The following is a 116,796-nucleotide window of genomic DNA, read 5'->3' as shown; positions in this document are numbered from 1 at the left end:
GAGAAACCATGGCGGGGGTGGGGGGGTGGCACGCCCAGCAGCACTCTCTCCCAGACTCAAACCCTGGTGTGGGGCAGTTCACTCTGCCCACTCAGTGCTGCCTTCCAGGTGACCCTGAGGGCATGCCCACCCGCTGACCCTGCAGGACCTAGCTCACAGGCCACAAACATGGCCTGGACAGAGTCTAAATGTTTCTTGGTTTGATGGTGCCAGGTCTCTTGGGGGCTAACACTGGCCATAGCTGGCTTACCCACCGGCCTGCCTGCTGCCCTGCTTCCTTGTCAGTGTCCTCAGGTGAGGGGGTATGCCTGCTCTTTGCAGAGGCAAGGCCGTCATTATTCACCTGTGCACAGATGGGCCCACACAGGGACAGGAAGCTACAACAGGATCCGGTTTATTCGGCCTTGGGAGGGTGGTCCTGAGAGTGGCGGGTGCCACCCTGTCCCGGGCAGAGGGAGGGCCCAAGGGCCAATTAAGGCCAGTGGCGGGAGAAGCAGGGGGCACATAGCCCCTGGAATGCGGCGAGGCCAGGCCGAGGCCCGGAGGCAGCTGTGGTAGGCCGGGACAGGTGCCCCTGCTGCCCAGGGTGGAAGGCACCGGGCTGGGACCGGGCCATGGCTACAGGGCCGTGGACCCAAGCCACATGGGCACCCCGGGGAAGCGGGGCACAGGGTCACATGACACAGAACATGAAACACAGGCACACGGCTCATGAGTAAGCACATGGACAAGTGGGCACAGATTCACAGGCCAGAGGGTCACCCAGCCTTGGCCAGACACATGGACTCAATGGTGGTATCATACACACCACAGGGGACACACGGCACTAAGGGACATGTGGACTCAATGGCTACAGGGTACAGACCCAGGCCACGGAGTGCAAGGAATAGGGAAAAGGGGCCTTTTGGCACGACTGCACTGGAATCTTGAGACGAGGGCAGTGGGGACTGGTCTGGAGGTGCCTGGGGGCAACCCCCATGCAGACCCCCTAAGGGACTCAGTCTGTCTTCCACACTTTGTTGAGAAGCTTCACCACTTCATCATAGATGACAAACACGATGGCCACATCCAGGCAGACCCGGCCCAGGCGGGGGATGGTGCCCTTGTAGAATCTGGGGTTGGGGGGAGGTAGGAGGTGAGGAGGCAGAGGAAGTACAGCGTGCCTCTGGGCAGTGAGGGTGGGTCCTGACATTGGAGGGACAAGGGCAGGTGCCTAAAGGTAAGGAGCCCTAGGGGATAGCCTGGGGCTGGCAGTAGGAATGGGGTGAGGCCCGCTTAGAAGGCCAGGGAGGGTCTGGGGTGGGGACCACAGCCCTGCCCCTCCCCCACTCACGCCTTGAGCCCCTCATTCCTCAGGATCTGCAGGCCACAGTCCCATGTGTTCCGGTATTTGTGTGCCTCCAGGCCCTGCAGGACAGCAGCACAGCACAGGGCTCAGTGGCTAGCCCAGCCCCTCGTAGCAAACCCTCCACCCCCTTCGTGGTCCCACCCCCACCTGCATCCGGGTCTTGATCACATCCAGAGGAGTGTTCCCGAAGACACTGGCTGCGCCAGCAACAGCTCCAAACACTCCGGTGATCAGTGGGTTCATGGGCTTGTTGGGGTTGTCCCCTGGATGTGGGTGGGGGTTGCAATCAGAAAATGATGGGAGGGCAAAAGGGAGGGTTCTTTAGGGCTGGGAGGAGCATGGACCAGAGCCAATGAACATGGGCGCCCCAGGAGGCAGGGTCCTGGCAGAGAGGACTGAAGAGGAAGAGCCTAATTCAGAGTGGTTGGAGGTGGAGTCTTGGGGCAGCGGACCCAACAGATACATACCTCTGTACCAGTTGCGCAGGGAGGTCATGACGAAGAAGCGGATGGCCTGGTTAGACCCCTGCTTCAGCACGGTGGCTGTGAGGCCCTGGTAGGTCCCCTTCAGCCCTAGGGGCAGGTAGGCATGGGAGTCACACTGGGGCCTTCGTGGGGGAGTGGCACACCAGAGCACCAAAGCAGGAAGGGGAAGTGCAGGCCGGCCTGGCCAAGGTACCTGACCCTACCTGAGGAGGAAGACATTACAGCTCACCTTGTTCCCGAATAATCTCCCTGACCCCATGGAAGAATCCTCTGTACTTAGGGTTTGGGGAGGTCTGGTCGTGGATGAACTTCACCTGTGAGAGGGAAGCAAAGGCACTGGCTTCCAGGACGCCACTGAAGGGCATACCTGGCCCATTGGCTTGCGGGCCCAGGGCCCACAGAGATCAGACCAGGGCTGGCGATGCAGCTCTTCACCTGGAAAGAGCCACCCAAAGCCACCGAGGGACACAAGGCCCCAGGAAACAAGAGGGTTGGCCTTACTAAAGAGTCTCTGCAGTTACGTTTGCTGGTATTTGCCACAGCTTAGGCAGTAAACATGTGTTATCTTATGCTTTCTGTTTATAAAAGCTTTTTAAAAACCCTAACGTCAGTTGTCCCATTGCCTTCAGGACAGAGTCCAGTCTCCACAGGAGGCCCTTCCTGCACACTCTGCCCAGCTTCTGCAGGGCACTCTCTACCTCCATGGTCTTCATGGAGCACTAGGGCAGGATGGTCCCCGCCACCCCATCACCCCTCTGCACACCTTATCACCTGCTGAGACCCTCCCCACCTTGATGGTCTCCATAGGGCACACGACCACCACGGCTTCAGCCACACCGGCACCCAGGCCGCACAGCAGCCCCCGTGTGCTGTCCAGGCGTCCCTGGGGATCTCGCATGTGGTTGCTGAGGAACTCAAACATCCCGAACCTGGGAATGGGAGGCAGTGGGATGAGAAGGGCCGCAGTCGCCGGGATGCCCTCCCTCGGCCACCGGAGACCACCTCACCTGACGGCCGCTTTGGGGATGGAGCCGTAGAGCAGGGAGCTGAGGCCTCGGTACAGGCCCAGGACGCCATGGCTGCGGACCGTCTGCCGCACGCAGTCCCCTGGAGGAGGGGGCGTTCAGCGACCCTCTACCGCCCTAGAGACCACCTTTCACACCTCCCCACAGCCCGCCTCGTTTGCCCCCCCCGAGCGCAGGGCCTGGCCGTGCCCTCCGGGTGCCAGCCCTCTCGGTGCCGTCCCCTGCCAGCAGCCCTCTACTCACCGATGCCCCGGTACCGCGGCGGGTGCGAGCGCTCGTCCAGCTGCAGCTGTGTCTTTACATATTCGGTGGGGAAGGTGATGCAAATCTCGATGCCGCCCGCCAGGCCGCCTGCGGGGACCAGAGACCCGGACCCTGAGACCACCGTCTGGCGGTCGGACTGCCCCGCCCACCGCCGCTGGCGCCTCGGCCCCTCCCCCGCCCCGGACTTTGTCCGGCTCCTCTGGTGTAGGGGAGGCCCGGCAGCCTCCCCCACCCCACCCACGTTGTCCTGGCTAGGCTCGGCGGGACGACCCGCAGGCTGAGTCCCCACGCTCTGGCTGAGGACCGGGGCCGCGCCCCCCGCCCGACCCGGAAGTGAGGCGGGGCCTCGGCGTCCCGGGCCCACCCGGAAGCGCGGCGGGGCCGATGGAGTGGGCAAGCCGGGGGTCCGCGTCCCGGAGGGGCCCACCTGCCAAGATCGCCTTCCCTGGGTGCGTCAGCTTGGCTTTCCCAGACGCGGGCGCGGCGGCCGCCAGAGCGCGGGGCGCGGCCATGGCAGGCGGGGAGGCGGGGCGCCCGGCGTCGGCTTCGGGTCCGAGCCTCCGGCTCTCGGCGTTCGGTCGGCGGCGGCGGCGGCGGCGACGACAAACGGTTATGGCCCGGGGGGCGGGGCGGTCGCGTCAGCTCCCGGGCTCCGCCTCGCGTGGTCCGAGCCGGGCCCCGCCTCCAGCCCGCCCCGTTTTGCCGGCCGGGAAACTGAGGCCGGGGCGGGGCAACCGAGGCAGGCGCCTGGGCGGGGTCGACAGCCCAGCCAATAGCGGAGCCCAGGGTCCTTGGGAGGCGGTGCTGTGCCGGGCCTGGAGCTGTGGGTCAAGGTGCAGTTTCTAAAACCTGCCCCGGCATCAGGCAGAATCCGGCACGAGGAGCAGGTCTCATTGCATCTGCCTGAACGACCGGATCCCCGGTTGGGGGTGGAGAGAAGGGCCGACCCACCCCCGGGGACACAAGGAGCTAGCCCCATCCCTGAAGTTTGGCATTCCCACACCCGACGGTCTGTGAGGCTACCACTCCCGCTACGGGATTTGGAGCTCCGTGCAGAGCTCGCAGGAAAAGACCCCCAATATACCCTGGCTATCTCCCCCTGGGCAGACGCAGGTTCTCATCCCCAAAGAGGCCCAGCCAATCTTTTGTCCCCTGCTACCCACACCAGCACCAAGCAGGGAAGCTTTGCCTTGATAAACCGACTTTAATATTCATGATCAGTAGGAGGCTCAGAGCTAGTTAGAAGGTTCGTTCAGTTGGGTCTGCAGAGTGGCCTGGAGGGGGCAATTCTGCCAGTGCTGAGTGAAGACCAGGTGTCCCTCCCACCAAGGGCAAGAAATCCTCGGGGAGAACGCCCCAGGAATGCCTGGCTCCAGCCAGAGGACCTGGAGGCAGAAGTCCACCCAAGTTGGTCTTCTTGGGCAGTGTCTCCCCTGGCCTCCTCAGGGTATTCCGGATGGCTCAGAGGCGGCCATCCCTGGGCCTCAGCAAAAATAAATAACTTCCAGGTGTCCCTGCCTCCCATCAGGGTCCTCTGTGCTTCTGCAGTGACATGCTCCTTGAGGTTAATAACCCCATAGAGGCATGTTGCCGCTGAGCGCCCACTACACGCTGAAGCCGTACACAGGAGGCTGGGCGAAGGCAGGTGCAGCAGCATATCCATAGGGGAAGCCAGCAGGGGCAGGGCCTGCAGCAGGGCCTGCTGTCAGCATCAGCTGCTGGCCTGCAGAGGGAGAAGCAGAGGGTGAGCAGAGCTCCTGCTGCCCAGGAGAGGACAGGGGCCCAAGGAGCAGCGTGGCAGACCAGCCCTGACCACCCAAGGTTCAGGCACTGGAGAACAGGTGCCTGGGGGCAAGGACAGTGGGAGTTGCTGTTGTGGGGCCAGCCACAGAGGCTGGCCAGGCTAGAGGGTAAGCTAGTCCCAAAATGGGACACTTACTTAGCTCAACTGGCTGGGTCTCAATCATGCCCATCAAAATCTAAAAAAACCAGATTGACATTAATGGTGGTGGTGATAGGGGCACAATGACCCTGAAGAAGACACAGTTGGCAGGAGACTTGAGACCAGGCTCACATGCTGCGTGCTCACCACACCCTCAGGCCTTTGTTAGTCCTGCAATGCACTCCAGAACCCAAAGCGCCTTGGTGCAGTGGACACCAACCAATTTGTCTGCTCAACAGCCAGGCCATCCAGGCAGGCTCTCAAGTCAAAGCCACCAGCAGCCTTGCTGCCTGGGACCAGGCAGAGCAGCACACAGCAGCGGCTCAGAGTTGGGCAGTTGCTAGGCACAAGGAACAGGCAAGGGCACCCTCACAGAAGGCAGGTGCCCTCAGAAAATGGAGGACAATGGCCATGCTTCTTCAACATTCCTGGATACACTGACCTTCCCCACACCCAGCAGCCATGTGGTCCTTCTGTCCCCCACCCTGTCCATCCCCTCTCTGATCTGAAGCCCAGTCAGGGAATCACTTTCCCTACTCTTCCCTCCCTAGGAACAGGGGACTAGGGGCAATGGGGTGCTACCTACCAAACAAGAGAGGGGCGGGCTCCACCACATGTTCCTCTTGCTTGCGTAGGCTCTCCGAGGCATCCAGTCTGTCTACCTGCAAAGAGGCAAGAGCACTCGAGTGCCTGCCTGACAGGCTGCCTGCAGTCTGGGCCAGGAGGTGAATGTGGGGCCGGGAGGCAAATACACAGCCACCAGGAAAGTCAGAGCTGAGGGTGGTTACAGGGCAGATGCTATATCTGCAGTGACCCCTGATCCACAAGGTGAAGCCTCTGTAACTGGGTAGACATGGAGTGCCCACTGGGGCCCTGGTGACCCCTAACTGCTATTCCAGCCCAGTGCTTTCCAAGTGGGCACCTGGCTGCTTGGTGCACCAGAGCAATGGCCAGTGACTGCAGGCTGCACATGCAGCACAGCTCACAGGGCTAGGTTCTCCTCTGGATACAGGGGCACTGCCAAGACAATGTAGCACTTCTTACATCCAGCTAGTCCAGGCTGCCCACCCCTTCAGAGGAGACCAGTCACCTGATATCTGGGACATCCCACCTGGCAGGGAGGATGTGTCACCTTAGAGGTGGGGGCAGGGACAGCCATCAGAGGTCAGGCTGCTTCCCTGCTCTTCCTCAAGGCTTTACAAGGGGCTGTCCTACGTGGTACCCACAGGCTGCAGCAGACACATGGATGGAGAGGGAACAGAGCAAAGTGGTGCCAGGGACCTGAGGAGCAAACAGCACTATGCAAGTGGGGGCAACAGCAACTGTGTGTCTGGGACCCCCCTAAACAAGCACTCAAGTCAGAAAGAAGAAAAAATTATGTGCCCTGTGTACACTCAGGCCTGGGAGAGATCAGGCTAGGCACCAGAACCCTAACAGAACAGCCCTGTCACTGGCCCTGTGCGCTCCCTTTCCCTCCCTTTCCCTCCTTGGGACCAGAGCTGAGGTGAGGAAGGAACAAGACAGTGCAATGGACTTGCAATCTATACTCTCTGCCTTCAGTTGGCTGACACTCAGGCTGAGGTCTAAGCTAGGCCTGTACCCTCCACTGGGAGAGCCAGGGGGTTTGGGCATGTGAGTTTTTCTCAGACGGATGGCCCTCAAGCTTCCCAAATGAATCAAGAGGCCCTGGGTGAAGTTCTCCAGTCAGGAAGGGGTGTGGTCTTCTTGTCTGGGCCCTTCCACCTCTGAGCAGTCTAGTCTGTTGGGCCCCAGCCCAGATCCCAGAGCTGCCTAAGAAACCCATATTGAGCCCATCCTATCCCCAACATGATAGGCACCAAGCCTGGTGCTGGTTGAGAGGCATGTGGGGCAGCAGTGAGACCAAGCGCCACAGTAGCTCTTGCCTTCTTCAAGGACTAGGGGATATGTCTGGGGACCCTGGGCCAGGGAGCAGGTCCTTCCAGCAGGAAGGCAGCTTTAGACCAAATACACTGTCCCATTCTGAATTAGCTATGCAGTCACAGTGTTGACCAAGGTGACACGGTTGCCAGGATGACCTCCATCACTACAGAGAGGGAGTGTGTTCCCCCCAAGTCCTTGGGGCTCCCTGGAGGTCCCAAGCCCTGCAGCAATGAAGGTCTGAGTGGCACGAGTTCCTCTTATGTTAACTCATGGGCCTTGACTCTAGGAAGAGACTCAAGCCATATGCATCCTTCTTTATTCTGGAGCACAGCAGACAAACTGCTTCCAGGTTAAGACAACTTCTGGATGGGAAAAGCAGAAACCATGCAGCACTTGCTGAAGACAAGCTCCAACACAGCACAGACACTTCCTTTAAGGAGCTGCCATCCACTGTAGTTGAGGAATGAGGGACTCTTGTAAATCCAACCAGTCTATGTCCCCTAGTAGCCTGAAGATGGTCAGCACATGGTCAGCACTATCTCTCCCCATCCCCTGAAGAGTCCTGGGAGACCTCCCACTCAGATGTGCTGTGTAAATGGGACTAGGACACACTCTGGCATTCCCTCCTCCAGCAGCAGGGAGATGGCCTTGCACCCCTTGACAGGGGCTGGGCAGCTCCCAGGAGGCTCTGCAGGTGGCAGAGTAAGCCCTTATAGGCCAAAGCTGGCAGGCAGACCCCACCACCACCCCACACCTGTGCTTCTTGTTTCTTCCATAAACCCCACACTAACTCCTAGAGGCCACTCCCCTCCCTCACACTACTGAAAGAGGCCCTAGCCTAGTGGCTTCTTGGCATCGTGGGGTGTCCTTGTGGCTAGAAGAAGGATAGGTGTATGGCTGGATGAGCCAGTAGGTGCTGCTGAGTGTCAGCTTTTCTGCAGCCTTAGAAACAAACCAGATTAGGTGACAAGGGTCTCTGGACAGTGCCTCAGCTAGGTCCCAGACAAGGACCTAGGGCTTCAACACACAGGGAGAGTTAAAATCAGATACTCTCATCTTGTTAAACAGCTCATCAACCTGCAAAGAAAGCCAGAGTGGGCCACCAAGGCCACCAACTGACATCTAGAGTGGCAGAAGCAACAAAGTAAGACATGAATATGGCCTCAGGACCAGGGAGACGTGGGTATGAGCCCATGTCTTCATCTATCAGCTTTGGATCCGAACCCACATCTGCAGTCATAGAGGGGATGACTACCTACCTGTCAAGGTGTTAACATTCCTACTAAGTGCTTGGCAAAAGGGGGGTTACCACGACAGGTCTGCCAATGAATGCACCCCAAACTCCACTGGAGGCGTGCTGAGAGGTAAACAGACCACACAGAGCCCATGGACCGTGTGCTGGAGCTCTGCCAGCTGGTGCCTCACTGTTCTCACCCCACAGAGCCCTGGTCTGTGGGTGAACACACCCACTGTGTGCCCTGGCAGTGTGCGGGAGACCTGATGCAAGTCCCCTGTGGGGAGGGGCTCAGTTCTACCCAGAGCCCCCAAGGTGATTTTCTAGAAGAGGTTAATATTAGGCACAAAACACTCAACTGTGAAGGCACGAGGCATCTCTCAAAGGTGGACAGGGCTGGTTAGACAACCTGGACTGGTCCCCCAGAGGCCACGGGCCATCAGAGGACCTCTATAGACCTGAGCTAGAGTCATAGCTGTGCCACATGGTGGCAAGGGAGCCACAGCAGAGCCCACACTTACTTTGCTAAGGTACTCTCTCATCACCTGGATGAAGTAGGGCATGGCCAGGTCAACGAGGTTGTGTCTCCAGGCCAGCTCCAGCACCACATCCGGAGGAAGCAGGTCGTAGCAGGTGAAGAGAGAGGCCGCGAAGCACTCCCGCTTGCCCTCTTCTAGGAACCACTGCAGCAACTTCTCGGCCAGCTCGGCATCTCTAGACTCTGCAGCATGCTGCATGGCATCCTGCAACCAAGGCAGACGCACAGCTCAGGTCCACTCTGCCTTGTGCTACCTGAGGCACTTTCTGAGTTGGTAGGACACGGAATGGTGCCAGGCCCCACAAAGGACATCCTCGCCTGCAGAAGGGTCCCTGTGCCTCAGCTGCCCTCTGGTAGGCTGGAGTACCAGCTCCAGGAGAGCCATGGAGGGCACCAAGTGTACTCCTGGCAGCAGACTCTCACAGACCTGCCGAAATACCAAGAGGGAGGTGGCACACACGGGCGCAGGTGCCCTGGGAGACAGGCTCTGGCCTTGCAGCCCTACTGGCATGCAGAGGGGGTGCATGGGGTTGCCCATTGAAAGGGGATGGTAACAGAGCTAGCAAGGCTTCCAGTAAAGGCCGGGGTTATTATGCTTGGGTCAACAACCAGCGCTACCCTTCTGGACTCAACATGCAGCAGCTACAAGGGATAAAGCCAGTGCTCAAGAAATAGCGATTTTCCCTTTCTTCCTGACATAAAAAAAGTACCTTCAAAAGTCCTTAATCGCTTTCACATTTGCAGATTTGTCTAAAACATAAAGAATCATACCGCCTAGTGATAGCCATCAGTAAATTAGTAATTTCTATTTTCGAGCCACAATGGTGAGAAATCAATGACCTAAACTCTGCCAGTGCACGCGTTAGCTCTCTACCTCATCCCCATCCCTCAACCTCCTTCCCCAACCACTGGCAGCACTTGCCAGGGCTCTGCTCCAGGTCCTTGCCCTGCCCTTCACTGTCCCTAGCCTGTGACTATACCTCTGCAGAGTGTTCTTCACTCATGGGCATGAGGGCCCCCTAACCCTCACTTTCCCATGTCCTGACATGTTCCCTCATGCCCCTCTAGTCTTGTGGCTCCTCAACAGTCCCAGCCTCCCACATGCAGTTACTCTGCCAGCTCCTCAGGTAGAGTGCACACTCTCCAAGGTGGCTGCCCTGATGGCTGAGTGACCACTGGGCTTTTACACCCAACCTCTGCAATCTGGAAAGCATGCTTATTGTCTTACAGCTGTCCTAGAAGCCAGCACCGGCCACTCACTAACCCCCCAGGTGGCACACTGTGAACCACCCATCCTCCCAGGACTTCCATGCAGGGTGGGCTCTGCTGCCAAGGCATGGCTGACACTTGTGTGTAGGGTCGGGGCCTGTGCATCATAGGCTCTGTAGCACCACCTTGGCCTCCACCTACTAGATGTAGTACCACACCCTCACATGTGACAACCAATCCCCTGGGGGTCAGAGTCACCCTTGCTGAGAACAAGGGTATTGGAATGTATGCCAACATTTTTCTGCCTGTGGCTTTGTCCTTGTGGATTCTCTTCGTGGCACACGTTGCTCGGAGTGGGACTGGTTTGGAAGAGGACAAATGCCCTTTTGGCAGTTCTCACACACTGCTCACTTGCTCATTGTCCGATTGATAGGGGTCATGCACTCAAGATGCTGGCGTGCACACTGGCAGGTTGGGGCAGCTGGGACCCCCTACCTGGGGGCAGCTTCCCTCTGGTGTGTTGGAGCCCTGCTGCCACCTCCCAGAGTCAGCGTCTGAGTACCCTGATGAGCTGTCTGTGAGCTCCCTCTGCAGGGTCCTGTAAGCACCCCACGAAGGACCACGAGCACTGTCACGAAAAGTGAAGAGATGTTACCTAACAGTCCCAAACTGGAGGTAACAACTTGGGATGAAGCCTGACATGCCCCTGATGTCCAGAGTTCTCTGGCCTCAGCCCATGTGCTATGAGAGAGAGATGCATGCCCACATCCTAGGAAGGTACTCAGGGATGCCAAGGACAGTTCTGGGATTAACACCTTTAGGTGAAGCTCGTGGCCTTGAGAAAAGGCTTCCCAGGGGAAACAGCACATGGAACCCTTGGAAATCAGCTTAGCCGCACAGCACATTACAACAATGGCCCTCTTGTGCAACTGCACTTTACCCCACTGGGGAGATGTTGAGGTCAGGTGGAACGAAGGTAATGCCTTCAAGGGCCTGGGATCTCTCCAAGCAGCCCACCCTGGCTTTCAGATGCCCAGATCCAGATCCAGACCTGAGGATGGTACTTAGTATTTTGAATTTGATTTTCACTTTGGTGTTTTTGTTCCCCACATATGGATTGATCAAAAACAAAATAGGTGCCAAGTGAATGCTGCCACACTGTTTGGGACAGAGAAACTCACGAACAACTGCCAGGAAAGATTCAACTCCATGGGAGCTATTCTTTTGATCCAAATACCATTTTAAAAAAATGTTATTTATTTTTAGAGACAGTGAGCAAGAGAGAGCACATGTGCATCCGTATACACAAGCAGTGGAGGGGTACAGAGAGAGGGATGAGAGAATTCCAAGCAGGCTCTGCGCTGACACAGGGCTCGAACTCAAGAACCATGAAATCATGACCTGAGCCAAAACCAAGAGATGGAAGCTTAACCAGTGGAGCCACCTGGGCGCTCCTTAATCCAAATAACTTTAAAGAAGCTCTATATTAATGACAGATAAGGATCCTTAGTCTGTGTTCTAAAAACACTTCCTCCTTAACATAATCCTCCCTGTCGCCCCACAAATGTCTCCTGGTAGGGGGCTGTGACCATATCACACCCCCCAAAACATCAGGAAGCACACAGGGTGGGGAGGTCATTGGGACACCAACCTTGTAGAGATGGTCCTTCTTGCAGAGCTCCACGCTCTGGGCCCACCGGTTGTTGCCCTTGTATAGATAAGCTGCAATGCGCCTGAACTCAATCAGCTGGTGCTTCTCCAACCTCTGTGCCAGGGCAATGTTGTCAAAGTTGTCGTAGGCATCGATAGATGCCCTCAAACCCTAGAAAGATGTGGCCTTTCCGTGGGTGAGGGACATAGTGGAACAGGCAACCAGGAATTACTCACTGGCCTCAGCAAGGCCCCTCCCCATCCATCCGTGGGGCCTATGGGGCCCACAACCCTTCCTCTGCAAGGTCAGCCCTCTGAGAAGAGGGCTGGTACAGACAAGGGCTCTCTAGTCCCCGAGTGCCCAACACTAGCTGCATGGGTCCCTGAGGCACAGGAGGAGCTGCAACTTCCCTCTGATAGAACACACACCCCACACCCACCTGGTAATCCTCCTCTTCTGTCAGTAGGTGGTTGAGGGCCTCATTCACACTCTTGTTGTTGTGGCTCTGGACTGACCGCAGGTAAGGCTTCACTAGGGGCAACTGGCCTGCCTGACGAGTCAGGAGAATGGTTAGGGCACTTGGGTAAGTCATCAGGGCACTAAGCTTGGGGCCCCAAGGCACACTGATGGACCAGCGTGTACAGCTCAGTTCCAGGTCTCCTGGACACCTACAACTGGCATGCTCTACACACACTAACACATGAAGAGCTGCCTGGGTTACTGAGTAAATGTCAATTTCATTTATGAACATTTTGGCTGAAATACAAAGCTACATCTGAAACCTAAAAGCAGTTTGATACATTTAATATTTACATTTGCTGGGGACTGATTTAAAAAATTGATTATTAAGGTACTATCATTCACATGACCTTGGCCCAACACACCCTTCTCTGGCCCTGGGATGCTGGCTGACTCACCTTTGAAAAGAAGCCAACAGTCCGGGTATGGTCCAGCCGGGGTGCAAGCACAAGCAACAGGTCATTTATGAGCAGAGGTTTGTAATCCAAATAGAACTGCAGGGCTTTATAGTAGAGCTCCACATTAGCAACCTGCAGGTCAGGGAAGAGCTGAGGGTCAGCCCATGTCAATCCCCAGGTTGCCCCACTCACCTAAGATGCCATACAATCCACCAGAACTTCTGGTTTTTGCCCAGGTGCACTTTATTAGTGAGGCTGGACTGCCCCTTTTAAGACCAAATGTGCCCCTTTTCCCATCTCTGTGACATTTTTCTCCTCAGCACTTGCATCCCAATGACCTAAGAGGCTGGCCTTTGTTTCCTGATTCATTGCAGTATCTGACGTGGGGTTGATGCTCAGCTAGTATCTGATGAGTGAATGCATGAGGGGTAACAAGCCAGGATAAACCCAAACACCAAAACATGGTTTTATCCAAGCAAGATTCCCCCAGTCCTCCCTGGGAAGCTCAGGCTGAGCAGCAGCAAATCCTGTTATGTTTCCACTGCTCTCAGACAAGACACCACGATGTTCAGACCAGGTACCCTGGTAGGCAGAGGAGGGCTGAGTCTCTCCAGGCTGACCCTGTGCCCCCAGGAAGGCCACCCTTCCAGGCTTGCTGACTGTAGGGCCTTGTGTTCAGAGGAGAGCAAGGGGACTCCTGCCTCCAGAAGGACTGTGCCAGGTTAGTGGTGATGAGCATGTCCAAAGGAACATACAAAGGTGCAGGGGTACACACAGGGCATGGCAACACTAGAGCCATACTGGGTGGAGGGGGTGGGCGCATGGGAGCTCTCTAGCAATACCAGGTCCAGGTGAGCTAGCAGCAATGTGGGCCCGTGACATCTGCAGACCAAATGGTGGAGGAAGATGACTGTCCATAGCTCTGCCCATTACTGGTACTCTTGCTGGTTACTGACTTTACCCTCCTCTCCCCTCCCTAACTTAGATGTGCCCCTCAGAGCAGAGCAGTCACTGTCACCACAGATTCTGACCTAGAATGGCCTCAGGGTCCCTGGTGCTGCCCTTGTGGGTGCAAAGGAGAGCAGTGCCCCCCACCCCCTCCCCTGGGCATACTGCATCAGAGTTCTCGAACTGCTAATCTTCCGGCCAGGCCCTTTCACTCAGTGGTATCTGGACCCGATCAATGGTCGCCAGCCAGACTAAATGTCTAATAAGCAGAAAGGACCGTGGGGACATAAGGTGGGGTGGATGGGCAAGGGCACACTGGATAACTTTCCTTGACTTTTGATCAAGACCTTGCAGCCTTCATTAAAGCATGACCAGAGTGTCCCATATCGTTCTGGTTGGATGGCTTAAGACAGAGCACAATTGGCCATGCTCTTCCCCCACTGCAGTGACTGTGAAGCTGGACAAGAGCCGGCCCCACCCCTCTGGGTGTGGATCAATGGACATGTGTTGTGTTGGACCGAGCTGCTGATCTGGAGGCATCTGGCACCCTCTAAAGAATCCACTGCTCCCATCTAGGGCACTGGCATCTGCACGGCACCCTCCTGTGGAGCCATGTACCAGGATGAGAGCACCAACACAGCCATACCCACTTGTGCAGTTGGTAAGGATGGCTACTACTACCTAAGGCCTAGGGACAGGGCATTATTCCTATTTTGAAGAAAAGAAAACTGAGGCTCAAGGGTGACCAGCTAGGGTGTGCTGGTTCCTGACACTGTGCTACCTGTGAGAGGCACCTGCTGTTGGCTGGGCACTTGCCACTGAACACTTGGCAGGCAGGAAACATGTCCATTTTATGGATGGAGTCACCGAGGTTGATAGTGATGACACCAGCTCAAAATGACAGAGATAGCAAATGGCTGAGCTGGGATGTAACCCTGGTCTATGTCACCCCTGCTTGGCCCTCCACCACTCAGTCCTGTGGCCAGGCTATTCTAAAGCTCTCCTGTTGTGTACCCACAGTACCAACAATGTCCTCTCTGGCAGGCCACCATGCCTGCTGGTGTCCTCCACCTCCTTTCTCTCCTCCACATGTTGAGCTCATAGGAGTCTCCCACATGGCAGACAGGCAGAGGCACTGGCGTTGTACTAAGAACAGAACTCAGCTGTCACCTGCATGAACACTGTTTTCCCACAAGACACAGTCTCGTCCATGAGCATGTGACCTGGGACCCAAGACGCCATGCTGACCTCCATCTCTCTTTAGGAATCTGCTGATCCTGACCACCATCAGGGTAGATTGCACTTGGGTCATGGGCCACATCAGCTGCCTGGACAACTCCAACGCTCCAGACACCACTAAGAAACAAAAAGCACTGCCACCTCAACCATGGCACATCATCAACTTTAAAATGCACCCTGATAGCATTCAAGTTAATGTGAGAAAAGCACACCTAGAACTGATCAGGTATGTGTTTTCCAGCATGTTATTCATGTGTGCTAGGGCCTTCTCTTCTATTAGCCTGCCCTTCCATTAGCAACCTGCAGACCCTGTACAGGGTAGGATGTGTGTCAAATGGCCAGTGATCTCACTGATTATGCTGAATAGCACTGATGTGTGTGACCTCGGATGCTAAGACCTGGGTAGGTACCCCACCTGTCACCCACACCTCCACTCAGCAGTCATATGTGGAACAGAAGACAGATGGCCCTCTGATCCAGATGTAAGGAGCCGTGCCCCCACCTTGGGAGCAACACGACAGAGACATGGTCAGAATGCTATCTTTCACTGACAGCAAACGGGAGACCTGTGGGCAAGTTATTCATGAAAAGCCACTGGAACAAAATAAGAACACTCAAAGCAAAAGACCCAGAGACTGATGACAGAAAGCTTCACCTCCTAGGCTTCTAATATACACACAGAGCTCACAGAGAAGGAGAGGCTTGGAGGCAAGGCCCACTCTGGTCCCAGAAACAAAACAGCAGAGGCCCGCTTGGTGCATGTCCCCAGACCTGACCTCTTCCAACAGTATCTGGCAGCTAGTGAAATAGCTTGGCAAGCACCCTGGTTTAGCATGACTAGACTATGGGAGGATAGAGGCTCCTCGGAAGAGTGGGGACCCAGAGGCCAGTAGATCTGGGCTCATGACTCCACCTCTGTCAGGAGCCTGTGTTCTCTGGAGCTGGAAGTTTTGGAGGGGGAGATATAAAGAAAAAATATGTCATAAGGTAGAAAATATGAAACAATATGATAGGAAATGATATAGACCGGGTCTGGAGGTGGGAGTCCCTCCAGAGGGCAGAAGGAAGAGCAAACGCCAGGGTCTGGCTGTCCAGGACCCTGTGTGAGAGCAGGGTGGGGAGAATGGTCCTGGACCTCACCCCCTGCCTGTTGCCTAGCTGTGGGGCCCTAGGCCAGTCACTACCCACCCTAAGCATCTGTTCCCTGTTCCCTTTGTGCAGATGGAATCACCACCACCTGCACAGAGGGCAGTGAGACTCTGACAAGATGATGGCAACATGCCCTGAGGCACACACACTGGCATTTGGCCCACCCGCCCCCAGGACAGGCTGGGCAACAGCAGGCAGGAGCTGATGCTTGGGCACTCTCTTACCTTGGCAATGACATCCTTGAATTGCCCTTCCCTCCAGGCATCAGTAGGGTGATTGATCATGGTAAGGACGGCATTATCATACTCTTCGTACTTGTCATAGAGGAACACCAGCTCTGCCCAGAGGTGCGCCTGCTCTGCAGCTCTCAGCACCTGCAGGGACAGCCATGGGTTGGGCTTGTGCCACACGTGCACATGGCAGCTAGAACCCCAAGGATGGCTAGATTACCTTTGGGATGTTGACTCGGGACCAGAAGAGCTCCAGGTGCTCTGGCATCTTCTGAGGCTTGAATTTGGAGTAGAGGATGGCCAGTTCTGTGAACATGCCCATGTGGGCCCGCTCCAGGCCCAGGGCTGCCTCCAGCAGGGAGATCAGTTCCTCAAAGTAGCCCCGATCCTGACAGACCAACAGATGTGCTTGGGGTAGGGGTAAATGCACCTGGGGTGGCCAGCCTTGCTCCCTCTCAGTTATACACTCTGGTTCCAGCCTGCCAACATGCCTGAGCTCAGTCTGACTGGTTCCCATCACATTAATGCCGGAAAACCTCAAGGGTCATCCCCAGAGGGCTATTTCACACCCTCCTCACTCCCTGTCTTCACTCTGTGGATAACCTTCTTCCTGCTTCACTGAGAAATGGAAGCCATCAGAAGCAAAAGCCTATGTTGACCCTATTAGCATCTGCACCTGTTTGTGTTCCTGCTTAGGATCCAGCCAGCCTGGAACCCAGGCCCCAGCTCCTGCCACCTACTGGGGCTGCTGGGCCAGCAATGGTCTTCTTTTCTCTTGGCATCAGCTTCTCCCTCCACAGCTTGCCTTTAGCAAACATCCTGCTAATTCTCCCATCCAGAAATAATCTTTTTTAACCCCATGGTCCCTACCAGTGCCATCCCATTTTTCTACTCCCTTTTGTAGCAAGTTCCTCAGCAGGACCCTGTCTGGCTAACTGTCCCTCCCTCCTGTGCACAGCTACTCAGATGCCTTGTTCTCTGGAGCTTCTTCTTACTTTATCCCAACCCATGCTGGAGGGCCCTGGACTCGCTTTCTGCTCTTCTTTATCTGCTATCACCCCTCATGACCTCACTTAGTTGTGTGTCTTTATGTCCCATCTGTGTGTCCTATTTCATTTCTCTAGCTGGGTTTCTTCTCTAAATACCAGGCCCTGTTTCCATCTCCCACCTCTGGCACCTCTATATGAACATCCAATTGGCAGTTCAAACTTGGTATGTCCAAAACTTAATCCGTCCTTCCCTTCCACCAGCCTCTGCCTTTAGTCTTCCCCATGTCCACTGGTGAGAACTCTATCTCTAGTTGTTCAGGCCTGAAATAAATGGAGTCATCCTGGACTTTTCTCTCTCACCCACACACAATCCACTAACATATCAATTTGGCTGCACACTTAAAACACCCCCCAAACCTGATCGCCTGAGCACTTCTAACCCCACATCACCTGCCCCAGTGTTCTCCCGGCTGCCACCTGCCCCCTCCCCCTTTCTCCCTGCCCCAGGAAAAGTCTATTCTCAACATGCAAGCCAGAATGGCCCCTTACCTTCAGGTCCTATGTCCTGCTGTGAGTCCTCCATGATGATCTGTGTCCTCCAGGGCCCTTCCTCAAATACCTGGCACATTCCTGCCTCTGGACTCTGCCCTGGCTGCTGACCCTTCCACTCAAATATCCCCATGACCAGACCCCTCAATTTCTCCAGGTCTCTGTTCAGTTTTGGCCTCTCAGTTAGTATGACCTTGACGGCCCCTTCATGAAGCTCTACCCAGGCACTCCACTGTCGCTGTTACTCATCACTTCCAAACATGACGTTTGTTGCCTGTCAACCTCACTGAATGTAAATTCAACTGAATGTGGGTTTTTCTGTTATGTACACTGATACCATTATCTAGAATAATGCCCAGCACATGGCAGGTACTCCACCATTTGCTGAACAAATGAAGTATTCTGTAAGCCACCAAACTGCTTTATTACTTTCTCTGTTTATAGTTTTACTTCTCTAACTTCTGTGGAATAGGAAAGCATATGTCACTAAGAAGTCATCAAGCTTAGCTTGGCATTTTATTTTATTTTATTTCTTATTTTTTTTAAGTTTATTTATTTTTGAGACAGAGAGAGACAGAGCATGAATGGGGGAGGGGCAGAGAGAGTGGGAGACACAGAATCGGAAGCAGGCTCCAGGCTCCGAGCCATCAGCCCAGAGCCCGACGCGGGGCTCGAACTCACGGACTGTGAGATCATGACCTGAGCTGAAGTTGGACGCTTAACCGACTGAGCCACCCAGGCGCCCCTAGCTTGGCATTTTAGACTCCAGTGGTACCCACGCTCACAAGCTCACAGGCCCCTTGAACCCTGTGACTCACTAAGTTCCCTCCAGTCCTTATTGTCCACTCAGTGAGAGAGGCTGGGGCTTGAGTTCCATGGGAACAGTACTGCTGAGCAAAATCAAACCTTTAGTCTGCTATGCTGACCCCACCAGGTATGACCACACAGTTCCAGGACTCCCATAAGCAGAGGCCCAGGCCCCAAACACACTGATGTGTGTCAACCACTTGACAGTGAAACTTAACTATGACACTGACACGGACAGCTTCCACCCTTCAAAGTTCTCCTGGGGTTCCCTCCCCTGGACTGTCACATGTCCTCTGTCTCTATGGCACCTGATAATCATACCCTCTGTGGGCCACACACTCTGGGCGACTGGGGTATAGGCTGTGGCTCTGCCATGACTGGGTCACAGTGTTCCCAGCAAGTTACCCAATGGTTATCCACATGTGCAAGCCACTGTCTGGGCTTCTGAAGGTCCAAGGACACAAGAGAAGGGGGTGTACTCCTTTTGTGTTAAAACTCCATTTGTGTTAAAAACACAAATACCAGCCAGCAGTGAGGTCCAAGAGATCTAACATACCAATGTGATTTATGGACAGCATATGGATTTACGTCTAGCACATGAAAAGGCTTTCCCATAGAGACAGTGCTTCGTATGCCTACCCATGGATGTGATAAGGGAATGAGTGTCTCTTTATTTGGAGCATTTAAGTCTCACTAATCATCTCCACTGCCAGTAGAGATCACTTCTGGCCAGAGACTAATTACCTGGTAATAGCGTATCAGTTCCTCCAGCTCATCTGCGTGAATGACAATGTGAAGACCACACAGTTGTGCAAGGCGGAACTCCTGCCCATCCACGCATGCAAAGCATACCTATGGGAAGGAAGGCCAGACAGCATGAGTGTTCCCAAGACAGGGCACAGTGCCACAACAGCTGGCTTCCAGGGATGCAACTACAAATGAAGAAATAGCAGCAAACAGGGTTTTTAAAGTTAGATTCTGAGTAAGTAAATAACTGAAAGGTGAGCTGTGTGAGACTGGGAGGAACAATAATGACATTTCTAATCTGCAGGCCAAGGGGGTGTTTGAGACCAGAGAGAAGAGGGATCATGAATTACTTCTATACCCTGAGATGTGGAGGTCTCTCTGGGTGACAGGGAAGCAAAGCTGGAATTTCAGGTTTGGGACTTGAAAACAGTTTTACAAAGCTCAAGAATAACTGTCAATGGAGCACAGTAGATCTGAGTACTGTTTATACAGGAGGAGCTTTCATAAATATTTTTTACACTGAACTTTTGTTTTAGGCATTCTGCAGTATGGGCACTTAATGACAACAAGGTCTGAGAAGTGGAAGAACCTCTTGGGCTTCTGCTCAAAAGGACTCAGAAAGGGCCGTTAAGCTGCTCTTCTTTCAAGGCCTAAAGAGAGACCTCATACCTATAGGCAGAGCTGGCAGAAACCCAGAAAAAAAAAACAAAAACACATAACCCAGCGAAAACTGGTCATTACCCTGAGACACAATTGTTACTATTTTTCTTGTTATATAGCAACCACCAGATCTCTCTCTCACATACTCACAGAATGGAATTACACTTGACATTCTACTTACTACACATTTCTCACAGAATACTTGAAACCTCCTCTTCTGTAACCTCCTGTTCATTTTGGTAGCATTGCAATATGTACACTATTTAGCCATGCCCTTGATATTGGACATTTAGGTGGGTTTTAATCTTTTATTAAATAATACTTCAGAGATTCATTGAAGCTAAATCTTTTGCACTTCTCTTTACAAACATTTTTCTACTCTCAGAGGATTCTGATATCATCAGAGAGCTCGCTATAAGACAACATGCCCTACCAATTTACTACAAGAGACCAAAATGCCAACTTACATTGATTATACCACTAATAAGGTCATACGATTTTAAAAAATATTTTAAATTATGATATGACTTCTCATACTGATAATTCCATGCCATTAAGACAACTTCTGGGAGATGATTGGTCGAACACAGGGTTCTCTAGGGCCTTTGCCTCAACCACAAATGCTGAAGACTCAGAATCCTGCCTGGACAAGGCAGGCATCCAGACACATCCCAGCTGGCACAAGGGTGTGGAGGAAGGAAGGATAAGGCAGGAAGGCCTGGAGACTAGTGGTCTCCTGGAGACTTCCTATGCTTACCTCCTTCCACGTCCGGGTGCTGTTGGCTTTGCGGCTGCTGTCCACGGCTGCCTGATACTCTCCAAGGTGGACCAGGGTGGAAGCCAGGCGGGCAAAGTTAGAAACACTGTTGTAGAGCAGCTTGGCAGCCTCATACATTCCCTCCTCGTAACAGCGGTCTCCAACCTATGAACAACCGAGTAGCTTTCTGAGTCCTTCTTAAATGGTAAGATTCTCTAGAGTTGGTTTAAAGTTTCTAAGTGACAGGGGTGTTCTCAAAGAACACGGGTGTTCTGTTTTCAAAGAAGATGAGTATCTTTCTGATAACACAGCAGCCTGGGCCACCACAGAACTTCTGAAGAAGGAAGTGTGCCACTGAGCCTGTGGTCTCCACCTACCTGCTCCTGTGTATACTGGCTGTCATCTCCCACATCTGTACCCCAGAAGGCCTGGCCTCAGAGCTGTGCTCCTTGCTGCTTCAAGGCCAGTCCCCTCCTCCCCACTAACAGCTGCCCACCAGAGAATAGCCTGCCAGGGATCACACACCAGCCCTCGTTCTTGCTGTCATCCACAGATCTCCCTCATTTCGAGACAGCTTTAGCTTTCTTTGACTACCTCTGCTCTGAGGACCTGTGTTCCTCATGGCAACAGGGGGTTACTATCAGGTGCCACCCCTGGGAAGCCTAGCACAAGAACCCATTCTCTGCCTGCCCCTCCCTTCCTTTCCAGCTTACCGCCTCCAGCACCCCACCACTCCCATCTATACCCTGCCAACTCTCCTCCCAGCTTGCCAGCTGTTGGCAAGCCATGTGACTCTCCCCTCACTCCCTTGGTTATACTTGGCTTTGCTCACTCAGTCAAACCCCAGTCCTATTCAGAGTGGTTCTCTGTCAACTCCACACCTGGGACTGCAGAGCTAAATTCAAACAAGTGAACCCCAAAGTGCTGCCCAGGCTCTCTTCAATTTATGACAGTGATCCCAGAGGAGCTCCCAACACTAGCAATTCTCAACCCAGGTACTTACTCCTTGTACACCATTTCCTATCTCCCCTCCCCAAATCCAGCAGCTCAAGCTGAGTGCCTGGCTTCCCAGCCCATGAGGAGACAGACACAACCAGAAGAACCCTTCCATAAGCACTAGGACTGAGCCTTTCCCCTAGCTGCATCTGTGGCCCTCACCTGGCCACCAAATCCAACTCCATTGTGCACATGACCCCAGCCCCTCTCCTCTGTAAGCCCTGGCAGAGATTTCTCCCTCTGTACTAAATCACTCCTACAAGCTTAAGGAATCACTGTTGTTTTCCCCAGCTCCAAACCAAACCAACCAATCTTCACTGAGATCTGAGTCCAGCTATCAGCTACCATTCTGCTTCTACTCTTTCCTTCTGAGCCACATTTCTTAGAAGAGATGTTTCTTTCTTTTTTTTTTTTTTTTAAATTTTTTTTTCAACGTTTATTTATTTTTGGGACAGAGAGAGACAGAGCATGAACGGGGGAGGGGCAGAGAGAGAGGGAGACACAGAATCGGAAACAGGCTCCAGGCTCTGAGCCATCAGCCCAGAGCCCGACGCGGGGCTCGAACTCACGGACCGCGAGATTGTGACCCGGCTGAAGTCGGACGCTTAACCGACTGCGCCACCCAGGCGCCCCAGAAGAGATGTTTCTTAAGAGTTGTTCCCAGTTTCATTCTGTCCTCTTGGGCTTCTGGAATTAGGCTCTTGCCGACTCCCTAACAGGGTCACCGCTGCTGCATCTCCAGCTCAGGATGCACAGCATCTGGCTTACCCATCACTCTCCCTGACAGACCCCTACTTGCTTCCCTGTACAACCCCTTGCTTTTGTGTCCCCACTCCCAGCCATTTTCCAGCTCAATTTTTCCCTGTTGGGGTGCCCGGTCTCAGGCCTCAGCCTCTCCCCACTGCACAGTGTCAACTGCACACTGAAGGCTGCTACATTTATAGCTCTTGTCCCAAATTCTCCTTGGAAATTGTACTCCTGTACCCAGTTGGACAGATGCCCATGGAAGCCGAGATTGAACTTGTCTGCATGAGTCCTGACTGCCCCCAAGGCAGGCTCCTACATGGCCCCCACCTCAGTAGGCACAAGTCCATCTGTCCAGGACTGTCTTATGCCCCACATGGCATAGTTGCCTCACTCCCCCTTCTCACTCACACTCCACCAGCAACCCAAGCTTACCACCAGCTCTCTGTCACTCACCTTAACTCATTTCTCTGAGTGGCCATTGATTCTGGCCTGGGCTACTGAACAGCCTCTTATCTCTCTCACTGCTTCTGCCTCTGTGCTTCAGTCTGTTTTCAGGACAGCAACCAGAGGAGTTCTATTAACCCTTAAGACCAGATCATGGTCTCCTCTGCTCAGAGTCCTCTGGTCTCACCCAGAGTGGAATCCAGAATCCTGCTGGTGGCCCACAAGTCCCGACGCGCCGTGCCAAAAAAACCACCTCTCCCCTCTTTGGCTTGAACTGTGAGCCCGTGTTTGACTGTACTGCCTCAGTCACCTGGACTACCTCTGCTCCTGCAACATACGCAAACACGCCTCAAGGCACCCCTGCACAGGCCGTTCTCTCTGCACTCAGGCCTCCTCCCCCAGAGGGATGCAGACTCAAGAATTCACCTGCAGGACACCTTCCTAGCCACCTGTCTAGAAGGGCACCGCCCACCTTACCACATCACCTGTTCTACACTGCCCCACCTCCCTGCTGCACTTTTCTTCTAAACACATACCATTTAACACATCACAAATTTCTCAAATGGATCTTAAGATCCACAAAGGGAGAAATCTGACTACTATTGTCACACCTGCATCCACAGTCCCTACCCTGGCATATGGCAGATGCTCAAGAAAAGTTTGTTGAATGGATGGATTAATGAAGTATTGTGTCAAAGTTTATGATCCTTTAAGACTGTTGTTACTACCAATTTATAGACAATCCAGGGAAAATGAGTTAATTGACATCATGGGAATGTAGTCAGCAGAAGCCAGACTGTGGGAAACATAAAAACAGGTGGTGGGCTGGATCTGGCTGAAGTGTACTGACCCCACCTTGGAGGACTGTGGAAGGCAGGGAACAGGGCCTTAGGGCCGCCATGTACAGAGGCGAAGAACAAAAAAAGCCATCTGGGCTTCCCAGTCTGGCCAGCTTCCAGTGGGAAATACCTTCTGTGTGACCCAGGGCAGCATCTCTGGCTATGATATATAATAGGCTCACTAGCCAGGAGAATTCTATTTTGAATTCAGAGGGAGATTCTGGACAAGGTTTCATTTTTCCTTTTTTTTATGAATATAATTTATTGTCAAATTGGCTTCCATACAACACCCAGTGCTCATCCCAACAAGTGCCCTCCTCAATGCCCATCAGCCATTTTCCCTCTCCCCAAATTCCTCATCCACCCATCCACACCACTCTCTGTATTTAATAGTCTCCTGTGGTTTGCCTCCCTCCCTTTCTGTTTGTATTTATTTTTTTCCCCTTCCCTTCCCCCATGGTTTTCTGTTCAGTTTCTCAAGATCCACATATCAGTGAAAACATATGATATCTATCCTTCTCTGACTGACTTATTTCACTCAGCATAATACCTTCCAGTTCCATCCATGTTGCTGGGGACAAGGTATCATTTTCTAATACCTTTATTAATTTTCTGATCATAAAGGTAATTATAAAAGTTATGGTCACCGATTAAAACAAGACTTGGCAAACACAGGCAAGTGAAAGGAAATGGAATAGTACTGCCCAGTCCGTAACCCTGAGTTCTTCACTATCACCACCTGGGACATTTTTCTAGGCAGGTAGATACGTTCATCATATTGTACATGCAGGATTTCACTCAGCTGGAACTTACTTTGAAAGGTTTTTCTATCACAAACAAGGCTCTAAATACTTGTAATGGCTGTATTATATTCCATTGGTGGATGTTGTTTACTTATTTTCTTTTTTCGGACACTGGCTTTTAATTGTTAATAGTATAAATCATGCTGCAATAATTAAGTATTTATATGTAAGGCTCTGTGGGCCTTTTCTTCTTTCTTCGGATTTATTTTTACATCTAGACCTATGAGGCCCATGATTAGGAATATACATATATTTAAAACTTTTATGCATTAGATGAACTGATACTTTCCTTTGTGCTTTCTTCCATTGCTTATATTCTTTTTTTTTTTTAATTTTTTTTTTTAACATTTATTTATTTTTGAGACAGCATGAACGGGGGAGGGGCAGAGAGAGAGGGAGACACAGAATCGGAAGCAGGCTCCAGGCTCTGGGCCATCAGCCCAGAGCCTGACGCGGGGCTCGAACTCACGGACCGCAAGATTGTGACCTGAGCTGAAGTCGGACGCTTAACCGACTGCGCCACCCAGGCGCCCCCCCACTGCTTATATTCTTAAAAATTCCTGGGGCGCCTGGGTGGCGCAGTCGGTTAAGCGTCCGACTTCAGCCAGGTCACGATCTCGCGGTCTGTGAGTTCGAGCCCCGCGTCAGGCTCTGGGCAGAGCCTGGAGCCTGCTTCCGATTCTGTGTCTCCCTCTCTCTCTGCCCCTCCCCCGTTCATGCTCTGTCTCTCTCTGTCCCAAAAATAAATAAACGTTGAAAAAAAAATTTAAAAATTCCTTCCTCACACAAAGATTCAAATAAATATTTAAAACTTTTTTTAAGGAAAAACTTAACTTTTTTTTTAACATTTTTATTTATTTTTGAGACAGAGAGACAGAGCGTGAGTCAGGGAGGGACAAAGAGAGAGAGAGGGAGAGGGAGACATAGAATCCAAAGCAGGCTCCAGGCTCTGAGCTGTCAGCACAGACCTTGATGTGGAGCTCGAACCCACAAACCGTGAGATCATGACCTGAGCTGAAGTTGGATGCTTAACCGACTGAGCCACCCAGGTGCCCCAAAACTTCTCAACTTTTACCTTTCATCTGGAATTTTAATTATAAAATTACATGATGAACTTTTAAGCCCTTTTAAAACCCCAACCTAGGGGCGCCTGGGTGGCTCAGTCGGTTAAGCGTCCGACTTCGGCTCAGGTCATGATCTCACGGTCCGTGAGTTCGAGCCCCGCGTCGGGCTCTGTGCTAATAGCTCAAAGCCTGGAGCCTGTTTCAGATTCTGTGTCTCCCTCTCTCTGACCCTCCCCCGTTCATGCTCTGTCTGTCTCAAAAATAAATAAACGTTAAAAAAGAATTTTTTTTTAAATAAAACCCCAACCTAATTTCCAGTTAATTGGTTCTTACTCTGAATTAAAGAATCAAAAGTCCACTTTTGTGTTATTTCAGTAAAGTGTGTGTTTTCTTTTAAGAGGGGTTAGAATACATTCCATTATCCCTTCATCTCTATCACTTTTTCTAGGGGTAACACTACCTGAGGAAATAGCAGACTCTACAGTTCTTTAGATCTTTTTTTTATTTAACATTTTTCCTTAAGTTTAGTTTAAACATTTTTGTGTTATTCATTTTTTTTAAGTTTATTTATTTTGAAAGAGAGACAGAAAGGGAGAGAGAAAGGACGAGTAGGGAAGGGGCAGAGACAGAAGGAGAGAGAATCCCAAGTAGGTTCTCTGCTACTCTCACAAACCATGAAATCGTGACCTGAGCTGAAATCAAGAGTCAGATGCTTAACCGACTGAGCCACCCAGGCTCCCTGATGTTACTCCTACTTTAAAAAATATTTTTGGGGTGCTTGGGGGGTTGCTTAGTCAGTTAAGCATCTGACTTCAGCTCAGGTCATGATTTCAAGGTTTGTGGGTTTGAGCCCCGTCGGGCTCTGTGCTGACACCTCAGCAGTCCTCACACTGCTTTGGATCCTGCATCTCCCTCTCTCTCTGCCCCTCCCTTGCTCATGCTCTATCTCAAAAAAATAAACATTAAAAAAAAATTTTTTTTAATTTTTTTTAAGTTTATTTAGTTTTGAGACAGAGAGAGACACAGCATGAACGGGGGAGGGTCAGAGAGAGAGGGAGACACAGAATCGGAAGCAGGCTCCAGGCTCTGAGCCATCAGCCCAGAGCCCGACGTGGGGCTTGAACCCACAGACCGCAAGATCGTGACCTGAGCCGACGTCGGACGCTTAACCGACTGAGCCACCCAGGCGCCCCTAAAAATTTTTTTAAAAATATCTTTGGGGTGCCTGCGTGGCTCAGCTGGTTAAATGGCCAACTTTCGTTCAGGTCATGATCTCACGGTTTGTGAATTCGACCCCCACATCAGGCTCTGCACTGTCAGTGCCTGATTGGGATTCTCCCTCTCTGCCCCTCCCTGACTTGTGCTCTCTCTCTTAAAATAAATAGACTTTAAAAAATATTTTTCCCATTATGTTATTTGATAATTGCTGACATATGGAAAAGCTATTAATTTCCAACATATCTGTTTTACCTGGCCAATTGCTCAGTTCAATTTGCTCTCCAGCAATAATAGCTAGAACACTGGCACATAGTCCTGACACTTTCTTCTCTAGGAGAATCATTCTGATGTGCACAGCCAGTGGCCTTAACTCCCATACCAGTGACAGTAATAAAGGACTTAATTCACTGTGTGGCATATTTGAGCCACTCTAGGGAGAAATCCCTGAACCTATGTGCAGCAGTTCATGGTCCCCAGGGCATGACCTACCTGTTGGATGTGGGCATTGTTGGGTCCATTAATACAATCTTCTAACTCAGACAGGCGACCAGTTTTAGCCAGGGCAAAAATAAGTTCAGTCTCTATATAGGATTCACGGCCCTTTTTCCTGGCCATCTGTAGGAATTTCACCAGATCTTCCCAATTGTCTAAAGACAGAAAACAAAAATAGGTTAATTCAGAGCTGCTAAATTTAAACAGGAGGCTCAATTCATCCCATTCTGTCCTCAGCTAAGACGTGTAAACATCTTTGTTTGCCTGATAAGTAGAACTCCATCCCAGGTGGGAGAAACAGAAAGGGCAGAACCACATGGGGGCTGACCCTGAGGATGGGAACTTCCATTTCACCAAGTAAAGACCTCACCAGGAAACAGGATGCTTATTCCAGCCCCTGGAGAAGTGAGCACCACAGTCAACTGGAAAGGCCAGAAGAAGCTCTGGGTCTAAGTTTCTGACCTTAAGATTACCACGATAATGCTATCCATTGTGCTTAAACTGTCTAGTCAACCAAAGAGCTAGTATCTAGTTAACATTCAACTGAAGAGCTAGTGTCATTAACAGAGTTTAACAGTTATTTCAGGTTCTTTCGAAAAATTTTCATTCAGCAGTGTCTCCAGTATCTCTAGATGTATAATATGTGCAGATTCCTGGGAGGGTGACATCCTTGTCTTGCCAGGCTTCACACCAGTGAGAAGCAGAGCCCTGGGGAGAGGTTAACTTACTGCTCCTACTGGCTGCCTGAACGACTTCCAAGTAAGAGGAAGGGTCGTCAGCTCTGATGTAGGAGTCGATGGCTTCCTTCACCAAGTCTTTCTGGAGCTGGGCGCAGGCCAGCTGACTCCACACAGCAGGTTCATTGCATCTCTCTGCAAACTCGTATGCTCGGTCTAGGTTTCCAATGTGCTCAATCAGGACCTAGGGGTTACACAAGAGGGTTCTCGTTCTCCACAACACACAGTCAGCTCCATGGAGCAGATGGATTTTTGTTCAGTTCTACATTTTGCCTAAAGCTGCATGACCATTTCAATTCAGTCCAAAGCAACTGGGCATTAAGTATTTCTTAGATGATGAGTGGAGGGAAAGGACAAGATCTATTATATAGGAGGAATATGCCATGCAGAGAAGAGACACTCCAACGAAAAGGCATAAAGAAATGGACAGCCAAGCTAAGCTTTTTGGGCCAGGAAGAGGACATGGAAGTTGCCTCCTGATCCTGGTAAGATAGTACAATGGGGCATATAGGGTGGAAAAAGGCTCAAAGAGCTACTATAGGGAGTGAGATAGCTCATCAGGCAGAAAACAGGCTTCAAAAATGAACTATTGGGACCTCATTAAGATAAAAATCTTCTGCAGAGCAAAGGAAACAATCAACAAAACTAAAAGGCAACTGGCCCAATGGGAGAAGATATTTGCAAATGACATATCAGATAAAGGGGTAGTATCCGAAATCTATAAATAACTTATCAAACTCAACACCCAAAAAACAATTCAGTGAAGAAACGGGTAAAAGATATGAATAGATACCTTTCCAAAGAAGATATCCAGATGGCTAACAGACATGTGAAAAGATGCTCAACATCACTCATCAACAGAGAAATACAAATCAAAACCACGATGAGAGACCACTTCACACCGTCAGAATGGCTAAAATTAACAACTCAGGCAATGACAGATGTTGGCAAGGATGCAGAGAAAGAGATAACCTTTTGTACTGCTGGTGGGAATGCAAACTGGTGCAGTCACCCTGGAGAAAAGTACGGAAGTTCCTCAAAATATTAAAAATAGAACTACCCTACAACCCACCAATTGCACCACTAGGTATTTATCCAAGGGATACAGGTATGCTGTTTCAAAGGGGCACATGCACCCCAATGTTTATAGCAGCACTACTGACAATAGCCAAAGTAGGGAAAGAGACCAAATGTCCATTGACTGATGAATGGATAAAGAAGTTGTGGTATACACATACATACAATGGAATATTACTTGGTGATCAAAAAAAATGAAATCTTGCCATTTGCAATAGCGTGTGTAAAGCTAGAGTATATTATGCTAAGTGAAATAAGTCAGAGAAAGACAAATATCATATGATTTTACTCATATGGAATTTAAGATATAAAACAGATGAACAAAAGGGAAGGGAAGCAAAAATAATATAAAAACAGAGAGGGAGACAGACTGTAAGATTCTTAAATACAGAAAACAAACTGAGGGTTGCTGGTAGGGTGTTGGGTGGGCACAAGGCTAAAGGGGTGAGGGGCATTAAGAAGGACACTTGTTGGGATGAACACGGGTTGTTACATGTAAGTGATGAACCACTAAATTCTATTCCTGAAATTATTATTACACTGTATGTTAACTAACTTGCACTTAAATGAAAAAACAAACAAACAAACAAACAAGAGAACACAGGCTTGAAGGACAGTCTGGAGGGCTGGGGTACAACAGTTGCCCCTCCCCACCCCATATAGTTTTGATCTCACAGCAAGGCCACAGACCATGTATGAACCAAAAGGGGGGGCTTATAGATCTGAGATTTCATAAGGAGATACAGAAAAATGGTAAGGGAAGAGGCAAGGACATAGAGAATTTTGGTAAGACAGCAACTAAAGTGATCTGTCCTGTGGTTTACAATCCATTTGGAAATAAAACCAGAAAAGGCCAATAGACTGGGAGGAAAGGGAGAAGGGTTAAGGGAAGGGCTCTTGGTGGGGTTGAAAACAGGCAGGAGGGCTGGCAGGACTGCTCTAGGGAGTTGAGGCAGCAGAGGGTGAAGGACTACAGCAGTCACGTGTGAGGGCCCCTGACAATCAGAACACCTCAGTCACCAGGGCTGACCACACAACCTTGCATCAGGTACCCAAGTCTAGGGGAATGACCAGGAAGCGGGGATAACTGCCAGACAGCAGGAGCACCCAACAGAGAAGAAGCCAACAGGCTGGGAAGATGGGTTACTGTTGAGGAGCAGAAAAGAGCACAAGAATCTGAGAGACATATTGGACAACCAGAAGGCACTATGGTTTAACATGAAAGCACTCAGCAGCTCACCTGGATTGCTGATGCATTCACATCAAACTTGCGAAAGATGGTGAAGGCCTCCTCATACAGTGCGCTACTAACGGCGATGTTCGCAATGTCTGGGGCATCGTAGTTGTCCAGGCGGCTGATGTATTCCATGACCCGCGTGCGGTCTGCCTTGATGGCAGTCAGGATCAGCAAATTCTGGAGATTCCTGAGAAGAAGGGGTGGTCAACACAGTATCACAGGAATGAAAGCTGTACACAACACTCTTTCGAAGGTTGACCAGCCCAAGACCTCCAATTTAAAAATATTTAAGGGGTGTCTGTGTGGCTCAGTTGGTTAAATGTCCGACTTCAGCTCAGGTCATGATCTTGCAATTTGTAAGTTTGAGCCTCGTGTCAGGCTCTGGACAGCTCAGAGCCTGGAGCCTCCTTCGAATTCTGTGTCTCCCTCTCTCTCTGCTCCTCCCCCATTCACACTCTGTCTCTGTTTCTCAAAAATGAATAAATGTTAAAAATAAATTTAAAAAAATATTTAAAATACACACACATTATTGGTGAATAGATACAATAGAATATTTATGAAGTATATGTGGTCCAAAGTCTTGAGAAAGCACCAGCTAGGAGAAATCAGAGCACCCCAATCACTGGAGGGTGGCTGTGGGTTCTCTAGGAGCTGCCTCTGCTCCCACTTCACAGATGCCTATTTTCCTGAACTGTGCCTCTATTAGTTCTTTGTGGTTCTTTATAGTTCTACCATATAAATTGTGTATATAAACAATATAGGTGGTTTTTCATGTTTTTGAACTTTAATCATACTAAATACATTCTTATAAAACTTGTTTTCTTTTGTCTTATTAAAAAATGTGGGAAAAAATGAATGTAATGCATATTAAGAATCATAAAAAGAAAAATAGCATGATCATCATTAATTGATTCAGAAAAAGCATGTGACAAAATCCAACACCCAGTAATGATAAAGACTCTCAGCAAACTAGAAATATAAGGAAACTTCTTCAATCTGATGAAGGCCATCTACAAAATATCCACAGCTCTCAATAGTGAGAGACCAAATGCTTCCCCCTAGGATCAGGAAGAAGACAAGGATATCCACTCTCCCCTCTTTTATTCAACATTCTACTGGAGGCTCTAGTCAAGGCAGTTTGGCAAGCAAAATAAATAAAAAGCAGCTAGATTAGAAAGGAAGAAATACAACTGTCCCTATTTGCAGGCAACATGATTGATAGAAAATTCCAAGGAATCTACAAAGAAAAAAAATTCTAGGACAAATAAGTAAGCTTAGCAACATATCAGGATACAAGGTTAACCATTAAATTAATTGGGGTTCTATATACCAGCAATGTACAACTGTAAACAAAAAAAACCCCTGTACCTATTTACAATAGCTCCCAAAGCATGAAATATTTAGGTATAAATCTAATAAAACATGTACATGATCTAGATACTAAAAAATATAAAATGCTGATGAGAAAAGTTAAAGATCTAATGGAGAGACATACTGTATTCACACTAAACATAGTAAAAATAGCAACTGTCCATCCCCAAACTGGTCTACAGATCTCATGCAATTCCAATAAAAATTCCAGGAGGTTTCCCTGTCAATAACAGACAAGGCTAATTCTGAATTTTGAACAAGAATAAAGTTGGGTCTTTGACAAAGCAGGAAAGAATATCCAATGGAAAAAAGACAGTCTTTTCAACAAATGGTGTTGGGAAAACTGGATGGCAACATGCAGAAGAATGAAACCGGACCACTTTCTTATGCTGTACATAAAAACAAATTCAAAATGGATGAAAGACCTAAATGTGAGACAGGAAACCATCAAAATCTTAGAGGAGAATACAGGCAGCAACCTCTTTGACCTCGGCTAGAGCAACTTATTACTAGACACATCACTGAAGGCAAGGGAAACAAAAGCAAACATGAACTATTGGGACTTTATCAAGTTAAAAAGCCTCTGCACAGTGAAGGAAACAATCAACAAAACTAAAAGGCAGCCTACAAAATGGAAGGAGATATCAGGAAGTGACATATCTGATAAAAGGTTAGTATTCAAAACCTATAAAGAATTCATCAAACTCAACACCCAAAAAACAAATAACCCAGTTAAAAAAATGGGCAGAAGACATGAATAGACACCTTTCTAAAGAAGACATCCAGATGGCTAACAGACACATGAAAAGATGCTCAACATCAGTCATCAACAGGGAAACACAAATTAAAACCACAATGAGACACTACTTTACACTTGTCAGAATGGCTAAAATTAACAACACAAGAAACAACGGGTGTTGGCAAGGATGTAGAAAAAGGGGAACCCTCTTGCACTGTTGGTGAGAATGCAAACTGGTGCAGGCACTCTGGAGAATAGCATGGAGGTTCTTCAAGAAACTAAAAATATAATTACATTATGATCTAGCAATTATACCAGTTGGTATGTACCCAAAGGATACAAAAATACACATTCAAAAGGGGTACATGCACCCCAATATTTATAGCAGCATTATCAACAATAGCCAAACTAGCAGATGTGGAGTGATGGGCATTGAGGAGGGGCACCTGTTGGGAGGAGCCCTGGGTGTTGTATGGAAACCAATTTGACAATAAAATTCATAAAAAAAACAAAAAACAAAACAAGAGCCAAACTAGGAAGAGAGCCCAAATGTCCACTGACTGATGAATGGATAAAGAAGATGTACTATGTGTGTGTGTGTGTGTGTGTGTGTGTGTGTATGCGTATATCTTTTATATACACATGAGCGCGCGCGCGCACACACACACACACACACACACACACAAGAATATTACTCAGGCATCAAAAAGAATGAATCTTGCTACTTGCAATGATATGGATGGAGCTAGTATGTATTATGCTAAGTGAAATAAGTGAATCAGAGAAAGACAAATACCATATGATTTCACTCATATGTGGAATCAAAGAAACAAAACAGATGAACGTATGGCAAGTGGGGGGAAAAGAGAAGAGAGGGAAACAAACCACAAGAGACTCTTAATGATAGAGAACAAACTATGGGTTGATGGAGGGAGGTTGGTGGGAGATAGGCTAGAAGGGTGATGGGTACTAAGGAGGGCACCTGTTGTGAGGAGCACTGGGTTTTATATGTAAGTGATGAATCACTGAATTATACTCCTGAAACCAATACTGCACTGTATGTTAACTAAAATTTAAATTAAAAAAAAGAATAAAGTTGGAGGAATCACACTACACGGCCAAGTGATTTTTGGCAAAGATGCAAAAGGAATTCAATGCAGAAAGGACCCAACAAATAATGCTGGAATGACTGGATATCCACATGTAAAAAAATGAACCTCAAGCTTAACTTCATACATTGTTGGATGCCGGACCATAGATTTATAAAGGTAAAATGTAAAACTATAAAACTTTTAGAAGGAATCCAGAAAGAATCTTTGACCTAGGATTAGGCACAGAGTTCTTCTAAACACCAAAACACAATCCATAAGAGAAAAGTTTATGACGTGGACTTGATCAAAATGAAAACTTTTAATCTGCAAATGGTGCTATTAGGAGAATAAAAAGACAAGCTCCACACTGGGAAAATATACTTGCAAATCCCATATAAAACAAAGGGCTTGAATTCAGACTGTTTAAAGAACAAAACTTGGGCGACTGGGTGGCTCAGTCGGTTGAGCAGCCGACTTCAGCTCAGGTCACGATCTCGTGGTCCGTGAGTTCGAGCCCCGCATCAGGCTCTGTGCTGACAGCTCAGAGCCTGAGCCTGCTTTGGATTCTGTTTCCCTCTCTCTCCCTGCCCCTTCCCTGCTTACACTCTGTCTCTCTCGAAAATAAATAAACATTAAAAAAAATAAAGAACAAAACTTAACACTGAAAAACCAAATAACCCAAATAAAAAAGGGGTGAAAGATTTAGAGACTCTTCACCAAAGAGGATATATGGATGGCAGGTAAGCACAAGAAAAGTTGTTTAACATCATTACCCATCAGGGAAATGCAAATTAAAACCACAATGACATCCTGCTATACACTTATTAGAATGGCTAAAATTAAAAATACCATTAATACCAAGTGCTAGTGAAGATGTAGAGCAACTAGGATTCTCTCACACTGCTGGTAGGAATGCAAAATGGTACAGCCACTCTGGAAAACAAAGTTTATCAGCTTCTTAAACAGTTAAACATACATATAACAAATGGTTCAGCAACTGCTAGGTATGTTCAAACAAAAATCTGGTCACAAACGTTTATAGCAGCTATATTCATAGGCACCCCAAACTGAAAGCAATCCAAATGTCCTTCGATCTGCATATCCAAGCAGATATGCAAACTGTTGTACACTCATACAACAGAGCACTATTCAGCAATAAAAGAGAACAAACTATTGATGCACACAACAACTTGGATAAATCTCAAAGGTGTGAAAGAAGCCAGGTCTCAAAAGATTACACAGTATGTGATACCTTTCACATGACATTCTTGGAAAGGCAAAACTAGAATGATAGTGATAAATGACAGATGGTGACTGTCAAGGGTACAGGAGCTACAAATGTAAAGGGCAGCTTGCACAAGTCAGTTTCACAGTGTCAGGGAACTGTTCTGTACCCCAACTATGGTGGTTACTTACATGAATCTAGGCATGTGTGAAATTCCTAGTACTGTACATCCTCACAAAAGGCCAATTTTACTGTATAGTAATTAAAAAGAAGGGGGGAAGAAGGGAAAAAAAGTATTAAAAATTAGGTCCAAGATTCACCCATGCTGTTGGATAAGCATTAATTTCCACTGTGACAAGGTATTCCACTGTACGACAGTACCACAGCCCTTTTACTGATGGGTGTCTGGACTGCTCTGAGATCTTTGCTACTGGAAACTGTGCTGTTTTGTGCATTCTTGCATATGTCTCCTGATACATGTGAGCTGAGTTTCTTCAGGGCTCAGAACCAGGAGTGGAAACACCTTCTAACACGTACTGCTTTCCAAGAGGAACAAAACATTCCCAACAGGGCATATAAGAGACCCAGCTGCTCGACATTCTCATCAAGGCTGATTAGGAGAGCTAGATCCCCACTGCTCTGCAGGAGGAAAGGGGCAGTACACAGCAGCCAGACTGTGCTTCCTTGATGATTGATGAGGCTGCAGTCCTGCCTTAGACTCACGGGGCTATCTCTCCTCTTGCTGAAGGACCATTCAAGTGCTTTGCTGAGTTTTCTATCAGGTTGTTATCAGGAGTTTTTCTTTTATTGTATGTTCTCCATGCTAGTTTCTGTTGGTTCTGTATGTTGCAAATGTCATCTCTGCTTGTAGCTTCCCTTTTTCTCATCTTAGTATGATAAAGTTCTTAAGTTTAACATAGTCCTATTTTGCAAGTTTTTCACAAATGGTCTATATATTTTTGCAACTGACTTAAGCATTCACAAATATATTCTTCTTTTAAACGTAAACTCTAAAAACATTATAGTTTTAACTTTTATATTTAAATCTTTACAGAGTATAGGATAGGGGTCCAATTTTAACTTTCACCCACATGGGTAATCAATTGTCCCAACATTATTTACTGAAAAGTCTATTACTTCCATCTGCACAGCCAGATGTTACAAGTTAAGTTTTTTACATATGTGTGGGCATATTTTAGGGTTCTTTGCTCTACTGTTATGGTCCGTTTTTCTATTCCTTGCACAAACCACCATGTCTTAATTTAATTTTATAATTATTCTAGATCAGAGTAAGTACCTTGTCATCCCAAAACCTACTCTCACATCTTGGGTGATCTATTATTTGTGTTAGCAGCATCTTCACTATTCTTGGCCTTTTATCTTTTTGATTTAAAATTTATTCTTTTTGAAAAATTTTAAATGTTATTTATTTAATTTTGAGAGGGAGAGTGAGAGACAGAGAGAGAGAGAGAGAGGAAGGGGCAGAGAGAGAAGGAGATAGAGAATTCCAAGCAGGCTCCGCACTGTCAACACAGAGCCTGATACAGGGCTCAAACTCAGGAAACGCGAGGTCATGAACTGAGCTGAAACCAAGAGTTGGATGCTTAACTGACTGAGCCATCCAGGCACCCCTGATTTAAAATTTAAAATCTTCCTGTCAAGTTTCATAAGTAAACAAATAGAGTGTTTTAGGGTATTGCAATGAATTTGAGTGATGTGGGTAAAACTAATGTCTTTCAAGATGATGTGATCATTCATGAATTTACATCAAGTTGTTTATAATGGTTGAGTGGACAGATTGTAGAAGTTTGCTCTTTCATTTATTTGTCTTCTGATTTTCTTTAGTAACCATGTCTACTTGTTGAATATATATAAATTCATTCCAGTAAGCTTATAATTCATATTTTTATTTTATTTTTAATTTTTAATTTTTTGATTTTTTAAAAAATATTTTTTTAATGTTTATTTATTTTTGAGAGACAGAGACAGAGACAGAGCACAAGCAGGGGAGGGGCAGAGAGAGAGGGAGACACAGAGCTCAGGCTCTAGGCTCTGAGCTGTCAGCGCAGAGCCTGACACGGGGCTCGAACCCATGAACCGTGAGATCATGACCTAAGCCAAAGTCAGACGCTTAACCCACTGAGCCACCCAGGCGCTCCAATAATTCACATTTAGAAAAAAAGTTTATTTATTTGAGAGAGAGAACGAGCAGGGGAGGGACAGAGAGAGAGGGGGACAGAGGATACAAAGCAGCTTCTATGCTAACAGCAGAAAGCCCAATGCATGGCTCAAACTCGAGCCATGTGAGATTATGACCTGGGCAAAAATTAGATGCTTTAACCAACTGAGTCACCCAGGTGCCCCAAGCTTATAATTCACATTAACTGTCACTAGTTATATTGTTTTTATTTACTTTAAGAAATATATTTAGTATTGTCTTTATACTTTTTAAAAAACAATTTTTTTAACGTTTATTTATTATTGAGAGAGAAAGAGCACGAGCGGGGGAGGGGCAGAGAAAGAGGGAGACACAGAATCTGAAGCAGGCTCCAGGCTCTGAGCTGTCGGCACAGAGCCTGACGCGGGGCTCGGACTCACAAACTGTGAGATCATGACCTGAGCTGAAGTTGGACGCTTAACCGACTGAGCCACCCGGGTGCCCCTATACTTTTTAATACACTCATTTTTTATATATACTTAAAAAAACCTTTTTTCAAGTTCATTTATTTTGAAAGAGAGACCAAGCAGGGTAGAGACAGAGAGAAAGATGGGAGAGAGAATCCCAAGCAGGCCCACACTGCCAGAGCAGAGCCCTGACCTGAGCCGAAATCAAGAGTTGGATGATTAACCAACTGAGCCACCCAGGAACCCCTTATGTATACTTCTTAATATACTCATTTTTTAAAAAAGCTTGGCCCCTCAACACAGGGCCCAAACTCACAATCCTGAGACCAAGACCTGAGCTGAAATCAAGAGTCAGATGCTTAATGACTGAGCTATCCAGGCACCCCTCGTATATTCATTTTTTAAGCTAATTGTTCTATTAATTACCTGGAGAGGTATGTTAAGATCTCCCCATATGGTGAATTTGCCTGGGTCTTCTTGCAGATTTGTCACTTTTTGCCTGACATATTTTGAAGCTCTATTATTAGGTATATACAAGTTCAGAATTATCTTTCTGGTGAACTGAGTATTTCATCATTCTATACAGTAGTCCCCCACATCTGTGGGTAATACATTCTAAGATCTCCCCGTAGGGGTTTGAAACCACAAACAGTACCAAATCCTATTTTTTGTTATTTTTTCCTGCACATACATACCTATGATAAACTTTATTTTTTTTTTCATTAAAAAAATTTTTTTTAATGTTTATTTATTATTGAGAAACACAGAGATGAGCAGGGGAGGGGGCAGAGAAAGGGGGAGACACAGAATCCGAAGCAGGCTCCAGGCTCTGAGCTGTCAGCACAGAGCGCAACGCAGGGCTCGAACCCACAAACTGTGAGATCATGACCTGAACCGAAGTCGGTCACCTAATCAACTGAGCTACCCAGGTGCCCCTGATAAACTTTATTTTATAAACCCCAGGCACACTAAGAGATTAATAACAATAACTAATAATAACATAGAACAATTATATCATAAATGAAAGTTAGTGAATTCGGTTTCTCGCTCTCAAAATATCTTATTGTACTGGACTCAGCCTTCATCTTGTGATGAAGTAAGATGATAAAATGCCTAGGTGATGAGATGAAGTGAGGTGAATGATGTAGGCATTGTGACACAGTGTTAGGCTACTACTCTACTTCTGACACACTGTCTGCTTTCAGACGGACCATGGTTAACCATGATCACTGAAACCATAGGACATGACATCACAGGTAAGTGGGGGACTACTGTACCGGCTCTTTTTACTTCAACAATGGTTTTTACCTTAAAGTCTATTTTGTATGATACAAATAAAGACCTTATAGTATATACATATAAACAAAATGTCATAGTATATTAACATACGTCAGTATAATACCAGAATTTTTAGGTTTGCATTTGCCTACCTTTATTTTTTTATTTCCAACTTCTCATTAACCTTATGTTATACACTCTGAGTCACATCATCCCATATCCTTTGGCTTCTACTGAAGCTGCTCAGAAGTCTGCTAATTCATATTTCTTTATAGGTAATCTATCTTCTCTCTGGGTGCTTAAAAAAGTTTTTGTTTTTGTTTTTGTTTTTTGATGTCCCACAGTTTTGCTATAACGTGTGTAACGGTGGTTTTAAAAAATTAATCCTCCTAGGGTGCCTGGGTGGCTCAGTTGGTCGAGCTTCTGACTCTTGGTTTCAGCTCAGGTCAAGATCTTGCAGTTCATGGATTTGAGCCACACACTAGGCTCTGTGCTGACAGCATGGAGCCTGCTTGGGATTCTCTCTCTCCCTACCTCTCTGCCCCTACCCTGCTCACACACTCTCTCTCAAAACAATAACTTTAAAAAAAAAAACCTTAAAAAAATTAATCCTCCTTGGGATTTGCTGGTCTCCTGAATTTGAGAACTAAACTATCAGTTCTGTTAAAATCTCCATCATTTTCCCTCCAAACAGTGTCTCATTCCCTGTTCTCTCTGAGGCTCTGATTAGGTCTTCCTTGAACCTGTGCACCTCTTAAACTCTTTCACATTTTCCATCTGTGTGTCTTGGCTACATTCTTACAATTTCTTCACATCTATCTTTCCATTCATTTATTCTCTAATGCCACTAAACCCATTTAGAGTTTACTTCAAATCCAACTATGTAAATTTATTTTTATTTATCAAAGTTATCTGGCATTTTAAAAAATCTTCTTGATATTGTTTTTGGTACTTTTTTTTTTAATTTTTTTTTTTCAACGTTTATTTATTTTTGGGACAGAGAGAGACAGAGCATGAACGGGGGAGGGGCAGAGAGAGAGGGAGACACAGAATCGGAAACAGGCTCCAGGCTCTGAGCCATCAGCCCAGAGCCCGACGCGGGGCTCGAACTCACGGACCGCGAGATCGTGACCTGGCTGAAGTCGGACGCCCAACCGACTGCGCCACCCAGGCGCCCCTGTTTTTGGTACTTAAACACATTACATTCAATTTTATATTCTGTGCCTGATAATTCCAATACCCATAGTCCCTTTAGGCAGATCTGAGTCTACCCTGTTTTATTGCTAGTTCTTACTAATAGAACCTTGTTTCCTTATGCATTTTGTCAATATTTTTACTATTAGCTCATTATTTCTTGGAATGTTATCTCAGAATTCTCTGAAGCCTTGCTACAAGGCAGGCTCTTCTTCCTCCTTTTTTTTTTTCTTAATGTTTACTTATTTTTGAGAGAGAGAGAGAGCATGAGCAGAGGAGGGACAGAGAAAGAGGGAGACACAGAATCCAAAGCAGGCTCCAGGCTCTGAGCTGTCAGCACAGAGCCCTACGCAGCGCTTGAACTCACGAACTGTGAGATCATGACCTGAGCCGAACTTGGACGCTCAACCAACTGAGCTGTCCAGACACCCCTGATAATGAATTTTAAAGTGGAGATAAATGCTGAATGTGACCATACTGAAGCACATTTTATTACTTCCAAGGTGTCTGTCCTTGCTGTTGTTTCTGCCTAGAATGTTCTTCCTACCCAAGCTCCTACTCATCATACTTCTACATTACATCTCCAGCAAATCTTCCCTAATACATGCCCAGATTTAATTTTCTTGACATTTGCTTTCAAACTTTTGTTCATGATTTCAAGAGTTTAACATACTTGGGACATAGTAGCCCCTAATGAATATTAGTTCCCTTTCTTAGCAGTGAGGTTAAAGAACAATGCAGGCCAGAGCAGCAAGAGGAAGGACAGTGTCCTGGAAAAAGCAGGATTTAGGTTGGGTTAGAAGATACAGGTAGGTCTGAAGATACAGAACACAGTGAGAAGACTGGCTACATGTCTGAGGAGCAGCCAATAAGGCTGGGCAGATAAGGTGAGACAAAACTGTAATGAAAAGTGAACATCAGGCAGGTGCTTGAATCTGACTGAGTTTAGCAGCTACCCTCAGCATACCCTCACCTGTGCTCACTAAAGACTGAGTTATCCAGAACAATCTTCTCCAGCAGCTCAATCAGTTCATTAGGCAGATCAGCTGTCATGAAGGCCTTGACAGTGACTGAGACCTCTTCAGGATCCTGTGTTTCTGACAATGCTGTCTGTACCACCTGGTTTTAAAAATCATTTGAAAGAACTTGGTTAGTTAAGTCAATTCAAGACTATCCTTGAAGTTAAACAGAAGAGAAGGATACCTCCATGGTAGTCTGAAACAGACATAGGAGAACATAGGAGATTTCTCAAGGCAAAAAGAGAAGGTTGTCTAAAGGCATTAGTTTCAGGGATTCTGTTTGCTTTATTTTGACAATTAGTTTTTCTCTAATTGGGGTTAGACTCATCTCTGCCCCAATGACCATACTGTAAATTTACTCCAAAGCCAGTAAGAGTGCACTAAATAGGTAGCTGAAATGCATGTTTGCTTTCATCTTTGTTTGTTTGTTTGTTTTTTTTTTGGTCACTGTTCATAGCAAAATGGCTTCCATTTCTGTAATGAAGACACCACTCTTTTTTTTTAAATGTACTTTTTTTTTCTTTTTTAAATGTTTGTTTATTTTTGAGAGGGAGAGAGTGCAAACGAGGGAGGGGCAGAGAGAGGGGGACAGAGAGCCAGAAGCAGACTCTGCACTGACAGCAGTGAGCCCTACGAAGGGCTTGAATTCCCAAACCACAGGATCATAACCTCCTAAGTCTGATGCTCAACTGACTGAGCCATGAGCCACCCAGGCACCCATGAAGACACCATTCTAATGAAGGTCTTGCTAGCCTAGAGCACCACACTGCTGAGGTCCAGCCCACTTCCAGGCATGAAGTAGAATGTACCCTGCACTACAGAGCCCTCAGAAACACGCCCTTAGAGAAAGACTGACAAAAGCCTGGCCATACACCCCTCATCCAATTATGGGTGTCTCACCTACAAGAAAACTCACAACTGGGGGAAAAGACGTTTCTTTCTTTCTTTTTTTTCCTTTTAATGTTTATTTATTTATTTTGAGGGAGAGAGAGCATGAGCAGGGGAAGGGCAGAGAGAGGGGGTGAAAGAATCCTAAGCAGGCTCCGCGCTCTTAGCACAGAGCCCGATGTGGGGCTCCAACTCATGAACGATGAGATCATGACCTGAGCTGAAATCTAGTCAGATGCTTAAATGACTGAGCCACCAAGGTGCCCTGAAAAGACATTTTTCTAAAAAGTACACTTCCCAAATAACAGCAGGCTAGATGGCCAGCTTGTTCTCCTTGTGTTTTGTGCCAGGGGCCTTTGGTGACTTCGGGATCAGTTTTGCCAAGTTTCTGGTGTTCATCAGGGGTAGGGAATAGCAATGCATTAATGAGAGAGAACAGACAGCTCAGAGAAGGTATGACATAGCTAATATGACATCTCTGGCCACAAACTTTCACCCTGCAAACAGGAGGGCTGCAATGGAACCAGAATCAAAGTCAGCCCAGTTCACCTTGCAAGTGGCCACTGTATACTAAATGGCACCATAAAATACAAAAGTTCTTCTGAGGAGTTTATAACAATCCTAACAGTTATGCAGAGGAGTTTGAGAAAAGGGGCTATCAGAGAGATAATTAAAAGGGTATACTTGAGGGAAAGGAGAAGTGTGACAGCACACAGAATTCACCCAGAGTAGGAAGTACCATTTCCTGCCATCATGGTATCTGCCCATTCTTAAAAACCTTAAGAGTACTTTAAATACACACTGGTTGTTTTAAGGGCAAAAATATATTTCTACCACCTATTTGAGTCAACAGGATGCCTAACCTAAGTTACCTCAGGAAGTTGCTTTTTCTAAGTAAACTTTCCATAATAAGCTTCTACTACAGACCAAAAAGCAGTCTGCCACTGCCATCATGTGGTCCCTCTAATTAGAGAGGCACAGGAGGTGAATGCCTCCAGGAGGCGGCTATGAATATTCAGTCACAGCAGATATAATGAGAGCACCAGCAGCTTCACAGACACAGGGAGACCAAAAGGTACCTGCTGGCTTCAGTTCAGTGCAGTGTTAAAGCTGCTCATCCCTGTGCCAATGCAACATGACCTACAAGACATGCCAGGTCAACACCTGGAGAAACACCTGTTGTCTGTGAATTTGTAGATCTCTAGCAGAATCTAAACCTACTCTGTCCCAGGCCCTTTGCTGCTCAATGTCTTTGTCAAGTCTCAATGAATCTGAGAGATGGGTAAGTCCAAAGTTGATATAATAAGATCCAAAATAACACAGGCTTCTATCCATCTAAAAGTGTTCCAAAATAAAGTTAATTAAGAAAAGGATAATGGCACAGACATGAGGAACAGTGGACAGAAAACAAGAAGGTGAATTCAGTGGAGATACAGGTGAAGCCCAACAAGTGCACCTAGTGGTTGGTAATGCATACAAAGGAGTTGGGGCACTTTAGCTGATCCACTCAGGACTGGAGCCCACTTGTTGGGGCCAGGATATTGTTCCTACTTTGATCTTAGCCCACTTCCAAATAGTGTGCCCAGCAGACGGTGAGGATGGTGAAGTACCACCTGCTACCCGAAGCTTCAGGAAGCCCAGTGAAGCCTGCCAGGCTGCACCCAGGAAGAGCCCTGGCCTTGGCATTGTGCCCCAGCTCCGAGAAGGTGCTGGATGGTCACAAGGGTGCAGGGGTTCCTCAACAAAGGCAGATCTAGCTGAGACAACCTTGAGAGCCACTTACCTTGTGTCAATGGGGACTGAGCTAAAAAAATACTAAGGATCCAGCATGCAGTCATGCCATTAGATATTCCTTTTACTGGGGTAGCACATTCCCACTTTGGAGATCAGGGCCAACTCTACTCTAATCAATGAACAACTCCAGAGAAGATTCACAAGATTGTCTGGTCATGCATCTAAAGATGTTTCAGACATAACGTCACAACTAGTCACTTTGGCCACATGATAATGAGAAGGCAAAACACATGCATGCATATATACACTCCCATTTCCATTCCTCACCTGGTCAATCAGCTGTCGCCTGGAAGGGTTGGTCTCCTCAAGGACATGAGCCCAGAGCTCTGGATCTTTCCTGCGCACCAGGTAACGGGCCTCACTTTTGAACAGAGAATTCTCATTGCAAACCTGAAATGAGCATACTAGTGTGTGTAACGCAAACAGCCAACCAATGGACATTATGTGGGGGACCCACTCCAGTCAGTTCCCTCTGTCCCTGACACTTGTTTGGTGTCAGTTGGAACCCAAGCGAGTAATAGGACTTCGACACAGGATGAGCAGCATCCCAAAGGGGTGACAATGAACTCCTCAGAGCAATATGTTACCTCAAAACATGAGTTTCTCAGTTTACAACAACTTAAGAGTGGGTATGGGTGTGTGGCAGCTCCTCTCAACATCAACCTGTTGCCCTAAAGTGGTGCTGCTCAGAACTTTCTGAGACAATAAAAATGTTCTAGGTCTATGCTACGGAATGCAGTGTAGGAAAGAGAAACTAAGTTTTTAATTTTTAGCTAATTTAAATTTAAATAGTCACCATCTCTAAAGTGTTATCAGAATATCCCAGAACTGGTATAAAACAGCATATATGCTACAGTATTTCAAGGCCTATAAACTTTCTTTTTTTATTTTTAGAGGGAGAGGGAGAGGGGGAGAGAGAGAGTGCACACATGCACAAGTTGGGGAGAGGGGTAGAGGGAGAGAGAGAATCCTAAGCAGACTCCACACTTAGCACAGAGCCTGACATGGGGCTTCATCTCACAACCCTGGAATCATGACCTGAGCCAAAATCATGAGTTGGATACTTAACCGACTGAGCCACTCAGGCATCCCAAGGCCTATAAACTTTAAAATATGCTTTTATTGATCGAACTTGAGACCCTTTTTTTAGTGCTCTAATACATCTCCAAGAAACCAAACACCCACTTGGACATTTCAATGTGTGAGACACTTGCTAAGGCCTGGTGGGAATCAGACTGGCTGGGTACCAGATGCCAGGCACAAGGCTAAGTACTGCGTGTGTGTCCATGGGCTGTTCACACATGCATGGCATGAGGCCAAGAGCAGGCCTACTCTGGCCTGCACTAAAATCTTACTTCTCCTTCTGACACATCAGACCTTAATGAACATTTTTTTTCTTGTCTGAATTCTGCCTTACTAAAAGGCGATGTCTACTGTGTATCACCAGATAGGACAGATGGGTGCAAAGATCCCTGAGAGGTCACTGAACTGAGCTTTAATAAAAAGGTGGTAAATTCAGCCAAAATGTGGCTTATGGTATCAAACTAAAGTCCCAACTTCACACAAACCTGCTCCCTCGAGGCAGGTGCTATGTCAACCCAGCTTGCCACTTGCATGGCCAGTGTCAAAAGCCAGAGCAGGATGAGAAACTGTTGCACTGCTCTTGAGTTTTGGGTCTGTATGCTTGACTCTCCTTCCCTGGTTGCTGAGTTTCTACCATGTTGTCAGATATTCTGAGATGCTCAGGGCAAACAGACCAACTGCCTATGGATCTTACAGTCAAACAAACATTGGGTACACCTACATGAGATTTCTGGAGTTTTAGGTCACTATTTGATACTTAACTAACTGAATACATGTAGATGCAAGCCAGGACTGAGGAAAGTAGACCTGGGGGGTTGTTCCAAAGAGGGGCCAGAAAGAGCTCTGAGGTTGGGAAGAGTTGGTGAGGGCACGTGTAAGAAGCTGCCCTAAAAAGAAGAGCAGGTAGTGCAAGGGCAAATGGGACAGAGGCATCCAGGATAGAAAGGCAAGAGGGGAGGCAGTCAGACTGGCGAGGACAGGGTTGCAGTTCACAGAGGACCTCCTGAGTCAGGCTAACAGGTTGAATTCTGCCCTCAGGACATTAGGTAACAAGGAGGACTGCAGCAGAAGGCTGACAGGTCAGACTCAGGGCCAGCCACACCTATAAGTACAATATACAAACAGGGCATAAGCAGGTAGCAAACAAGGCATCTGAATTAAAAAGAAACCAAGTTGTTCATGGAAATGTAACAAATGACCTGCAATTGTGGGGCTCAGAGGAAGCCCTCATGAGCCCCCACAGAGCCTGCATTTGAAGCCAGAGCAAAACCTGGCAGTTAAGTCTATCTGCTGCCTACCTTGATGAGCTCAAGGTCACACTGCCCCCGCTCATAGGCAACGCAGGCCAGATGTGGGTCCCGCTTCTCACAGTAGCGGCCCACCACGCGGCTGTCATAGTAAGCATTTTCTCTCAGGAAGCGCTCAGGGCTGTTGTTGCTGTCGATGTAGATCTTGGCAAGAGCATTGTGAGTGGCAGGCTCTTCACAGCCTTCGTGACTCCGGGACTCCAGCCAGGGAAGAAGCAGCTTTAGCCTTTGAAAGAAGGAAGAACACCTTAAGCGTCTCAAAACTAACATTCAAAACCTCCAGGGCAGACCCTGAACTGTGAAGGTTGCTTCTAGAAACAAACAAAAATCTCATTCCATTAACCTCAGGTTGTTCTAGGGACCAAGACAGACTTGAGTTCCAAACTGATTTCAATTGTTAAGTTTTTCCCAAAGATCTGCAATACCAATAGCAAGTAACTCACTACTGGATCTAAGATTTGTTACAAGAAAGACCAGCTACAGAGACAGTCAGTCTTGGGGCCTGGAGGCTAACTGAAAAGGGCTCTCAGGAAATTAGTCATAGGCTTAACCACAAACACTAGAACCCAGGGGCAAGAGAAGATACCGAGCTAGGATCCCTTACCTGTTTCTTTTTTCTACTTCAGCCACCAGCTCATCAGTGGAGAACTGTCCTCTCACCACCATGATTAAGTTTTTAATTACTTCCTCAGAACAATCCACATCAAGCAGCCCTCCAACCACAGCAGGGATCCGGCTAGGGTTGACCTAGAATGGTCAAGGTGGTGACTTCAGTGCTGCAGGCACAGGTCACTGATACAAGTCCCCAAAGATTTGGACAATGTGGCTGTCTGAAAGGGCTCCTGTGGTAGATGGAATGCAAACTGTGAAGCTCTAGTCCCTAATGTGACTGTATTGGAAGAATGGCCTGGAAGGAGATAATTATGGTTCAGTAAGGTCAAAACGGTAGGGCCCTAATCAGAGAAAAGGCCATATAAAAAACACAGTGAGAAGCTGGCCATTTGCAAGCCAAGGAGAGTGGTCTCAGGAAGAACCAACCCAAGGTGGTAGGGTCAGCACCTTGATCTTGGATGTCTATATTCTAGAATTGTTAGCAATAAATATCTATTGCTTAAGCCACCCAGTCTGTGGTATTCTGCTATGGCAGCCCAAGCTTAGATACCACCAGTCTCAGATACATTCAGGGGTCAGAGGCAGCCTCTCAGGTATAGACTATTACCAGCAACCAAGGCACAAAGGCAGCCGGGTGTCACCTGGGAGCCGGCAGTGATGGTCTCAGCAGTACCTTCTGAACGTAGATTTCGATGTACTTCTGCAGGTTGTTGCGGTATAAGTACAGGACGAGGTCATGTACAAAGTCAAACCGATCACACACGATGATGAGAGGAAGCTGGTCTGTGAGCTTGGCCTCCTGTGTAATGGAAAGCACAGAACAAGGCAGGCAGTGAAGACCCCACAGAGCTAGATTGCAGGCACCATGAATCAGCACAGAGATGGCACTGCTTCTGTTAGCAGAGTGGCCCCAAGGAGACTCAAGGGTGAGACTTTGTTCTAGACATGCTGTTGTTTTAAGGTACATGTATTTGCTTTTGGGGATAAGGTGTTTGTCTTGGGAAACAAGTAACAGAAAGATAGTACTATTTGGTTAAAGAAGAAAAGAGCTCTGCTAAATTTGGCAATAACATTCCAAATTAGTCCAAAAGCCATTATCTTTTGGGTTAAGACAAGCAGCTCACTCATTATGTATAAATCTGACCCAGACCAGGCACCAGAAAGAGGACCACTTTTGAGAACACTTGCTGGTAAGGGCTGCGTTTCTGGACAAGCTGCCATACTCTATGGAACATCGGCTGCCTGTGCAGGGCATTGCTGCCTACCCTGCAGTCCACCACAATAATGCCTCCCCTCATTTGGCCATACCTACATGACACTTCTCAGGTTCTCTTGCACCCTTGCAGTTCTGGGCGTGGCCATGTGTTTCCTCCAGTGGAATGAGAATTGAAATGGCACATGCCACCTGCAGCCTCACCCATAAAAACCACCTATGCCAGGGGCGCCTGGGTGGCTCACTCAGTTGAGCATCGGACTTCGGCTCAGGTCATGATCTCACAGTCTATGAGTTCAAGCCCCGCGTCTGGCTGTGCTGACAGCTCCGAGCCTGGAGCCTGCTTTGGATTCTGTGTTTCCCTCTCTCTCTGACCCTCCCCCATTCGTGCTCTGTCTCTCTCTGTCTCAAAAATAAACATTAAAAAATTTTTTTTAAAAACCACCTATACCAGCTTCTCTGAATTTTCCTTCCTTCCAGTTGACTAGGAAGGCAACACTCAAGGTGGTAGGCTGAAGATGGCAAAATAGCCATCAGCCTAGTCCTTGAAAGATGGTGGGAAAGCCACCCACTTACCTCTACATCCACCCTAATCTGTGCATCAGGAAGAAATACACTTCTTGCTTTTTATGCCACTAGCACTGAGTAGCTTATTTGTTTCTGTAGACTTTCCCAACCTAATTAACAGGGGCACAGTTGGGATGTTGCTGAAACATAATGCATCGATAAACTAACTCCCTCTATTCACACAACAGATAATTAAGAGTACAGCCTCAAGGGCTGTAAAATGAGCAGTGGACTCCTATAAGAATTTTAGGCCAAAGTAGAGCTCTGCATTAAGGATCCAGGGAACACTGGTAGAGACAAAGCCAGCTTTCCAACTCTTGGGCAGCTGGCTGATGGTTTGCTCAAGGAAGGAGGCGATGCCAGGACACACTCACCTTCAGAAAATTCTTCACCCGCTCTGCATTGTAGCAATTACTCTCCCGGCATATCCTCTCCACCTCCTTGATCTGTCCCGTCTTACAGGCAGCCTGAATGTATTTCAAGTGCACATCTGGATCTTGGCTGAAGTTCACAATTGAGCCCAGGAAGTAGAAGAGGCCTGCAAAGAGAGACTGTTCCATCTTATGCCCTCATAATATCCACCTGCTTTCTCCACAGTCACAGGCCACTTGCCCTTGGCAGCCCAGCCCACAACAACAGTGCTTCAGTCTCCCAGCACCCATTACCCACTCACAACTTACAAAATCTATGTGAAGTTCTTTTGCTTTGGCATCTCCTCCAAATAGCTGGTCAGATTTCCATCAAATTTGGGAGGGATGTTCTTGTGTGAAATACTGTGTGCATATGGAATCCATCTGGGGGGGGGCGCCAGGCATACCCTAGGTGGTTATCTTCAAGAATAATTCAAATAGGCAACTTAAGAGGGCTGTGTGACTGCTGCTCTAAAAATAAATGCCAGGGACAGGAAAGCAGAGGCTTCCAATGGGAGCCTCCAAACAGAGTCTGCTCCCTGACATTGAGCTGATGGCACACATGGAGCCACTGCAGACTGGGGTGCATGGTGAGTCACAGAGCAACACTGTTCATCAGAAGCTAACCATCTCCTAACTGTCACAGGAGCTGGCCAGGAGGTACTGGTGACAACAGCAAGACAAGATACACCAGAGAAGACCACTTTCCCTGAGGAGGAGGTCATCGGTTATAACCTGAGGAAGGAACCAGAACCCTGAAGGCAGACAGTTCCCACTAACCTTACTCTATTGCCATCTCCCCGCCCAGTGCAACCTAATTCCTGCTGCAGCCTTTCCTGCAATGGCGTCTTGTGACAAGGGCAGCTCCCTGAAGGCAGCTCTTGCCTTCACTTCTCTAACATCCCAAACTCACTGGGCACAGGGCAGTGGCTTAACACCTCACTGGACAAATGCTCTGCTTCTATCGCTGCCCCAGCCTGTCCCCAACAGACCCTCATCTGGGAAAGCCATCCTCCTACCAGCAAATTCTTGGTGTGATGCCCACAAGAGGGCAGGAAGCCAACCACAATCAGGCCAGCCAGCCTAGCAGCCACACATTGCTCAGCCACCATGGGACTGTTACTCAGGGGAAGCCAAAGGGGCCACCCCTCAGAACCATGCATTCTAGTGCCACTGGCTCAGGCTTATTGGTGAACTCTACAGCAGACTGTGTGACAGATGCTCAGTTCTACAGAGGCTCCAGGGACACATGGGGGATTCTAAGTGTCCCCACCCCAATGCCAACCAACTAAATGCTTCCTTTGCAAATGCCAAAAAAGCTACCTAAGCTGGGTAACACACTAGACAGCAGAAATCTTCTGCCATTGACCAACACATTGGCTTGGCTTGAAGGAAGTCTGTGAGGTTGGGCAGGCAGACATCAACACCTGAGCAGAAGGTGCAGTCGGCTGGAGGGTGTGAAGTTTACCTTCGTAACTCTTGAAGGATTCAAAGAGCTCCACCAGGGACTGTGTGCCCAGCTGCTCATGGTACTTGGAGGCTACCTGCACACAGAGCTGAAGGTTCTGTCTGATGCTGGCAGACAGCAAAGCATGAAGACACGCCAAAGAATCCTCCACTGACAAGGAGCCAAAGAAGCTGACGAGCCACTAGGAAGCAAGGAAGAGTTAATCCACAACTAAGTACCATCCTAGATGTTTCCAACACTGGCAAAATAACTGGATCAATTTTTCCCACTGAATGTCAAAAATATAAAGAATTTTCACTTAAAAGGACTGTGGTAAAAAAGTAAGAGCTGGGAGTAAACTCAGGATAACTAACCTTAATAGTCATCAAGCTGTCACACACCCTGCAAAACCCCACAGGTGATACTAAAACTTATTCTGTAAATGTAAATGTAATACCTATTAGCTTCTGCTAATACTTTCAGACAATCCTGCTAGAGCTGTCAATGTTAATAGGTTTTCTCTGTTAGGCTAAGTCAAAGGTAGAAAATGGAAAGAAAGAGGTAACGTGGGTCCAGATGCATGGGTGAGCAAGTGAAGCTTGTGTGTGGGTTGAATGAAAACTGTGTATAGTAGTGATGAGGCTCATGCACAGGGAATACACATGCCACAGTCCCACAACCATGGACACAGGAAATTTCAGGAGCATGTGACCCTAATGACAGATGTGTGCCAATCACAACAGGAGTGCCCCAAGGGTGCACCATACCTCGGGACTGAGGAGGTGAGTGTGGACCACAGCCCTCTTGATGTCATACAGGTCAGTGTAGTGCTCCAGTGCACGCTGCAGGAGGCCTGCCTTTTCACAGAGCTGGGCGATGTGGGCCCGATCATAATGGGTAAACATCTGATTTCCAAGAATGGCATCTGCAACCTATGAAATGGTGACATCAGGAAGAAAAACTGAACAGTGGCAATAACTTTTTAAGAACAGCTGCTCAACACCCCCATGACACAGCTCCAGAACAGTGTTCATGAAACAGAAGGGCTTCAAAAGGTCTAGATCCTTGCCCACCTCTGAGCAGAGCCCTAGCCATCCTTCCAAGTCACCTGGGCCTCTTCGAACAAGGCTCTGTCCTCCTAGGTGCAGAGTCAGATGTGTATAATAAGGCTGAGGCCTTGCCCTAAAGCATGTTACTGGGATCAGTCCAGGCTATTGTTCCGACTTTTCAGCCATCACATTTGTACAGTTTTCTGTGGCAAGGTCATGGTCAATGTGAGGGCGTGAGTCTACGAAGGCCTCCTTCGTTAATGAGCTCAATCCTTGGACTAGCAACAGTCATGATTAGACCTGGAAGTAATAAATCCTACTGGTGTTCACAAAATTTCTCCACTTGGTTAAAGGCAGAATTAGGTGTGAGTGGGGATGTCTGAAAAACAACTAACCCTCCTGGAAAGAATTTTGATGAGGCTTAATATCATCTTTAAATAAGCAACCTCTGGACTAAGAATGAGTGGGTCAACAACCAAACTTGACTCTCAGTATCTAATAAGTAGCTAGTCTTTTTTTTTTTTTTTTTTAATTTTTTTTTTTCAACGTTTATTTATTTTTGGGACAGAGAGAGACAGAGCATGAACGGGGGAGGGGCAGAGAGAGAGGGAGACACAGAATCGGAAACAGGCTCCAGGCTCTGAGCCATCAGCCCAGAGCCTGATGCGGGGCTCGAACTCACGGACCGGACCGCGAGATCGTGACCTGGCTGAAGTCGGACGCTTAACCGACTGCGCCACCCAGGCGCCCCAATAAGTAGCTAGTCTTGATGAGACACACACTCTTTCCCATTTCTTCCAGGATATGGAGCACAAACCAAGTACATGGTGACCACAGACCTAGCCTAATACCATGTTGTTCCAGGATAATGTACATTCTGGGCTCTCTGTAGAGGAAATCCACACCAAGTGCTGAGAGCAGGGTTTTGTAATATCTGATGCTTATCTGATGCCCCCACCCTTTGTTTCCTTAAGACTTGTCCTTACTATCCTCTTTTTTAAAAAAGGTTCCCCCTTATTATAGTAATAGTGCAGTTTAGAGAACTCAAAAAACACGGAAGGGCCAAGAAAGAAAATATCATCCAGCCTCTGAGATCCAGAGAGAACTGCCCCAATGTTTTGGGCATTGTGCCCATTTAGCCTACCCTGCTTTAGGGTTTGGGCTCTTCTTAGGGTCTATCTGTTCAGTTCCTGAATGGTGCTTAGTTTCTGTTTCAAAGCTTGCTAATTAATTAATTAAAGTTTATTTATCTTGAGAGAAGGGAGAGAGGGAATCCCAAGCAAGCTTTGTGCTCCAGCAGAGAGCCCAATGGGGGGGCTCGAACTCACCATGAGATCATAACCTGAGCTGAAATCAAGAGTCAGACAGTTGGGGTGCCTGGGTGGCTCAGTCGGTTAAGCATCCGACTTTGGCTCAAGTCATGATCTCACAGTTTGTGAGTTTGAGCCCCGCGTCAGGCTCTGTGCTGACAGCTTAGAGCCTAGAGTCTGCTTGAAATTCTATGTCTCCCTCTTTCTCTCCTCCTCCCCTGCTCATGCTCTGTCTCTCTCTCCTTCAAAAATAAATAAAAACATTAAAAAAAAAAAGAGTCAGACACTTAACCAACTGAGCCACCCAGGCACCCCTTTCCAAGCTCATTTATTAAAAACTATCATCACACATAATCATCTGGTCATAAGAGTTCAACAGAACAGCAAACAGCAAATTAATAACACTTTTGTTTCCTAGAGGTGGGATATGACCCACACAACAGCAGCTAACTTGTGGATTTGAATAACCTGAAATCACAGAACAATATAATTAACAATTATTGTTTCCTAATCAAAAAACAATATATGATTATAAACAAAAAGAAATCGGAAGACAAGTGAGTAAAGAACAAAGTGAATGACAATCCTGTCTACTCAGACAACTGTGGTTAACAGCTTGATGTGAATTTTTCAAACTCCTTTCCTGCATACATATCCAAAATTAACCAAAAAAAGAAAAGGAATATACATGTGATTTAAATCACAGCCCTCCCGCCAATTTTCAGGTCAAGAAATGCACTGCCACAATGAGATACCACTTCACACTCATTTAGGATAGCTATTTTTTTCCAACTTATTTATTTTTGAGAGAGAGAAAGAGCTAGACTAGAGGAGGGGCAGAGGGAGGGGGACAGATGATCTGAAGCTGGCTCTGCGCTGACAACAGAGAGCCTGATGTGGGGCTTGAACTCTCAAGCCACGAGATCATGACCTGAGCCAAAGTTACATGCTTAACTGACTGAGCCACCCAGGTGCCCCATATAGCTATTATTATTATTTTTTTAATGTTTATTTATTTTTGAGAGAGAGAGACAGAGCATGAGCAGGGAAGGGGCAGAAAGGGAGACACAGAATCTAAAGCAGGCTTCAGGCTCTGAGCTGTCAGCAGAGAGCCCAACATGGGGCTCAAACGCATGAACCATGAGATAATGACCTGAGCTGAAGTCAGATGCTAAACCTACTGAGCCACCTAGGTGCCCCTAGATATTATTCTTTTTTAAATATACACAGAAAATAACAAGTGTTGGCAAGGATATGAAGAAATTGGAATACTCATATATTGTGGTGGGAATATAAAATGGTGTAATGCTTGAAATATAGTATGGTGGTACTGCAACAAGTTACATACAGAATTACCATATAATTTGGCAATTCCACTTCTGGATGTATGCCCCAAAGAGCTGAACACAGGAACTCAAACTGATACCTGTACACCAATACTCCTAGCAGCTCTATCTGCAACAGTTACAGGGTGAAAGCAACCCAGTGTCATCAACAAATAAACAGGTACAGAAAATGTGGCATACACATATGATGGAATATTATTCAGACATAAAAAGGAATGAAATTCTGATGTATGTCACAACATGGATGAATCCTGAAGACAATATACTAAGTGAACAAGCCAGAAAAAAGGACAAATATCATATGATTCTACTTATATGAAGTATCTAAAATAGGCAAATTCATAGAAACAGTAAGTGAAACAGGAGTTACCAAGGGCTGAGGGAGGGAATGAGGAGTTACTGCTTAATGGATACAGATTTTCTGTTCATGATTATAAAAAGTTCTGGAAATATACAGTGGTAATGGTTGCACAATATTGTGAATGTACTTAAGGCCACTAAATCATGCACTTAAAAATGGTTAAAATGGTAGGGGTCCCTGGGTGGCTCAGTTGGGTAAGCATCTGACTCTTGATTTTGGCTCAGGTCATGATCTCACAGTTAGTGGGATCAAGTCCCACGTTGGGCTCTGAGCTGATAGCGTGGAATCTGCTTGGGATTCTCTCTCCTGCTCACGTTCTCACTCTCTCACTCTCTCAAAATAAATCAACATTTTTAAAAAACTTCAAAAAAATGGCTAAAATGGTAAATTTTGTTATGTGCACTTTACCACAATGAAGAAAAGAAAAATGAAAAGAAAAGATGTCCCAGGTGCAAAAGTCTCTATGAAAGTTTTGCACCATGGATTCTAGAACTTTCTTGCAGGAAAGTCTTAGAGAGTGCCCCCTGAGGCATGAGCACATCCCAGCCCAAAGCCACTGTGTTCAGGTGTGCAAGTCCCACAGAGAAATAAAACAGGCGCTCTGTCCTATGGTTAGAGCCTAGAAATGTCACTTGCCTGGGGTGCGTGAATCAGGTTCATCTCCAACAGGCGCGTCTGGAGGTGCCCCTCAGCTGGGCGATTATTTTTCAAGGCATCCAACAAGAAGGAGGTACACTGCTGAATTAAACTGTTTTCCATGAAAACGTCTACAATCTGAAACAGATTGAAAGCCACATATTTACCCAAAGGAAACTATTTTATTTTCCTATTCAGATAGCTCCTGAAATTGAATCTCATTTAGAAATTCAACCATTAGTTCCTTCCTTTGCATTTTCTCTCTCTTTTTTTTTTTTTAGTTTTTATTTTAGTTTTTTAGTAATCTCTACACCCAATGTGGGGCTCAAACTCACAACCCCGAGATCAGGAGTCGCATGCTCTGCTGACTGAGCCAGCCAGTTGTCCTGCATTTTCTCATATTATCAAAATTCAAGTAATTCATAGCCATTACTTTTTAGGTAATTTTGTGAAATTATTATCACCCATATCATCCTCACCAACAGGGCATTTTTACTCAAGTAAATCAAAGGAAGTACTTTGAAGGGATTCAAGCAATCTTAACAATCTGTTACTTAATCAAATCCTAGAGGCAGTCAATACCTGGTGTCTAGCCCTTATACTCTCATTATTCAGGCACAGTTAGGAAATTGCAAACACTGACTTAGACATCGATCATTAAAGTTAAATAGAAGTTGAAGAATAAGACTTAGTAAGAAGTGATATATAGGTAATGAAGTTACTGATTGTGTAACTGTTTCCATATTTAAAGTACAGGAGAAAGTTTTTATTAAAAATACTTTAGAAATATGAAATATAAACCAGATGTAATCTGGAGTCTTCTTTCCCCTTGGTATCTATGTAAATTTGGCTCAAACCCTTTCAACATGATCTCCAAACTACCTGCAAATTCCACTATGTATCAACCCAGTATGAATGCACTTATATCTATACAAGCTGTCGGTTTTGCCTTGCTTCAAACTTTGTTACATATCTCTCTGTATTACCCAGAGCCCATTGTACCCAGTTTACTGAAGGTAACCTGACATGTGTTTATGTCTACACACTAAGTGTGTTATGCTAAAATAATGGTCTCATGTTCACCTAACTCCAGGTGAGCCAAACACCCACAGGATGAAAGTCTACAGACCTGAGAGCACTTACCGTAACCAGTACACAGAGAGAGTTCAGGTGGCCTTAGTCAGCAGAGGATAGTGAAGTGGGCTACCGTTTTAAAATGACATCCTCGCTCCCCGCCACCAACCACCACACAAAAGAAATAACATTCTCACAACCTGACAGATGAATCCTCTAAAATACTTCAAAACAAAGGTAAGTGACAGTATTCAAATAATAAAAGAATAGAAGACAAAATACATCAGATTTTTTAGACTGGAAGACACTGGTAAGAGAAAAACAAATAAAAAGGCATCTTCTTGACAATTATACAAAGCCATAAAAAGCTATCCCAAACAACTCATGCTCACCTGGTCAATATTGGCCAATGGCTCCTCATCTCGCACTAGCATTTGAGAAAACTGCAGGCCCTGGTCTGGACTGATTCTCATCACACTCCTCAGTAAAAAGATCCAGTCTGGGGTATAGCCAACCTAGAGGCAAGGGAACACCCATCAAAAAAATAAACAAAACACCTTGAGTATTTAAGAAAAAAAGCTCCCATCCTTTGTTTTAAACCTGTGTTTACAAAGAAATGAGCAGTATTAGCATGCGTATGTGCAGGATCTCTGCCAAATACAACATCCACTTCAAGGCGCTGCCATGTATGCAGAGACACAATCAACTACACAAACAGCCTGGACCATAAAGAAGTCATCCAAACCAGTGTGCAAGCTCTGACTAAACCCAACACATCGTCCAGTGAGCTTTGGGCACAAGCTGCAGTGGAAGCCCGCCAAAACATGGATTTAACACACAGACGGTGCTGAGGGGCACGAGGGAGAAGGGAGAAAAAGAAAAAAATTACAGGAAAATCCCCAAGTGGAAGGGAACTGGAAGGACTGTAAAAATAAGACAGGAAAATAAAAAACTGAAGAGAATAGAATCATTATCACCGAATGACAGATGCTAGCAGCAACACTGACAACTCACACCAAAGCACTTCCAGAGAAGGAAGGGTATTTTATAAACTTCAGAATCAGCAACCACCTACCACAAATTAATTATCTGTGAAATGCTAATGGTTAGGCACGTATTACCTTTTTGGCATAGAGGACAATTTTCTGGAATTGGCCTGTTTCTGCAAAACACTGGATAACCTTGCTCGGCACATTTGCCCGAAGATACACACTCAGAGCAAGTGTAGGGTCAGCAGTTTTGACCAAATCTCCAAGTTCTTCTGAACACTCCAGCTGTGGTGTGCCAAAGAGAGAGGGCAAGATTAGGACCAGAGGAACCTGTGATCTAGTTTAATAACTGTGCTGAGGGCTGTGATTTCATAAGTGTTTGTACCTTATCTTCTTTCAGCCACTTTTCTAAGAGTTGCTTGCGACCCTGCTGAAGCACTGGACGGCAAAGTTCTAAGGATTCAAGTTTATTGAGCTGACCCTGGTCAAGGAGGATTCCAAAGTACTGGAGCAAAGGAGAGGCCTGCCCAGGCTGGGCGGGAATACTTTGGAACTTCCGAACTGTGTCACTGGTACGCAGGACTCCCTATGACAAATGGAAATGTAGGTTGTTATGCTGTACTCAAAGGCTGTCCCTTTACTTAACTCCCTTGTATTAAAAAAAAAAATTGCTGGGGTGCCTGGGTGGCTCAGTTGGTTCAGCAGCCAACTTCACAGTTTGTGGGTTCGAGCCCCATGTCAGGCTCTGTGCTGACAGCTTGGAGCCTGGAGCCTGCTTCGGATTCTGTGTCTCCCTCTCTTTCTGCCCCTCCCAACTCACCCACAGTCTCTCGCTCTCTCTCTCAAAAATAAATAAATATTAAAAAAAAATTTGCCGATGGAAATTCCACACAGAATTGTCAGGGACAGAAAGTCCTCTACCAAGGCAATGGCTTCCACCTTCAGCAAAAACCACAAGCACAGTGAGTCTCAGTCTCACAGGTGATTTCTAGGAAGAAACTTCCTTCCTAGCATGCTGCAGTGAGAATTAGGCTTTTAAATCAGCCTGGCAATAGTGAAGTTCTACCATTATTATGTTCTAATTCAAAATACTCAAAAGTCATGCGTGAAGACTAGAAATGGTTTGTTCATAAGTATCCCTTGAAAGAAGAAATCGTTTCAACGAAAAGCAACTCAAAACCCTTTATTTAATTAGGAGCAGATCTAGGCCTGGACAATTTATCCTAATGAAATAAACAGAAAAAAATGCCCTAAGCAGTACTGTTACACTCTAGATGAGCAGAGAAAGTCGAGAGCAGAACATGACTAAATAAAACAGGGTACAACTACTTGATGTATAATACAGCTCTGTATTTCCTAAGCTAAGAAGCTGCATGAGAAATATGTATGTATGTATGTAGATGAGAACTGGAAGAGAATAAAAAAATGTTGTTGCAGCAGGATTGTGCTTTTTGTTGATTTCTCATTGTTGTCATGCCATTGGGCACAAATTTTAAAGCTACAACAACTAACAAAACAGCAAGACACTCCAACATCAGTAGTGGAATGCTTTTATAATTTATTTCACACTCAGATTGGTACACAGTGTTGTAGGGCCATTACCTTTGGTGCAGATGCTGCTACTTTGGCGGCTTCAGCATAGCTCCCCTGTGCAAAGAGGGTAGTGAATTTTCTCACGAATAACTCCTCCGCCCCAGCCAAGTTACTACGAATGGCCAAGCGCAGACCAAGGTCTGGATTTTGAAGCACACTGGTTGCATAATTCACAATGTTATCTTCCTCGACACAAACTGACAGCACCTATAAAGACCCAACAAGTGAGACTGGCCTAGCCTAGAAAAGTGCTCCATATACACATTGTTCAAGATGATCACTCTGCCAAAATGACCTATTTGGGGGTGTGGAACCGACAGTTTTTCTTCTTAAATGTTCTTTTTTTTAAAGCACAGATTTTTAGGGCGTCTGGGTGGCTTGGTTGGTTGAGCGTTTGACTTTGGCTCAGGTCATGATCTCGCGGTTTGTGAGTTTGAGCCCCACATCCGGCTCTGTGCTGACAGCTCAGAGTCTGGAGCCTGCTTCAGATTCTGTGTCTCCCTCTCTCTCTGCCCCTCCCCTGCTCGCACTCTGTCTCTCTCCCTCAAATAAACACTAAAAATAAAAAAAAATAAAAAAAAAAAGCACAGATTTTCTTCTATTAACTGTTTTTTTTTAACTTTAGTTGAGAGGGGTGCCTGGGTGGCTCAGTCAGTTGAGCATCCAACCTCGGCTCAGGTCATGATCTCGCTGTCTGTGAGTTCAAGCCCCATGTTGGACTCTGCTGACAGCTTGGAGCCTGGAGCCTGTTTCAGATTCTGTATCTCCCTCTCTCTCTGCCCCTCCCCCACTCATGCTCTGTCTCTCTCTCTCTCTCTCTCTCTCTGTCAAAAATAAAACAAACATTAAAAAAAATTTAACTTTAGTTGAGAGAGGTAATTTAGGTAGCATAGTACTTGCTTTTCAACCCTCCCCAATCAGTATGTGTCTGGCCTGGTGTGTATCAGAACTGCTGCTTCACTGAGAGAAGCTTCATGCAGTAAGGGAGCTACTCTCTTCTCAGAATCGATCCTGTGTTAGGAGTGATATAAAGTAATGGCAAGAAGTAGAAGGGAGACATGGGTATAAGTTGAATAACAGGAGGTAACTATACTTGACCACTGTCTTGGAGGAGTAAAAGTTAAGCTCTAGTCCCTAGTGTATGGAAAAGGTGGGAGATGAACCCTCCAAGTTCCATACCTGTCCCTTTTTGTTGACACCAATAATTCCAGAAGTAGATTCATGTGGAGCAGTGACAAATATCGTGTCAGCACTGATACGGTTCATGTAGATGCACACGCCAGACTCTAGGTCATACATGTGAAGATAGCCATATTTCGTGATCAAGTAAATAACACCATGTTTAGCTCCAATCTATAGGAAGATACAGAACAGATAGAAAGAAGCCAAATAGGGCAAAAGAGCTCACAAATGATGAAAGATCTTGAGTTATTAAGCCCAAGAGATCACTTACTATTGGTGGGGAGCATTATGCTGCTGAGATGTAGATCCCAAGTTGATTCCAGTCAAGTCCTACCCACTTGAGGATAGTTTTATCTTTTTTTATTTTATTTTTTTAATATGAAATTTATTGTCAAATTGGTTTTCATACAACATCCAGTGCTCATCCCAACAGGTGCCCTCTTCAATGCCCGTCACCCACTTTTCCCTCCCTCCCACCCCCCATCAACCCTCAGTTTATTCACTTGAGAATAGTTTTAAAGCCAATACTTTGGCCAACTCTTCTCAAATAAAGGTCCAATAAATTAGGCTATTCATTTATCCTTCAGGTATAACTATCCTCTCCTTACTTCCTTACCAAATCCTTTTAGAAGAAGCTGCAAGTTCATAAAATCAGGGGCAAGTTCTGGAAAAAGACCTCATACACCGTGTTCACATTTCAGCTTGCCCTCCACCACCATTTAGTAACCTTTGACCTTTGCCAAGTTGTATTAACTCCTACAGAAGATTTAACACATGAGAAATTCTGAAGGGGTGGGAGAAAGACTGATTAACTTGCCAAATTAAATTATTGTATGGGGCGCCTGGCTGGCTCAGTTGGAAAAACATGTGACTCTTGATCTCAGGGCTCTAGTTCATGAGTTCAAGCCCCACGTGGGGTATAGAGATTACTAAAAACAAAATAAACTTTAAAAAGTTATTATAAGGGGGCTGCCTGTGTGGCTCAGTTGGTTAGGCATCCAGCTTCAGCTCATGATCTCACAGCTCGTGAGTTCAAGCCCCATATTGGGCTCTGTGCTGACAGCTCAGAGCCTGGAGCCTGCTAAGGATTCTGTGTCTCCCTCTCTCTCTGCCCCTCCCCGACTTGCACGCCTGCTCACTCGCTCTCTCTCTCCCAAAAATAAATAAATGTTAACAAAAAAGTTATTATAGGGGTGCCTGGGTGGTTCAGTTGGTTAAGCATCTGACTCTTGATTCTTGCAGTCGTTAGATCAAGTGCCCCACTGGGCTCCACACTGTGACCCCTGCTTGGGATTCTCTTTCTCTCTTTCTTTCTCTTTCTCTCTCCCTCTTGCTCCCTCCCTCTGCCCCTCTGCTCCCCCTTGCTCCTCTGATTGTGCTATCGTTCTCTCTCTCTCTCTAAAAAAAAAAATTATTATGAAACCTACAGTAATTTTATTTGTTTGTTTATTTTAAAAATTAAAAGATCTCGGGGCACCTGAGTGGCTCAATTGGTTAAGCATCCAACTTCAGCTCAGGTCATGATCTTGTGGTTCATGAGTTCGAGCTCCATGTTGGGCTCTGTGCTGACAGCTCAGAGCCTGGAGCCTGCTTCAGATTTTGTGTCTTCCTCTCTCTCTCTACCACTTGCTGCTCACACTCTGTCTCTCTCTCTCAAAAATAAATAAACATCAAAAAAATTTTTTTTAATTTAAAGATCTCCACTGCAAGATCAAGAGTCACAGCCAGCAACTGAGCCAGCCAGGCGCCCAAAACCTATCATTATGTTACTTTATTTTATTATTTTACTCTATTATTTTTTTTAATGTTTATTCACTTTTGAGAGAGAGCGACAGAGAGTGAGAGGGAGAAGGGCAGAGAGAGGGAGACACAGAATCTGAAGCTGGCTCCAGGCTCTGAGCTGTCAGCACAGAGCCTGACATAGGCCTGAACCCACAAACCATGAGATCATGACCTGAGATGAAGTTGGAGGCTTAGCCAACCAAGCCATCCAGGCACCCCTCAAAATTATAGTAATTTTAAAAGTATGGTAGGGGTGCCTGGGTGGCTCAGTCAGTTAAGCGTCCAACTTCAGCTCAGGTCATGATCTCGCAGTTTGTGAGTTCGAGCCCCACGTTGGGCTGTGTGCTGACAGCTCAGAACCTGGAGCCTGCTTTGGATTCTGTGTCTCCTACTCTCTCTGCCCCTCCCATGCTCATGTAGTGTCTCTCTGTGTCTCTCAATAATAAATAAACATTAAAAAAATTTAAAAAATCAAAGTATGGTAGTAAAAAATAAAGTGGGGTACTAGCATAGGAAGAAATAAAAACAAACAGAACTGAGAATCTTGAAGTAGAATCAAACATATAAGAATTTAACATGAATGAGTAGGTATTTCATATCACAATGTTAATATAACCAGCCGGCTATATGGGGATACAGGATGAGGGTAAAGAATTGACTCTCCATCCTGTTCTTTATCAATGTAAATCCCAGATGAGTCAAAGATTTTTACATAACAAGCAAATAAAACTGGGGTTCCTGGGTAGCTCAGTCGGTTAAGCATCCAACTTTGGCTCAGGTCATGATCTGGCAGTCTGTGAGTTTGAACCCCATGTTGGGCTCTGTGCTTACAGCTCAGAGCCTGGAGCCTGCTCTGGATTCTGTGTCTCCATCACTATCTGCCCCAACCCCACTCACACTCTGTCTCTGTCTCTCAAAAATAAACATTAAAAATAATTTTTTAAAAAGCAAATAAAACTAAGAAAGTAATAGAAGAAAATATGGTGAATATTTTCTTCACCTTGGGGTGTAGAATTCTTTTTAAAACATGACACCAAAGCCACATAAAAATGCAAAACTTCTACAAGGTGGAACACACTCAAATAAACTTCTGTTATGACTATGAAAAAATATTTATTTGAAATACATCAGGCATTAGTATCCTAAAACTACAGAGTTCTTACAAGTAAGATAAAGACCCCCCAAGAGAAAAACTGCCAAGATCAGGAAGAGGTAATTAACAAGATGCATATGAGTGGTAAACTCATTCCACCTCGACATTAACCACAGGAAGGACATGAAGCTCATTGGACACTGTCCAGCTATCAGGGAGGTGGTGGCAGGAGTAGGAACTGGCCAGTGTGGTTGTACACATGCCCCTGACGCAGCAATTTCACATGTGGCAGTTTATCCTTGGACTGATGCACAAAGATATATGGACAATAATGCTCCTAGAAGCATTCACTATAAATACCCAATGGGGGATTGTCTAAATCAATTAGGGCACATCTACAGAAAAGATAATATAGACATTAAAATATTATATGCATTTTATTGGAGTGGTGTTGGTCTGCAACATAATGAGAAAAGGTCATAAAGCCCAAGGCCAGTGCCAAGCCATTTCATAAGACTCTATTTGCATATATGTTTGTAAATGTATGCATACAAAGATACTTCCAAAGGGGGCAGTCACAGTTATCAGTGGGGTAGGATTTCAGTGGATATTTAATTCTACTATTATGTTTATTGATATTATTGGAAATTAATGGACAATATGTATTTTTGTAAGATAGAGAAAAGGTCAATTTCACTTTGTGGAAAAAAAACTGCATTTGATCACATACTATTTCTAGAAATCTAGCTTAAAAATATTAAAAAATTAAAAAAGAAAGCATCATTAAGTATTGTCAAATATTTGAGAACAGAAAAAAGCAAATAACTAAACTATCCTACAATTATACTACATCCCTAAAAATAAATGTTTACTTCCCCAGATATTAACAAAGAATGGCATACCTTATAGAAATGTCTATGATGTACTGAGCAAAAATGGGGGGAGGTAGACTGTATGATCTTACATATATAATGTGATTCCAATTTTGTTCAGAAAAGATGTATCTAACTTTTTAAATATAATAAATAGTGAAATCTTTGATATATTTTACAGCCAATTGGTTCAGCTAGAGAAGACTGTTTTCTTCTTTATATTTTTGTACTACAGTGAACATTTAATCTTTCATAATAAAAAGGGAAAGGTCTGGGACTTCGGTATGTGTCAGACAAAGTCCTGTTTGTAGAAAAGAGTGCTCTTTCCAGACTGTTGTTAAGGCAGCATGAGTTAAAACATGAACACTGACATTATCTTCTCTGTGTTCTCATGTATCTATTTGGGATTCTTCTGAAGCACAGGAACCTATTATCTGCTGTTCCCCTCCACCCAAGATCTGTGATTTGTTCTCACTCATGTAGCAGGCAGCACATTCATACCTGCATAGCCACTGGGAAATCAGTCTGAGCCTCTGGAGGGAAAAACACATCCACAGCTTTCTTTACAAAAGGCTGGTTTCCTGCTGCAGGCTGTCCGACTTCGATTATGTGCAACTAGATAAGAGATTTAGGTCAATCCAAGGAAACATATTGGTGGCAGACTAATGCTAACTAATGTACAGTTAAGTACAGCCATAGTCCATGCTCTGTAAGACGAATGATAAAAGTTACATTCAAACAAGACAAGAAAATCTCTTGGTTGGAGTGCTCATGCTATTCACTAACCTACTGCCCGCTACCAAGGACAATAGGAAAAACCAATGCCAGGAAACCTGAGCAAAGCTTAGTTCTAGCATGTTGACTGAGTCACTTGCCCCCTCTCTGGCCATTAGTGTGAATGCCCATGAAACAACGGGCTCTCCTGGACATGGGCTCAGGCTAACACACATCAACTGACAAGATCATGTAACTGAATGCCAAACTCATAAGACAGTTGATCGTGCCAAAGGCCTGAGAGTTTTTTTAAGGTTATTCTGGGGGGCATAAAAATCCTTGGAGAATCGGAAAGAATGACAGTGGACAAGGAGTTCTGTCCCTGCTTTTATCAGAACAGCTTCAAGTTCCTCTCATCTAATAAAAAGGTACCACAGCTAGAAACAAGTCTGGGGAAAAAATCATGAGTGGAGGTGGATCAGAGACGTGAAACAATGAGGGTTGGAGGGGGTGTCCAGTAGAGGAAACTTATGAGTATACACTTAGTTTGGATTTGGCCTAGCAGAGAGGGAGAAGGGAAACACCAAAGAGGCTTGAGGCAAGCAGAGAGATGGGCTAGAAGGGGAGGGCTGATGTAGCAAGTGAGCAGGGGCCACTGTGAGTTAAGATGCAGGGAGACTGAAACTCCTAGCATACAGGCACTTTAAGAGAAATGGTAGTTTGGGGAAATGCTTTTTGATGGGTGGAGTGGGTCTGAGGACCTATTCTCTAACCCAAATATGGGTAACAAGAGACTCATGTGCTACAGATGTGAGACTTGCTAGAGGCTGGACAGTGGCAACACAAACAGAATGGAGCTTGAGAACTCTGCTTTCTTGCTTAAGAGTTGGGAAGGATGGTGGCACTGCCAACAGAAGTGGGGGCCTGGGTAAAGAAGCCAGGCTTCTTTGGGAGGTGGTGAGAGAAGGGCGAGACTATGGACAAGTGGTAACTGCCTGTGAGAAAGGAACAAGTAACTGGAGTGCAGACAAAACGGGGATCCATATGAGACTAGAGAGCCATAAGTGCAGCTGGGCTGGATTAGAAGGAAGGCCTGTGCAAAGGGCACAGGCTGAGGAAATCACTGAAGGGATCCCCACCTGCCACTAGGGCAGGGGAGGGGAGATTCAACCACAGAATATAGGTGGCTCTTGGGACAGCTGCTGTGGGGGTCTCTGCCATGAAGACTGCCCTGAGGGGACCAGCCTGCCTGACAGCTGAGTGCAGGAGATAAGCAGGCACACCTGTCTTACAGGGGTGCTTGTTCTGTGCTCTTCTTCACAGGCAGCTCGGCCAGGAAGGGTTCTGTTCTTTCAAGGGTGACTGTGGCTGCCCGGCTGTCTGTGACGAGGTAGAACGCCTCAGTCTAAGGTGACAGAGTAGGCTGATATTTTTGCCTGACTCCTATTTTTCTATTGGTTCTCAATTAAGGAGGGCATGATATTTATTACATGAGAGACAATTAGCCATATTCAAGATGAGGAAGTCTAGGAAGCCACATACTGATCCAGTGCTCTTCTTTGGGGAATACTTCAGGGCTAGTGACCAACCCAAAATAATGAGTTCAGGAAGTATGATAAGAGTATACTGAGATAAGGACCATGTTTTCAGGCCACTTTCCAAGTGAGTGATGCAACCCTGGAATCGCAGGTCTCACTGACATCATGAACTCTTAGACCTCATAGCTCTGCCCATGGCACTCCTGCCAAACAGATGCTAGCCATGCACTCGAGCTGAATAAAACTCAACTTGCTCCCAGAGCATGGCCTTCTCCTTACAGCTCCCACCCCAACCCCAGCACCTAGGGAGAACCACATAGGACCTGTGCCTTTCGTTAGGATGGCATACAGTGGTTCTTTCACAGCTGTTGCCTCCATGAGACTGCTGTGTGAGAGCAGAAACCATGTGTGCCTAGCCCATGCTCAGTAGACTTTGTCAAAGAGGATTTTTAGGGCAAAGGGACCAATTAATTGATAGGTGACTTCACGTCACTGACTTTACAAAGATTGGCTGTGAAACCACCAACATGTACAATAGATGAGTTGTTCTAAATACTGTAAAAGCCTTCATTTATACGAAGCACCTGCAGACTATTCCCCACTCCCAATTATAAACTGGTTTTGGATCGCTGGCTAAGTGGCTACCAATTTACACTGTACAGACTCTTAACAGTGACTCAGGACACTTTTCTAAGGGAGAAAAGAAAGTGGAGATCTTACCTTGCCCCCTGTGGGACTACGTACAGCAAAGCAGAAAAGGGTGGCAGGCTTGGCATTCCCTTCGCTCTTGAACTCTGCAAAAGCAGCAGCATGGCCTTCTATGGGTTGTGAAACTTTCCTATCCACAGAGTAGAGTTGCATTGCCCCAACTACACGGTTTTGCTAAGAAAAGACATTTTGCAATGAAAGAGAGAGAAAAGAGAAGATATAAATTGTTAAATGTTCCTAAAATGAAAGTTTCACATGTTGACCTAGTTTCTCTAATAAAAAAAAAGCCTATTAGATATTAAAAGACATGATAGAACTCTAAATTTGATGTGTAAAGACGGCTGCAAACACCAGGGGAAAAAATATGACTTCAAAACACTAAGATAGATGGTCCCAATTTGTTAAATGCAAAATGTGTGTATACACACAGGTATGCATATATGTATGTCTGTGTATATTTGAGTGCACATACAAGGTTTGTATATGTAAATAAATACATAAATATATAAATACACACACATTCTACACACACACATGTAAATATTCATTTAAAGTAAGTCTTGGGAGGGGCGCCTGGGTGGCTTAGTCAGTTGAGCATCCGACTTCGGCTCAGGTCATGATCTTGCGGTCTGTGAGTTTGAGCCCCGCGTTGGGCTCTGTGCTGCCAGCTCAGAGCCTGGAGTCTGCTTCGGATTCTGTGTCTCCCTCTCTCTCTCTCTGCCCCTCCCCTGCTCATGCTTTGTCTTTCTGTCAAAAATAAATAAAACATTAAAAAAATTAAAAAAAATAAAGTAAGTCTTGGGAGGGGCACCTGGGTGGCTCAGTCAGTTGAGCCTCCCACTTTGGCTCAGGTCATGATCTCGCAGTTCATGGGTTTGAGCCCCACGTTGGGCTCTGAGCTGACAGGTGAGAGCCTGTGGCCTGTGTCTTCCTCTCTCTGCCCCTCCCCCCATTTGCACTCTGCCTCTCTCTCTCTCTCTCTCTCAAAAAAAAAAAAAAATTAAAGTAAGTCTTGGGAGGACAAACTCTAAAGTATAAAGAGTAATTAAATCAGGAGATTATTGGCTAATTTTGAAAATTGGGTTTTCTGAAATTTATAAATAGCAAAAATAGTATTTAATAAAACCCAATAAAGCTAATATCTTTCATAAAACTTAGAACTTACATTTTCTAGCAAAGAATTTCAATACATTTGTACCCAATGTCAAGTGCTCAAAAAGCTAAGTAAATGAGACATGACAGCACCACAGCTCAAGCTCTTAGACCTCAACATTCAAATAACCACCCCAGCCAAATGAGCCCTATGCAATCTGGGTAAAATTCAGATCCTTAGTGTATCTGCCACCTACCTCCATGCCTTAAAAAGGGAAACAAAGGCAAAAAGGTGGGGGGGGGGACAAAGGCTTCAACTTTTTTCTTTTTAAAGATCCTTTCCTTTGTACTTTTTTTTGTTTTTTAATTTTTTTTAACGTTTATTTATTTTTGAGACAGAGAGAGACAGAGCATGAACAGAGGAGGGGCAGAGAGAGAGGGAAACACAGAATCTGAAACAGGCTCCTGGCTCTGAGCCATCAGCACAGAGCCTGACGCGGGGCTTGAACTCAGGAACCGCAAGATCGTGACCTGAGCCGAAGTCGGACACTTAACTGACTGAGCCACCCAGACGCCCCTCCTTTGTACTTTTCTACTGGAAGACTTGTGTGAAAGTACTACACAAAATACCAATTCATGCTACAACATGGATAAACCTTGAAAACATGCAAAGTGAAAGAAGCCACTCACAAAGGCCACATATCATGATTTCCATATATGAAATATCCAGAGACAGAGTGGACCAGTGGTTGCCAAGGGCTGGGAAGGGGGAGAAGTAGGGGAGCAACTTGTAGATAAATACAAATGTGTACACTCTAACAACAGAATGAACAAGAAAATTTTTAAATGAGAGTAAGTATAGGATAAGACTCACCCTCCCAGGGGAGGGTGGGAAGATTGGAGATGATATAGAGATAATGCCTTTGAGTCCCAATGCTAGAGAAGACTAAACTAAAGCGAAGAAGAAAAGAAGCAGCAGAGAGAACACCTCAGATCAAGACAGACCTGGATTCTTTCACTGCCTGTCCTCATGGACCCACTCAGAGGCGACAGGTGTAGCTTTGGGTCTGTGACCTGGTTCTGAGCCTTAGGCTCCTGCCTGGTAAAGTCTACCTCATGGGGGTGCTGAGTATTATGTGTGCTTTGGGAAAAGGCATGTTGAGGATCGTAGCTGACAAAGATTGAATGCAAAAATGCTTTCTTTTGTGCCAGGCACCATGTGAAGGGCTAAGGATAAGAAAGTGAATATGGGTGCCTGGGTGGCTCAGTTGGTTAAGTGTTGGACTTTGGCTCAGGTCATGATCTCATGGTTTGTGGGTTCAGGCCCTACATTGGGCTCTGTGCTGATAGCTCAGAGCCTGGAGCCTGCTTTGGATTCTGTGTCTCCCTCTCTCTCTCTGCTCCTTCCCAGCTTGTACACTCTCCCTCTCTCTCTCAAAAATAAACATTAAAAAGTTAAAAAAAGGAAAAAAAAAAAAGAAGAAAAAAAAGGAAATATGACCCAGACCCTTCCCTTAAGGACACATGATAAGAGTTTCTAGCAAGGAAGCAAGCAATACAGGGTGCTGACTGCTATGAGCCAGGATAGAGTGAAATGCTGTGACCTCACACAGTCTGTTGAGTCAGGGAAGGCTTCCTAGTGACACCTAGGCTGGAGTAAGAGGTCACAAGGTGAAGAGAAAAGCTCTAACAAAGGGAAGTATTTGCAAATGCTTAGACAGGGGTAGGCAAACAATGGCATGTGGGCCAAAATCCACCCTCCTATCTCCTCCTGTCTCCTTACTATTGAGATTAAATTCACATAACATAAAATTACCCATTTTAAAGAGTTCAATTCAGAGACACTTAGTACATTCACAATATTGTGCAACCACCACCTCTATATGGGTTCAAAACACTTCCACTATTCAAAAAATCCCTGTGTATATTAAAAGTTAGGGACCATCTCCCCTCCCCCCAGCCCCTGACAACCACTAATCTTTTGTCTTGTAGATACCTAAATATTTCATATAAATGGAATCATAAAATATGTGACCTTTTGTGTCTGACTTATTTCACTTCAGTGAGGTTTTCAAGGTTTATCCATGTAGTAGCCTGTATCAGTACTTCATTCCTTTTTAGGGTTGAGTGGTATTCCATTTCTGTATAGATTTTGGTTTATCCATTCATCCCATGGTGAACTTTTGGGTTGTTTTCATCTTTTAGCTATTACAAATAATGCTGCTATGAATATCTGTGTATGGACATGTTTTTGCATGGACATGTTTTCATTATTTTTCCTGGGTACATGCCTAGGTGTGGAATTGCTAGGTCAAAAGGTAACTTTATGTTAAATTTTTTGAGGAACCATCAATCTGTATTCCACAGGAGCTGAATCATTTTACATTTCCACTACTGATGTACAAGGATTCCAATACTCCACATCCTTGCCAATACTTGTTATTTCCCATTAAAAAAAAATTACAACCATCCCAATGGGTGGTACCTCACTGTGGTCTTGATTTGCAATTCCCTAGTAACTATTGATGTTGAACATCTTTTCGTGTGCTTGTCAGCTATTTGTGTATCTCTGGATAAATGTCTGTTGAACTCTTTTTGGCCATTTTAATATTGGGACATCTTATTGTTGAGTTACAAGTGTTCTCTATATTTTCCAGATATTACACTCTTCTCAGATATATGATTTACAAATATTTTCTTCCATTCTGTAGGTTTGTCTTTTCACTTTCTTGACAATTTTGATTAAGTCCAATTTACCTATTTTTTCTTTTGTTGATTACGCTTTTGGTGGTATACCTAAGAATCCATTGTCAAATACAAAGTCATGAACATTTCCCATGTCTTCTTCTCAAGGGTTTACAGTTTTGCCTTTTATATTAGATCTTTGATCCATGTTGAATTTTTATATATGGTATTTGGTAGGAGTCCAACTCCATTCTTTTGCATGTGAATATCCTGGTATCCTAGCACCATTTATTGAAGAGGACAGTCTTTCCCCACTGACTGGTCTTGCCACCTCTGTCAAAAATCAATTGGCCATAAATGTATGGGTTTATTCCTGGACTCTCAGTTCTATTCCACTGGTCTATATGTCTATCCTTGTGCCCACAGGTTTGTTGTTGTTGTTGAATGCTTGTGTGAGTAGTAGTATAAGAAATACATATTTAGTCCTTGTCCCTGGCTCCTGACACAACTCCTAAAACCCTTGTAATTTCCTAAGTGATATGAGTGATAGGTGGATCTTTGTCAGAAAAAAAGCTTCTAAGAACCTTGGAATCTCCGGAGTGATTAGAAGTGTTTTTGGTAGGCTAATGAGAATGACTGGTGGCTGGGGGGTCTTAGATAGCTTCAGGATGGGGTCTCGTCACCAGAAGGACCAAGGCATACTTAACAGTTTTTTCAGCCTCACCCCACCCTGACCTCCAGGAAAGGGAATGGGTCTGGAGACAGAGTTAATCACCAATGAGCAATGAAAATCTCCATAAAAACCCCTAAATTTTAGAGTTCAGAGAGCTCCTTTTTAATATACATCCTTTTTAATGAACCAGTAATAGTAAAGTAACTTCCTGGGCTATATGAGCCATTCTAGCAAATTAGGAACCCCTGATTTACAGCTTGTTGGTCAGAGGTACTGGTGGCCTGGGCTTGAGGCTGGCATCTGAAGACATGGGGGCAGTCTTATGTGATTGAACCCTTAAACTGTGGAGTCTGTACTAATTCTTGGACCTCCAGCTGATGTCCACAGAGAATTAGAGAATTAGAGAACTGTTTGGTGTAGAAAAGCTAGCATCTTTGGTGTCAGAAGTATAGTGAGAGTAGCAGCTTGGATTTTTTTATTTGTTGGTTTTTATTTTTGTCAGTAAAACACAAATAAGTAACATTGTGATTTATAATCTTTTATTTATTTATTTTTAAATGTTTATTTTGAGGGAGATACAGAGCATGAGTGGGGGAGAGGCAGAGAGAGAGGGAGAATCCCAAGCAGGGTCTGCACTGCCAGTGCAGAACCCCATATGGGGTTTGATCTCACAAACTGAGAGATCATGACCTGAGCCAAAATCAAGAGTCAGATGATTAACTGACTAGGCCACCCAGGTGCCCCACAATCTTTTCTTTTAAAATATTTCTCAAACATGATGATCTCCTTATAAATAAGTATGATTCCTAAAGGTATTTTTAACAACTTTATTGAGATATAATTCATATATCACATAATTCATTCATTTGAAGCATACTATCCAATGTTTTTCAGTTTATTTACAAGATTGTACAACCATCGCTAAAATGTAATTTGTAGTACTTTCATCCCTTAACAGAAACCTCATTTAGCAGTCAATCCCCATTCCTACCTCCCACATTCCACCCCCAGTTAAAGCAACTACCTACCCATTTTTGATCTCCGTAAATATTCTGAATGTCTCATAAAATGGAATCATACAATATGTGTTTTTTTGTGCTGGTATCTTTCACTTAGCTTAATATTTCCAAGGTTAAACATGGTATAGCACATATTAGTAGAGTTGACACTTGAGCAATGTGAGGGTTAGGGTCATGGACCCCTGACACAGTCAAAAACCTACAACTTTTGACTCTCCAAAAACTTAACTACTAATAACTGTTGACTAGAAGCCTTAGCAACAACATAGTCAAAGAGCATACATTTTGTATGTTATATGTATTATATACTGCATTCATTACAATAAAGTAAGCTAGAGAAAAGAAAATGTTAAGAAAATCATAAGAGAAAATACATTTACAGTACTATATTGTATTTACTAAAAAAGATCCATGTATAGGTGGACCCTTGTAGTTCAAACCCATGTTGTTCAACAGTCAACTGTACTTCATTTCTTTTTATTGTTAAATAAATATCACACTGTATGGAATATACATTTTATTTATGAATTTATCAGTTGATGAACATCTGGGCTGTTTCCACCTTTTGGCTAAAATAAATAATGTTGTAACTGATGGCTACCAGAGGGGAGGTGGGAGGGTGGTGGGAGAGTAAAATGGGTGATGGGGATTAAGGAGTGCACTTGCTATGGGCACCAAGTGTTGTACTGCAAGTACCCCTGAAACTAATATAACACTGTATGTTAACTGGAATTTAAATATAAACTTAATAAAATAAATAAAGTTGCTATGAACATTTGTATATTAGATTTTAGTAACAATTTTTATCTTAAAGTCTATTTTATCTGATATTAAGATAGCCATTCAGCTTCTTTTGTGTACAATTTACATGGTGTATCTTTCCCATTCTTCTTTCAACCCATTGTATCTTTGAATTTAAACTGTGTCTCTTGTAGACAGCATAAATAGTTGGATCATGGGTTATTGTTTTATTAATTTTTTTAATATTCTGCCAATCTCTGGGGAGCCTGGGCGGTTCAGTCAGTTAGGCGTCTGATTTGTGGTTTTGGCCCAGTTCATGATCTCACAGCTTGTAAGTTTAAGCCCTGCATCAGGCTCTGCGCTGACAGTGCAGAACCTGCTTGGGATTCTCTCTCTCTCTCTCTCTCTCTCTCTCTCTCTCTCTCTGTCCCTCCCCTGCTTGCATGCTCTGTCTCTTTCTCCCTCTCAAAATAAATAAACTTAAAAAAAAACATTAAATATTCTGCCAATCTCTGCCCTGTAAGTGTTGAATCCATTTAATGCAATTACTGATAAGGTAAGATTTGCTTCTGACAGTTTGCTATTTGTTTTCTGTCTTAGGTCTTCTTTGTTTCTCTATTACTTTATTACTACCTTCTTCTGTGTTAAATAGAGATTTTCTAGTGGGTCATTTTGGTTATCTCATTATTTCTTTTACGATTTTTATAGGTCACTTTCTTAGTGGTTGCCTCAGGATTATAATTAACCTCTTAATTTATAACAATCTAATTTGGACTAATATCAATATAATATCTATAGTATACAAAAACTTTGCATCTTTATAGCTCCATTCCTCCTTCTTAGTTTTGTCATACAAAGTACATTATTCATATATTTTATCTACCTACTAACACAGATTTATAATCATTGCTTTAGTAGTCTTTTAACTCACAAGAAAAAAAAAGTCAAAATCAAAAACTATACTTATGCAATCTTTTATATTTTCCTATATAGTTATTCATACCAGTGCTCTTTATTTATTCATGGGTTTGCATTACTGACTTGGATCCTTTCACTTCGACCTGAAAGATTCTCTTTAGTATTTTTTATAGGACAGATCTATTAGAGACAAATTCTCTCAGTTTTTGTTTACTTGGAAATGCCTTAATTTCCCCTCCATTATTTGAAGAATAATTTTGCTAGATATAGAATCCTTGGTGGACAATCTTTCATTGTTTTTTTTAAAGCACTTTGATTATATCATACCACTGCCTTCTGGCCTGGATAGTTTCTGATGAGAAATCAGTTGTTAATCTTATTGAGAGTCCATTGTACAAGATTAGTTTACTTCTTTATAACTGCTGTCAAGATTCTTTGTCTTTTGATAATTTAGTTATGATATATCTGGGTGTGGATCTCTCTGAGCTTCCTCAATGCATAGATTAATGGTTTTCATCAAATTTGCTAAGTATGGGGCCATTATTTCTTCAAATACTCTTTCTTCCCCTTTCTTTCTCTCCTTGTGGGACTCCCAGTATGTTTATGTTAACCTACTCAGTGGTATTCCACAAACCTATGTGCCTTTTTTTTTTTTAAAGCAGGCTTTATGTCCTACATGGGGCTTGAACTCACAAATCTGAGATCAAGAGTTGTATGCTTTACTGACTGAGTCAGCCAGGAAACCTCTAGGCTGTTTTTTTTTATTATATAATATTTTTTGTAATTTTATTTTAGAGAGAGAGCACGCAAAAGCTCACATATTCATTTTAGATTCATTCTTATTTAAAATTTTTGATGCAACTGTAAAACTCACTTTTTTTAAATACAGTGTTATTGATGAATACACAATAATGAATATACAATGTGGATACACAATGTTACATTACTTTCAGGTGTACAACATAGTAACTGAACAAGTCTGTATGCTATGTGTTCTTCCTAGTTATTTATTGTTATGATTTATGTGGGGAGACACTGTTCTCACATTTTCCTTTAGTTCTTTGGGTATGCTTTCCATTAGTTCTCTGAACATATTTAAAACAGCTGATATAAAGTCTTTTTGAAAGTAACTCCAAGCCTGGGCTTCCTCAAAACAGTCTCTATTGACTACTTTGAGTATGGGTTATACTTTGTTTCTTTGCATATTTCATTTTTGCTGTTGTTGTTACAAGCCAGATATTTTTTTTTATTTTTTTTAAATGTTTATTTTTATTTTTGACAGAGAGAGAAAGACAGAGCATGAGCAGGGGAGGGGCAGAGAGAGAGGGAGACACAGAATCCGAAGCAGGCTCTAGGCTCTGAGCTGTCAGCACAGAGCCTGACGCGGGGCTCAAACTCACACTGTGAGATCATGACCTGAGCTGAAGTCGGACGCCCAATCGACCGAGCCACCCAGGCGCCCCGCAAGCTGGGTATTTTAAATAACATAAAGTAACAATTCTGGAAATCAGATATTCCCCCTTTCCTGGGCTTACTGTAGTTGTGTGCTCAGCACATTTTCTGAACTGATTCTGTAAAGCTTGTATTCTTTGTCATATGTGGTCACTGCGGTCTCTACTCAGTTTACTGGTCAGTTAATAATTTGAAAGAGATTCCTTAAATAAATGCCTTGAGTCTCAGCCTTTGCTGAGATTGTGTGTGTGGGTTGAGACATGTCTTCAATATTCTGACAGGCAGCTTACAATATTACTTTAGCCTTTACATCCTGCCTGTACAGAGCCTCGGGATCAACCAGAGGTGAGAACTTAGGCCCTTGTCAATTCTTTCTTGGGAAGGTGCACAGCCCTGTGCATGTACATGGTCTTCCAGATTCCCAAGAATATATGCTGCAGCTTTTGAAAGCCCCCTATAAACACCTCATTCCACAGCCTTCTTTCTTTTTAATTTTTTAGTCAGCTTCTTATTTGCCTCAACTACTATCATTCCCACAGGCAGCTGGATGTTAAACAATTGCTACTGATGGTGTATGGTAAGTGTCCCAGGAGATAAGGCTGTTTGCACGGAGAAAGAAATAAAAGACAAGGTCTGTGAATGGAGATTTCCAAGAAATTGCTAGACATGTCAAATAAGGACATTTATCTGGGAAAGGTGCTTTTGGGGGAGCTCTAAACCATTCTTGCCTCCTTTAGAAGCTATTGCTGTATTTCACCAATTTGTGGAGCTATTGGTTCTCAAGGCTATCAACAGAAAGCTGTATGGAGGGGAATGGGAATAGCACAAGATAAAATGTCACTACACTTGCTGTTCTGAGATACAGCAAATGTTCTGAAATAAAAGTTCTCTGGATTTTTTTTTAAGCCTGTGGTTAACTTCCAGAACTCTGAAAAAGCTGACTTGAGAATTTTTGCCAGTGTTCTCACTGCTTTTATGGAGCAGATTTTCAAAGGTCCTTTCTCCACCAATCCTGATGTTCTGTGTATAATACTTTGTGTGGATGTATATCTCATTTCTCTTGGGTATATAACTAGGAGTGGAATTCCTAGGTCACATGTTAACTCTACATTTAACTTTTTGAGGAACTGCCAAACTATGCTGTGCATTTTACGCTTACATTAGTAATGTTATGAGGGTTTTGATTTCTCTACATCCTTGGAAACATTTGTTATTGTCGATCTTTTTTATTATAGCCATCCTAGTAGGTATGAAGTGATACCACATTTTATGTTTGTTTTGCTTTTTAAAGTAAGCTCTACCCCCAATGTGGAGCTTGAAATCATGACCCTGAGATCAAGAGTTGCATGTTCTAGTGACTGGGCCAGCCAGGCGCCCCTCACATTGTGGTTTTGAATTGTATTTCCACAATGACTAATGATGTTGAACATCTCTTCATGTTTTACTGGCCATGTAGATAGCATGTTGGAGAAATACCTGTTCAAAGCATTTATCCATTTGTAAAACAAATTATCTGCCTTTTTATTATTGAGTTGTAAGAGTTCTTTATATATTCTGGATACAAGTCCCTTGTTAGATATCTGATTTTGAAATATTTTCTCCAAATGGTTATTTTTTCACTTTATTGATGGTATCATTTGTAGCACAAAAGATTTTATCTGTTTTTCTTTTGTTGCTTATGCTTTTGATGTTGTATCTACAAAGGTTCTGCTTAACTCAAGGTCACTAAGATTGGCTCCTATGTTTTCTTCTAAGAGTTTTATAGCTTCAGCTCTTACATTTGGGTCTGATCCACTCTCAGTTAGAGGTAGGAGTTCAATTTCATGCTTTTGTACATACAGATACCCAGAGTTGCCAAACCATTTGTTGAACAGACTATTCTTTCCTTCACTGAATTGTCTTGGCATCCTTACCAAAACAATCAACTGACCATAAATGTAAAGGTATGTTTCTGGACTCTCAATTCTATCTCACTGATCTAATATGTCTATTATTATCTTTGTACTGTACTATCTTGATTACTGTGTGTAGCAAGCCTTGAAATTGAGAAGTATGCCTCCTCTTACTTTGTTTTGTTTTCATCACGACTGTTTTTGGCTGTTCTGAGTTCCTTGCAATTCCATATGAATTTTAGGGTCAGCTTGTATCAATTTCTACAAAGAAGTTAGCTGGTATTCTGATAGGGATTACACTGAACCTTCAGATCAATTTGGGGAGTATTAACATCTTAAAAATATTAACTACTATGATCATGAACATGAGATGTTTTCCCATTTATTTAGATCTTCTTTAATTACTTTCAACAGTGTTTTATAATTTTAATATAAGTTATACATATCTTTTGTTAAACTTATTCCTAAGTATTTTATTCTTTTTGATGTTATTATAAATGGAATTTCATTTTTTAATGGCTCATTGCAAGTGTATAAAAACACAATTGATTTCTGTATATTGATCTCGCTTTCTGTAACCTTACTGTACTTGTTACTTCTAGAGTTTTTTTTATTGGATACCTTGGGATTTTCAACATACAAAATCATGTCATCTGCAAACACAGATAGTTTCAATTATTCCTTTCAAATCATAATGCCTTTTATTTTTTTTCTAATTGCTCTGGCTACTTCCTAGTCCAATGTTGAACAGAAGTGGCAAAAGTGGACATCTCTGTCTTGTTCTGATCTTAGGGGAAAACTTTCAGTCTTTCACTATTAAGTAAGATGTTAGCTGTGTGCTTTTCTCAGATGCCCTTTATCAGGTTAAGGAAGTTCCTTTTTATTCCTAGTTTGTTGAACATTTTTATCAAGAAAGGTGTTAGATTTTATCATATGCCTTTTCTGTGTCTGCTGAGATGACCATATGGTTTTTGTCTTTTATTCTATTAATATTATGCATTATTTTAATTGATTTTTGGATATTAAACCTTACCTTGTGTTCTTAGACAAATCCCACTTGGTCATGACATGTAATTCTTTTTATATGTTGCTGGATTCAGTTTATTAGTATATTGTTGAAGATTTTTACATCTATATTCAAAGGAGATAACAGTCTGCAGTTTTCTTTCCTTGTGATGTCTTTGTTTTTTTATCTGGGTACTACTGGCCTCACAGGATGAATTGAGAGGTGTTCCCTCTTCTTCTACATTTTGGAAAACTTTGTGAAGGATTAGTACTAATTTTTCTTTGAATATTTGGTAGAATTAACCAGTGAAACCATCTGGGTCAGAGTTGTTCTTTGTGGGTAGTTTTTTCATTACTAGTTGACTGTCTTAACTTGTTGTATAGGCTTATTCAGATTTTCTATTTCTTCCTGAGTCAATGTCAGTAATCTATGTCTTCCTGGAATTAGTCCTTTCATCTAAGTTATCAAACTTATTTGTATACAATATTCTTAGTATTCCTCACTAATCCTTTTTTTTTCCCTCACTAATCCTTTTTATTTCTGTATGGTTTGTCCCACCTGTTTTTGTAAATAAAATTGTACTGGCATGAAGTCATGCTCATTTACATACTGTCTATGGCTGCCTGTACTAAAACTTCACAGTTGAACAGCTGTGACAAAGATGGTATTTTTTTGGCCCCAAAAGCAAAACACATTTACTATCTGGGCCTTTATAGAAAAAAATATGCTGACCTCTGGCTAAAAGAATAAAGTAACACTTGAAGTACTCTGGTCAAACTGGAGCAAAAGGCTTTTGAGAAAGTATTAGAGGCAGGTATAAAGTGTGGAATGAATGAACTGTGATCTAGTTTTATAAGTCTTAGCTCAAAGCTTCATTCCAACCCCTCAGACATCATCATTTCTGGGGAAACAAATACATTTCCAGATCAGATTCAGTACAAAGATTGAGCTTCATGGAATAAAAAGGAAATTCAAAAACAAAAAGTACTTTGGGCAACTAGGGGAAGAGTAACAAAGGCTATACTGTGAATAATTTTGTTTCTGGTTGAGGTCCTATAATTCTAGGGTACTCTTTCTGAAAGCAACATAAAGGTTCAAAGTGCGTAACTTTCCCCCTGACTCTTGAATAGCATGAAAGGCTATCGAAGAGAGATCTTCCAGCTCCCCTCCTGTCTTCACAAAGGGAGAGTAAATCAATTCTTTTTCTTTCTTTCTTCTTTCTTTCCTCTTTCTTTCTTCTTCCTTCCTTCCTTCCTTCCTTCCTTCCTTCCTTCCTTCCTTCCTTCCTTCCTTCTTCTTTTTCTTTCTCTTCTCTTCTCTTCTCTTCTCTTCTCTTCTCTTCTCTTCTCTTCTCTTCTCTTCTCTTCTCTTCTCTCTTCTTTTCAAGGGTGAGGAGGGGCAAAAGGAGAGGAAGGGAGAGAATTCCAACCAGGCTCTACACCCAGCATGGAGCCCAAAGCGGGGCTTGATCCCATGGCATGAAATCATGACCTGAGCCAAAATCAAGAGGCAGATGCTTAACTGACTGAGCCACCAAGGTACCCCCAATTCTTTTTTTTTAATTTTATTTTTTAAAAGTTATATCCAAATTAGTTAGCATATAGTGAAACAATGATTTCAGGAGTAGGTTCCTTAATGCCCCTTACCCATTTAGCCCATCCCCCCTCCCACAACCCCTCCAGCAACCCTCAGTTTGTTCTCCATATTTACGAGTCTCTTCTGTTTTGTCCCCCTCTCTGTTTTTATATTCTTTTTGTTTCCCTTCCCTTATGTTCATCTGTTTTGTCTCTTAAAGTCCTCATATGAGTGAAGTCATATGATTTTTGTCTTTCTCTGACTAATTTCACTTAGCATAATACCCTCCAGTTCCATCCATGTAATTGCAAATGGCAAGATTTCATTCTTTTTGATTGCCAAGCAATACTCCATTGTATATATATATATATATATATATATATATATATATATATATACACCACATTTTCTGTATCCATTCATCCATTGATGGACGTTTGGGCTCTTTCCATACTTTGGCTATTGTTGATAGTGCTGCTGTAAACATGGGGTGCATGTGTCCCTTTGAAACAGCATACCTATATCCCGTGGATAAATGCCTAGTAGTGCAATTGCTGGGTCATAGGGTAGTTCTATTTTCAGTTTTTTGAGGAACCTCCATACTGTTTTCCAGAGTGGCTGCACCAGCTTGCACTGCCACCAACAATGCAAAAGAGATCCTCTTTCTCCGCATCCTCGCCAACATCTGTTGTTGCCTGAATTGTTAATGTTAGCCATTCTGACAGGTGTGAGGTGGTATCTCATTGTGGTTTTGATTTGTATTTCCCTGATGATGAGTGATGTGGAGCATTTCTTCATGTGTTGGTTGGCCATCTGGATGTCTTCCTTGGAGAAGTGTCTATTCATGTCTTTTGCCCATTTCTTCACTGGATTATTTGCTTTTTGGGTGTGGAGTTTGATAAGTTCTTTATAGATTTTAGATACTAACCCTTTATATGATATGTCATTTGCAAATATCTTCTCCCATTCTGTCAGTTGCCTTTTAGTTTTGCTGATTGTTTCCTTCGCTGTGCAGAAGCTTTTTATTTTGATGAGGTCCCAGTAGTTCATTTTTGCTTTTGTTTTCCTTGCCTCTGGAGACATGTTGAGTAAGAAGTTGTGGCCAAGATCAAAGAGGTTTTTGCCTGCTTTCTCCTAGAGGATTTTGATGGCTTCCTGTCTTACATTGAGGTCTTTCATCCATTTTGAGTTTATTTTTGTGTATGGTGTAAGAAAGTGGTCCAGGTTCATTCTTCTGCATCTCGTTGTCCAGTTTTCCCAGCATCACTTGCTGAAGAGACTGTCTTTATTCCATTGGATATTCTTTCCTGCTTTGTCAAAGATTAGTTGGCCATACATTTGTGGGTCCATTTCTGGGTTCTCCATTCTGTTCCATTGATCTGAGTGTCTGTTCTTGTGCCAGTACCATACTGTTTTGATGATTACAGCTTTGTAGTATAGCTTCAAGTCTGGGATTGTGATGCCTCCTGCTTTGGTTTTCTTTTTCAAGATTGCTTTGGCTATTCGGGGTCTTTTCTGGTTCCATACAAATTTTAGGATTATTTGTTCTAGCTCTGTGAAGAATGCTGGTGTTACTTTGATAGGGATTGCATTGAATATGTAGACTGCCAATTCTTTCTTTTCATGCCAATACCATCTTGGAAATTTACCATGACAGCATGTGTCATATAGGTTTTACCTGTCTGTGACTCTCTCACAATTCATCTCAGCATCTGCAGGCTCTGTGTAAGGTACACTCCTCACCCCTCACATCACAAACATTAGCAATACCTGAGCTGTCTGCAACCTCTGCCCACCATAAGGGTCAGCAACATCCAAATCCTTTCAGTGGAAAGCCAAAGGCAGAGTTTCCAGAAAGGAGAAAAACTCCATAAACAGCATCTAATCTAGGGTTAGTAAAATTCCCAAGAGGCAATAATTCCAGCTAATAGATGATACACCACAGAAAATGGCCTACGTGTAAAATTACTCCTTTTATGGAATCTGGGCAATTAGACCCAAACAAACTGTTATGGGTGAACTATTATAATGTTATGTCACATGTAGAAGCAATGGGAATATCTATTATTCCAGATGTGATGTGACGTTTCCTACCAATAATATTGTCATTCCAGCTTAACTCTCAGCCCTGACAACCAGAAGTAACTGGGGCTGAATGGAAGCCATGGGCCTATCACGGAAAGGCTCTGTGGCTAAGCAAGTCCCTTAAATTACACCAAAGAACCCCCAGATCATCTGAGGAGACAAACCTGTCAGTGTGATACAAAGATGAAGGGTTAGAGCAGAGGTTCAACTCTCCCTCATCTATGCCTCATTCTGAGACAAATGCTAGGCCATCATCCAACTCTCCTCTCCCTGAGAGGCATCTCATGCACGTCCAGGTTCTAGCCATTTTATCTCTAAAATCTCAAGCTTTGCCTCAGGGTACCTGGCTGGCTCAGTCAATTAGAGCATGCAACTCTTGATCTCAGGGTTGTGAGTTCAAGCCCAACGTTGGGCATAGAGGTTACTTAGCAAAATAATAAACAAACAAATGAAAATAAAATCTCAGCCCTTGCATCTCCAGTTCATCTCTAGGCTCACTTCTTCTGGGCGTTGCAGAGTGGAGGAGACTTCCAAAGTGGAGAGAAGTACTCCTTCCAGCTTTGCTCACTCTTCACCCTTCTCATACATGTCTTTACTCCAGAACACACTATATGGCTTTATTCCTGTATCTGCCTGTCAACTAGCTTCCCAGCCTCCAGTCTTCATGGTGGTCCCTCCTCAATATCACTGACAGCATTGTTTCTATCCCAACACGCTGCAGAGAAGGAAAATAAATCATATCACTCTCACTTTAAAACCTGTTGCACAATTCCCACTGCCAGCAGCATGTACCTCAGTCTTGCCCCCACCCATCTCTCAGCCTTGCCCCTCTAGCTGTCTCTTATGCATCCCATAGGTATCAGCCAAGGTGGATGACCCCGGACTCACAGAAAGAGCCATTCTCTTCCACTTCCATGCCTTTGCACACACTTTCCTTCTCAAGTGCACTTTTATAGCTGCCAAAATGCAGCTTAGAGGCCCCCTCTGTTATGAGCTCTTTCTGACTTAAGGTATTCTCTTACAGCTCCCACAGCACTTTCTTCGAATGTCTGACAGTTCTCTAAGTGCTAGAATTCCACATTTATACTTTCCCCACTAGGCTAAGGAAGACCATTCAATGGCTAGAATTAGCTAACAAAGATCTAAGACCAACATCCTCTAGTACCAAGTATCTGGTAACTGAATTAGCCCCCAGGAATGAAAAAAGGAAGCACAGCAGAAAGTTACTGCTTTCATTATAAAAGTATACGAATTAGTAACATTCCATTAAAGCCCTAAAAAAGCCCCAAAACTACTTCCCATAAATCTATAAATTCCAAGTGCCTCTACAAAATTCCTCAACAATTCACTTCTCAAAACTGTGCCAGAAATAGTTTATGGAATGAATATCAGTAACCCAATGGAATACAGTATAGTTAATGGGCCAAAGTTAAATTACAATTCTTATATGACCCAAAGTTTGGATTTCTTGTTAATTTCTAATTCTTTTAGGCTGGGACCTATTTCTTCTGCCTCACACCTATACCAATTTTAATATTACACCTTTACACTCCATCAGACCAGTCCCTGAAGGCAGCCAAAAGCTTACCTGAGCTGAGATGCCAACGAGGAGCAGCCACTTCTGATACTCATCAGTCCGGTAGTGGATCATCTGGCACCCTGCCAGACTGGCATGTCTATCAAACATCTTCACAGGCTGAGAGTCACCTTCCATGCTCCAGTGGTAGACTGTTGTCTCAGTCACAAGGGCAACAGTATTCACAGAGACCCATTTCCAGAAAATCACCTCTTCTGCCATGGTATGAGACTTCATTTTGCTCTTCATTTCAATATTAAAGATTTGAAGTGTCTTTCCAGCTAGTATTTGATGTGATGAAGATTAGAGAAAGATAAATTGAAAATTTGAAAGACAAATTCTTACACTCTTATTTATTTATTCATTTATTTTTATTTAAAGTTTATTTTACTTATTTTGAGAGAGAGAGAGAGAGAGAGAGCGAGAGCGAGCACAGGAGGGGCAGAGAGAGAAGGAGGGAAAGCAAACCCCAAGCACTATAAGCATGGAGCCAGATATGGGGCTCAAACCCACGAACAGTGAGATCATGACCTGAGCTGAAACCAAGAGTTGGATGCTGAACCAACTGAGCCACCCAGGAGCCCCCATATTCTTATACTCTTAATTCTGAATCCTTTTAATATTATTTTAAGTTGTAAAACTTACAGCTAATCTGATTAAGAGGGGAAAGAAAGTTGCTTGAGTAGTAATTAACCACACCTTGATGTCTCAGTATTGAGAAGAGCCTCCTTCAGAAGAATGTAAAAGTGTGTAAATGTAGAAAATATGAGTAACAATCATAAATCAGTGCTTTTGTTTTTTATTTTTAATATTTATTTATATCTGAGAGAGAGAGAGGCAGAGCACAAGTGGAGACGGGGCAGAGAGAGAGGGAGACAGACTCTGAAGCAGGCTCCAGGCTCTGAGCTGTCAGCACACAGCCCAATGCAAGGCTTAAACTCAAAAGCCATGAGATCATAACCTGAACCAAAGTCAGACACTTAACTCACTGAGCCACCCAAGGTGCCCCAGAAATTAGTTCTTTTGAAGCAACTATCAAGTGAATCAGTTTTAAATTGATTTTTTCTAGTTTTAAAATATTTTTTCAGGATAAGGCAACAACAATTAGACAATCTTTCTTTGGCATCTCCAACTCAGGAAAGAATACTATCATCCCTTCAAATTAAACAACTTGTCCACATAACAGGGTCATTTAATCTTAAATTCTAGACCAGTGCTGTTAAATAGAATTTTCTACAATGTTGGAAATGTTCTGTACCAGCACTACCCAGTACAGAAGACACTAGCTACATGTGGCTATTAGGCATTTGAAATGTGTCTGGTAAGACACATTTAAGGAAAATGAATTTTTACTTTCATTTAACTTTAATTAATTTAAATTTAAACAACCTCATGTGGGTAGCACCCAACAGGGCAACTAGGTTCTAGACAACAGGCTTTAGTATCCATCCTCTGGTAAGAGATTCATATTGTTTCCACCTCTGATAAAAAGCGGAGTTTTGATCTTTGTATCTATGCAAAACTTAGAACTAACATGAAATACTCTTTCCCCCCAAATTAGGACCAATGCAAGGATTATTTGACCACTTTTTTTTGGCACTGTACAGGATATCCTAGCTAATGCAATAAGGCAAGAAAAGTAAAAGACATAAAAACAAAACAAAAAAAGAAGTAAAACTGCCTTCATTCACAGACAACATAACTGTTTACAAAGAAAGTCCTAAGGAATCTACCAATCTACAAAGCATTATCAGCACTAATAGGTGAATATAACAATACTGCAGGATATGAGGTCAATATACAAAAATACCAACAGAATTTCTGGATGCCAGCAGCAAACAATTTGGAAATAAAATTTTAAACAGAACTGTAGTATCACTAAAAAGGAAAAAAAATCCCTCTCAATCAAGAATCCTATATCCAGAAAAACTGTCCTTCAAATATGAGGAAGAAATTAAAACATTCCAAGATAAACAAAAGCTAAGGGAGTCAGGTACCACTAGCACTCTTTTTTTTTTTTTTTTTTTTTTTAATTTTTTTTTTTTCAACGTTTATTTATTTTTGGGACAGAGAGAGACAGAGCATGAACGGGGGAGGGGCAGAGAGAGAGGGAGACACAGAATCGGAAACAGGCTCCAGGCTCCGAGCCATCCGCCCAGAGCCTGACGCGGGGCTCGAACTCACGGACCGCGAGATCGTGACCTGGCTGAAGTCGGCCGCTTAACCGACTGCGCCACCCAGGCGCCCCACCACTAGCACTCTTATAAGAAATGCTAAAGGGATTCCTGCAGGTTAAAAGGACATTAGATAGTAACTCAAAGCCATCTGAAGAAATAAAGATCTCAATAAAGGTAAATACATGGGTAATTATAAAAGCTAGTATTATTGTAACTTTGGTTTGTAACTTCATCTTTTGTTTTCAACATGATTTAATAGACTCCAATATTAAAAAATCAATGAGTAGTCTAAAAACTAGTATTATTGTAACTAGTCTGTAACTATACTTTTTGTTTTCTACATAACTCAAGAGATGAATGCATAGAAAATAATAATTAGTTTATGTTTTTGGATACACAATGTATAAAGATGTAATTCTGCGACAATAAAAGAAGTGGGAATGGAGATGTAAACGAACAGAGTTTCTGTATGTTATCAATAGATACAAACAGAGAGGGAGGGAGGCAAACCATAAGAGACTCTTGAACACAGAGAACAAACTGAGGGTAGATGGGGGGTGGAGGAGAGGGGAAAAGGGTGATGGGCATTGAGGAGGGCACTTGTTGGGAGGAGCACTGGGTGTTGTATGTAAGTGATGAACCATGGGAATCTACCCCAAAAATCAAGAGCACACTTTACACACTGTAGGTCAGCCTATTTGACAATACGTTATATTAAAAAGATAAAAAATAAAAATTTTGCATAAAAAATGTTAAGCCAGTATAATTTCAAATTAGATTGTTATAACTTCAGAATGTTAAATATAGTCTCCATAGAAAACACAAAGAAAATAGCTGTAGAATATACACAAAAGAAACAAGAAAGGAGTTTAAATGTTTTCACACAAAACAAAAACAAAAACAAAAAACACCAAGTAAACATAAGGAAAAGATAGTAATGTAAGAAATGAAGGACAAAAAAGCCATAGAGTATGTAGAAAACAAATAGTAAAATGACAGAAGTCCTTCATCAGCACACATTAAATGTAAATAGATTAAACTCTCCAATCAAAAGACATAGACTGACAAAACAGATACAAAAACGTGATCCAACTATATGCTATCTAGCAAGACTCATTTTAGATCCAAAGACACAAAGAGGTCAAAAGTGAAAGGATGAAAAAAGATACTCCATGCAAATTGAAAGAGAGCAGGATGGTTAATTTCAGACAAAATAAACTTTAAATAAAAAAAATTGCAAAGAAACACATCATGCTAAGTGAAATAACCCAGTCAAAAAAAGACAAATATTGTATGATTCTACATATATTAGGTATCTAGAGTAGTCAAAATTGTAGAGACAGAAAATATAATGGTATATGCCAGGGACTGAGAGAGGAAGTTCCTCATTCCTTCCTCTCCCAGTTATTGTTTAATGGGTCCAGAGTTTCAGTTTTGCAAAAGGTAAATAGTTCTGAAGGGGGATGGTAGTGATGGGTATACAACAATATGAATGTGCTTACACTAAAAAATGGTTAATATAATAAATTTCATTATATGTATTTAGCCACAATTTTTAAATATTGAAAAAAAAGTTGGAGATTTCAATACCCCACTCTCAATAATTAGACAACTAAACAGAAAAATATATTTGAATACTGCAGTCCAATTCAACCTGACATCTTTAGAACACATCACCCAACAAGAAAATATGTTCTTTCCAAGTATACCTGGAACATATTTGAGGACAGATCATATGCTGGCTATAAAAAAGTCTTAAGAAATTTTAAAATTTGAAATCATATAAAATAAATTATCTGATTATAATAGAATTATTAGAAATCAATAATAAAAAAGTGGGATATTTCCAAATTTTGGAAATTCAACAACACACATGTAAATAACCCTTAGGGCAAATATACTGTTTTAAATGTCAAGATCTTAAAAGAAGATCTCAGCGGCTCCTGGCTAGCTCAGCATGCAACTCTTAATCTCAGGGTTGTGAGTTTGAGCTTCATGTTGGGTGTACAGATTACTTAAATAAATACTTTTTAAAAATGTACTTACAAAAGAAGATCTCAAATCAAGTAAGTTTCCACCTTAATAAACTACAGAAAGAGCCAACAAAACCCAAAGGAACAAAAATATAGAGATTAAGAGTAGAGCAAAACTCAAGGAAAAATAACAGGAAAGTAATACAGAAAAATCGATAAAACAAAAAGTTGGCTTTTCACAACAATCAAGAAAACTGACAAACCTTAGACTGATCAAGAAAAAAAGACAAACCCAAATTACCAAAATCAGGAATAAAAGAGAGGACACCATTGGTGATCTTGAAGAAATTAAAAGGATTACAAGAAGAGTATGAACAATTTTATGCCAACACATTAGAAGACTTAGATGACTTGTATATAAATTCCTAGTAAGATAAATTACCAAAACTGACACAAGGAAGAAAATCTGAACAGATTTACAACAAGTGAAGAAGTTGAGTTCTTAGTTTAAAATTATCTCATAAAGAAAAACACAAACTCAGAAGGCTTTAACTGTTAAAGTTTATCAAATATTCAAAGACAATAGAAATATGAAGTCTCTCACAAACTCAGAAAGCAGAAGAGGGACCACTTCCCATGTCATTCTGTAAGGGAATACTAACCAAAGACAAAGTCATCACGAGAAAAGAAACCACAGACACTTATCACAAAAATGGAAGAGTCCTTAAAATATGAGTGAATCAAATCTAGCTATACATAAAAACAATTATACCCTATTACCAAGAGGGATTCATTCTAGGAATGCAAGGTTGGTTTGTCAATTCACATAATATATTACACTCTAAGGGCCCAAAACCATATGATCATCTCAACAGATGCATCAAATGCATTTGAAAAAGTCAACCCCTTCTCATGATAGAAGCTCTAAACAAAATAAAAATATAAAGGAACTTCTTCAACTTAATAAAGGGTTCATCTATCCAAAACCTACTGCTAACATCATATTCAATGATGAAAGACTAAATTATTTCCCCAATTTCAGAAATAAGTCAAGGATGTCTGTTCTTGCCACTTCTTTTTTAATTTTTATTTGGACAGAGAGAAAGAGAGAAAGAGAGAAAGAGAGAGAGAGAGAGAGAGAGAGAGACGGAGGGAGGGAGGGAGGAAGGACAAGAATGCACACACACAGGGTAGGGGCAGAGAGAGAGGGAAAGAGAAAATCCCAAGCAGGCTCCTTGCTGTCAGCAACAGAGCACAACGTGGGGCTTGATCTCACCACCACAAGATCATGACCTGAGCCCATATCAAGAGTCGGACACTCAACCTCTGAGCCACCCAGACACTCATGTTCTTGCCACTTCTATTCTGCCAATGCAATGTTGAAATAAACTGAATAGAATCCAGATGAGAAAGGAAGATGTAAAACTGTCTATATGCAGATAACCATGATGTGGTATATCAAAAATTTGAAGAAACGCACTAAAAACTCTAAGAATAAAGAAGTTTAGCAATTGTACACAATACAGATGTGTATATAAAAATCAGTTATAAAAATGGGTGAAGGGGAGTAGAAGATACAGATTTCCAGCTATGGAAGATATAAGTCCCAGGGATAAAAGGTACAGCATAGGGAATACAGTCAATGATATAATAGCACTATATGGTAACAGGTGGTAGCTATACTTGTGGTGAGCACAACATAATGTACAGACTTGTGGAATCACACTAAGTTATACACTTGAAACTAATGTAATGTGTATCAACTATGTGTATCATACTATATCAGGATTTGTACACAGTGTAAAACAGGAACATCTGGGTGGCTCAGTCAGTTAAGTGTTCAACTCTTGATTTTGGCTCAAGTCATGATCTCAGAATTGTGAGATAGAGCCCCATGGCTGAGCATGGAGCCTGCTTAGGATTCTCTCTCTCTCCTCTCTCTCTCTGCCCCTCCCCTGTGTCCTCTCTCACTCTCTCTCTAAAATAAAATAAAAATTCGGGGCACCTGGGTGGCTCAGTCGGTTGGGTGTCCGACTTCAGCCCAGGTCATGATCTCACAGTTCATGAGTTTGAGCTCCACATCGGGCTCCGTGCTGGCAGAGCCTGGAGCCTGCTTCGGATTCTGTGTGTCTGTCTCTCTGTCTCTCTGTCTCTCTCTCCCCCCCTACCCCTGCTCATGCTCTGTCTTTCTCTCTCAAAAATAAATAAATGTTAAAAAAATGTTTTTAAATAAAATAAAAATTAAAAAAAAGAAAGTGTAAAACATCATTGAAAAAATTGAATATCTAAATAAACAGACATTCCATGTTGAATGACTAGAAAACTCAATATTGTCAGATGGCAATTCTTGCCAAATTGATTAATAAATTCAATGCAATCCCTATCAAAATCCTATCAGGCTATTTGTAGAAACTGATCCTAAAACTTAAGTGGAAATTAAAAGGACCTAGTTTCATAGTTTCAAAAACTATTTTGAAAAATATGAAGTTGGAATACCAACACTATCTCATTTAAAACTTACTACAAAGCCATAGGGGCACCTGGGTGGCTCAGTTGAGCATCCGGACTTTGGCTAGGCTCATGATTTCGCGGTTCATGAGTTCAAACCCCACAATGGGCTTGCTGCTGTCAGCACAGAGCCAGCTTCAGATCCTCTGTCCCCCTCTCCCTCTGCCCCTTCCCTGCTTGTGCTCTCTCTCAAAGATAAATAAACATAAAAAAAAACTTACTATAAAACCATAGTAATCAAGTATTTGGCACAAGGTTGGGCATATGGATCAATGAAATAGAACTGAGTCCAGAAACAGGTCTATTTATATGGTTAACTGATTTTTACCAAAGTCGCCTAGATAATTCAATGGGGAAGAAGAGTCTTTTCAACAAATGGTGCTGGGACAACTGAATGCCCTTACCCCACCGAAAAAAGAAAAAGAAAAGGAAAAAAGAAAAAGAAAGAAGAAAGAAGAAGAAAGAAGAGGAGGAAATGAAGAAAAACCTAACATTCTTATCTCATGCCATACACAAAAAGCAACTTAAATCAGACTATGGACCTACATGTAAGTGTTAAAACCATAAAACCATTAGAAGAAAATATAGAAAATCATCATGACCTTGCACTCCTAGGCTAAGCATTCCTAGGTAAGACTCCAAAATCAAGATCCATTAAAGAAAAAAAGTGGTAATCCGGACTTTATCAAAAATAAAAAATGTTTTCTTCAAAAGATATATTAGGAAAATAAAAAGAAGAGCTACAAATTAGGAGAAAATATATGCAGATCACACAGTTGATAAATGATTTATAACCAGAATATACAAAGCACTCTTAAAATTCAATAATAAGACAAATAAGCCTATTAAGAAATGGGCAGGGCCACCTGGGTGGCTTAGCCAGTTTAAACATTCCACTCTTGATTTGGGTGAGCCCAATAAGTGAGTCATGATCTCACAGTTGGTGAGAATGAGTCCCGAGTTGGTCTCTGTGCTGACAGAGCAGAACCTTCTTGGAATTCTCTCTCTCCCTCTCTTTCTCTCTGCCCCTCCCTCGCTTGTGCTCACATTGTCTCTCTAAATAAGTAAACAAACTTTAAAAAAAACCCTTTAAAAACTGGGCAAAAGATTTGAAGACATTTCTCTAACAAGATACATGAATGGCAAAAAAAAAAAAAAAAGACATATAAATGACAAATAACAACATGAAAAGAAAAGACACTTAACATCCTTAGGCATTACAGAAATGCAAATTAAAACCACCATGAGGTATCCATAGGTAGCCTCTGGAATTACTTTAATAAAAAAGACAATATCAAGTGTTGCATACATGTTACAAAAACTAGACTCCTCATACACTGTTGGCAGAAATGTAAAATGGTACAGTCACCCTAGAAAACAGTTTGGTAGTGCCTTAAAGAACTAAAAAAATTTACTGTATGATCCAGCAATTCTACTCCTAGGTATTTACCCAAGAAAAATGGAAATATACATGTACAAAGACTTGTAGGAAAGTGTTCACAGCAGCGATATTCTTAATGGCCAAAAACTAGCACGAATGCAAATGTCCATAAACGGATAAATGAATAAACAAAATGCGATATATCCATGGAATAATAAAGTCGGAATTTTACTCAACCATAAAAAGGAACTAACTACTGATACAAGTTACAATGTAGATGAACCTGAAACATACTATGCTAATTGAAGGAAGCCAGATGTAAAAGACTGTAGATTGTATGATTCCTTTATTTGTAATGTCCAGAAATGGCAACTCTACAGAGTCAGAAAACAGATCAGTAGCTGCCTAAGGCTAAGGATAGACGTGAAGAATGACTGCAGACAGGAACAAAGGAACTTTTTGGGATAGCAGAAATTTTCTAAAACCAGAGCATGGTGATAGTTCCACAACTCAATAAATTTTTTAACACTGACTTTTATTTTTTATTTATTTTTAACTTTTATTTATTTATTTGAGAGAGAGACGGAGAGAGAGAATCTTAAACAGGCTCCATGCTTAGTGCAGAGCCCAACTCAGGGCTTGATCTCACAACCATGAGATTTTGACCTGAGCTGAAATCAAAAGTCAGGCACTTAACCAATTGAGCCGCCCAGGCATCCTGACAATTCAATAAGTCTACTAAAAGTCACTGAACTGTACACTTATAATAAATTAATTTCCTGGCATGTAAATTATACCTGAAAAAAATGGTTAAGAAAGAAAAAAGTGACTGGATTAGAAGTTCAACTATAGGATAGAGGTACCTTTTAGTTTCAAATAGCCTGGGATCATATAAGAAATTTCCTCTAATTCAAAAACTCGTCAAGTTGTCACTAGACTGGTTAAAAAGGACTTGTTTTACATGAGGTACAAAATATTTAGTGACACAAAAAGAATTAAAAAAAAAATAAAAGAGACCAACCTCCTTTGGGAATCAATCCTCTGTCAGATTCCAATTGTCAGGGTGAAGGATGTGCTACAGCAAGGGGGTACCATCCCACCACCTCTCCCCTCCCCACCTGGGTCAAGTGCTAACTGCTAGGCTGGCACTGTATAGCCTATACTCAATCTACCTCTAAAAATTAAGGGGAAAAGGTAGAGTTTGTAAAAAGAAACACAAATGACTACTCAAAGTGCTATGTTTCATAATAACAGTAAGAAATATACTCGGGCCAATAATGCAAGTAGTCAGGAAACTTTTTCTTTATAGGGGCATACAGGATCTCTGTCACATATTTGTCTGTTTTTACAACTTTTTAAAAATCTATAAACCATTCTTAGCTTGGGGCTGTACAAAAACAACAGGTTACCTATCCCTCACTTAGAGTATTAATGTTTCATTAAGATGATGAGCAACAGATGAGGAATTCTACCCCCATTTCCTGTCAAGGGTAAAAATGTATCTCTGGTTTTAAAATATTCACTACAAAAGCATCAGTAGAGACAGTCTGAAGAAAGTGTGGTAAGTGAATCTGCTCCAGGCTTCTCCAGAAGGATGGGCAGTGGCATGGGCTGAGGACCTCAGGAGCTCTCAGCCAGATAAAAGGACAGACTGCAAGGCAGATCTTTTTAAAAAAGAGGTACATCTCATGAAGAGCCCTTTTCCCATCACAAGACTTCACCAGCCAAAATGGGTAGTCTGTGAGATTTAAGACCAGGACCCTTGACTTCACTTTCATGCTTTCACACTGGCCCCTATGGAACTAAGTCATGTGAAACAATAAAATTATAATTAAATCATCTCTGTAATTTAGCCACTGTACAAATATCTTTTTTTTTTTTTAAGACACTTTTGCTTATTTTGGTCTAGGGTCTTTGAAACACACCACCACCACTTGCCAAAAAATTGTACTACAAGGGTCCAAGGTTATCCTAACAGCCACAAGATTGTAATAAAAACAGAATACTTAAAATTATATAACTTTGGTTCCACAGCTCACACTTCCTCATGCAAAAGAAAATAGCAGTCAACTGCCATAGATGAAGCAATTCATATGAACACTGAGAATGAAAAAAAAAAAAAAAAAAAAAGGAGCAGCGCCTGCCATCAGGAAGCTGGCCAGACCTCACAGTCAAACCATACTGCTCTCCTAGTGGACATAAACCATCTCAGAGGACACCAACCTCAGACAAGTCCCTCTGAGACCATGATAAAGTGAGACAAAGCAAGGCTGCTTCAGAATCTTATCTAAGTACAGACAAAAACAAGGTAACTGGGAAACCCACAAAATACCAAACAGCCATTCTCTTGGCTGAAATGCATGACTGCTACTTCTTTAACCAATTCCAGCTTTATCCTCACTCTAGTCTGCCCTTCCCCTATAGGTAAGATTTACTGAGACACCTAATCATAAAATTACCCCCACTTTCTAACAGCATCCAATCTTTCTTTTTTAATGTTTATTTTTGAGAGAGAGAGAGAGAGAGAGAATATGGGGGAGGGGCAGAGAGAGGGAGACACAGAATCTGAAGCAGGCTTCAGGCTCTGAGTTATCAGCACAGAGCCCAATTCGGGACTCAAACTCACGAACCATGAGATCATGACCTGAGCTGAAGTCAGACATTTAACTGACTGAGCCACCTAGGTGACCCTAACAACATCCAATCTATAGCAAACTCCTGTTTCCTTAGACCATCCCCCAAATCACCCAACTGAAGCCCAAATCCTACAAAAGTTTTTTTCTAACACTCTCTATTAATACTGTGACACCTCCCAGCTCCCCATGGTGTGATTTCTCTCTCACTTAAACAAGTAGTAAACCCAACTTGTTCAACTTCGGGTGTGTTGCCACTTTGGTTGGAGGGATTGAGAGCATGTAAATACCGAGTTCTCTCCACTCTCCTACCACACTCCAACAACTCCCTCTAGGAGACCCACAGTGCACACCGGTATAGAGAATCATATTAGAGGACCAGGAAGACTAAATTGCTGGTTGTCTCTCAGACCCGCTTAGAATACCAAACAGCAAACACCACAACAGATAAGGTCTCTCAAAAGTATTGCAAAATAGGGGTACCTGGCTGGCTCATTTGGTAGAACATGTGACTCTCAATCTCAAGAGTCATGAGTTCAAGCCTGACATTAGGCATGGAGCCTACTTTTAAAAAATTAATTAACTAAAAAAAAAAAAAAAGTACTGCAAAACAGAAAATGCAGAAGAACCAAAACAATCATGAAGAATCCATAGGGGTGCCTGGGTAGCTCAATCTGTTAAGCATCCGACTCCTGATTTTGACTCAGGTCATGATGCCACAGTTCAGGGATCAAGCCCCACATTGGGCTCTGCTTCGAATTCTTTCTCTCCGTCTCTCTCTGTCCCTCCACCAGGGGCACTCTTGCTCTCTCTCTCCAAATAAATAAACTTTTTAAAAATAAATAAATAAATAAATCCATAAAAGTTAGCAATTTCTTCAATTAAAATTAGTTTACATCGTTTACACTACATGTTCAAAAAAATACTTTGATAAGAAATAGAGTTCACAGAAAAAAAGCCATTTGAATAAAAAAATTTAGCTATTTTTTTTAAATAGAAAGGTCATAACTCCCATATGTCCATTTACCTCCTGAAAGGACAAAGTAGACCCTATTTCTGTAACAAAACAGAAGCACAGGCAAAGCTAATATTTGGCATTCACAAATTTTAGCTCCAGAAAGAGTTTTCACTTTTCAAGGTAAGTGATAACACATTTTGCATTAAATATTAACAAGTCCACTATATACATAATCCTTTCAATTTCCCAAATCATAGATTCTATATTCTCAAAGTAACTAGAAGATTTCAAGCATCCAACATCCCCCTGAGTTCAGGGGAAGTAAAATTCTATTAATCAACAACTATACTGTCCTCAATGTGTTTCACAAGAGAAGCAGTACCTTGGCATACTCTAGGATCCCTGGAGCGCCACTGTAAAGCAGCCCATTATGAGCTCAAGGGCACCACACAGCCCAACTGGTAAACATGTGCAGAGTAGTATTGGCCTTTCCAGATGTAGCAGCCATGAGGATGAGACACTGGGCATGCACTCCCTCACGTATGTAGCAGTATGCATGATGTCACAAAAAGCCCAGGTGCTCATGGGCCTCTCATTAAATAAGGTATGCAAAACAGCCTTGGCTAAAACTTTTGTAATTAAGTTTAGTATTATTGATGACACTTGGCTGTAAATTTATTGACAGCTGTCTGATATGTAAGGTAACAAATCAGGTAAAGTGAGGTAAAATTCCTTTCTGAAAATACTATCAGGCTTACCTTTCAAAGCTATCACCTTAGAGGCTGGATTCATGATGGCACTTTCTGCAGAGATGGGCCGTCTGATTGGTGCCATTGGATCACTCATGTCAACAATCACTACCTGTGCCTGCTCACCAACCTTTTCTCGGACACATATAAACTTATCAGATTCCATGGTCAGTGTGCTGAATCCAATGTTGGCTGGATTAATTCCCAGGTTTTGGAGCTAAAGAGAAAAAGAAAACATTTAATTAAAATTAAGTTTTTCCTCTCTGAAACACAGTATATCTAATCCATTATTTAGCAAAGTCTAACAGAAGGAAGAAAAGTAAAACAAGAGTTTAGAAAACCTTGGGGGCACCTGGGTGGCTCAGTCAGTTGAGTGTCCAATTCTTGGTTTCCGCTCAGATCATGATCTCATGGTTCATGAGTTCGAGCTCTGTGTTAGGTTCTGCGCTGACACCACAGAGTCTGCTTGGGATTTTCTCTCTCCCTCTCTTTCTCTGCCCCTCCCTTGTGCTCACTCTCTCTCTTTCTCTCTCAAAATAAATAAACTTTTTAAGGAAAAGGAGTTTAGAAAAAAACTTGGCATTAAATAACTGAGGCAAACATTGACTTGTGTTTCTATACCTTTAATAGGTACAGGCAATGCATCAACAGTAGGCTGTGAGTCAAATCTCAAGGGGCTTATAATCATACAGACTGATGAAAACACACAAGAATAAGGATAATGCCAGGAAGAGGGAAGGATGCCTTGAGCAATACAGACAGGTAGACATCAGCTGGGAGGGGGTGGAGGAGCCCACAAAGAATAACTCACAGATAAACCCACAGTTGAGGAGAGCCTCAGCAAGAAGGTGGTCTTGGAGAGGTGAAGGCAGGGGAAAAGAGGGGAAAGGAAGAAAACCAAAACCAGTTTCTCCAAAAGCAAACAGTAACAAAGATCTAGCCAAGAGTTTTTCTTTTCCTTAAAGCAACCCCACATATCATATTTGATTTAATTTCTCCGTCAGTTTAAATATTTCTTGGCATGTCCAAGGAAAAGTCAACAGGTCTGGTACATCTTTGGAGGTAGGTGGATTGCTTGACCTTGTGTAAAACTTAAATCAGGAACCTTTCTTCAAAGGTCACTTTTATACATAGTGCTTGGTTTAAATAAGAACCAAGTTTATTAATGAGATAAACTTCAATGAAAAACCCTGGGAAAACACACACTCAAGAGAACCATGCTTATATCTATAAAATTCCCCTGCCCCAATTTACCTTACAAGGCACCTTTGTTTCTAAACATTTTTCTGCTCAACCCAAACCTTACTGCTATTGACTAGACTCTTTAGTTACCCTGTGTGATCTTGTATAAAAGTTTACGCTAACAACAAAGATTGGGAACCACTTGTTAAAAATAATGATCAGTCTTGGGGCGCCTGGGTGGCGCAGTCGGTTAAGCGTCCGACATCAGCCAGGTCACGATCTCGCGGTCCGTGAGTTCGAGCCCCGTGTCGGGCTCTGGGCTGATGGCTCGGAGCCTGGAGCCTGTTTCCGATTCTGTGTCTCCCTCTCTCTCTGCCCCTCCCCTGTTCATGCTCTGTCTCTCTCTGTCCCAAAAATAAATAAAAAACGTTGGAAAAAAAATTAAAAAAAAAATAATGATCAGTCTTTAGAAGAAGCACAGATGAGGCTATTCATACTGCCAGTATAATTTTTTATTCTATCATTTTATTCCCCAATGAACTCCTTAAAAGCAAGGATTATATCTTATTTGTCTCTTGTGGTACAGATTCTAGCACATATTTAATATTCCAGCTGCTGAGCAGGCTGCAGGACAACAGGTCACCTTATCTGACCTTTCTGCTAACCCAGGAGGGAAGTATGCTATGCACAACTTACACTAGTACAACACAAGACTTTTAGGTTAAGAAATCTTCCCAAAGCCACAATGCTGATTAATGATGGAGACAGGTGTGAATAAAGCTTGTATTCTAAACCACAATACTGTCTTGTTTGAAATTCCCATTTTATTTTCACTCATCTGAAGTAGGAGCTTAATGTAGTAAATGCAGTAGTATAGTGAATCAAAGTTGAGACTTTCTCACAGCAAGTAATTTTCATACATTAATTTCATGAGTACTGAACACATGCTACCTGCTAATCACTAACTCTGAAAACAGTAAGATATATAAGATATAGTCACACCATCCAGAGCCCACAGACCATGGAGACTAACAATTATCAGTAGGTTGAACTATATGAAGTTGCTGATAGGGAGACAATGAAAAGTTCCTTTGGGGGCAGAGAGAGGGAGAGAAACAACAGGGTGAAAGAATGTTCCCAGGAGACCTACCTAGTCTTCCTTTTTTTTTTTTTTTTAATTAAATAAGCATTATACTATGTAAGCATATAGTAACATTTGGAGAGCCCCCTAACACTCAAGCACCCAACACTGTTAAATCTTTACATTTCAAAAAAAAAAAAAATCTTTACATTTCAGAGCCATACACTTAAGTGGGCCTACATTTTCTAAATTTTCACTTTATTCTTAGTTTGGGGATGTTGGGTTAATATGGCAACATTCTGATTTCAACTCCAAATATCATCAAGAATTTGTACCCAATCTCTTGAGTACAGTAAGTTCTTAAATATTAATGATTATGTCCAGTTCCTTACACAAAAGCATATACACACATTCAATGTACTTGGAAAAGGTAAAAGTACCTCACAAAGGAAGACGCTGTTTTAACAGCTGAGAACAGTGTACCCAAAAATAAGTCAGAGACTATTAGAACTAGAAGGAAGAAGGTGGTTCTCAACCAGGGGTAGTATCCTGCAGTCTCTGGAAACAATCAGGGGCAATCTGAATTGTACAATGACTATAGAACACTACTAGTATTTAGTGGGCTGGGGCCAGGCATGCCAAACACAGGACAATCCCACAAAAAAGAACTTTTAGATATAAAATAGGAAATACCACTGAGTTTTACTCTATATGCAGAAACAGAGTCCCAGAGAAGTGGTGTGCCCAAAGTCATGTTTTCTCATTAGTTAATAGCTACAACTAAGGACTCCTGATTCCTATAATAATTATTCTGAAAGGCAACACAGCTACACATTTAAAACAACGTATATACAAGTTAAGCAAAAGTACACAAGATATTATTTAATAATCTTTTTCAGTTCTTAAGACCTGCAATTAAATGAATCCAAATTCAAATCTGACACTGGGGAAAACATAAAAAGAAATTACTCATCCGACAACTCTGTGGTTTCTATATTTAAGGGGCTTAGGGACAGCAGTATGACTGGGAAGGCTGCAGCTGTGTTTATACAGGGCTGTTGGTGAAAACACCAACTGACCATACCAAAGAGCCAGAATGTTCAGTTGCAATAATATCCCAGGTTTTCATGTCTCTTGTCTCTGAAGATGCTAGTCCTTTCTCCTTCTGTATATGTCTCCTCAGGCTCATTCACTGCCTTATCACAGTGCCCATCAGGTGGACATTCAATAATTAATTAGTAAAGAAGTTACTAGTTTTAGGCAGTCAAGAAAATAATTTAATTTTTAAAAATAGATTTTGTATGTCAAACTTACCACAAGCTTTCTCTTAGCTTAAAGAGGGAGCCTTGTAAATGAGGACCTATGAAGAATGAGGACCTATGAAGAATGAGGACACAGAGGTCTTTCCTAGAACTATCCTAAAATTCTAAGACTAGATTAGTTCAGAACAGTTTAAAAACTACATCTGTGTAGTGCTTTACAGAACCTCTCTCAAATTACACCAATGTAGGTTTTCTGTATTTTAAAACCAACACATAAGACCCTATATTTATACGTGTTAAATGTCAACTAGTTGGATGCCTGCCTGTCAAGATCTCCTTGAATACTAATTTTGTCACTGAACTTTGCTAGCCCAGCTCTGCGGCATCCTTCTTCAGCCAGCCAAGAGTTATGGTAATCTCTCCCTGGCATGGAGGCCACCAGCAGGCCTTAAGCAAGAGAAGCAAAAGAAGAAAATATGGAATAGACTGAAAGCAACAGATTCAACAAAGAAAGCAATGAAATACTTACAGGATGGGGGGCGGGGGGGGGGGACAGGGTGTCAACAACTACTGCCCCAGAAGAATATCAGTAAGCAATACTGTCAAATATATGCTGCAATCTTTATATAATCTTAAAAGAAAGATCTTCAAATTCTGTTAAGTTACAAAAGTAAAAGGAGGGAATTTCATAGCAGGATTGAAAGAGATATGGTTTCCTTAATAGTGGTTTCTTCTGGGAAAAGGGACCCAAAGTTTGAACATAAAGGTTTAATTTTCATTTATACTATTCTTCCTAAGTGTATGTATTACTTTAAAACTTGTTCCAAGCAGACTTTGCCCCAGCTACAGAATGTTTCAGAAACTGGAGAGGGACCTTGACTAAGATCTTAGTACATAGTAACTCTTTTAATCCAATAAACTCAAAAAGTACTGAGAATCTTGTGCAGTTCAAGGATTCTGAACATTTAAATATGTTCTATGATCATAATTTATTCTTCCAAAGAGGACTTGCCCAAATTCATTTTATTCATTCATTCATATATAAAATACATATATATATGTGTGTGTGTATACACACACACACATACATACATACATACATACATACATACATACAGGGAGAGAGAGAGAGACAGCACACGAGCAGGGAGAGGAGCAGAAGAAAACAGACTCTTAAGCAGGCTCTACGCTCAGCATGGAGCTCAACGCAGGGCTTGATCCCATGTCCCTGGGATCATGACCTGAGCTAAAAGCAAGAGTCAGACGCTCAACTGACTGAGCCACCCAGGCACCCCTTGCCCAAATTCGTTTAATATTTGCTCACTTACCATACCACTGTTGTGGACAATCTCACAAAGGCTGACCCTTCCACACACCCTGGGTGACCACTTTGTAAATAAGAAAGTCAGAAGGTAAATGATTGGCCTAGTATCTACTTCTAATACAAGGATCATCAGTCTACCAACAGGCAAAATTTAACAGCTTACACAAGACCTTAAAAACATTTATATGGGTGCACAACAATTTCAGTACACAAAGAGCCTACTGTTGTTTGCCTTAGTGTACCAAAAACCGTTTCACAAAATGGCAACCTAAACCAAACATGTAGTAGGCTGTGAGTACACTGTCACCTTTCAGAGTGACTCCCCAGGGTCTCTCCAGCAGACGCAGGTGCTCATGAACTGTTTTCAGTTCAAGCTCAATCTACTCTTTAGAGTGCTGCCTTTCCTACTCACATGTAAAAGGCTTCAAACAACAAACTCTTTCTTTAATTATGAATGACTAAAAGATTGACTCAATCCAGCTGCGTGTGAGACTCATCTGGAAAGAAAGGCCAAAGTCCTCACTTCTCAGAGATTCTGATTTAGTGTTTAAGGTAGGCACCTACAGAGATGGGCTGGGAAGCACTGATTAAGACTAGTGACCACCTTGCTCCTATAAGTAAATTATATGTAAAATAGACCACCTTGGCAGACTCTGTATCTGCTTTTTGTTTTTTTATTTTTATTTAGACTCTGTATCGTTAAGAATATCACCTCAGAGATATGCTACATAATTGAAACCTTGAGGGAACATGTTTATATGTTCTCTGTTTATTGAGCTGTGCCACATTTCAAAACTCTTACAGCCATTCCTCTTCTGAATCAAGGTGTCATTAGTTCCTAGTCCTGTCTCTATTTTCAGCACAAACAGCAACAACCTTCAAACTTAGATATCCGAATATAAAAAAAGTTCAAACAGTACAGGGGCGCCTGGGTGGCTCAGTCAGTTGAGCAGCCCACTTCAGCTTAGGTCATGATCTCACCGTTTGTGGGTGTGAGCCCTGCATCGGGCTCTGTGCTGACAGCTCAGAGCCTAGAGCCTGCTTCAGATTCTATGTCTCCCCTCTCTCTCTGCTCCTCCCTTGTTTGTGCTCTGTCTCTCTCTCTCTCAAAAATAAATAAACATAAAAAAAAAGTTCAAACAGTACATATAATACAAGAAAAATATTTCTGCAGAACTAGTCTTCCTCTCAAAACCAGGGTGACAGGATAAATAAAGCTAAATAAATTGCTGCAATCTTAAGCTGAAGTGGAAGGAATGCTTTATTACAATGCATTAGATATAAAAGTACAGCTTCTGCTTTGGGCACACTCCTGAAAAATTGACTGTAGAATAAAAGTTCCTATACACTGATTTCTACTTTCCCACTGACCATTAGAAAACTATTGTTTTTCCTCTGGGGAAAATCTGGCCCAAGAATTTTCTTTATAGTTTTACAAACAAAACACAAAAATAATTCTTTTATGAGGGGCACCTAAGTACCTTAGTCAGTTAAGTGTCCGACTCTTGATTTCAGCTCAGTTCATGATCTCGCAGTTTGTGAGATGGAGCCCCATGTCAGGCTCTATGCTGACAGCATGGAACCTGCATGGGATTTTCTCTCTCCCTCACTCACTGCCCCACTTCCACTATCTCTCTCTCAAAAATAAATAAACTTAAAAAAAAAAAAAAGAAAAGGATTTCCAGGGGCTCCTGGGTAGCTCAGTCAGTTAAGCATCTGACTTCAGCTCAGGTCACGACTCACAGTTTGTGGGTTTGAGCCCCACGTTGGGCTCTGTGCTGACACCTCAGAGCCTGGAGCCTGCTTCAGATTCTGTGTCTTCCCCTCTCTCTGTTCCTCCTCTGCTTGCTCTCGCTCTCTCTATCTCTCAGAAATAAACGTTAAAAAAATTTTTTTAAAGAATTTTCATATGAAACAAACCAAAATTAAAAACAGGAAAAAACCCAATTGAGTCACAAATATTAAGTGATGTGATAGACAGAAACCATATTACTTAATGGGGCAGAAACAAAACGTCAGTGTGACAGGCAGGAGTACTCTCAACAAAGTAGACTTACAGTAAATTGTCACAGGTGAGCCATACGGAGTGTCTAGAAAGGCCTACCAACTTTGTCATTAGACAATCTACATTTTAACTAATCAGTCATCAGCTATACAAACATTTTAGTATGAAATTGACTTCATTCCTTCAAAGATCTCAGGGTCTATTATGTACCAGGCAGTGACAATACAACTGCAGATAGAAGGAGATCCTGAGCCTGCAGTCCAGTAAGGAAAGTGACCACTTATACACCATACAGTTACCTCCATCATGAAGGAAGCCCCAAAGCCATGGGGGCACACAGGAAGGGCTCCTAATTCTGACAAATCAGGGACAGCTTTCTGTCATTCAAGCAGATAGATACCAGAGGGCTAAGTAGGACTTGGCTGGGTAATGTCTGAGGGGAAGAATGTTCTGGAAAGAGGCAACAGCATGTGCAAAAGCCCACAGGTAAGAATACTGGGCTCCAGAGAAGGCCCTGGAGGACAAGATGGGGGAGCAGCAAGAGAGCTGAGCAGGTGCTGGATTAGGCAGGGCTTTACAGGACATTTGGGAGTCTGGCATTTTCATCCTGGAAGAAGGAAGCGTTCATTGATGAACTTTAAGCAGATGTTTAACCTCTGCGATCTCTTTGCCTGTGTGCTAGAAAACAGAGGGCAAGACTTGAGGTAGGTGACCAGAGACAAAGTTAGTGCAGTCATCTAGGTGAGGAATGTTGGCATAGTCCGGGGTCATATCAGTTATGATGAGAATGGCAGAATGATGCCCAAAATAAATAGAAAGAAGAACCAAAAGGTTAGGAAGAAGTCATGGCTGTCTCCTAGGTTCATGGCTGGACACTGGAGAAGATACATGTTTGGTGAGAAAGAAGAACCCTATTTTGGAACATGTTATGTTTGAAGAACCTACGGATAATGCAATGGCCTTATCTAACAGACAGCTGTCATAATGCCAATAACTGACAAGAACAGAACATTTTATTAAGTACTGACACTGTCCCACACCTTATTTTATCACATTTATTAACTCAAAACCTCACAATAACTCTATGAGGTAAAAACTATACCTTTTATCTCTATATTACAATTACAGAGATGGAGGCACAAAATGGTTACAAAATTTCCCTAATTCACTTGACCAGTAAGGGCCTGAGTCCAGATTCAAATCCTTACATTTGGCTTCAGTCTGTGCTTTTCACCAAAGGCTGCTATTGTCTCTCCCACATGCATCTCTGAGGCTCAGCAAAAAATATGCAGCCTGCATGGAAACACTGAGCATATGGGAATACATACAAATCACCCAGTAGAGCATACAGAATGAAAAGATAAAGGCGCTCAAGAAAGACCCCAGGCATATGCCTAAGAAGAGCCCACAAAGGAAACTGGGGAGTGGGCACAGAGGTAGGAGAAACCTTTGGGACACTGTGGTATAACCAAAAGCAATACAGAAAGGGACATGAGGAGGCAGTAAAGCACAGTGTCAAATGCATCAGATGTCTGTGATGCTGGGGTTGGAGTTTATTATTTTTTTGTAGCAGAGATTGGCAAACTACAGACTGTTTTTGCATGGCCCAACTAAAAATGGGTTTTACATTTTTTAGATGGTTTAAAAAAAAAGGAGGAAGGGGGTGCCTGGGTGGCTCAGTCAGTTAAGTGTCTAACTTTGGGTTGGGTCATGATCTCACAGTTCATGGGTTCGAGCCCTGCATCAGGCTCTGGGCTGGCAGTGCACAGCCTGCTTGGGATTCTCTCTCCTTCCCTCTATTTCTGCTCCTCCCCAACTCATGCTTTCTCTCTCTCTCTCAAATAAATAAATTAAAAAAAATGTTTCTTATCTTTAAAAAAAAGGGAAAAATATGTGACAAGAGACAATATGTGGCCCTCAAAGGCCTAACATACCTACTATCTGGTCCTTTACAAAAAAGTTTGCATGACGACTTGTGACCTTGGCAAGAACAGGTGCAGGGGAACAGTGGAGGCAAAAATCAGACTGCAGGTTACTGAGGAATATAAGGGAAGTGATGGAAGGATAAAGTAATTCTTCCATGATGTCTAGCTGTGAGGTAAGAGCGTCAAGGAGATAGGAGAGAGGGAGAAGTTTGTTTGCCGTAAAGATGGAGGCGATACCAGGGAAGAAGCCACCACAAGGGAATGGATGAAAACATAGGAAAGAGAAGATGCTACTGAGCAAGGCCCTCCTAAAAGGGGAAGGATGTAGGATCTACAACACAGAAAAGAGGAGGAACCCCACTTTTGAGATAAAAGGAAGGCAGAAAAGAGTGACTGCAGACAAGTTTGTAAGGCTGCAGGCATGAAGGTGAGGAATATCTCAGTTTATGACTTTTGTTTCTCCAATCATCTGCTGCCAGCAAGGGGGAGTAACAGGATCAGGGATTTAAGGAACAAGTGGAAATTTTGAAATGTCTGCAGCTACAGAGTGTACAGTCTAGAAAAACAAGGAATGCAGAGCAACCTCAACACCCGGTTAATGCTGGAGGCCACAAGCCACATTTACATGACTTGTATGCTGCAAGCCACAACTATTTTCCAGATAACAAAATGTATCGCTTCAAGAAATGAACTTGATAGGAATTTAAATGCCTTGCAGCTTACTTGCCTTTCGAAGAGAACATATTTATGTGGCTAAAGCACAGGCTTTGGAATCAGAGATCAGGGTTAGAACCCAAACTGTCACTTATTAGTTGTGTAATTTTACTTGAATTACTTAACCTCTCTGTGCCTCAGTTATGAGAAAGATTAAATGAGATTTATAAAATACATTAGTATAGTGATTTACAAAAGAAATGGCTCAATAAATGATCATATTATATCGTTATAATGAGCAGCAATGATAGTATTTTGATATTTCACATTACTGTCAGGAGATGGGTATTCAGGAGACTTCTACCTCCACACAACTGCAGCTATATCACTAACCAAGTGACCGCAGCAGGATACTCTGGTTATCAAGTTTCCAATCTGCATAATAAGAGGATCTGACTGTCACTATCAGGGCCTTTCCCATTTGGATAGAGTTAGAAGTGCTCTGTGCTGTGAAAACATGACCTTCCAATCCACCCCATTCCTTGGAATATCACTGTGTAGTACAAAGACCTGAGTCTGAATCCCTCTCTTGTTTGCTGAATGACTGGACCACTTATTTGACATCTTTGTGCCTTGATTTCCTCACCTAGAAAATAAAATAAATCATATGGATCTTATGGGATTGTGATGATTTAACAAAAAGCATAGAGACAATGGAAACTATTCATCTAGCCCCCACCTCCTCATCTATAAAATGAGAATCATATCAGCCTTCACAGGTGTGACATGTGCGTGTGATGTGAGTGAAACTGTACACTGTGCCAGTACAGAACCCTTGGTCAAACACAGGCAGCCAATCTTTATTTTCGTGAGGCACAACTCTATTAGGAGAACTTAAGATACAACAAACTGGGACCTCATTAAAAAGCTAAACTTGGGGAGGGGGTATCGCATTAAAAGGTGTTATGAAAACACACCATGCTCCCTTTTCCTCTTTGGTCACACGATTTGACCATCCTTCCCCACGAGACCACCCCAGTGGCTGGGGTAGTCAACAGACGCAAACTCAGGTGTAAGGGTCGAGAGATGCAAAAACGGGGAAATTAGGCTCAGACACAGATTTTAGTGGTATAAAGCTTGCGACTAGAATCCGTGTGCACCGCTCGTCAGTCTGGTTAAAGCTCCCATAGGCACTGAAAGGGGACATTTCGGCAGATCTTCGGTTCCCATCACCCGGCGCTCTCAGCCTGCATGCCATCGAGGTCGGAGCCGCCCAGAATGGACTATCGTCGCTACCGGATAACGGGTTTCTGCGACCAGCACACCTGGCGGGGCCGCACGTGCGGGCCACCGCGCCCTCCCACTGCACCGGCCGGCGCGCCTCGACACCGACTAGCACTCCCGCCCCACCACCCGCCCCCCCCCCCAGCCGGCCCGAGTCTGTGCGCTGCGTCGCCTCCACCCGAGTAGGGGTCGAGGGCCAGGGGCTGGAGGTCTGGGCAGCCGGCCAGTCAGCGGCTCCTGCCGGGTCCCTGGAGAGGTGGGGTGGCGGGGGGCGCGGCTGACATACGGAGCGCTCGACCCGCAATGGAGTCTGCCCGGCCTCGGTGTCAAGAGCCCAGGCCTCACCTGGAAGTGCTCCTGGAAGCGGATGGGGAGGATTTGCGCCATGGCGGGCGCGGTGCCGAAGCGGCGGCGGAGACAGAAGCGACGGTGGCGGTGGCTGCGGTGGCGGCAGCTCCCCTCACGCTCTCAGACGAGCGGCGGCGGCAGCGGCCGCGCAGGCGCATTACCCCGGCCCGCGTCCGGCACGCGCTCCCCACCGCATAGCCCCTGCGCGGAATCACTCCGCCCGCCGCCTGAGGGTCCGCGAAAAGTAGTTCCGCGCGTAGCCGCACTTCCGGCACCTGGGAGTAAGACCGGGTATGCCCTTCCCTAGGGTGGTGGTCACGGCTGGTGTGCGCTGGAGAGTGGAGGGGTAGTAAACTAACGCCTGGCCGATGGCCTGGGCAGGTGTGCGCGGGAAAGTGGAGGGGTTCCGGGCTAACCCCTGGCTAGTGCCCAGGAGGGTGTGCGCGGGAAGATCGACCAAGTCTCTGGCTGCCGCAAGCCAGTGCTCAGGACAGGTGTGCGCGGACGGGGACTAGGCGTGGGATGTCCGCAGCAAATTTCCTGTGGGATAGGGTTTTCAAACAGGTAAACCAAGACTCGGGACTGCCCTTGCCTAGAGCCTTCCATATGTAGGGGGTGGCGGACAATGGGGGAAGTTCTACCTCAAACTCTGGACAGTTAAGAGACACCCTTTTATTCAGGCACAGATGTCCCAAAACCACCGCAAAAGGAATCTCAGAAGTATGTGTACCCCGCTCCTGTAGGGAACCTTTCCTGGCTCATGCAGTTTCTAGACAGTGCTATATGAGAATATCAGTGCGGAGAGCCTGCAAAGATCACATCTAGCAGCAGATGACCAACCCAAGGCCACTGAGGGTCACCTGGATTGTCTGTGGTCACGCAATAGTAGTAGCAGTTCCGGAACTAGAGTCCACACCTGCTTTGCCCAGCGGTCAGTTGCTTTCTGAGGCACCATTTGACGATGTGTTTTGCATGCAGATGGCTCAGCTGCAAAAGAGAGGTTTGTCAGGGAAGGGAAACCTTTGGTATTCCGTGTACGCATTCCCACAGTGTAATGGATACCCTGTATGCTTCATGTTGCTCACTGGTAATTTTAAGAAATTAATAGTCAACCGTGAATGACACAGTGATTGTGCAATTATTTGCTTTATAATCTAGTATCATCCAAAAATGTGTTAAAGAAGAAAACAGACTGCTTACTTTCAAATTAAATTTCTTTTCCAGTGTCAGCCAAAACCTTTGCAGACTGCCCTTTCAACATCTGTGTAGCCTCATCATCTAACAATAGAGCCGACTTTTGCCAGGGGTAGTACTACTCAAATCTCTCCATGTTGGCAGTAATGCCTATGACCCCAAGTACTCTGTACACCAAATGCTTTAATATTAATAGTATCATTCCCTAAACTACCATCTTCCCCCCAGGGAGAGTGAGGCTTAGGGTCAAAACTAAAAACTTACATCCTAGAAGAATTTCAAGAAAATTGTGGTTAAGCAAAATGAAAGGATTGTTAATAAGTCTGGACCTCGCTGTGTGTCTATACTTCTAAAGGAACTAAACATTCTGATTTAAGGATTCTAGTACTCTCACTGCTGGTGAGTGACTTACATATTATATACTTACATATATAACTGTATATACATATATATATACATGTATATATATATATGCATATAAATTGTTCATCAGCAGGTCAAAAACTTGGATAATGCTGTGATGGAAGTGTATGACGAGGGCAATTTTGTGATATTTATGCATGTACACTTTAGTGTCCTACCAAGTGTATCTATTTTACAGTTACTCTTGCAGACCTTCATCCTACAAATAAAATTCCAAGGAAAATTAGCAGTTCATGGTAAAGATAGATAGATAGATAGACAGACAGTCCCAGACACATAACCACTCAGGGAAACAAGCCACTACAACAAAGAACCAGGAAGACCAAGAAGCAGATACAGACTCACAAAAGTTGAGAAAATCAAATTATCACAAACAACTTTTTCATTATTATATTCAATATATTACAAGAGCTAAGCAACAGCTTAAAAATACTTGTGGGGAAAAAATACATGCAGGAAACCTGAAACTAAAGAATGACCAAGCAGACTTGAAAAAGAACCAAATAGAAATTCTAGAAATGGAAAATGTAATAGAGGACAGTAAAGCCTTGGTACAATATTGTAAGTGGGCCCCAAATTCTCTAATTGTATTGTGAGGTAAAATGAGAATAGAGGAAGGACAGGCATGTGAACCGTATCAGTCAAAATCCAGTTAGGAGACAGAAACCACACTAGTTCTTTGAACAGAGGGAATTGAATATAAAGAGTTAACATGAAATGAAATTATTAATTAAATAACTGCAAGGGTAAAATAAGAGCGCCAAGTTATCATGGAGTTACAAGTGTAGGAATTAGCTACCACTCCTAGAGCTCAAGGATGAATAGAAAGAACCTGGAAATATTCCAACTTAGAGGAAGTCCTCTGCAGAGCTGGAACTCAGGCCTTTGGGGAGAGGGGCCAGCGTTTCTAAGCCTAGAGGAAGGGTCTCTATAAGACTTGTACATACACTGCTAGTGAGGGGCAGTGGAGCCAAGACCCAGACCTCTGAGAAAGAGATGCCCTGAGGCTGGTTCTGTAAGTCTTGGAAAAACTTCAGACTGGATTCAGCCTCTTCTGTGAGAATAATCTGTTCTGTCTTGTTGAAGAAGTGTAGCTGAGGTGATGCTCATGGAAACATCCTGTAGTCACTCTTCAGTGTCCTGATGGGCAAAGTCTAATGGAATATCGGCCAGCACAGACATACAGTTTCCAGAGTCTCAGCCCCAGCACCACAAGGCAGTTTATATAAGCAGGGGGAAGGGGGGGGCAGAAGGAAAGAGAGCTGAAAGACAAAACTTAATAACTGGCACAGGAAACAACATGTTGTATCCCAATTAAAATTCTCATTGGACTTTCAGATAAGTGAAATAAAAAAGCCCATAGAGGACTTCTGTTTCCAGAAAGCATCAGAGAACTAACAAGGGAATGAATAATTATGAAGCCAATATCCAAGAAAAAAAAGGAAATGAGAGAGGTTGGCCTGGCCTTTGGGATGCTTTTTCCTGAGGAGAATCTGCCAAGCCCAGTGGAATGACTGAGAAGCTAGGACTCTGAGCAACATTTTTATCACACTTATAGCCATAGGGGGACAAAGTTTAAGTCTGGGAACCATCAAGGAGGTACCCTCATGTATGGTGTGGGGACCGCAAATTGTTTGGGATGCCATTCAAATCATGTTAGTCTTTGCCAGCAGCAAACATAAATTCTCTTGGGAGACAGATAACCTCATGATAGGCCTCACATTGTTTCTGCCATTATTCATATGCAGTGATCGTGCTCAATCAGAAATAAGTAGATATCCAAGGAGGTAAGACAAATGATTATAAAACAAGAGAAATAACAGAAAAACAGATCTATAGAGGTCTAGATAACGCAGTTTTCCCAAAGACTTTTTAAGGGCTGTACTTAATTTTATCAGACCTGTGAACTATAAAGATACCCAAATGGGGGCACCTGGATGGCTCAGTTGGTTAGGTGTCTGACTTTGGCTTAGGTCATGATCTCACGGTTTGTGGGTTCCAGCCCCGTGTCGGGTTCTGTGCTGACAGTTCAGAGCCTGGAGCCTGCTTCGGATTCTGTGTCTCCCTCTCTCTCTGCCCCTCCCCCACTCACCCTCTGTCCCTCATAAATAAACATTAACAAATTAAAAGAAAAACCAAATGGAAATTCTATAACTGAAAAATATAACTGAAATTAAAAATTCAGTGGATAGTGCTTGTTAGCAAGTTATACGTAGCTGGAAAGAGAAAACTAATGAAGTTAGAGTTAGGTCAGAGTATATATCCAAATCAAAGCACAGAGAGAATAGGATAGGAAATACAGAATATAGATGAATAGAGAGGATACAGTAATAAGATCTAACATACATGTAAGTGGAGTCCTTGAAGTGGAGAGGATGAGGCAAAAGCAATGTCTGAAAGAATAATGGCTTGGAGTTTTTTTAAATTGATGAAATAGATCAAGCCTCAAGTTCCAGAATCATTACATATTTCAATCAGAATTCATCCAGAAAAAGCAGATCACACTTAGGCATATCATAGTAAACTTGCTGAAAGCTTTTAAAAAATCTTAAAAACAGCCAGAGTGAAAAGACAGATTACTTTCTAAGGAGCAGTAATTAAGCTGAGAACTGACTTCTCAAACAATAGAAGCCAGAACACAGAAGAACCATATCTTCAAAATGTGAAGAAAAAAAAGTTAACCTAGATTTTATATATGAAAAAAAAATCCTTTAGGAATGAACAGGAAATGGTATTTGCAGACAAATTAGATCTGGGGAAGTTAATTACCAGTAGACCTGAACCAAAAAAAACAAAAAAACAAACAAAAAAAACACTACTAGATTTTCTTCAGGCAAAAATAAAATGACCTCAAATGGAGAATCTGAGATAAAGGAAGAATAAAATTCAGTAAGAAGAATGTGTTGGTAAATCTAAATGAAAGATGACTGTATAGCATAAAATAATAATAACAATGCCTCTGGGATTAAAAAAATATCAGAATTAAAATTAAAATGTATGAAATCATAGTATGTATCTCAGGAGTGGAATAAGCTGATATAAATTATTCTCATATCAAAATCCAAGCATCATCTGAGAAAAGGGTATGGAGAATTTAGATTTGTAGTAGATTGAATGACTGGTCCCATGTCTTAATTCTCTGTAGTAGGATTCATCCGTACTCTTGCCATGGTTTTGTCACGAACTAAAGTGCCTCTTCACACCTTGGTTTCAGGTGTAGCCCTGTGACTGTCTTTGGCTGATTGAATGCTGGCAGGCATGATTGAAACAGAGGTTTAAATGCCCTCTATTGTTTGGCTTGCACTCTTGAACTTCTGCTGTATCCATTAGTACATGTCCCCAGTAGCCCCAGCTTTTCAGCTTGAAGCTCAGAATGGAGAATGTGGAGAAGAGCCAACCCCAATCTGAAGCCTGGATGCAAGATTAGTCAAGATCATCCAAACCCCAACCAACCCACAGACCTAGAATGAGATTAAAAAAAAAAAAGTACATGTGGTTATAAGCATAAGCCATAGAGAGGTTGAGGCTGTTACATTATTGTGGCAATGTGATAATTGCATTATTGTGGTATTATTAACAGATACAGAAATTGGTACCTGGAAGTGATGTACTTACATATCAAAACCCAGAAATATATGGCATTTCTTTGGGACCAGGTGGTGTGATAGTAAGAAGCTGTTTAACAAAACCGAAAAAATGGAGATCTGTATTATTAACTGACAAAATTGACTCTGGTATATGTTACAGGTTAAATTATGCTCCTCTGAAATTCATATGTTGAAGTCCTAACCACCAGAATATCAGAATGTGACTGTGTTTGAACATAGGGTCTTTAAAAAGGTAATTAAGTTAAAATGATGTCATATGGGTGGACCTAATCCAATCTGACTGGTCTTTATGAAAAGAGGGGATTAGGACACACACACAGAGAAATGACCATGTGAGGACACAGGGAAATGAAGGCCATCTACAACCCAAGGAGAGAGACCTCAGGAGAAACACCCTGTTGACAGTTTTGTTTTTGTTTTTGTTTTTGTTTTTGTTTTGAACTTCCAGAATTGTGAGAAAATAAATTTCTGATGTTTAAGCCTCCCAGTCTTTGGTACTTTGTTATGGCAGCCCTAGTAGACTGACTATCTTGTGAAAAAGCAAATGTATCTAATGAACTTTTATCATTGGGTGAAAAGAATAAGGCAAATATTGAAAACAGGGGTTGCTTCTAGCTTCACTCAATAAGGTTCTACCACATACACACAAAAATGCCCTCAGAAAATGACCAATTTGCAAGCTGAATTTAAAAGCAATGGTGAGAGTGCCAAAGTTGCAGCGATGGAAAATGAGACTTTCTAAATCAATCAAATGTGAACCACGCAACCTCAGGAAGAAGTCCATATCTAAAACTTGGCCAGTAAGACATTGGCCCAGGGTAAATATCAATTGAAGGTGTAGCTGTGACATACTTTGTTAGGGTGGCACCTGGTAGAGTCTTTCAGCTGGATAAGAGCACTCCTATAAAGATTATGTTTCTGTAGAAGCCTAATGTGCTCAAAGTAAATTCAGAGACGTTTTGAAAAGAATTTTGGGAATGGTTTTTGGCACGTAGAGTTCACTCATGACTTTGGCACATGGAATCAAATACATGGAAAGCCCACTGTAATGTATGAATGTTTGTGTCCTCTCCAGATTCATATGTTGAAATCCTAATTCCAAGATGATGGTAGTAGGAGGTAGGTCTTTGGGGTGATTAGGTCATGAGGGTGGAATCTTCATGAATAGTAAGATTAGTGCTCTTAAAAAAGAGGCCTGAGAAAATTCCCTTGACTTTTTTACCCTGCAAGGACTCTGAGAAGTTGGCAGTCTGCAACTTGAAAGAGGGCCATCACCAGAACCCAACCATACTGGCACCTCATCTTAGACTTCCATCCTCCAGAACTGTGAGAATAAATTTTTGTCCTTTATAAATCACCCAGTCTGTGGCATTTTGCTATAGCAGCCCGAAGACTAAGACACCCACAAAGGTTTTGGAGTGGTATTGGTAAAAGCACTGCCACACTAGACTAAAAAGACAGTGATGCTGTTTGAGATGAAAAAGATGTCTGGGCCCTGAACTTTCTGCAGGCTGAATATGCTAAGAAAGCTATCAACCACTATAAGAGCATTTTCTTTGATGTCTTCTTCAGAAGTGGCCAAGGAGAATGATGGAAAATCAATGATCTCCCAGAGGGTGGAGCCAAGAAGAGTGGACAATGGTGAACTGGGGAACTGTTCACAAGGACTATTTCCTACTCATAGGGTAGGGATGCCTGGCAACTTATTCCCAGAGATATTTTGTAATTTTTAAGGGCCAGTGACCATTTTGCCTCTCATTCTTCCACTTTGCCACTCTCATTCTTTGCCACTGGGAGTATTTATTGCAGTACTCCTGTCCCTTTTCCACCAGTGTATGTTGGGTGGTTGGGACAGGGAGAGAGGGCAAGTAACTTGTGTAAAATTTTAGTGTGTACATCTATGCACAGCTGATGTAGATCTTGAAATCCTGGACTTCAAGGGTCATGCTGCGATTAATGGAGATTTTGAGGTCTCAGGATGGGATGAGCATATTTTTCATGCTGAATTAAAATGAATATTTGTGAACAAAAGTGTGGGTTGAGATAGTTTGGATTATTATTCAAGTAATATTTACTTTCTACCCAATCTCACTATTGAGATGAAGTACAACTTTCCCATGGCAATTTTAGGCTTAGCCATATGACTTATTTGGGCCAATGGAATGTAGGTGGAAATGACATGGCATGAATTCTATAACTGGTCCTTTCAAGACATCAGTTACTCTTCTGAGAGCTTCCTGTTCCATCATGAGCAAAACATGCCCCAGGTAGACAATGTGTCTCCTGTCTGAACCCCCAAAAGAAGTGCATGGACAAAAGACAAAACACAGATCCTGCCCAAGGTTAGGAATATAATAGCATAAAAGCAGGACGCCAGATATTGCCCTCACAGTCAGGATGACTCATCAGCAATCCAGCTCCACCCTGAGAGGACATCAAGAAAGCTGCCTGGGTGGTTTAACAGGGCAAGGTGGGGAGGACAGAGCTCTCTCTAAGAAGTTGTAACGATAAGCCAGGCCTTCTATACACTGACAGGCCAAATCTGTATCTTTTAATTTGTCCATAAAACCCCAAGCCATGACTTTAGTTTGTGGTGCTCCTAGACTGGTAGTGCCACCTAGGGGCCTGGTTAAAGCAATTCTAGTGACCTTCAGAGAGGCATCTTCATCCTACACCTCAAAACTGTCTCACTGATAATATTCCAAGGAGATTAGTAGCTCACAGTCAACTAATCACCCAAGGAAATAAAGTACAATAGGATAGAACAAGAAGAAATAAAGACAGCAGAAACAGGTCCACAAATAATTCAGGGGTTGGAATGATCATTCAGATGGAAAAAAAAATTACAGTATCTCAAGAATTAAAAAGAAAGAGGGCTGCTTTGTGATCCAGTAATTCTACTCCCAGGTACATGCCCAACAAAAATACATAGATATATTAATTAGAAGATGTGTATTAAAACTAGAACATTCATTGTAGTACTATTTATAACACCCCCAAATTGAAACCACCCAAATGCCAACTGACAGCAGAATAAATGAATAAATTGTAGTGTGGTCACACAGTGGAATATTATAAAGCAATGAGAACAAATGATCTAAAGCTACACACAATGTTATGGAGGAAGTTCACAGACATAATGTTGAATAAAAGAAATCAGACATAAAAGAGGATATTTTGTATGATGCCATTCTTTAAAGAGAAAAACAGGCAAAACTAATTTATGTATAAAAAATAGGTTGGTACTTCTGTTTGGTGGGTTTTGTGACTGGAAAGGGAAGGCAGGATAGGTCAGGGATGCTGTTAATGTTCTTTTTCTTGTTCTGAGTGTTGATTAAATGAGTGTTTTTCTTTTGCGAAAATTCGGTGACTTATTCAATTGTATTTTGTATGGCTACATAACAAATTTCCCCAACTAAGCACCTTAAAATGACAAATAATTACCTCATGCAATTTTTGTATCAAGAATCTCAGTTTTGGGGGCGCCTGGGTGGCTCGGTCGGTTGAGCGGCCGACTTCGGCTCAGGTCATGATCTCGCGGTCCGTGAGTTTGAGCCCCGCGTCAGGCTCTGTGCTGACAGCTCAGAGCCTGGAGCCTGTTTCAGATTCTGTGTGTCCCTCTCTCTGACCCTCCCCTGTTCATGCTCTGTCTCTCTCTGTCTCAAAAATAAAATAAACGTTAAAAAAAAATTAAAAAAAAAAGAATCTCAGTTTTGTACAAGAATCTTGAATTTTGTACAAGAATCTGAGTGAGGGGCACCTTTAAGGATCTGACTTCAGCTCAGGTCATGATCTCACAGCTCATGGGTTTGAGCCCTGCACTGGGCTCTCTGCTGTCAGTGTAAATGAAGCCTGCTTCAGTTCCTGTCTCCCTCTCTCTCTGCTCCTCCCCAGCTTGTGCTTTCTCTTGGTCTCAAAAATAAATAAAAACATAAAAGAAAAAAAAGAATATGAGTAAGACTGCCTCAGGATCTCTCATGAGGTTGTCCTCAAACTGTCAGCAGGAGCTGCATTGATCAGAAGGTTCAACAGGAGCTAAAGCATTCACTTCCATGCTAATTCATGTGGGTGTTGTCGGTTCCTCACTGGCTATTAGCTGGAAGCCTCAGTTTCTCCAATGGGCCCCTCCAAGGAGTGCCTGAGTGTCCACATGACTTGGTAGCTGTCTTGTCCCAGAGTGAGTGATGAGAGGGAGAAGGAAAAGGTGAAGGAGAGAAGGAGGGGGAAGAGGAGAGGGAGGAGAAAATCCCGAAGTCTTTTTTAACAAGGTATCAGACTGACACACTGTTATTCTGCTTTACTATGTTATAAAAAGTGAGTTACTAAGTCTAGTAATTTGGACTTAAATTAGTAGTCATGGGCTTGGAAATTAAGCTTCAGTTTTTGATGGGAGGCATATTGTATTAGCTTGGGCTGCTATAACAAAATACCATAGATTGAGTAGGTGGCTTAAACAACAGAAATTTATTTCTCACAGTTCTGGAGGCTGGAAAGTCTGAGATCAAGGTGCCACCTGATTCAGTTCCTGGTGAGGGCCCTCTTCCTGGCTTGTAGATAGCTGTCTTTCTGCTAAGTCCTCACCTGACAGAGGTGCGTGGGGGAAGAGAGAGAGGGAAAGCAGGAGGGAGAGCATGTAATGTGCCCTCTGGTTTCCTCTTATAAGGGCACTAATCTCATCATGAGCACTTCACCCTTATGACTTCATCTAAACCTACTTGCCTCCTGGGGTGCCTGGATGACTCAGTCGGTTGGGTGTCCAACTTCGGCTGGAGTCACGATCTCATTGTTCATGGGTTTGAACCCAGCATCGGGCAATGTGTTGACAGCTCAGAGCCTGGAGCCTGCTTCAGATTCTGTCTCCCTCTCTCTCTGCCCCTCCCCTGCTCACGCTCTGTCTCTTTCTCTCTCAAAAATAAATGAACATTAAAAAAAGTTTTAAATCTAATTTCCTCCCCAAGGGCACGCACGCGCACACAGACACACACACACACACACACACACACACACACACACACATTTATAATAAGGAATTGTTTCATACAGTTAAGGAGGCATGAGA

General features: G+C 43.5%; 2 protein-coding genes across 2 annotated transcripts; both read right to left on the bottom strand.

Annotated features, from left to right (window-relative positions):
- Positions 1–378: 378 nt before the first annotated feature.
- On the bottom strand, positions 379–3,794 carry SLC25A1 (solute carrier family 25 member 1). Its single transcript, XM_047098266.1, has 9 exons — positions 3,550–3,794; positions 3,102–3,209; positions 2,841–2,940; positions 2,624–2,762; positions 2,063–2,147; positions 1,816–1,920; positions 1,496–1,611; positions 1,334–1,407; positions 379–1,112 (listed from the first exon to the last, which is right to left on the bottom strand). Exons 1-9 carry the CDS (start codon positions 3,632–3,634, stop codon positions 998–1,000), a joined length of 927 nt encoding a protein of 308 aa, XP_046954222.1. The 5' UTR covers positions 3,635–3,794; the 3' UTR covers positions 379–997.
- Positions 3,795–4,306: 512 nt separating this feature from the next.
- Positions 4,307–102,606, bottom strand: CLTCL1 (clathrin heavy chain like 1). Its single transcript, XM_047098226.1, has 32 exons — positions 102,601–102,606; positions 95,457–95,664; positions 83,081–83,349; positions 66,367–66,528; positions 63,896–64,009; positions 59,645–59,818; positions 58,475–58,672; positions 57,258–57,458; positions 57,005–57,157; positions 56,276–56,398; positions 54,810–54,947; positions 50,875–51,039; positions 50,129–50,309; positions 48,625–48,788; positions 47,144–47,269; positions 46,463–46,605; positions 45,850–46,084; positions 43,736–43,858; positions 40,741–40,886; positions 30,248–30,431; positions 27,922–28,114; positions 27,191–27,348; positions 20,591–20,755; positions 19,171–19,278; positions 16,302–16,469; positions 16,076–16,225; positions 12,516–12,647; positions 12,038–12,148; positions 11,599–11,769; positions 8,722–8,943; positions 5,651–5,726; positions 4,307–4,845 (listed from the first exon to the last, which is right to left on the bottom strand). The coding sequence occupies exons 1-32, from the start codon at positions 102,604–102,606 to the stop codon at positions 4,727–4,729; spliced, it is 4,986 nt and encodes a 1,661-aa protein (XP_046954182.1). The 3' UTR covers positions 4,307–4,726.
- Between the last annotated feature and the right edge of the window lie 14,190 nt (positions 102,607–116,796).

Source organism: Lynx rufus, unplaced genomic scaffold (assembly GCF_022079265.1).
Source record: "Lynx rufus isolate CCGP_SWC_20201006 ecotype Redwood Valley unplaced genomic scaffold, mLynRuf1.p SCAF_45, whole genome shotgun sequence".
Classification (NCBI taxonomy): domain Eukaryota; kingdom Metazoa; phylum Chordata; class Mammalia; order Carnivora; family Felidae; genus Lynx; species Lynx rufus.
This window is presented reverse-complemented; position numbering and strand designations above follow the sequence as displayed.

What these genes read in the sequence shown, in the direction of transcription:
- SLC25A1 (XM_047098266.1), bottom strand. Translation starts at nt 3,634, where the DNA reads ATGGCCGCGCCCCGCGCTCTGGCGGCCGCCGCGCCCGCGTCTGGGAAA. An exon ending in AGGGAAGGCGATCTTGGCAG is followed by an intron (nt 3,210 to 3,549) that starts GTGGGCCCCTCC and finishes TGGTCCCCGCAG; the next exon opens with GCGGCCTGGCGGGCGGCATC. An exon ending in ATCCCCAAAGCGGCCGTCAG is followed by an intron (nt 2,763 to 2,840) that starts GTGAGGTGGTCT and finishes TCCCATTCCCAG; the next exon opens with GTTCGGGATGTTTGAGTTCC.
- CLTCL1 (XM_047098226.1), bottom strand. An exon ending in TAAGGTGATAGCTTTGAAAG is followed by an intron (nt 83,350 to 95,456) that starts GTAAGCCTGATA and finishes ATCAAATACTAG; the next exon opens with CTGGAAAGACACTTCAAATC. An exon ending in TAGCAGCATCTGCACCAAAG is followed by an intron (nt 57,459 to 58,474) that starts GTAATGGCCCTA and finishes CATTTGTCATAG; the next exon opens with GGAGTCCTGCGTACCAGTGA.